The 144179-nt window shown below is 40.6% G+C and overlaps 2 protein-coding genes and 1 long non-coding RNA gene across 4 annotated transcripts in view; 1 reads left to right on the plus strand and 2 right to left on the minus strand.

The window, feature by feature from the left end:
* Positions 1-43618: 43618 nt before the first annotated feature.
* On the minus strand, positions 43619-107183 carry SP3 (Sp3 transcription factor). Of its 2 annotated transcripts, none has more exons than XM_079923831.1 (7): positions 106074-107183; positions 105332-105459; positions 104696-104809; positions 94576-95935; positions 53538-53730; positions 47778-47974; positions 43619-45390 (listed from the first exon to the last, which is right to left on the minus strand). In XM_079923831.1, the coding sequence occupies exons 1-7, from the start codon at positions 106078-106080 to the stop codon at positions 45074-45076; spliced, it is 2316 nt and encodes a 771-aa protein (XP_079779957.1). In that variant the 5' UTR covers positions 106081-107183; the 3' UTR covers positions 43619-45073. The 2 variants fall into 2 exon arrangements, with proteins under 2 accessions (XP_079779957.1, XP_079779956.1); XM_079923830.1 differs by having other exon boundaries at positions 104696-104818; positions 106074-107181.
* Positions 68282-71440, plus strand: LOC307188053 (SERTA domain-containing protein 1-like). Its single transcript, XM_079924762.1, has one exon. The coding sequence runs from the start codon at positions 68763-68765 to the stop codon at positions 69474-69476; it is 714 nt and encodes a 237-aa protein (XP_079780888.1). The 5' UTR covers positions 68282-68762; the 3' UTR covers positions 69477-71440.
* Positions 107184-143982: 36799 nt separating the features above from the next.
* The window catches only part of LOC307188021, a 3103-nt gene continuing 2906 nt past the window's right edge, over positions 143983-144179 (minus strand). Inside the window, exon 3 of the long non-coding RNA XR_013828789.1 lies at positions 143983-144179. This exon is cut by the window's right edge and continues 154 nt beyond it. This is a non-coding gene — a long non-coding RNA (uncharacterized lncRNA).

A 144179-nucleotide genomic window follows, 5' to 3' on the forward strand; every position in this document is an offset into this window, starting at 1 on the left:
CAGGAGAAAAAGCACAGAACTTTTGTTAATATTGAAACGCATAGGAGTTCACAGAAAAGTGAAACTCAAAAAGCAATCAGACTCAGAGGTGTATATACCATTTTAACAAAGGAAAGAGGGTTTGGGCTTCAAGGGAGGATAAATCACGGAAAAGTGACTAGGAAATATATAGGGGAACCAGTGGAAGATAAGTTATCTTAGTAAGTTTTATGTCTGCAAGTTTATCTGGCTATCGACTCCCCATCTTGGTCTTCCCCTCCTGGTGGTGGGGGCAGGTTAGGGTTCTTAAAGGAAAATTTATGCCCTCCTGTTAGGCAGATAAAAGAAGGGTAGGGGGCTTCCCTCGTGGCGCAGTGGTTGAGAGACCGCCTGCTGATGCGGGGGACACGGGTTCATGCCCCGGTCTGGGAGGATCCCACGTGCCGTGGAGCGACTGGGCCCGTGAGCCATGGCCGCTGAGCCTGCGCGTACGGAGCCTGTGCCCCGCAACGGGAGAGGCCACAACAGTGAGAGGCCCGCATACCACAAAAAAAAAAAAAAAAAAAGAAGGGTAGGAACTCTTCCTGCATCTGTTGATTCTCAATTGCCTTCAGCTCAAGAGGATCCTTATGGCAAATTGGTATATTTCAGGGTGGCATATTCTGATGCTCTACGTGAGTGGTTTTGAATTTAACTTCACTGAGCCTCACTTCCCTCACCTCCCAAATGAAGATAAAACTTTGCAGATTTACAGTTCAAATAAAATGACACAATCCATTTAAACCACTCAAGACAATAGTAAGTTTCAGCAAATATAAGTCAACATCTTCTTAATTATCATGGACTACGGTCCAGTCCTCCCTGAGGAAGCAGGGCCGAAAGGAGCTGGCCAGTCCACTCGATCTTGGCATGAGGTCAGTGCAGACTAGGGAGGTTCCCTCAGTGGGCGAGGGAACCCAGAGTGACCAGGAGTCAAAGAGCCAGAAAACCAGGGAATAAGTGTCCTTTGGGTGTCAAGGGTCAAGGCTAGAAAAGCCAAATTCTGTCATTAAGGTTAAGGGACTAGCATGGAGGCCAAAGTAGGAACCAAAGGCAAGAAGGTCAGGAAGATGCAGGGGCTGAGTAAGAAGCCCAGAGCAAGGTTTGGGGAGAGGAAAGAAGGTTCAGAACAATTGTCTCGTGGACAGGGCTGAAGAGCCCAGGGTGTGGATGGCCCCGAGGAGTCAACTCGGTGTAAAAGACAGGATGGACTGGAGCAGACACCATTGACCATCACCCACTAGTGACCTTGAGGACACCTCCCAACAAAAGACCCGAGAACCTTGTAGAGAAACTCTTCAGGGAACTCCCTGGTTGTCCAGTGGTTAGGACTCCGTGCTTTCACTGCCGAGGGCGCCGTGAAGTGCGGCCAAAAATGATTATAAAAGAAAAAAAAAGAATCTCTCCAGTTTCAAGGTAACAGTGGCAACATTCAGTCCCTGTCATTGTTCTTCCCCTCCAAGACTGAAGACACGCGGGAAGAGATCATTGCACAAAATAAGAACTTTTATCTGACTCGCCAAACCTTGTTCTAAACGTTTTCCTGTATTAATCCTTTCATCCCCGCAACCCCATGAAGTAGACATTCTCATCCCCATTTTACAGATGAGTCAGGTGAGGCTTAGAGATAGTGAGTAACCTGGGTGAGGTCATCCAGCCGATAAGATCCCTGCTGCCTGACGCCAGAGACCCCCAACCACTCGGCTCTACTGCCTCGTGCTGGGGCGAGACCATGGAGGGGCGTGAGGCAGGAGATGAAATCTCAGCCTGGACGACTGATGCCTCTTCCTGAAACAGAAGGCAAAGCGGGGAAGGTCAAATAATTTGGAGTTTCCGGGAGAGGAAGGAAGTTGAGGTTGTTGAGACTTGATAGCTTATATTTTCACTGAAAAGCCAAGCTTGGTCTGTGTGAAAGAGTTGGCAGGGTGATGGTGGGGAAACATGAGGCTTAGGATTTCCTGGAAGGGGCCCAGGACCCTGAAATACAGGGAGAGGGCTAGCGATGGGCACTGCCCTAAGCAAGACCGGGCTTTCCTGGACCAGGTGCTGCTTCTAAAGTCAGGAAGCCCCGGGGGGGCCTTTAACAAGACCCAGCCCCGGAGCGCTGGCCTTTTTAAATGCTGATTTGGGGGGTCCAATACAGACAATACACGTGGGGGCCCCTCTAACGTGTGCCCGTGCAGAAAGGGACTAGAACCTGGCTGTTTCTGACGCAGCCCCAATTCAGCAGCAGCACAGGGAATTCGTTGCAGACTCTGGCCCGCAGTCACATTTACTGAAACAGAATCTGCATTTTAACAAGTTGCCCAGGTGATTCGTGTGTGCATTCGAGGGTGAGAAACACTGCTCTAGAAGGCAAAATGCCCAACTCCAAAGCGGCTGTTCAAGCCTCAGAGTCACCGGGGGTTGAGAGTCTGATTACCATATTTCTCATCAAGATGAAAACCTCTGGAGAATCAGCAGTGCTCGAGCCTGTGCCAATGATGCTAGAAAAAGTCTCGATTTCAACGTTCAGATGAAAGATGACATGGGATGACTCCGTATGTTCTCTGCAAGGAGAAGGAAGCTGGTCTGAATGTGTGGCCTCGGGCAGGAGAGCATTCCTATCTCGTATCCGGTGGCCTTGGGCAGTGTTCCCAGCACCATCCAGTCCTAACTGAGCACCTACTGAGTGCCAGGCACTCTCCTAGCAGCTGGGGAAACCACAGCGAACAAATCAGGCAAAAATCCCTGCCTCCAAGAAGCTTACATTCTCCTGGGGAAAGAAAATAAATCAGATAAGTAAAAATACCTAGTTTGCTAGATAGTGTCTGTACGATGGAGGAATGTAAAGCGGGAAGGAGTGCAGACAACATCAGTGGTCTTTGCAGTTTTAGATAGTGGAGACCAGGTAGGCCTCCCTGAGAAGGTGACATTAAGTCAAGGCCCAGAGGAGATGAGGGAGCAAGCTTGACAGTGGTCTGGGGAAACAGCATTGCGGACAGAATAAACAGTCAATGCAAGGGCCCTGGGGCAGGAGTATGGCTCGCTTGCTTAAGGAACAAGGAGACTGGTATGGCTGGAGAGGATGAATAAGAGGAGTAGGAGGGGCTTCCCTGGTGGCACAGTGGTTGAGGGTCTGCCTGCCGATGCAGGGGACATGGGTTCGTGCCCCGGTCTGGGAGGATCCCACGTGCCGCGGAGCGGCTGGGCCCGTGAGCCATGGCCGCTGAGCCTGCGCGTCCGGAGCCTGTGCTCCGCAACGGGAGAGGCCACAACAGTGAGAGGCCTGCGTACCGCAAAAAAAAAGAGGAGCAGGAGGGTTGGTCAGAGAGCCAGCACAGGGCCAGATCCTGTTAGGCCCTGTAGAGTGCAGCTGGAATTTTCACTTTTACCAGGAGTGAGATGGCAGGCAAAAAGGGTCTTGAGCAGAGGTGTGGTGTAGGCTGACCCGGGTTGTAACAGGATCACTGTGTCAAGGATAAGCAGAAGCAGGGGAAACAGTTGCGAGGCTCCTGAAAGTGGCCAGCCAAGACGTGCTAGGGACTTGGAGCTGGGTGGCAGCAGTGGCAGCGGTGAGAAGAGCCTGGATTCTAGATATGGAGCGAAGGCAGAGCCAAGAGGATTTCCTGGCCGGTTTAATGTGGGACGACTCCAGAACTCTTGGCCTGAGTAACTGGAAGATGAAGTTGCCGTAATCTGAAATGGGGAAGACTGCAGGCAGAGCAAGCCAAGCAAAAGAATGTGGAGCCACAGAGCCTGGTGCGAGCGCTCGAGGAGAAACACGTCATTTCACATGTCTGGGAGCAAGTGGTTTGTAGTTTTTGTTGGAAAATTAGTTAGGTGTGTCCCGCTCCCCCACCTAAAAGGATAAACTAAACTATGGGATTACCAAGTCCTCGCAAATGTCAACAGTTGGCAGGCACCAAATGCATCCGAGCTCGTACATCACCCTGAGCACAAACAGTGAAGGTCCAGCTCATTGCGATGGAAATGGAGGGCTGGACGGGACCGGGAAATCGGGTTAGCGCCAGAAGTCGCACTGCCTGGGACCGCCCTGGCCCCATCCTCGTTCTCTCAGAACGAACCTGTAGTGAAAGCCACTTGGTGCTTGGCTTCTTCAGGCACAGATGAGAAGAGCCTTCCTCTGCCTACAGGGCCACCAGGGAGGCCAGGAGAAGACCTGTCTAGGGCACAACGTGGCCAGGCTTGACAGCAGCTGGAGACCTCCTTTTTCCCCCCAGCTTTACTGAGATATAATTGACGTGTCACGTTGTGTAAGTTTAAGGTGTACATTGTGATGATTTGATACACGTATATATTGTGAAATTATTGTCATAATAAGGATAATTAACACATCCTTTGCCTCACATAATTACCATTTTGTTGCTGTTGCTATGGAGAGAACCTTAAACCTCTACTCTCACAGCAACTTTCAAGTATACAGTACCGTACTGTTAACTAGAGTCACCAGGCTGTATGTTAGATCCCCAGAACTTATTCATCTTATGACTGAAAGTTTGTACCTTTTGACCAACATCTCCCCATTTCCCCACCCCTCAGCCCCTGGGAGCCCCCATTTTACTCTCTGCTTCTATGAGTTTGCTGTTTTTAGATTCCACATGTAAGTGCAGTCATATGGTATTTGTCTTTTTCTGTCTGACTTATTTCACTTAGCATAGGCTAAGTGAGGCTCCCGAAAGGGACCCTCAAGGTCCATCCATGTTGTTTCAGGATTTCCTTCTTTTCTTTGGCCGAGTAGTGTCCCACGGTGTACATACACACCACAGTTTGCTCATCCATTCACCTGTCACGGAAACTTAGGTTGTCTCCATGTCTCGGCTATTGTAAAAAATGCTGCAATGAACACGGAAGTGCAGATATCTCTTCAAAACAGTGATTTCATCTCCTTCGGATATATACCCAGAAGTGAAATTGCTGGATCATGGGGTAGTTCTATTTTTAATTTTTTGAGGAACCTCCATACTGGCTGCACCAATTTACATTCCCGCCAGCAGTGTACAAGGGTTCCCTTTTCTCCACATCCTTGCCAATATTTGTTATTTGTAGACTTTTTGATGATAGCCATTCTGACAGCTCTGAGATGATCTCTTACTGTGTTTTTGATTTGCATTTCCCTGATGAGTACTGATACTGAGCACATTTTCATGTACTTGTTAGTCATTTGGGAAAATGTCTATTCAAGTCCTCTGCCCATGGGATTGTTTGGAGTTTTTGCTATTGAGTTGTGTGAGTTTCTTATAGATTTTGGATATTAACCCATTATCAGACATATGGTTTACAAACATTTTCTCCCATTCCATAGGCTGCCTTTTCAGCTTTTTGATTGTTTCTTTCACTGTGGAGAAGCCTTTTAGTTTGATATAGTCCCATTTGTTGATTTTTGCTTTTGTTGCTTATGTTTTTGCTGTCATATCCAAAAAGTCATTGCCAAGATTGATGTCAAGGAGCTTCTCCCCTATGTTTTCTTTTAGGAGTTTTACAGTTTTCGTTCTTACACTTAAGTCGTTAATCCATTTCGAGTTAACTTCTGTGAGTGGTGTAATTTTGGGTCCAGTTTCATTCTTTTGCACGTGACTATCCAGTTTTCCCAACACCATTAGGAAAATGGAAGAGACTATCCCTTTGCTGTTGAGTATTCTCGGCAGTTGGGGACCTCCTGATGGAACCTTTATGAAAATCAACAAGGAACATGCCAAGGTCACCTGACATATGTTGTCCTTTTAAAAAATTCACTGAACTTGTACACAGCCCTATGAAGAACCTTTGGCTTATATTGTGCAGTTTCAGCACTAGAAGCCTTAAAAATCATCAATTTGATGATTTTACAGATGATGAAAAAGAGTATATAGGTTAGCGAGAGTTACACAGCTAGTCAGGGGCAGAGCTGAAACAGAGATCCCACCATCCTGACACTCCCGGGGCCGTGAGTGTGCTTGGGGAAGCCAAGAGATGGCAATGGCCCACCAGTTCTTGTAGAGAGAAAACTTTGAACCTGTGTCTTATGAATACAGTTGAAATTACATTCGACCAGGATTTGTAGAGCCCTCCCTGGAAGCATCCTAAATTCCCAATTATCATTTTGACCTGTGAGACTTCAGGGTAGCATCTGCCTCCACATTGCTACATCTAATGTGGCCACATTTCACAGCACCACCCCCTGTTGTGTTGCTCTGACACTGCGGGTTTTGTCAGTGCCATGATGTGAGAAGGGTCGAGAACTTTTCCTTTTTATATATATTTTTGATCTTTTGATAATTTTAAAATATATCACTGTTGGTGGAATCTACTTTCCAGGTCATCAACCCCTTGACAATCATATTTCTTAAGAAGCTTGGCTGAGTACTTCCCTGGTGGCACAGTGGTTAAGAATCCGCCTGCCAATGCAGGGGACACGGGTTCGAGCACTGGTCCGGGAAGATCCCACGTGCCGCGGAGCAACGAAGCCCGTGCGCCACAACTACTGAGGCTGCGCTCTAGAGCCCACGAGCCACAACTGCTGAAGCCCACGCGCCTAGAGCTTATGCTCCGCAACAAGGGAAACCATCGCAATGAGAAGCCTGCACACCGCAACGAAGAGTAGCCCCTGCTCACCACAACTAGAGAAAGCCTGCACACAGCAACAAAGACCCAACACAGCCAAAAAAAAAAAAAAAAAAAAAGCTTGGCTGAGAGTCATCTTAGACCAGCCTTTCCAAGGGCAACGGAAAGATGCTCAGCATGGCCCACAATGGGAGGAAGGAGGCTGTACCTCTCAGGCTTCAGCCACAGTGACAGGACCCCGTCAGGAACACTCAGCCTCCATAAGGAAGGCGGCACCTGAACCTCCTTTAGACTGTGATCGATTTCCTTGTGATATATGTTCTGAAGCTCTGAAATGCTTGCATTGTTTCTCGAAGTCTTTCTTCATTCTAAGTCCATTTTTTAAAGTCTTCTAGATCCCATTTTTTTTAAGTCTTAGGAATAAGGTGTGTGTAAGGCTGGCATAAAGAATCTGTTCAATAAAATGAATAGTTTTTGACGTGTGTGAACGGGAAAGGAGGTATTTTTTGGATTTCTCCTAAGGGCTTGATGCTAACACTAAGTAGAGTCTGATTTTAACTCTTAAATGCAGCATATTGCTGTGCACATTTACAGAGCCTTTGCTGAGTATCTGTGTCCTGATTTTTTTTCATGCTGGTCATGACCTGAAGGAAATTTATTAGCACGTATTCTGTATGTCAGGTGTTTTTGACTCGATCATGATCAGCTCTGAGGTGCAACTTTGTCTCACATACTGTACATACCTGTGCCTCCCCTGGGGAGGGCCGCAGTCTGTAATCATGCTGTTCAACTCTTGTGCACAAGTTCTCTCGTTCAAATAAAATTTATTACCAAAATCTATACAGAGAGATAGATACACTTTTGACTGTTTTCTAGATATCTGCGAATAAATGCAATTTGTGACCTGTATTAATGATTTTAGTATAAAACGGGAAAACTAGATTAAAATATGTCTTTAACTAAAAAAAATTAAAATAAATAAATAAATAAATGTGTGTTGAAAGCATATTGCAGTTAAAGTTTACAAAGTCATATGATAAAATAAGTGATCGTGCTCATTATTGGCTTTAACTGAATGTTTCATAGGACTTTTCTAAGTTGTAAAAAAAAAATAGTAAATGGGTTCATTCAGTAAAACAAAACAGCAAATATTTGCTAAAAGGTTAACTTTAAAAACAAAAAGATTGAGTGAGACTAACTCCAGCAGGTATCATCAATGCATCATCACCAGAATGGTGTGATGTGATACGTAGATTATTTGCTTAATAATCCACAAAAACAACCCAAAATACCCAAATGGTAGACTGTCTCAATCACCACTTTATTTTTTATCCAAGGAGAATGTAAACTACATTGAAATTACTGTACTATGTGGAATACTGGCAAAGCCTTCTAGCTAGAAGTATGCAACTGTAAATGAGACGAGCTTGTACCCTTTGTCCCACTGTGCTCACCCATGGGATCTCAATTGTACAGAGTACTTGCTTTTTTGGAGAGTTATTGAGTTGAAGGTTTCATCTCTGTTCTTATATTTAAGGTCCTCCTTTGCTTCTTTTTTGGGAGGAGGGGAGAACTAGAGGTCCACAGCATGTCATGTCATATGGATATGCAATCAATATTAACCCCAATCATTAAAGAATATGTCCTTCATAAAATTAGACCTTTGTTACTCTTTATACTCTGAGTAAGCATTCACACACACACACACACACACACACACTCTATATTGTAAATCAATGTACCTCAATAAAAAATATATATATATATGTCAAAATAAGAAAAAGCGACACTCTAACCACCTACAAATTAACTATGTGAGTTTCCAGGAGCATTCACAAAAGCAATACCATAGCATTATTCTAGCCTGAATTCCTGCCCCTTTACCACACAAACACACAGCCAATTCATCCCACCTGCCAAATGACCAGTTTGATGCCTGCCAGTGAACTTCTGGGAATACTGTACTGTATTTGTGAAAACATATTCTAATCCTTACCCACCACCCCATCTCTCTGTATTACCAGGGATCATGCTAAACTACCCCCCCCCAGCATGCCCAATGATCAATGGTGCCTCCACGTGAAGCCTCACTGTTCCTTTTTTTTTTATCATAATCCTTTTTTTTAACATCTTTATTGGAGTATAATTGCTTTACAATGGTGTGTTAGTTTCTGCTGTGTAACAAAGTGAATCAGCTATACGTATACATATATCCCCATATCTCCTCCTTCTTGCGTGTCCCTCCCTCCCTCCCTATCCCACCCCTCTAGGTGGTCACAAAGCACCGAGCTGATCTCCCTGTGCTATGCTATCCTCACTGTTCCTTGACTGGAGCATACAGACGACTCCTCAAGGCTTAGCCCCCTTACAGTTGGGCGTGGCCGTGTGACTAGTCCTGACCATTGGGCTGGGAGGAGGAGGGAGTGCCCTTTCTGCGAGAAAGCACAGAAGAACCCCATGGGACCCTCCAGGGCAATGAGCGGCAGCTTACTCCAATGGGCTTCTAAGGGGCTGTGTGGGCAGAGCCTCCTGCCGACTGAGGGGAACACATAACAGGAGCAGGAAATGAAGGTTGCTCTGTTAAACCCCGGAGCTTGGGGCGTGCTTGTTTCTACAGCATCCTGGTGAATCCAGAGACTTCAGCTGGCATTGCTTCTAAGCCACCTGGACCAGGTATTGTCCCTATAAATGTTCCGCACCTTCTCCAAGAAGCTCTATTTTCCGACCCTGTGGAAGGACACATAAATTTAGTTGCACAGATAGAGAACTTCTCCAGGAGGTGCCTTCTACCTCAAGAAACACCACCTTCTTCTGGCCCGCCTCACGCACCCCTGTGCTGCTCTTCCCAAACACGTTCGTGAGCATCCTGGAAAGACAATTGCTGGGAATCCCTGTGCAGCTCTCTTCCAGGACGTTCCTCCTGGGCAGCTCATACCCAGAAACCAGCTCCCTCGGGAAACTAACCTGCCCTTAGCTGGCCTCCTGGCTCTCCTCCAGCCCACGCACTGAATTCAATTCACAGCCCACTTCTCTGCAAAGCAGACTGAGACTCGCCTCGGTACCTAGGAGAGACGCTACGTTCTCCCTCAGTTCATAAGCAAACACCTGTATTTCTGTATTTCTCTCTCCTCTATCAAGGAAGGAATCAGCTGCTTTCCACTGGGAGCAAGAAGCGGAAATCTGAAACGCAGTCCCGAGGTCACAGGGATGATCTCACACATCTTATCATCCATTCCAACGCAGGCAATTCCTGGGTACATGCTTCCAGCTAAAGCCCTTCTGTGCTCCACTTCTGAGTTGCCAGGGTTTCCTTGCCTGCCGGTTTCAGCCTGCTCCCTCCTGTTATTTTTAGATTTGGTTTTACTCCTTATAAAGGGCCAGGGGTGGAGATGGGGAGAACATTTTTCCTTTTTCATTGGAAGTAGATGACAAAAGACAAGTCACTCATGGGGATAACAGGAGTCGCACCGTCTCTGTCCATTCCCTCCACCAGCTGCCACTGAGCAGAAAAGCAGCCACGCTAATCCAGTCTCCTCTGACTTTTCTAGAAGATACGCATTACCTAAGCGGGTGCCTACTGAGATTCCATCGGAAAACGGCATATGGTGTTCCCTTTCCATTCCTGCTCGCAGAATGATTGCATCTTAGAGCTGGTAGGGAGCGTCTGTGATTGTCTTCACGTTACCAGGGAGGAGCCCGGGGCAAAGGGAGGCCAAGGGAGGTGACCGAGAAGGTCTAACCGCTTGAGGTCTCTCCAGTTCCACCTTGCAAACACTGCGCCTGTCTGCTGAATCCACATTTCTCCACTATCAAAATAAAGCAAGAGCTCCTTCCAGGGAGGAACCCCTGCCTTGTATTTTCTGTTGCTCAGGCCTCAGGAACTAGCCCAGGCAGGTAACGGTTCAGGGCGAAGCACTCGGCCTTCGCTCATTCTCCCACGCACACTTCTTGCTGTTTACCTCCTTTCCAATGACTTTTTTCTGTCTCTCAACCAAATGTAGCCTTGCGCATACTCTGTAAACCTGGATAATTGTTTGCGTCCCTGTTTCTTGACTCAAAGATAGTTTAATTCCAGATTTGCTTACAAGACTTCATTTAGACTCAAAGTCCCATTATTAAATGTGTTTACAGTTGAGATGTCCCAATATTGGATGTAATAATTCAAAAGTCCTAGTCTGTGTGCTCAGGTAAGTCACGCGGAACAAGCACAGTACTTGTGGTCATAGCATGGAATGCAGTTTGCTACTGTCAGACTCTTGCCTTCCTTCCTTGTTGCCCCAAACGTAAGAAGAAGGCCATGGGGCGGGTGTGACCAGATGACATCACTTACAGGTTATCCGCGGGATTGAGCCAGGGAAGGCCTGGTGAGGACAACCTCCGTTTCCTGTCCTACAGCTGATGGAAAAGGCATACGTTCTGGAATCTCGGTGCTGCACACCAGGAAAATTAGGACACTCGACTGCAAAAGACAGAAACCCTAACTAGCTTGAGCGAAAGCGCAAACTTATTGGAAGGCTCACATCCCCATCTGGGGTCTGGGAAGGGCAGGGAGGCCACTGGACGTCAGAGGGGGCGGGGCCCAGGGCCTCACAGCCCCCATGTGCTCTCTTTCTCTCCCTCTCTCTCTGAGTCAGCATTATTTCTCCCGGGAGGGCTTTGTCCATGGAGTGCAACCACGACCTCTTCCTCATTCCCAGTTTAAGCACTGGGGAGAGGTTAGCTCCCTCTCCCCAGTTCCAGCTGCAAAACCCCCAGGGAATGATTCGGTTGGTCTGCCGAGGGTCAGGGCCCTCCCCCCGACACCTGGGTACTGCGGGTCTTTCTCAGATGAGGAGAAATCATAGCCGGCCCCGCAGCTACCTTGATTCACTTCCACCGCCACATGTGGCGATGGGCAAATTCCCTAGCTTCCCTGAGCCTTGCTTTCTTCACTGTAAAATGAAAAATTAGGGTTTTTTGGGGGGGGGAGGCAAAGATAATCGCTTCTTCAAAGAGCTGTTGATCATTTTACATAGACAACCAATGTCAGTGGCTGGTGCGGAGACTGGTGGATATGAAGCATCAATAAATATTCATTTTCTTTCAAGGTGAGTCTTAAAGTCAAGGAAGAAGTCAGTGCGTTAAAATGGAGAGGAGATGGTTTCCCTGGTGGCGCAGTGGTTGAGAGTCCGCCTGCCGATGCAGGGGACACGGGTTCGTGTCCCGGTCCGGGAAGATCCCACATGCCGCGGAGCGGCGGCTGGGCCCGTGAGCCATGGCCGCTGCGCCTGCGCGTCCGGAGCCTGTGCTCCGCAACGGGAGAGGCCACAACAGTGAGAGGCCCGTGTACCACAAAAAAAAAAAAAAAAAAAAAAAAAAAAAAAAAAAAAAATGGAGAGGAGAATTATTTGGAGCACAGGGAACCAAATGGGAAATGCTATACAATTCAGAGTACGAGGCACTATAGGCGTTGTTAAAAGGAGGGTAATTGAGTCTTAAATCATTCCTACCCTTAAATCACACACAAGATCTGTATTCTAGAAAAAGGGGGGCCAGCATTAGCTATCGGGAACCTGGAATGTCAAGGACATCAATCAATCTGTAGTTTGTGAGACATTGTCTGCTATCCAGGGGGAGATTATTTCAGTCAAGTAACATTTTAGGGCCAACATAAAAAGAATTGTGAAAGGTTCGGATTATGATGAACTCCAAGGAGTGGAAGCTGCCTTTGCGCACATTCCCTTTATAACTTTTTGGAGTCAGGCCAATGAACGGACCCAGCTGTGCAGTAGGATAATTTGAATTTACTACTAGTTCTACAAAAATATACCCTGTGTTGTCTTCCCTCATACACTTCATCCTTAAGTTTTATGAGAGGAAAAATAGACTTCATATTAAACATTTCTTAGGTACGATTGCTACACCAGTGCACCAATGGAGCACTGAAATCAATAGATGGTAAAATTTCCAGTTTTCCCAAAGCTTAGAGAGTTTAGTGCACCTAAGATTTGGTGGTTTATGCATTTGAATCAATTTAACTCACACCAACGTCTGCTCTTGATAAAATACTATGAAATTTAACATCTTCCTGGTGGCACAAGATCAAACTCTATCCCCTCTCCCTACTCTTCATCCCTTTCTTCCATAGCCTCCATGTCATCTGCTCTGCCAGTTTGTAAATGACCATGACGTCTGACAACTCACTAGAAGTCACCCACCCAAGGACACACTTGTGGTGTGTGGCGTCCTGCACAGTTCAATCTCCACACCTGTCAGGTTCATCCCACCCCCCTTGAGTTTTAACTCAGCCCAGAGCCAGCCCTTCAATGAAAGCATCCTTTACTGTCCCAGCACAAGGCACATTCTCCTCCAAGCTCTTACTTAACAGCATCAGTACTTTGATCTTAATCAAAGGCTGCCTGGTATTGCAATTTCATGTTTACGTGCCTGTGTCTGGGACCTTGCTGTGTACTTGTTCCCGGGTACCCAGCACAATGCCGATACACGGTCGAGGCTCCATAAATACGTGTATGCGTGAATGAGTGAGTGAATGGGACGCTTTTCTACACAGCTTGGCATTTAAGTCTTCGGGAATTGAGGTCTATGTCATATTTAGGTCTAAAGACAGCAGATTTTGGCTCAACCCTGTCAATTTCTCTTATAACAAATTGTCTCATGGATCTGGAGAAGCTAAGATCAGCATATGGAGATAGAATGAAACAGGGGGCTGGAAGGATGAGCTGTGGGCAGGCACAGGTGTGGGGATGGTGACACAGGATGGGGCAAACATCTCAAATCCTTGTCCAAGAACCACATGACCTGCATGCTGCCCCTGGTCAATCACTAAAAAGCAGGTTCTGTGATCTAGGGCAAGTCACTGAATCTTCCTGAGCCCAAGAAAATTCATAGACATCTACCAATGTGTATATAAATTCCTCCTCTTCATTGGCAGAACAAATTCCAGCATCCATTTGAAAATCTAAGTCCTGGACCCACTGTCAACCTGGCAGGAGACTTGCGACCCCAGGAGAAAATCATATGCAGACCTGAGGGCTGCTGGGATAATCATGACATTGTGCGCAGGCCATCAAGATCACTGACAGGTGACCCTCATCTTTAAGGACCATCTATCCCCTCTCCCTTGACACACTGGACCCCTGAGCATCCCCCTACACCAGAAACCAGACTGGCTGGAAGAGGAGGAAGGGGGAGGAACTCCCAGCGTTTGAGCATTTACCAGTAAGACCCTGAATTAACTGTTTTAAAGCAGAAAATAGAGATATCAGTCTTCAGTTTTCAATCAAAAATTTTCCCCCGGGCTTCCCTGGTGGCGCAGTGGTTGAGAGTCCGCCTGCCGTTGCAGGGGACGCGGGTTCATGCCCCGGTCTGGGAGGATCCCACATGCCGCGGAGCGGCTGGGCCTGTGAGCCATGGCCGCTGAGCCTGCGCGTCCGGAGCCTGTGCTCCGCAACGGGAGAGGCCACAGCAGTGAGAGGCCCGCGTACCAAAAAAAAAAAAAAAAAAAAAATTTCCCCCATCCCCTAAATCATCTGTGAGATGGGGTTCAAAAATAAGTTGAGGTAAGTTATATTCTATACAGAAAAGCCCTACCATGCTGACCAATGTTCCACAGTAGACCCGCTCGCTGCTTTAGCCGAGTCATTCTCTACCATCCATTAGGAGATCCAGTACTAATGCCCGAGGCTGAGTTTGGGATGACAAGAGGGGGAAGTCCTAAAACACTTTTAGCGTTTTTTTATAAATATATTTATTTCAACATTTAAAAAAAAAATTGTCAGCAAAACCACCAGCAACTCCAAAACTCCAAACTCAAATATTTCTTTTTCTCACATAGGCTTGTGGGTCTCCTTCTGCACTTCATGTTGCTTTAAGGCTGCGTTTCCAAACCTTCCCGAAGATAAGAGCCATTAGATGCCTATTAACAAAACTAAGCCCAAACCCCTCCCTGGACAGTCAGGTACAGCAAGTTGGGGCAGGACCCAAGATCCTTTGTTCCTTAACAGGTGCCCAGGAAAGGAGGGGAAACACTGCTTTAAGGCAGTGGTTCTCAAAGTGTGGTCACTGGACCAGCAGCAACAGTGTCACTTTGGATCTTGTTACAAGTGCAAATTCTCCTCCACCCCCAACACACACACATCTACTGAGTCAGAAGGTCTGGGCGTAGGGCCCAGTGATCTGGATTTTACCAAGCTCCCCAGATGATTCTGATGGGGGAAGGGGGAGGGGGAGGGGAGGGGCGGGGGAGGGGGAGGGGAAGGGGGAGGGGAGGGGAGGGAAGGGGAGGAAGAAGAGGAGGGGAAGGGGAGGAAGAAGAGGTGGGGGAGGGGAGGAAGAGGGCGGCAGGAGGAAGAGAACTAATGTTCTTGAGAGATTCCCATGTGCCAAGCTCCAGGCCCCAGTCATTTTCTTATCTCCCTTTTGTAGAGGGCGATGGGAAGCCAGGGCAGGGTACGAACTTGCCCCCGGTCACACCTGTGAGTAGCAGAAGCTCTCACCAGTCAAGATGCGAAGGCTGCTGAGGGATCAAGGATGCCAAGGGACAGGAAAGAGACTCGGAGACGGCAGACGGAGGATGCTCGAGGCTCACTGGGGGCCAGAGCTGTGACACAGTGACACTTTACAAATTAACCTTACCAGCCGGTCTAGTCTAGGCATGACATTCTGCATCATGGCGGAGCGAAGGGAGGCTTCCCGTGGGGTCCAGAGCAGCTGGGGCGAGGGAGAGGGCTTGGCACAGGGGCTTGCGGCAGGGGCATCTACCAATGGGCACAGATAGATCTCCACCTTCAAGCAGCCAATACACACACGAGTGTGTGCCAGCAGAAGGTGATTCCCGGTTTAACCCGGTGCGGACACAGAGCATAAGGTTTTTTGTGGTTTAGGAGATTTAACTTTTTCAAAAGCCCTTTGGCGTCCTCCTTAACCCATCTTTAATGAGGTCCCAGATGTCTCAATTGGGCCTCGAGCACAAGCACATCCAACTGCATCCAAGAGAACACAGCTCCCCTCCCCCCACCGTAAGGCCGTCCTGGGGGCTCTGATTGGAACCTGAGGTGAACAGTCATTGCACGTGAAGAACTAGTAGGTAGAGTGGTAGGGAGAGGGGGGGAGAGATTCATGAAACATTACCCAGATTTATCTCAACTTTCACATTTGAGCTCGGAAAACACACCCAAAACATAACAAATAGGAGGAGCTCATTGCTTCAGTGTTGCAAGTTTCCAGTCTGCTAGGCACGGGCATCACAGTTTTGTCATCTTCAGAGGAAATGTCATCCAGCTGGGAGGGAGGGTGAGTGGGAGGAGGGAGGGGCGAGGCCCACAGGAAGGTCAGAGGATTATGACAGAGCTGGGAGTCTCGGGAGATTTCAGTGAAAACAAATCACAAGTTTGCCACTTCAGAGATGTTAACCAAATTATGGCACAGAAATTCCTCAAGAAAAATGTGGACTGAAATGTATTGTTTCTGCAATGCTCTGGCAATCGTTTTGCACAGATTTAAGAAAATCAGAGCATATGGGCTTCCCTGGTGGCGCAGTGGTTGAGAGACCGCCTGCCGATGCAGGGGACGCGGGTTCGTGCCCCGGTCCGGGAAGATCCCACATGCTGCGGAGCGGCTGGGTCCGTGAGCCATGGCCGCTGAGGCTGCGCGTCCGGAGCCTGTGATCCACAAGGGGAGAGGCCACAACAGTGAGAGGCCCGCGTACCGAAAATAATAAATAAATAAATAAAAGAATAGTAGCAAACAGCACGTGTGGAAAGTTTACCTCGTGCAAGCACGTTCTGACTATGTTCTAGATGCTGGCTCGAGTAACCAACGTGGCAACCTGTCCCCAAGTTACAAGGGAGGAACAAGGGAGGCCACACGAGTGGCACAAGGAAGAGCCAAGGGGTGACCTCAGGCAGCCTGATTCCAGAGCCCATCATTTCTTTATAGTTATGTGCTCTTTGCTTATGCTATAAATCAGTGACGTTTCCTAAGCAGCCCTAAGCACTGTCCTAAGCAGGTTACAGGTATTAATTCATTTAATTCTCATTGTTATGAGATACTATTCACACACTTTTCTTTTCTTTCATTCTTTTTTTTTTTTTTTTGACAAATGAGAAACTGAGGCACGGAAAAGAGATGTAAATTTTCCCAGGTTTCATAGTTAGTACGCAGTGGAGCCAGGGTTCAGAATTAGGTAGCCTGATTCTGGGCCTCGTGTTCCTCACCAGCCAGTAACTGCCTAAGAAACACACACATCAGTATTGAGGAAAAGCTTTCATTGAAAGCGTGAAAGCAGGAAAAAATTCTGCTGCCTGAAATCTAATCATGGTCATGGATGGGGAAAACCTCCACCTGACTGCCCGCATTAAGGCCGAGGGAATCATGGGAGCAGGTGATGAGCTCACCCCTTGGTGTTGCTGCTGTGCGAGCTTGGGTCCCAGTTTAACATGCATAGCTTAGCCTGGGTACCACCCTCTCGGCACAGGTGGGATGGGTCTCCACCCAGGTCAGGGCATCCCTGAACTCCTTTGTTTTTCTCATAAAGATGGTCCCTCTCTTCAGTTTCCCAAGCATGTGAATCTGCCCCAACTAGCACGTTGAGTAACCAACACTCCGGCCGTGTCAGGGAACCTAAGCTCAGCCTGCTCCAACCTGCTCCAACCCAAACCCGCGGGAGGAAGTGACGTTTATGGAAAGGTATACTTACTCTAGGTCCCAGCCTTGCATTTAGATGCACCAGCAGAAAGTTGAATCCCTGCACTATGGCACCCTCGTCCCTCGTAGAATGTCTTTCCTAGAGCTGCATTTGGATATTTTGCTGTCAACCTTTACCAAAAGTCCTGTGTGAAGCGGTCAAATGAAACGCTTTACAGCATCTGCCATGGGAAAGTTTTTGAGGATATTGTCCACTGTGTCACCCAGGCCCCAAAGGAAAAGCCCAAATAAAAAACTTCCTTTTTTTTTTTAAGCTGAGAAAAGCTTTACTTATCTTGAGAAAATAATATGTTTTGTCATTTCTGAGCATGAAAATTATGTCCTAACTGTCCATCACTCTTTCTGTCTCTCTCATTTTTTTAAACTTCTAGGCAGCTCAGAATCAAACTTGAAGTTGTGGGCCTTTATAGCCTATACCAGGGACCCCAGAACCTTTTTTTTTTTAAATCTCACCATCTCCATAAGGGAAAAATTTTAAGATAAATCCCTATTAGGTATAGGGATTTATCTTTAAATAAAAGATAATATAGGGCTTCCCTGGTGGCGCAGTGGTTGAGAGTCCGCCTGCTGATGCAGGGGACACAGTTCGTGCCCCGGTCCAGGAAGCTCCCACATGCCACAGAGCGGCTGGGCCTGTGAGCCATGGCCGCTGAGCCTGCACGTCCGGAGCCTGTGCTCCGCAACGGGAGAGGCCACAACAGTGAGAGGCCCGCGTACCGCAAAAAAAAAAAAAAAAAAAAAAAAGATAATATAAATCATAATATACACAGAGCTTGAAGTTCATTGTTAATGAATGGGGATATAAATGCATATTTCAAAGGGTCTTCCAATAATTTCAAAATTATTTTAGCTTCTTCTTTCAGCCCCAACTAGATTATATTTACTTTTAATTTAATTTATTTATTTATTTATGGCTGTGTTGGGTCTTTGTTTCTGTGCGAGGGCTTTCTCTAGTTGTGGTGAGCGGGGGCCACTCTTCATCGCGGTGCGCGGGCCTCTCACTATCGCGGCCTCTCTTGTTGTGGAGCACAGGCTCCAGACACGCAGGCTGAGTAATTGTGGCTCACGGGCCCAGTTGCTCCACGGCATGTGGGATCTTCCCAGACCAGGGCTCGAACCTGTGTCCCCTACATTGGCAGGCAGATTCTCAACCACTGCGCCACCAGGGAAGCCCTATAATTACTTTCAATGAGTCTAACAAAGAGCTTGCTCAGGCAACACCAGTACCTTCTTTGCTTGAAGATAATACCAGTATGAAGCAAAACCGGCAGTTTCTTTGCAGAAATATTTTTAAGCTACTATCCTCCTTTTATGAGGATATACTTAAACATGGGCACTACAAACTAGAAATCCACTTAACTGGACGCACGTGCGCTGCAAGATGCCTCAGCCTGCACAAGGAGGCTCTGGGGTTCGCTGGTTGTAGGGCGTCTGCCCAGGGTTCCTCAAACGCCTTCCAGAAGTGTCAGGGGCCAGCTGAGGGAAGCACATGACAAACACATGTTAGATGGCACTAAATCTTAACACCTGTCATTCTAGATGAAAAATGTCTCTCAACATTCTAATGTATTTTCTTCCCATACCACAAATGTTCTCATATACGTACACCTCTCTGGAACCCACCTGTACCTCTGTCCGTTTTTATCTTTTCCTGGTCCTGACTCCCTACTTATGCTTTTCCTCGCCCTCACTCTCTTCTTATTTACACTACCCATTATTTTGGCCTGCGTTCTCGTTAAATCCTCTATGGAATGAGAGTGTGTGTACATTCCTACATGTTGTGAACAGAACAGATACGAGAAAGTGAATGAAAACACTTTTCCTCAAAGTCCTTATTGTTATTTTAGCTGATCATATATCTGAGAATCTGTAAGTTTGGGGTTATTCCATACACCTATGTCTCCGAACATTTCAAGGCCATGTTCAAAGGAATAAATGTGAGCTGGCATTGATTATCAGCAGAAATGCAAATATTTCGGCTTTAACGAGATGTTAAGTATCTACCTAATCAGGATTAGGTTTGATTAGGAAACCCTGAGAAAACAGTAAGAAACCCTGAGAAAACAGTGACTTTAACCCACTAGGTTTTAGCCTTTCATGTAAAAGAAGTTCAGAGAAGGTTTCTCTAGGGTTAGTCTGGCAGCTCCATGAAATTATCTGGGACGCAGCCACCTTCAGTCACTCCCAGGATGTGGTCTTCATCCCTGTGCTCTAAGACGGCAGCTGGGGCTCCAGCCACCTCGTCCGCTTTCCAGGCTAATGGCAAGAGGAAGAGGGGAAGGGCGTGTGTCCCTAAGGACACACCGCAGGGGGCTCCACACCACTTCTCTCACATCTTCTCAGCCAGGACACAGTGAGACGGCAGGTGGGCGGGAAACGGAGGCACGAAAATCAGGGAGAATGGATACTGGGAGAACAGCAAGAAGTCTTGGCCACAAGCGCTTTAAAATTTGAGATTTTCATTAGCCAAGTACAGGATCCAATACTAGAATTGCATTCAACAGAATTCTAATTCTAGGCCATCAACTTATAACTGATTCCAAACTTTTCTTTTTTTTTTCTATTCGAAGAACTATTATCCATTGCTACCCAAGGGTATTTAAAACAAGAATCATCCCAGGAATACATTGTACATTGTAGAAGCCCTGAAACATGTCTCTGTGAATGCGCAACTAATACAGACATATCGAAAGACAAACTTTTTCTGCCTAATAGAAACCACAGTAAGTATCTTCCTAAGACATTGTTTTGCATCAGGTTTTGCAAACCTGATCCTCCTTCAAATGCATTAGGAAAGTCAGCTACTTCATGGAACCCACAGTGAATGTGAGGCAGGGATTTGGGGGTGGGGGAGACTCCCATCTTATAATGTGAATAATCACACTCTAAAACGTCTGTATCAGAATCTGAAATGTTCACTTCTCAGATTTTCCTAAATTAATACAATCTCACAGATGATTTTAGCAAACTAAAAGAAAGCCTCTGAAATAAACCCCAAATGTGAATCTCATCATGGGTCATCATTTCCCTTTTTAAGTCTCATCTCAGCCATTGCCGTGTGTTCTCCAGTAAAGGCCCCACTGGGAAGACAGTCAGCGGATGTTGCTACTTTCCCATCGACTTGACTTCCACAGTGGGAGATGCAGGCAGATGCTGAGTGGCGATCTTGCTGAGAGGATTCATTGTGCGACCATGCGCACCTCTCATCTTTCAGATGCCAAATGTTCCAAGTAGAAAAATACCTCAACTGGTCACTGAGTGGAATAAGACAGGCGGTGTTGCATTCATGAGCTCACACCTCATGGGTGACATCACACTCTAACCAGGAGGGCCTGTGCAGTTTATAACTAATCAACCCTCAAGCCTAAAATAGACAAAAGTTCTCCCTTGCTGGGCCTCATGCCCCCTCACCAAAGCTGGAGTGCTTGCTCGCTCGAGTTTACAGAAGTCCAGGAATCTGGAGAGCTCCATTAAGCTGGAGAGTAAAACACTCTGGGAGACAGGGGTTGAATTTAACTGTGTCCCTTACCAGTAATGAAACGGCCATCTCAAGAGGTGTGGTTTCCAGAAAGCTGCCACCATGTGAGCGCATTCATCGACCCATCAACATTACTTCCAACCCACAGGAGGGGAGGAAATCTCTTCCTCCGTTTTGTATTTTTCCTCCTCTGAATTTTAAGGGAAAGAGGAAAATTATAAAATCAGGAGACTGCCTATCCCCTGAGACATTTAAATTTAAGCTGGAGCAAGCACTACCCCTGTAACACAGGCAACAATTTCACCCTGGCAGGGAAGTGGACTAAGTGACTTAATGGGTATTTTCCATCTCTAATTTCCATGATTAAAAGAAAGAGGTTGAGAGGGGTACATGTGGAGCCTATTGTGAGTTTGCCAATGAATCCTAATTTAGATCAAAGAGAGCCTATGTGACACTGAACCATAAACACCCTAGTGTGCGTTACTTCAAGGAAGTTGTTAGTGTGTCCCCGATGGCTATTATGGGATATAGTTGCGCTCTATAGGCTTCACCCTTCAATTACTAATATAGAAGAAAATCCCATATAAGAGGGAGGAATGTAAATGAGACCTCTGCTGTTTTGAACATTTTATGCACTTGCCAAATTAAAATTTGCTGTGGACTTTGGTTTTCCCTGAACGCTGTTGGTAGTGATCATTTGGCTCGTGGGATTAAATCTGACTTTCCAAAAACTATTTCCGATCAGCGGGCAGATTTCCAATCTTTGTGCGCGCTTTGCTCAAGACATGGATCATCAGAACCAGACTGGGAACAATTTTTTTGAAGTTTTCAAAGGTAGGGAAGAAATCCTCTTTCATCCTCATCTTTCTTTGTGCCAGGCACTGTTCAGTGCAGGTTGAGAGGGCTGCCACTGAGAGAGGAGCCCAGGGGTCCAGAGGCACAATGTCACACCACACTCGTGCACTGCCCCCAACACGTGCATGTGTTACTGCGCTTTAGGGACGTGGGTCTGGCTCAGTAAGCACGACCATGCTCAAAGATGTGGGGCTTGTTCATGCTGAGTTTTAATGCACAATTTCAGGATGAGGACAACCACAAAGGTCAACTTGAACAGCATGATTTTTATGCTACTTCCTTCCCTAGGATTCTCCTGTCCTCAGCCTTTTGTAGGGGAAAAGGATTGAGAACAACTTTGCATTTAAATGAGGAGCTGAGTGTAGGTTCACATGGATGAATGGCCCCAGGGTGAGGGACAGCAGCCCCGCCTCTCCAGGGGACTCTTCAAGACCAGCAGCCCTGTGGCTGACAGGGTCTTGGTGCTCTGGCCTGGTGTCAGGCCTGAGCCTCTGAGGTAGGAGAGCCGAGTTCAGGACATTGGACCACCAGAGACCTCCCAGCCCCACGTAATATCAATCGGCAAGAGCTCTCCCAGAGATCTCCATCTCAACGCTAAGACCCAGCTCCACCCAACGGTCAGGAAGCTCCAGTGCTGGATGCCCCATGAAAAACAACTAGCAAGACAGGAACACAACCCCACCCATTAGCAGAGAGACTGCCTAAAATCAGACCAAGTTCACAGACACACCAAAACACACCACCAGACACGGTACTGCCCACCAGCAAGACAAGATCCAGCCTCATCCACCAGAACACAGGCACCAGTCCCCTCCACTAGGAAGCCTACACAACCCACTGAACCAACCTTACCCACTGGGGGCAGACACCAAAAACAATGGGAACTATGAACCTGCAGCCTGCGAAAAGGAGACCCCAAACACAGTAAGCTAAGCAAAATGAGAAGACAGAGAAACACACAGCAGATGAAAGAGCAAGGTAAAAACCCACCAGACCAAACAAATGAAGAGGAAAAAGGAAGTCTACCTGAAAAAGAATTCAGAGTAATGATAGTAAAGATGATCCAAAATCGTGGAAATAGAATGGAGAAAATACAAGAAATGTTTAACAAGAACCTAGAAGAACTAAAGAGTAAACAAACAATGATGAACAACACAATAAATGAAATTAAAAATTCTCTAGAAGGAATCAATAGCAGAATAATTGAGGCAGAAGAACGGATAAGTGACCTGGAAGATAAAATAGTGGAAATAACTACCACAGAGCAGAATAAAGAAAAAAGAATGAAAAGAATTAAGGACAGTCTAAGAAACCTCTGGACAACATTAAACATACCAACATTTGAATTATCAGGGTCCCAGAAGAAGAAGAGAAAAAGAAGGGTTCTGAGAAAATATTTGAAGAGATTATAGTTGAAAACTTCCCTAACATGGGAAAGGAAATAGTCAAGTCCAGGAAGTACAGAGAGTCCCATACAGGATAAATCCAAGGAGAATCGTGCCAAGACACATATTAATCAAACTATCAAAAATCAAATACAAAGAAAAAATATTAAAAGCAGCAAGGGAAAAGCAACAAATAACACACAAGGGAATCCCCATAAGGTTAACAGCTGATCTTTCAGCAGAAACTCTGCAAGCCAGAAGGGAGTGGCCGGACATATTTAAAGTGATGAAAGGGAAAAACCTACAACCAAGATTACTCTACCCAGCAAGGATCTCGTTCAGATTCGACGGAGAAATTAAAACGTTTACAGACAAGCAAAAGTTAACAGAATTCAGCACCACCAAACCAGCTTTACAACAAATGCTAAAGGAACTTCTCTAGGCAGGAAACATAAGAGAAGGAAAAGACCTACAAAAACAAACCCAAAACAATTAAGAAAATGGTAATAGGGACATACATATCAATAATTACCTTAAACGTAAATGAATTAAATGCTCCAACCAAAAGACATAGACTGGCTGAATGGATACAAAAACAAGACCTGTATATATGCTGTCTATAAGAGACCCACTTCAGAGCTAGGGACACATACAGACTGAAAGTGAAGGGACGGAAAAAGATATTCCATGCAAATGGAAAGCAAAGGAAAGCTGGAGTAGCAATTTTCATATCAGACAAAATAGATTTTAAAATAAAGACTATTACAAGAGACAAAGAAGAACAGCCTCTTCAATAAGTGGTGCTGGGAAAACTGGACAGCCACATGTAAAAGAATGAAATTAGAACACTTCCTAACATCATACACAAAAATAAACTCAAAATGGATTAAAGACCTAAATGTAAGGCCAGACACTATAAAACTCTTAGAGGAAAACATAGGCAGAACACTCTATGACATAAATCACAGCAAGATCCTTTTTGACCCACCTCCCAGAGAAATGGAAATAAAAACAAAAATAAACAAATGGGATCTAATGAAACTTAAAAGCTTTTGCACAGCAAAGGACACCATAAACAGGATGAAAAGACAACCCTCAGAATGGGGAAAATATTTGCAAATGAAGCAACTGACAAAGGATTAATCTCCAAAATATGCAAGCAGCTCATGCAGCTCAAGGTCAAAAAAAACAAACAACCCAATCCAAAAATGGGCAGAAAACCTAAATAGACATTTCTCCAAAGACGATATACAGACTGCCAACAAACACCTGAAAGGATGCTGAACATCACTAATTATTAGAGAAATGCAGGTCAAAGCTGCAGCGAGGTATCACCTCACACCAATCAGAATGGCCATCATCAAAAAATCTACAAACAATAAATGCTGGAGAGGGTGTGGAGAAAAGGCAACCCTCCTGCACTGTTGGTAGGAATGTGGATTAATACAGCCACTATGGAGAACAGTATGGAGGTTCCTTAAAAAGCTAAAAATAGAACTACCAAATGACCCAGAAATCCCACTACTGGGCATATACCCTGAGAAAACCATAATTCAAAAAGAGTCATGTACCACAATGTTCATTGCAGCTCTATTTACAACAGCCAGGACATGGAAGCAACCTAAGTGTCCATCGACAGATGAATGGATATAGAAGATGTGGCACATATATACAATGGAATATTACTCAGCCATAAAAAGAAACGAAATTGAGTTATTTGTCATGAGGTGGATGGACCTAGAGTCTGTCATACAGAGTGAAGTAAGCCAGAAAGAAGAAAACAAATACTGTATGCTAACATATATATGGAACCTAAAAAAAAAAAAAAAAAGGTTTTGGAGAACCTAGGGGCAGGACAGGAATAAAGACGCAGATGTAGAGAATGGACTTGAGGACACGGGGAGGGGGAAGGGGAAGCTGGGACAAAGTGAGAGAGTAGCATATATGTATATATACACTACCAAACGTGAAATAGATAGTTATTGGGAAGCAGCTACATAGCACAGGGAGATCAGCTCGGTGCTTTGTGACCGCCTAGAGGGGTGGTATAGAGAGGGTGGGAGGGAGACACAAGAGGGAGGGGATATGGGGATATATGTATACATATAGCTGATTCACTTTGCTATACAGCAGAAACTAACACACCATTGTAAAGCAATTATACTACAATAAAAATGTTTTAAAAAAGAGACACTTAAACTATAATTTTAAAGAAAACTTAAATAAAAAAAAAAAAGATGAGTGTAGAACCAGGCCCTGTGCAAAAGCCAAGATGCTTATTAGAAAGAATGAATACTGCAGATATTAACCATTCAGGGAGATCTGCCATGTCCAACAATGCATCTTGTGCAGTAAAGCAAACTCCTTCTTTGCCATCTGTCTCATACTACAAAGGGATAATAATACTAAAATCATTGCTTAATGAGTAAACTAAGTAGAGGATAATTCCCCGGTAGATCATACTGGTGTTCTTCTCCAAAGGATGCCATATTCTCAATGAGGCAGAGAACACAGGGGAGAGTGTGTGCTCGTGCACAAACGAGGATGCCTAAAATCAAAAACCAGTGCAGCATATGTCAGTATTTAAAGGCCCATCAAAGAAACATCCAACTTTTCAGCTGTAACCCAAATATAAATTTTCCTTACCCCATCAATTAGCAGATTACAAAACTTCTGTAGCAGGAAGGCCATTCTGCCAACAAAGCCGTAGCATTTGGAATGGGTCCAGGTCTGACAGATGGTGTGGAAAAGAGGTGCAATGAGACGTTCCCTATCAGCAGAGGCAACTGTTCTTCCGTGCAGCAAACGTACCCTTCGAAGGGAGGAGCCCCAAGTTGAAGTGCATCTCCACACAGCTGGAGAAGCCTACACACATCCAGAATCACCATAGTAGTCAGTGACAAGCACGACAATGGGCTTGCTTAAGGGGAAGCATTTACAGAAGGAAAATATGCAAAATATTAAATCACCGGAAACCTTGGTTTTGGGCACCTAAAATGTGCGCCCCCAACCCTAAGCCGATGGGCATAAAAAAGCAGAATCACATCTTCTCCAAGTAAGACATGATTGCTAAGTTAGGATAATAGTTCTTGCTCTCTTTGGAATACTGACTATACTATAAACACTTGAATGATGTAACCACAAGGGGAAGACAAAGAACATGTGTTATACTATTATTAAATGCCGCCTGTACATGTCACAGTCTGTTTGCAAAACTGGCTCACTTAGAAACAGCACCTACCCAGCTGCACAGAAAAGCTTGATTCGGGGTTGGTGATCAGTGAAGTTATTATGAATAGTAATAACAGTAATAGCTCATTGGATTTTAAAAGTGAGTTAAAAAATGTAAACACTAATTGACGACTTTTAAATTTCTTTTTAAGAATTTAAATTCGCTTTCATTAAAATCAAAGAAGCAAACCTACTTCATTAACTGAAATATTTTTAGGTCAGTAAAAGTGACTTCGTCGCTATTTCTTTAAATTAATAGTGACCAAGCCACTAGTAAGCACCAACAGTACACAACCTTTGACGCTTTACACATGTCAACCTACTTAACCCTCTAAACAGCCCTGCAAAATGGAAAAATTCTCATCATTTTAAAGGTAATAAATTAAAGATCCTAGAAAGGAGCCTGGCCACAGCAGCAATAACTCAAAGCACTGATATTCCAAACCCCGGGGTCTAGCTGGAAGGCTGTTTTCTCTCCATGCCACTGCAACGCCCTCAAGGAGGGAGTGGCTGCTTCCTGCAAGTTCTAAGTCAGACTTTTGCCTTCAGATGAAGAAGTGCTACCTGTTGATGTGCAGATGAACTGACCCAATGCAAAACAACCAGTTTCTTTATGTCCTAATTCCTATTTTAGCCAGCTCCAGGTCTTGGCTAGTAGAACATGATTTTGCACCATGAAGTTATTTGCACCCAAACACAGGCTGGAGTCTTACGTTGAAGCAGCTCTTCCTGAAGGTGTTCCTGCAGGACCAGGAACCTGGTTCCACCTGGATGACTGCCTTCTGCCAAGTGAGAGATATACACAACACATAAGGAGGGCCTGGCACTTTAGATCTTCTTGGTGCCCTTCCTCCTTCTACTGGTGCCCACTCACTCACAGAGGCTGTGGTGGCCAGGTGCTCTTGTTGACACGGCATAGAGAGGAAGACACCAGGGTCATCATCCTGACCACACTGGCTCAATTCTTTCCAGCTGCTTTAGCAAAAGTGGACTCTGCCTTCACACAGAGGATGCGTTTTCTTTGCCATCGTCTTGATCGAACAAAATAGCACATGTCATGCTCTGTCTGCAATAGCTCCCGATGAAAGAGACTATAGACCTGGCAAAGCATTTGATGCTGTAGAGATTTCAGAACCAAAGCAAGGTTCACCCACCAAAGCTGGAGTGAAATTTTATGACTAGCACCACTGTTTTCACTTTACAACGACCTATAAGAAAGGTCGTGATTAAAACACAGTGATTAGGACTTCCCAGGTGGTGCAGTGGTTAAGAATCCTCTTGCCAATGCAGGGGACACGGGTCCGAGCCCTGGTCCAGGAAGATCCCACATGCCGCGGAGCAACAAAGCCCATGCGCCAGAACTACTGAGCCTGCGCTCTAGAGCCCGCGAGCCACAACTACTGAGCCGCGTGCCACAATTACTGAAACCCGCTTGCCTAGAGCCCGTGCTCCGCAACAAAAGAAGCCACCACAATGAGAAGCCTGCGCACCGCAGCCAAGAGTAGCCCCCGCTCGCTGCAACTGGAGAAAGCCCGCGCGCAGCAACAAAGACCCAACGCAGCCAAAAGTAAATAAATAAAATTAATTAATTAATTTAAAAAACACACACAGTGATTAAAACAACAATTAACTTGGTCATCAGTTTAAACTTTTCAACCCAGGCCCCTGCCCTATATCCACACCCTGAGAAGAGAAGAAAAAGAAAGCACAAAAGCCTCACAGAAGTAACAATTGCCTACTTTAATGCTGGCAACGTATAAGTGACAATTATGTTGTTAATTGATAGTTATTTCAGCGAGTTGTCATCCATGTAGATTGTGCAGATTAGCCATGTTGCTTTTGCATTGTGATTAAAACACCGAGTAGCTGCACAAAAACTGTTGTATTCTATGGTAGATACACTCTAACAACTCAGAAGAGAAAAGGGGCCAAGCTTTGTTTGTTTGTTTTTGCATTTTTATTGGAGTGTGGTTGATTTGCAGTGTTGTGTTGGTTTTGGGTGTGCAGCAGAGCGGATCAGTTATACATATACATTGGTCCACTCTTTTTTGGGTTCTTTTCCCACATGTGTCATTACAGAGTATTGAGTAGAGTTCCCTGTGCTAGGCAGTAGGTCTTATTAATCTGTTTTGTGTATGGTAGTGTGTATGTGTCAATCCCAATCTCCCAATTTATCCCTCCCCCCCTTTTGTGCCTTGGTTGGAGTCCTGGTTTTCAAACTCTCTTCTCAGTGTGTGCACAATAAATTTTTACTAATTACAAAAAAAAAAAAAAGATACAGATGACTTTTAAAAGAGTCTAGGAAATACAAAGTTTTGCTAAAATGTGATTTTTAGCAGAAGGCTGGATTAGTGAAATGCAATGTCTAATTAAAGAAGTTTTTTCCTATGTAAATGAAGTATTAATTAGACAGAAGGCAGTGAAAGAGGGAGTGATAGCAGCATGGTTACCGAACAGGCCGAGGAAAATATTACTCCTGCCTGCATGAGGCTAACGGAGCCTGTCCCTGCAACTCTCTCTCAAGCTCATGACAGGGGCTGGTTTCTTTTTAGGGCTGAAGACCAGAGCAAGAAAAACCCCAAAGAAGTCTGGCCTGAAGGAAAGATTTAGAATAAATTCACAGCCCAAGACTAAATAGCAATGGGTAACTCTACGTCTTTTAAAAGAAACTCCCAAAACTCTACATCTTACTTAAGTTTTCTGTGGCTTTCCAATCTTACAAAAACAGACTGAATCTCAAAGTTTTCCTACTGTGTAGAAGCTTAAAGCTATAGCCATTTGATTAGTAACATAAAACAGTGATCTTGAAATCTGAGGGCAGCAACTCCAGAAGGCCTACTGGTCCCTCCAATCTCATGGGGGCAGTCCTGGCCACAAGGTGGCAGCTGCCCAAATCTTGGGTAAGTGACCTTTTGGAAGTAAACAGAGTCTAGAAGCCATTTCATATAGTTTCTCCTTTTGGGTTGAGGTCTGGCAGGTCTCTACTAAAATGCAAATGCTGTGGCCCAATCTATAAATATTCATCCAAGTTTGTATCTGGAAGAGTAATATATTATTAACCGTTAGCAACTTCGCATCGATTTATTAACCAGATTAGAAGTCTAAGAGGAGAGACCTGGATTGTGTGCTGACTTTGGGGGGCCAGGTAGCAGGACCCAGGTGGAGAGAAGAGAGAGATGCAGAGAGAAGAGGAATAGAGAAAGAAGAGTGGCACAGTGCCAAGAACAATCCGCCTAAGTTTCCTGTCTGCAGCTGCCGTTTGCAGGAATCATATCAGCCTTGGTTAAGGGGCGTATTGGATCAGAGCCACCACACGCCGTTATGCAGGACAGAACCTGGACAAGAGTGCAAGTAGGGACTGAAATCTAGCCAAGTCCCCTTGCCAAGCCCTGAGTCCTAGAGGGGCTGCATCTGCCCCGAGTGCCTTTCTCTGGTTGGTGCAAATACTTGGCAGTGGGAGTCCTGCATCAAAATCATTTTCAAGCCTTTTTTCACCCATGGAGGGACAAGAGCATGTTGACACTTCCTGGTGGCACAATCTTCTCCCACTTTGGGGAAAGTGACGAGGGACCTCATCGCCTTCCACGTCAATGGTACACCCAGGGCAATGTCCCCCAGTCACTCTCCTGACATTCAGGCTTGTCTGGGAGGTGACAGAAGGCAGAGGACTGTAGCCCAGGAAAGAATATCGTGGCAGTTATCAAATTACTTTCAATGACAGAGCTACTGGAGCCAAGTCTGTACTGGAAACATTGTGGGCACTGATCTATCATCAGGGTGGTCAGAGAAGGACAGCGGAGGAAGCTTCCATTTTATAAGAATCCTATTCAATGGAAATCAAAAATGAAACATTTTTATCTTCTCTCATTTCTGCTACGTTATTTACTGGAAAAAACAACAACAACTGGAATCAACGTTAGGGAGATCCCTGTGCCCTGTAAGTTATCTCTCCCGACACTTTCAGGACGTTAGTTTGCAGGGTTGCTTCTATCATATTTTGACAAGGAAGAAGTGGCCAATTAGCTCATTATTTCTTTTGAGCAGCGCCAAGAGGCTCAGAGAAAATCTTGTCTGGCCTTAGAGTATCTTACCTGATGAAGATAAACAGCAAATGTTCATTCTAGTTTTGCCCAAACTTTTTTCTACAGCTTTTTCTCTGGCCAATAGCAGAAGCTGAGGCTCACTTCGCACCTGTGGTCATCTGGGGTCCCCAGCCCTTTTTTACTCTTTCTCCTCTTTGCATTTTTCTTTTTAATCCATAATAATCTTGGCCTATGTTCTTAGGTTTCCCAGACCCACTAGCCATTCTGTATTACCATGGTGTTTATCATCATCTTGAGCTCTTGACAAAAGCAGAGGCAATTCTCCGTCATGGTGAAACATTTGCTAAGTACTGACAAATACTATTTAAACATCTCCAAGAGGAGTTACTTTTGATGTGATAAAATAAAAGATTACAGAGTAATCTTTAGTCATAATAATCTCATTATTCGTGATGACCCATTTGATTTCACAAAAATAATTCAAAGGGAGGAAGGGAAATGCACCAGTTACTGTCAAAATATATTAAGAGGTATCATGGCAAGAGTAAAGTTATTAGGTTAATCTACAGAAACTTTGATTTCTCTGGAGTCTCCCTGCCCACAATCTTCTGTTCAATATTTACTCTGTTGACAATACCTCTTAATGCCTAAGAACTGCTTTAAGATTTTTGAAACAGGAAAAAAGTCATTAACATATATTTGTTCCAAAGGTGTACAGACACTGATGCTGTAATTATATATCATAATAAAGGATATATATAATTCAATGTCCTAAAAGCCAGCTTGCCTGAAAACGTGTAGGAGATGATTTGGGCATGTGTTCAGGGACGGAGCAATTTGGTAGTTAGAAAATAATTTAGGCAGCAAGCAATGTGGTCTGCTTTCCCAAACCACAGAGCAAATGTAATTAAAAGGGGGAATGGAAAATATTGTGGGTTTGACTTAAAAAAAACTGGATAGGGACTTTTCCTGACTAAAATTGTCTCGTTACAAATGTCAGCATAAGGAAGTATGGATGCAAAGAACATGAAACGATGGTAGATCTGTCCAGGCTCTTCCTCTTAACCACCTGGTACGCAGACAAATAGTGAGAAAGACAGAGATAACTCTAAATGGTAAAGCTGGTAAATTCAGATACTTCATCCCCTCCGATAAAAGCCCTGTACCAGCCCCCTTTCAGTCTTTTGCTGAACTAACATGTAAGGAAAAGAAGTCCAGAGAAGGAAAACGAAGAACCTGGAGGTTAACATAAAAAGAGAAAGATGTATTTCGACAAAACATGGCTATCCCTGCCCACCCCCTTCTGCTGCCCTCAGATTGCTGCAAAAATGCCAGAGGAGATATATGATATAATGCGAGGGCAATCACCACACTCTCTGTTATACATTATTCTATTGATACTTGGAATTTCTTTCTTCATAAAGTTCCAATTTTACCTGAGACTTTCCAAAAAGCACAAGGTCTTGAAAAAAATATTTAGGGCAGCATCACATGGTTATATTTTACTATCTAACACCATCAGTGCCATCCTCAGGACTAGAGAGATTGGTCATTTTTTCTTTTGTTAAGGTCAGGTTCCCCAAGGGGAAGTAGTGAAATAGGGTGAAAGCATGAGAACCAAGAGGACCCTGGTGCCAGGAGCTGGGGACCTGGATAGGCTCCAGCTGAGGGAGCCAGAAAGTGAGCTGATGATACAGATATGCAGAGCAGTTCTCTGCTTTGAGCTCAGACTGACCATTGCCATCAATTCACATTTCTCACTGGAATGGAAGCTGAAAATAAATCCACTCTCTACCCTACTCAGTGAGCCCCATCTGCTCTACAAGGCAGGAGGTCTTCCCAGTGGGCATTTCACAAACTGGAGCTGCCCCTCTCCTGGTGCAGCAAAGATGCAATAGAAGCATCTCAGACAGAAGGAAAAGAATTCAGGCTGCAATTAATGTCAGGCACGGTAGGCACAGTAGTGCCTAGGCTCACAATATGTTTAGGGGTCCACGAAAATGTTTTCAATTTCTTTTAAAATCAGGAGAATAATGAACCCAGCAATTATGCTCCTAGGTATATACCACCCCCCAAAAGTTGAAACAGGCATTCAAATAAATACTTGCACACAAATGTTCACAGCAGCACTATTCACAATAGCAAAAAGGTTAACAACCCAAACGCCCATCAGTGGATGAAAGGATAAACAGAATGTGGTAAATCCATACAATGGAATATTATTCAGCTGTGAAAAAGAATCAAGTACTGATACATGCTACAACACAGATGAACCTCCAAGACATTATGCCAAGTGAAAGAAGCCAGATACAAGTGGCCGTGTATTGTATGATTCCACTTATATGAAATATCCAGGATAAGTAAATCCATGGAGACAGAAAGCAGAATAGTGGTTCTCAGAGACTGGGAGGAGAGTAACTGCTTAATGGGTACAGAGTTTCTCTTTGCAGTAATGTTTTGGAACTAGGCAGAGGGGGTGGTTGCACAACATTGTGACTATATTAAATGCCACTGAATTGGACATTTTTAAATAGTTATGTTATGTGATTTTAATCTCGATAGAAAAAAGAAAAAGAAAAAAAATCCAACCTGGATTATATTCATCTTGGTACCAATGTAGTCATAAAATATATGGTTTTTTATTATTACTTATGAAGGAGCCCTTAAAGGCAAGAGTGCCTAGAGCCCACAGAAGTCATAATGCATCCCTGACAGAATACACGATCCCAGAGGCAAGCCGGAAGGAACATGAGGAAGCGAGAGATGGATTGTGGCCGGAGCACAGCAAGTGAGGTACAGACTCATCTGAGGAGGACCAACCAGGCCACGGCAAAGACTCAGGATGCTATTTGAAGCGCCAATCAAGAGTTTTAATGAGACTGATATATTTTTTAAAAAAATCATTCTGGGCTGCTACTTGGAGAGTAGATTAGTAGGGGTTCAAGAAGAGTGGTTATGGGGAGCCCAAATTAGGGGACATTGTCATAATCCAGGCAAAAATGATGGCTGTTGGCCAGGATACTGGCGGAGGAGATGTAGAGCGATCCACGCCTTTGAGACACCTGGAATATCAACGGGACCCATATGGGGGATGAGAAGGGGGCTGTCCAGGTTAACTTTCACTTTTCTGGCATGAGCATCTAGATGCATATGATGATGCTAGTCATTCAGATAAATCCTGAAAGTCCAAGTTTAGGGGAAGACACGCAGAAACTGAGTTTTGAATACATAAAGTTTGAGGTACCTTCAAAACTGCCAACAGAGGAGCCTAAACAGATAGTTCAATATCTTAGCTGCAACTCAAGTGAGGAGTAGAGACAGAACTCTGGGAGTTGCCCATGTCTGAAGTAAAAGGAAATCCCCAGAATGAATGAGGTCATCCAGTAAGAGTGTAATGTGAGAAGAGAAATCAGCTCAGGAGCAAGCCTGGAGAACACCTACCATTTAAGTGTCAGGTAGAAAAAGAAGAAAAGCTAGCAAAGAAGAGGAGACGTGGAAAGCAGCAGAAGGAAACCCAGGAGGACCGTGGATGTCAAGGAAAGCGACTGTATCAAGAAGGGGAGAATAGCCAACTGACCCGAACACTCTTGTCAAGCAGGATGTGAATGTTTGTGTCACAGGATTTAGTGACATGGAGGTCATTCAAGACTTGTCAAGAGCGTTGTCAGTGGAGTGATGGGGCAGAAGAAACTGAGAGGAAACTGAAAAGAGCGAAAGGAAGGTAGGTAGAGAGTGTGGACCACTCTTTCAAGAAGCTGACTTCACTCACCTTCGCTGCCTGTCCATCTGGCAAGAGAGAAATGAAGGCAGAAGAAACTTGGCCAGAAATAAAGGAGCTAGCAACCTGGCGCTGCTGATTCTTAGAGATCCGTGATAAGCACGAACAAGGCCCTTCTGCAGCCGGAGGCCTGTCTGGCAACTTGATAGTAGCCACCCTGGGATCCTGCTAGTTTTATGTCTGTTTGGAAAGGGACAGTCTTCTCTGCCCTTGCAAAGCAAAGCCAGAGGAATAAAAGTTTGCAGCTTGCCCCCCAGCAGCTTTCAAGTTGAGAGGGGAGCCTCAGGAACAAAGACTCTGGGGCAGAATCCCAAGAGCCATCTTCAAATAATGTTAAAACTCTGTACCAGCGGCAAGAAGTTGGCTCCTGTGAATAAATTCAGACGTTCTTTCCGTATAGATGGTTAAGAGCATGCCCAGCACCAGGGCTGAAGGCTGAGCCCTGCCCCATGATTCTCCTGCACATTCCTCCACATCAGCGGCTCTTAGCTGCTCACTTCCTTTCTCCAAGCCTCTCCTCCCTGTGTCCCAATCTTAAATTTTGGGACACAAAAAATATCTCAAAAGCTGTCCCTTTAATCTTTTTACCAGTTGAAGAAGGAAGCAGGCCAGCAGAGAGGAGCCAGATACAAGCCCCTGGGCTTTCTGGGTGGTGTTTACACCTACTGCCCCTTCCACCTTGTCATCAGAGCAATGATTTTACAGGGCGGGATTATTATTTTTTTCCTTCTTCACCCACTGTGATGAGAAAGTTGGTTGTGCGCATATGTTGCTGCCTTGCAGTCTCCAGTTTCCACTTCAGGGCTGACTGTCTCCAGTAGTAGAATAGATTTTGAAAAGACTTTGGCCAGAAAGACAGACCCCATTAGCAACTTTTCTCACTTTGTTTTTTTCCTACCCTGAAACTCGGCCTATCAAGTAAGCCTTGAGCTCAACAGTAGAGCCTGAGCAAGTCAGCCGCTATGTTCTTTCTTTGAATGTCACAGAAGCTTTATTAGGCACCCTCATGTATATAACCCGTGCCAAGCAGACACAGGGCCCACATCAGGCTCTTGCATGCTTGGTGTATGATGTTCCAGATGTCACAGCTGTGGACAGTTAGCAGGTTTATGCTGTAGCTCTTAGAGGATCATGTGTATTAAAAAAAAAGTTAATCTTCCCCTAACTTTGAAATAGAAGGAATATGTTGCTATAATGGAAAGAGTACATGAAACTAGAGAAACCAGGTAGAATTTTTTAATTTAAGTCAGAAAGGTAATTATAGTCAGAATGTCATCAGCCTCTCTAACTATATCCTTCAGGACAGGAACTATGGATTGATAATTCTTTTATCCCAAGTGCCGAGTATGTATCAGAAGACTCAAACAGGGTTACGTGTGGGAAAGAAAGGTAAATGGTAGTCAGAAACAGGACAGAGATGTCTGTTACCACCACTTCTAGTTAATATTAAGCTGCCAATGCAGTAAGATACTTTTTGTTTAAATAAAGGTATCAGAATTGGAAATGGAGACAAACCTTTTCTTATTTGAGGCCCATTTGACTGTCTACATAGAAAATCTTATAGAATCTATAGGCAAAATATTAGAACTAGCAAAAGATATAGAATAGACAAAATCGATTTATAAAAATCAATAGCATTTATAAAGACCAACACTGATCAATTTACAAATTAACTTAAAAAAAGCCTATTCCCCAGAAAAAAAAAATTACATAGGAATAAATGTAAAAATAAGATGTGTTAAGACCTTTCAAAGAGAAAACAATAAAGGACATTAAAGTGGACTTGAATAAGTGGAGATAAAGAAGGTCCGTGGGTAGGAACAGTCAGAACTATTTTGAAGGACAGGTAAGGGGTGGGCAGAGGAGACCTGCCCTACCAGACATCAAGATGTGAAAGCCATGCTGTGGACACAGGGGGAAGGGGAGGGTGGGACGAGTTGAGAGTAGTGCTGACGTATATACACTACTATGTGTAAAATAGATAGCTAGTGGGAAGCTGCTGTATAGCACAGGGAGCTCAGCTCTCTGCTCTGTGATGACCTAGAGGGCTGGCATTGGGTGGGGTGTGGGGTGGGAGGGAAGCTCAAGGTGGGGGGATATATGTATACGTATAGCTGATTCACTTTGTTCTACAGCAGAAACACAACATTGTAAAGCGATTATACTCCAACTGAAAAAAAAAAGTGAAACCCATGGTATTGATTGTATGGTCTCAGCACAGGAAAGGCAGAAAGAAATCAAGGAATAGACCCACACGCAAATGGAAACTTGATAAATGAGAGGTAGCATTACAATGAGTGGGGAAAAGTTGGGCCATTCAATAAGCTGTGCTGAGACAACTGGTAATCCACATGAAAAGTGTTAGGAACTTCACACCATGAACAAAAATCATTTCAAAGTGGATTAATAAGCCAAACTGAAAGACAAAATAAGAAAATTTTTAGAGAAAAATACTTTTATGACACCAGAGAATTTAAGACAGAAAAGCTACAAGACATAGATTCAATAAAACTTTTGTAGAACACTACCACACATACAAAACACCATAAACAAAGTTAAAAGATAAGCCAGACTGGGAAAAGATATTATCTGCCCATATATATCTAAAATAATATGTATCTGGAATATTATTATTAAGAATGCTTAAAAATCAATGTAAAATAAAAATAACCATAAAAGCAAATGGGCAAAGAATTCAAATAGATAATTCCTTTCAGAGGAAACATGGGTTATAAACATAACAAAAATATGCTCGACCTCACCAGAATACAGAGAAATCAGAATCAAAATCATGAATTATTTCATATCATTCATGTAGGAATGGAGATATATATAAAAAATATTTTAGATATATATATAAATATATATTTAAGCGGCAACACTGGGGTCTCTGCAAGAAAGGATTTCCCCAGTTTGAAGTGGGTTTCTGCAGCTGATGGGCTGATCTATGACTACTTGAGCTGGAATATGGATGGAGATGGAGGGGGAAGAATTGAGAGAAAACAGGGCAAGAGGCCACAGCACAGACTATACTCCCAGCCCCTGGGAAAAGTGAACATCATGGAAAACAGCTAGCTAGGCCTGAGCCTTCTTTCCAATATTCAATCCAAGAGGGCTGTATACTGTGTGAAGAAACCCCTACAGTGAGAGGCTGTGGGGAGTACCACACCAAGGCATGGGTTGAATGAGAGTTAAATGGTAGAACCAGTAAGAAAAACATGCATTGTTTCTGCTATCGTTAACATTGTTTGGTTATGCCTACTGGTATCAATATCTTTATATATACATGGCTTTGTTTTTCTGATTCCTTTTTAACTTTTTACACCTGCTTGTCTTTCTCCCAGATGGATCTTAAAGCACTTTGTCAGACTCCAAAATAAAATTGCATTGGTTTTTTCACTGGAAAGAAATACCTGCCAAGTCCAAGGATTTGGGGAGAGTGTGGGAAAATGTGAACTCCTATGTACTGTCACTAGCAGTGGAATTTGGCACATACACCGTGGAGATCAATTTGGCAATATCTGGTAAATCTGAAGATAAGAATATCTTATTGACCAGTGACTGAAGTTCTAGGTACATACCTCAGAGAAACACTCACACACATGCACAAGGAAACATGTCAAGTATTTCATTGCAGCATTGTTTATAATAGACAAAAATTGGAAATAACTGAAATGTGCATCAACAAGAAAATGGATAAACTGTGATATACTCAACGAACTACAGCATTTAAAATGAATAGTTTAGAGGAACATGTGTTAACATGGATACATCTCAAAAACATGAGTGCAAAAACAAGTGCCCAAAGATTATGTACAGTATGATACCATTTATATAAAGTTTCAAAAACATGAAAACAACCCTATATATGCACACATATAGTAAGCATTTAAAACCATTCATGGTATCATTCTGATAAACATCAAATTCAGACCAGCAGTTACCCCTGCGTGTGAAAGGAAAGAAATGCAATGAGACAGGACTATGTAGATTTCAACTATAGCTATAATCGTTTCTCTTTAAAAGAAACAAGCAAATATGTGTAAAATGATTAAGACTGTAAAAGCTGGATGGTGGATACACAGGTATTTGTTATATTGTTTTCTATATTTTTTCTATATATTTGAAATGCTTCATCAAAAAGGCACAATACGAATACTAGCAATTTTGTTAATTTCTGCTGACAGAAAACCAGGGGGATCTAAGTGAATGAACACATTAATACAAGATGGGGATAATTATTTCCAAGTGTAGGAAGATTATTGATTTCTCTAAGGCTAACATTTACTAATACTTAACTATGTGCCAGGCACTGTGGGAAGTGGTTTACATGCACTAACCTATTTAATCTCCTCCATCACCCTTATGAAGATGATGCTACTATTACCCCCATTTTACATTTTTAAAAACTGAGGCCCAGGGTGGAAAGGTAGAGTCCATGGTCACACAGCTAGTAAGCAGCAGAGCCAGGACATAAACCCACGTGTGCCCAAGTCCAAAATCTATGCACTATGTTACACTGTGAAAAGTTTTCACCTTTACTAAATGATTCAAGATGAAAAAGCCACGCAAATTTACCAACAGTAAAAATGGGAAAGATGCAATTAACTAAGAATTCTTAAAGGATCTGGATGAGAGGAAGCTAAGTAATTGGGTACACACAATTAAAAGTGAACCAAACTGCACCTGAGTCAGAAGACATCATGAAAATATAAGACCATGTGGTGGAAGATACTAACCATAAAGCTAATGCTGGCAAAAAGTCAGTGCTCCGTTAAGACCAAACACAGACACAAACATAGACACAGCCCTCTGATAAGTATCCTCAGACTGTAGATGGACCTCTAGGGCTTTTAATCAGTTCTCCTGGGCACACCTTATTGGCCCTCCAAAGCTCACCCTTTCTGACTCATTCAGGCTCTATGCTGAGTTTTCCCTCACCTAAACCTAACTGATCTGGCACTAACCATGACTTTTCATTGGTATTTTCTACAGCACCAAGTCATCAACCATTTGAACCAGTGTATTTTATTCAAGAAGGAATTGTATCTCAAAGATGTTTTAGTTGGCACTATTTGGTAGGAAGTAACAGCCTCTCAAACTTAAGAAAAACCTTAAGATAGAAGTGGGGGAGTCTCTGGAAGGTTTTGAGGGTATCTCATGGAACCCAGGAACAGGAAATGCACAGGCACAAAACATTGGAACAAAAACCAAAGTTATCAGGAATCAAGGCAGCCATTCTCTCTTCATCTTTTTCTTCTGGGATTGTATGGTCTCTCATCTTTGATTTATTCTCTTTCTGCTTCACACGCAGGTTCCAAATGCAACTTCTCAAGACATCAGTTTTCTGACTCCTGGGAGAAATCATCTAATTGGCTCAAATTTGACCAGATGTCCACTCCTTGTCCAATCATCTAAACAGCTCGCCCCTGAAGGTGGCAGGAAGTAATATTCAGAAAATGGGACATAAGTTGGGCAGATATCCTAAAAAGTATCTACCCTAACACTTCCTGTTATTTCACTGTTGCCTATTAATTGGAGGCTTAGACATATTTTGGAGAAATAAGCTGCATTTCTTTGATGACCTCTTCCAATTTTAAGGTTGGGACCACTAAATTATAAATGTTACCTTTCAATCAAAATGAACCTCAAGATTCTTTGGCTGGTTCCTAGAAATGTTAAACTAGAATTCTCTATCAGGGTGTAATTTCTGTTTCCTTCTTTTCTTCTTATTCCATCCTTTCTGATGAGGCAGTCACTTCAGACACATTGTCCACTATCAATTTAGATTCTATAGCTCTCTTTTCAGATTTCTGCTTTGGAAACTCCCCCTCATTCTGAAGGTGAAAATCAATGCATGAACCATATTTAAACAATGGACGCCCCAAAACACTGGTCCCTTCACTACGGAAAAGTGAAATCTCCAGTTAATAAACGTGTAGGGGACAGGGGAAGATATCATTTATTGAGTCCCTACTGTAAGCCAGGAACTATACTAAATGCTTACATTTTAATCCTCGCAACAGTCCTATGAGGGATACTATTGTTAGTTATCCCCTTTTTATGGATGATGAAAATGAGGTTTCAAGAAGATAAGAAACCTACCCAATAGCACACCATATAGTATGTAGCTTAATATGGATTTAGGAGAGAAGCAAGGCTGTTAAAAAGCTGGGGGGTGCGGAGAGGAAGGCTAAAGGCAATAGACTCCTTTTTCAGCACATCATATATCTTAAAATATGTAATTTAAAAAACCGATATAAATCATGTTACATGACAGCAAATCATGCAGCTTTTTCTAAATTTCAACTCCAACTTCGATATGCATTTTCAAAGGAAATAATAGTTATCTCTGAGTAGCTCAGAGGTTAAATTCCTTCATACTCTTATTTTCTTAATATTTATCAATGTAAGTATCACTTATATAATCAGAAATTTTTCCAACAATTTTCTTAATCCTGACTGAGCCACACATCTGCCCATCTTTCTTCTCTTCACCACTTAATTTAGAATATCCTATGCTTCCTGTCTCCATAGCCTCTTTTCCTGTGTCCTCAGTTTTTGACCCATCGACTGCTAACAAAGATCAGTTGGCAACTCCTTATTGCCAAAATCTTTTCTGTTTTCATCTAACTTGACCTCTCTACTGCATTTGATGTTCATCACCATCTTGACACTCAGTTTCTATGTCAGTCTCCTTGAGGACTCCTCTTTCTCCACCAGTTCCTTTAACGTGGCTATTTTCCAAGGTTCAGGCCTTTGCTCAAATGAATCCCCATGTAGTGTTTGAACAGTTTTATCATTAGACTACAATGAAGACCTATGATCCCAAAAAGATTAGGAACCACTGGTAAAGATTAAAATCTGATCCCCTTCTCAATTTGACAGCCCCTCCTCCAAAACGTCCCCACTCCATCTCTCACAATTTCCCCTATCATCCATAGCAAAATTGCACTGTTCCTTTGCTAGAGCCATCTCCTCTGCCTGAATTTCCCAACTTCTCCATGCAGAATTCTCCCTCTTTTAAGTTTCTAGAGCGCTTTTTATCTGCCACTAGCATGTATTTACCACAATATATTTGATTATACACAAATCTGCCTGAACAAGACAAGGGGCCAAGTCAGTATTATCTTTGTGTCTCCAACACTAAATAAAAAACATGATTTCACTAAAGTATCAAATCTTGTTCCCAAGATATTGACCAATTTTGTTCTGTGCTGATTATCAGACTACAAAAGACTTACTGCTCACTCATGGCAAAAAGTTTTAAAAATACTGTTTAGTAAAACAAATTGTTCTCTTACACTGAAAACAATTCTTTTCTACTTAACATAATTAAAACTGAAAACCAAATCGTCTACTAGGGGAGCATGACCAACAATATTTTAAAACCAAATGTTATTATTAATAACCCCACATTTCAAACAATATTGAATACAATAAAAATTTTAATAGAAAAACTCTGGAATCATGAGTAAGTCAGTAATAGGATCCTTACTACAATTAAGATACTAAAGGGATGCTTGCTCTATTTAGAGTGATTCTAACCCAGGAGTGTTTATCAGAGCCACTTGAGGAGCTGTTAAAAATACATACAGTTGACCCCTGAAAAACAAGGGGGTTAATCCACATATAACTTATGGCCCTCACTATGCCTGATTCATCCACATCTGTTAACTCAACCAACCAGACTGTACAGCACTGCAGTATTTACTCCTGAAAAACAGCCGCGTTTAAGCAGACACCCCACAGTTCAAACCCACCGGCACTCACGGGTCACGTGTGTATATTCTCCATCTCCAGAAATGTAGATTTAGGTCAAGAACGAAGCTAGGCCTGTGGACATTTTTAAATGGTCCCAGCGTTTTCTGATGAACAATACTGGCTAAGAACTATTTTCTATGAAATATGTTTGACATGCTTTCAAATTACATGTACATGTATTTTTACTATTTAAGCATTTTCACTATTCGGAAATAACTTAAGCATCTTCATTATTTTGCCCAAAGTTACTTACAGGGCACCCGGCCTTTTGCAATAGGTGTATGTCTTTAAAACTTTATTAAAGTAATTTAATAATTACTTTTAATTTAATAAAGTAATTGAATTACTTTTCAAAGGCATTAAGTCTCAACAGAAAATAAAATTTTCTTAAGTGTTTATTTTCTTTAAATTGAGGTATAGAGTATAGACACCTAGTCCACTAGATGAGTATGTTCTGATAAACAGAAATTATTTGTATGTAAATATACTGAATATGCACTAACTCTAGCCTTTACAAAAATAAAGCAATTGCCAAAAACACCTTATTGAAGAATATACTTACACTAAGAAATATTATACCCATACACAATACTAATAGATTTTATAACTAGAAAAAAATTACTTCAGGGTAATTCTTCAAATATTAAGTTTCCAGAGTATATTCAACATTTTTTCAATAAAAATCAAGAAGTATTTAAAATCACCTTGGTTGAGGTTGAACAATAACTTTCATTTCTTTGTTAGGTAAAGATCCAAAATTCACAGGTATATTCCAGGTGGGCACTCAAAAAAATCTAAAAACTTATTTAAGTAATATTTAAGACTACTTACTATCTTCATTGCATTCATGTTCTAAGAACTGATAAAATTTGCTTGGAAACTCATGGATCAAAAACTCTCTATAAGCTTACTATAAATTTTCAATATTAAAAACAGCTCTACTATCGCACTCTAAATTAATTTCCTGACTTAATAGGTGTTTTTGCTCAAGTGAGCAACCTCCTCACATAATCCTCTTCACACAACCTAATTTTTTAAATTCTAGAAATTATTTACAGGAGTTTGAAGACTCAAATTATAACCATGTAACTTCAAAATAAATGTACATTCATTAATTTCTATGATTCCAAGTAATACTTCCTATTTCACATCACAAGCTTAAGTCTCACATGAGAAAAAACTTTGTGTTTTTATGTGTATCTAGCATTGTCCTATGCGTTCAAAGATATTACTGACAGTATCAGATTGGGCCTGGAAAACAGACAATGGAAATCTTTAACCCCACTGTATACACGTAGAAAGTAATTGGATTTTTTATTTTAAAATATCTAAAATAGTCAATATCCTGTTAATTTTTCCTTCCCTCTTACCCTGCCTTTATGATTAGACATATATAAATTCAAAAACATAACCCTTTCAAATAACTCTTGCCATGGTTACCAAAGCTTGTCTTATGCTATCATTTTCAAGAATCTTCATGTAAACTCAAGTTTTTGATAAATCAATATCCTGCATTGCTTTAACAGGGGAAACAAACAATGGAAAAATAAGGTTTGCAAAATGGATTGATAAAATTCTAATGAATCAATGTGGGCTAAAAGATTTTTTTCAAAAGTTCTATTTAATAAGTTCATTTTTAGGCAAAAAAAATAGTAATCTGCTAGAGCCTCTACTCTTCCCTTTTTAATATACCTGTTTACAATAATCTCAGCATCTGAAATCAAGAATCTGCAAATAAAATGCTAAGAAAAATAAATCACACTGATTTTCTTATCCCATACCACTGCAATTATTTTAAATGCATAGGAATACAACAAACTCAAAAGAAAAAAAAAATAGTGTTTTATTAACTACCACACTGTTATAATACACTTTAAACGTACAATAAGGTAGCCTTTAAATTTGAGGTGGTCTTAAGAATAACAAATGAACAGAATCCCAAATTTTTGAAATAAGTGAACTGCTGCAGTTATAGGTATACATTTTGGAAAATTGTATAGCTCTTACAAGACCAGCAATGAAACTTTATTTTGTACATTTTTTAATAATTGAAAATATAAACAATAATTAAAAAATAAAAAGAAAATACAGCATAATAAAAAACATACATTTCTCAATTAAATGTACTGGATACATATAAATTTTAAGGGAAAAAGCAAAATGGTTGATATTTAAGTGCAGACTGACTACCTAGACCAAAAACAAAACAAACAAAAAAAAAAGACTTAAAAAAATATCATAAAACCTCTAGTTCTCTATGACTAATATCCATATGGTTGGAGTATCGTCACTATGGAAGTGATTTTGTTATGTTTGCATATGTTATACTTTACTGGTAATTTACATGATGGCTTTTAAGGCCCTGGCAGACATGTGGTTTTTGGAAACAAGATTGGATTCAAAAAAAAAAAAAAAAAAAAAAAAAAATCACTGCTAAGACGCAATAACACCTTATTTTTTTGGTCCTCCAATACTCAAGAAAAGGGATAATTCACTATAACATTTTCTTACCACCCAAATGCCTCAACCTATACATTTTAAACTTTTTTAAACATTGGTTATATTGCCCAACTTCGTTATTGAAAGAATATTAACAAGACATTATTTTGGCAAATTAAATCTTAAACATGGCTTTTCAACAGGATTTAAAAGGTGACTATCCCTAGAGTTCCATGTTAAAATGTAGTTTTCAAAATCTTACAAGAGTAATGCTTAAAATATTGTACATAGTTAACCTAATTAAAATAATTAGCTTCAAAATGACAAATTGATAAGCTAAGTAAAGCCTACACTATGTAACATTTGCTTGGAAACTTGATTTGTCAGTTATGCATAATAAAAATTCCAGTCATCAAGAAAATTACAAAAAATTTTTTTTATCATAACATGATTTCTTTCACCCACCAACTTTTTTTTTTATCTTACAATAGATAAATACCAACATGTTCTCATTTTTACACTAAACCACACAGGATTGATGCATTTGGTTAGACTACCATTCGCATTGTTAAATTCAATTTTCTCTTTATATAACTTGGTAAAATTTCATTTCTTCTAGATTCCAAAAGTACCTACAAAACCCATGCAATTTTACCATTTTTAATATACTATGGAATATCATACAAAGTAAGGCATTTCAGTGTCATGTATAACCAAGTTACTGTCAATCCAAAAATTTTTGCACATCAATAAAAAGATATCTAAGAACTTAGGAACAATGTTCTTCTCACTACTGTATAAAAATAACCACGATGAATAAGTATTTGTGTAATATTTACTCCATTGTCTCATTTCCAGAAACTGTGACAAGCTGTAAAGGTATTTCAGTGTTGGTAAGGATATCTTGATTGCTGGTGGTGGAAGTATTAACAGTTCCTATCCCTGAAACAGAACCTTGTTGAATATTTGCAAGGATAAGTGTTGTTCCTCCTGCAGTAATCAAAGTATCATCTCGTGCAGCTTCCACAGATGCCAGCACTGTACTGCTAGAGTGAATACCTTTTTTATTCTGATGTGTTTTAATATGTTTGGCAAGGTGATCACTTCTCATAAAGCGTTTTGAACATTCTGGACAAACAAATTTCTTCTCACCTGTTGAAGAAATTACGTTACTTAGTCTTTTAAATTTAACATTAATAGATTCATCATTCCCTGAGAAAGAAAATAAGCCAACACTGACAGTTAGGGACAGGGAGCAGAGTTCAATTAGAACTATATTAGCTTCATGAGCTGTCCCTGCAAGATTTCTCTCATAGAATACTTTTCCCCTAAATAAACATGTCACCTTTATTTCTGGATGAAAAGCAATCTTCAAACTTATTATACACTGATATTCAGGTAAGAATTTAATACCTCAACTATGCTAATAGTTTTGAAACATCTGTTACAAAATACCAGCTTAAAAACGACTATCTGTAGCATACTTCTCTAAAGAAAAATACACTGTTTTAAGCTATATTTAAGGTATTATTAACATGTCAGATCCCTGATACTCAACCTTCAACTCTTAAATGCGAATTTAAGTAACTACAGAGTACTTCTAGATTAAAGCCAAGACACAAGCTTGAAGTCTAATAAAGACTGAGTAGTCCCAAGAATAATGGAGATGGCCAGATGACCTGATTTCAGCTGGAATAATCAAGAGCAAGCCTAATAAATCATGATGTTAAAAGTTAATAAGACTCTATGATGCCTAAATTTGTTTCCCAGCTTAAATACTTATTTTAAATACAAAAGACAGACAGAACTTCTATTATGTTGAAGACCTACTATGTAAGACAATTAGTAGAAGATAAGGCAAAAGGCCAACCTACAAGGAATCTAAGGAGAACTCAACCAATAAACAAATCCAGTATTTTCTTAATTTATTTTCTTCAAAATGTCTTTCTTACGTATCTCTTGTTCCAGCACCTCTCCTCTCAGCAGGTCCTCATCAGACCTCATGCCTGAACTATATTACAATGGCACACTAGTCTCTCCCTTTCCAATCCAACAAATCAATGCCAGACAAATCTTCCTTAAATACCAAATTTTATTACAGTACAAAACTTCACCACTGTACTAAGTGGTATGGGAATGCAAGAGTAACCTGCAGATAACTAAACAGTTCAGACTCTCCATTACCTAACTTCCAATGACTTCTATAACGTGGTTCAATCCTACGTAACAGAAATGTGTTAAATAAAATCTCATCTTCACTCGTGACAAATGATCTCACTTCTTCTATTCATATACTATTCTATTCTTCTGGGAAGGTATTTCCCAAAGCTTCTCTTGGAACATTAGTCCTGAGACATACTCCATGGCAAAATGGCAAAATGGCACAATGAGAGGTTGCCACTACCTCCCGCGACTTGGGAGATGTACAGTGCTCATTAACATTCTATTAAAGGTCCTAAGAGGCATTCCTTGAAGGTACTTGTATAGTAACCCTCTTTAACACAGTGTTTCCTACACTTATTTGATCATAGACCTTTTTTCCCTTTTACATTATTTCTTTTTATATCCTGCTGATCAAATTCCACTGAGGAAAATTCTATTATAGGGCCATGCTCAAAAATGCCTTACTATCCCAACAATAATGATCTCTGCCTCCAAGCACACTTTATCTACTTTCTTATATTGTCCGTTGCAGTTTCAAACAGGTTAAGCTCATCTGTCTACCTACCTGATGAGACAGAAATTAAAACGAGGAGAGCATGTAACATACTACTACATACTTCATGGGTTATTTTATATATTTAGATCTAAGAGACTTCAAAATCCATATCGTCCACCGTTTCACCATAGTTCTTTCTTCTAAGCTCTCTAAACTTTGTAAATGCATTATATATTTTTCAATTCTTCAGTATTGAGCACAGACTGATGAACACCTTGATCATTAATGGCAGTAGAAGAAAAATATCTGTATATGTTATATTAAGTTAGAATTCAATTTGGGTCATTCCTAGGTCCATTTCATGTAACAACCACACAACACTATGTGTTAAAACAACTAAATGAAAGAGTCTTCACATCAACAATGCCTTGGTTATTCCTCAGTGAAATATCTTTTGCTTACCTCACACACATTAAAACAAGAAAGGGTGAAATGCCTGAATTTATCAGAGGAAAAGGAATTATTATTTATTACAGTGTTAAGGAGGAAGAAGAAGATAATGATCAAGAGTAAAAACACACAACTAATTTAAAACATTAACATAATTAACAATGATGGATAAATGTGGCTTAAGACACTGAATAATATGAAAACAAAAGCTAACCAAAGTCTGCATAAAATGAAACATTATTTTATAAAATAAGCCATACTGACTTGTTTGGAATTAGTGTTTTTAAATTGGTGTTACTGAAGATAGAAATATGATGTAATTGGTCATATTTTTAAAGATTCAGTTCAGTAAGGTATGCTTAAAAAAAATTTCAAGGTAGTATGTAGCCTTACAGTTAATTTTTATCTGTTAAAAGTAAATATTAGTAACCTGTATGTGTTCTTCTGTGCCTCTGTAATTCATCACTTCGAGTAAATCTTTTACCACAGAACATCCAGTTACAAATAAAAGGGCGCTCCCCAGAATGCCAACGCAGATGAGCTCTCAGATGTGAGGTCTTCCCATAGACTTTACCACATCCTGGTATATGACAAATGTGTTGCTTCTTTTTCCCAAGATTGGTACCTCTAAAAAACACACACAGAATAATATATACTTATATGAAAATATTCAAATGGACATTATCACTCATATCATACTCCCCATGTTGAATTTCAAATAGAAGACATTATCACTGTGAGGTCAATCAGAAACCAAGACCATTTAAAATCAATTTAAAGAAAAATTAATAAGTTTTACATATTCATTTTACTCCACAACTAATGTGAGTGTTGTCCAAATGTAAATATGCTCAAGAAATATATAATTTAAAAGAACACTTCATACATAAAGAGTATAGTAAAGTTATTTATTATTCGGTCAGAACCATTCCCAAATTCTATGCATAGGCCCAATCCGATTAAATTAGTTGTACCAGAAACTAAATGGCCTATTCAAAGTCATGATGTCAGCTAATTTAAAAAGTAAATAAACCAACAATAAATGCATAACTAATCATAGGTACAATTAAGGCACCTTAAGAAGACTTTAAATTAAGATGATATAAGCATTATTTATTCACATATTTGTATGGCCACACCCTGAATATACACCGACTTGGAGAAAATCAGAGAAAAAAATCTAGACAAAGCTATTGTCTTAGATCCCTAGAACTACATGAAATAAATTAAAATTATCTTTACAGTTAAAATTCCCTATTAACCATGCAAAGATACCCAAAATTATAAATCAGAGAAATAATAAAATGCAGTTTCTCCACATTGCAAAATTTGACATCTGTTACATTTCAGTATTTGATACCAAGAACAGGGTTTAGAAGATATGTGCTTATTAGATGGGTGAACACAGGTATCTTAGCCTAAGCAAGAAGAAAACGATTTTGATTCCAGAACTGATATTCAAATCATATTAAACACTATAGAAATGTTATTACTCAACCTCAAAAAAAAAAAGGCTAGTTACTGAATAAAAACAAATGAGTTTATAAAAAAATGACATTTTAGACTCATCAACTGTCAAAATCATATTATATAAACTTTGCAGTTTCTCTGAGATTACAAAAAGGTACATTTAAGACCCCCCCCCCAACTTCCCCTCCTCCCACAATCTCACAGTCTAGGTATAGCCTGTAAACCTTCCATAAGCCTGCAAATCCTCCTGTATATAATATACCTATCGTTTTTCAAATTTTACTGGAAAAATGCATATTTCCCCACATTTATATTTTAATGTACTCACACTCAGTAGCATGTGAAATTGCCATAGGACAAACAGTGCTAAACGGTGCAGTGCTGGCTGTTAGATGCCATAGGTGTTCTGAACAGGGAGACATCAATGTGGGCTCCAGTAGTTAGAGAAGGCTTCGTGGAGGAGGTGGGTAGGATTTAGATAGAAAGGAGGGAAGGCATTCCAGGCAGAGGAATAGCATAAGTAAAGACAAGGAGGAGTCATGCTGTTGTCTCAAGGGCAAGGATGTCATAATCTAACACAATTCTAGTTTCTGCTCCAGTCCACCCCCAATTTCTACTCTCTTCAAAGAGCTGAGTTGAGTGAAACAGGTTTTGCTGGCTCATCTGCAATGCCAAAGTCTTAACCAAAGCCAATAATATTTCCATTTAATTTAGCTTTTTAAATTTGTTTTATTCTTAAATGGCCCTAAGAAAAAGAGCAATGTCTGTGGCTATTGGTGTACAAACCGATTTTACATATTGTGTTCACCATAGCAATTTCACAGAGAACCCAATTCAGTTCACTCTACACTCTTATCTTCTTGCCTCTCTTCTAATCCTACCACTCAGGTGAATCAATGTGCTTTTATAAATTCAAAAGTGCTATTTTACTAACTTAGCAAAATTTAGCTTTGAGAGCACGAACAAAGCACAAGACTATAACAAATTACAGCAACAAATATGAGTTCCCAAAGAACCAAAAATCCAGGGAAAGATGTTTTCATCAACTGAATTATAAGGTAACAAGACATACTCGTTGTCTGAAAATGGGACAGGCAACTAAGAAAAAAAAATGGAGACGGGGCACACAAAAATATACAATATAAGGGAAAAAGTCCAATACCGAGGTCCAAGTTTTTATTTTAAAAAAATTTTTTTACTCAAGATAAGATCTAGATATGCCAGATATGGATTTATGGCATGTGATGTGAAGGAAGAGAACTGAAGTGAATTTATCAACAAACTTCAAGTAGTAAAAGATTACCGTAAGTTTTCCTCTTGATTTATATAGTTACACCACTAATACCTATTACATGATCTTACAAAACTAACAATTTTAAGTTCATTTTCTTGACTGCTTAAACTTGCTCCCAAAATTTTAATAATGCAAAGACAGAGTGACACAATAAATAAAGCTAAATTCTGAGTAGAGGGATTAAGAAAAGTTAAGTAAATCGAGTCTTTTGCTTGGGACAGGAGAAACGGAACACAAACTGAAAGGCTAACAGGGAAGAAAACAGATTTTACAAATTAACTTAAATTTTTTAAAACTGGATTGAGGTTGTCTAAACCACACAAAACCTATATAACAATAACGCCTTTAGAATTTATTTTACTTTATAAAATTGTCTCTTCCACTAGAGTATAAAGTTTCTGAAGTCTGGTTCTGCTTAATAAACATTGGCTAAATGCCCAAATGAATACAGTTTTTAAATATTTAATTATATTTTACACCTTGCTCAAAAAGGTAAAAAAATAAAATTTAGTTCTCTAAAGATGCCACTTTATACGTACTATTATTTTTTTAAAAGAATACTGTTGCGGAAAGGCTAATATTCTAAAATGTATAAAGTGCCACCTACCTCACCTTTGCAGAACAGGATTTACTATATGTTGTGCTTCTATTAATTAGATGCAGCAACTGTCAATGATACAATTGTGCCTATCATGAGTATATTAGTTGAATTTTGTTCAAATGAGCTCTAAGAAACAACAGTTGTTTTTCTTAAGAACTTCAATTTTAATTGTTAGAATAAGTTATTAAAAAGTGAACTCACAAAAGTTCTGGAAAAATATGAGTATTTTTATAATCCTCAGTTTAAGGAAGACTTTTAATAGCATGATAATAATGCATCTCAACTAAAAATTTTGTGCTTAAAAAAAGGTTTGCAAGCTTTAAGTGAGAACTTTCTTTACTTGTGTAAATAAATGCATTTTGCAAACCACTGACAAAGTTGAAAGACAATGTAAAACTGGAAAAAAATATGTGCACATATGACAAATTAACAGATTCACAAAAGACAAAGAAATAATTCACAAAAGAAATTTTGAAATGGTAAAATAACACAACAAAAAATGTTCAAATAAAGTAACAAAAATATACTGAATAAAACAATAGTGAGGAATTACTTCTCATCTCTGAGACTTTAAAAGGTTTTTAAAAATTATAAAATCCATTGTTGGCAAGGGTGTGGGAAAACATACTCTCATACACCACTGATGGGAGTATAAATTGATACAACCTTTCTAGCAGACAATTCCCTTTGATAAAACAATTCCACCACTGCCAACTTATAATGATGAAATAATCAGATGTGCAAAGATATATGTGTAAGAATTAGAATTTCAACAATAAACTCCCAAAAGTTGTTAAATTCTTACACATCCATACCATAGAATACCATACAGTCATAAAAAACGGATACAAACTCTATGTACACTTGGAAATATGATCACAAAAATTTTCAAAAGAAAAACAGACACATAAAACAGTGAGAGTAAAGTCTGGAAGGATATATACAAAAATGTTACAATAGTCATCTTGAAGTAGGGTAGAAGTTTGGTATTCTTTTAAAACTTCTCTATATTTTCTGAATTTTTATGAACATGTATTAATTTAATAAAAATAATTTTAAAAGATTTTCAATTTAAAGAAAAGAATAAGCAAAATACAGGCAAGGCCTTGACCCTCAGTTACATTTGACTTTCATGAAAATTTATCTTGAAAGTTCCCGTAAAAATGAGAGTAAATTTCAGAAAAGTTGTCTAACCAGAATTCCACACTAACTTATTTAAATTGACCAAAACATTTCAAAGAATAAGTAAAACTTCAAACAAGTGAATAATTACCAGTAGGAAATACAAATGCCTAAGGATCAGATGGAGAAGAAGCAAATTCACCTGGGAGGCAGTACAGTGCAGTGGTTAAGGCCTTGATAAGAAACTGGGTCCAAATCCCAGCTGTGTATGCTGTAAAGAATCATTCAACTTCTCCATGCCTCACTTATAAGACCATCTAGAACACAGTAAGCTCTCAGTATTAACAGTTACTAGTCATTACTATCATTGTGAATGGGCTGGCCAATGTACAAAACAACTCAAAAGGCAGAGAGGCTCTACTAGGTCAAGTTCATTAACAGGGGTTTTTTTTTTTTTCTGGTCTATTTAAATAGTTCATTTCTTAGAGAGTTATATTAAGGTCTTTCACTATGACTAGAGGACATGGTTATAATGTCTTTAGAGTTCTATCAGTTTTTGCTCTATGTATTTCAAAGTTGTGGGGAAAAGGTACCATGGCTATTAAATCTTCTTGGTGAAAACTTCATATTATTAAGAAATATATCACTGGGCTTCCCTGGTGGCACAGTGGTTGCGAGTCCACCTGCCGATGCAGGGGACACGGGTTCATGCCCCAGTCCGGGAAGATCCCACATGCCGTGGAGCGGCTGGGCACGTGAGCCATGGCTGCTGAGCCTACGCGTCCGGAGCCTGTGCTCCGCAACAGGAGAGGCCACAACAGTGAGAGGCCTGCATAATGCAAAAAAAAAAAAAAAAGAAATATATCCCTATCTATCCATTTGATATTTTCACCTTAATCTTACCATGTCCAAGATTCCTTTTTGTTAACATTTGCCTAATAAGTCTTTTCCATTCCTTTACTTTCAACATTCCTGCACCAATTTGAGATGTTCCTTATAATCAATATAAGGCTGGGCTTTATGTCTTTTAAATATGATCTGAGAGTCAATCTCTCAATTATTAAGCTTAATCCATCCACATTTAATGTAATTACTGATCTGTTTTGAGTTTATTCCTGTCACGTTATTATTTCTTAATATTTCTGAAAACACTGAATGGAGATATTACAGTTCCACTTTTTAAAAAATTCCATCATTAAGGCTTATTATTCATTTCTATTGAAAATGGAAAATACTTATGCTTTATTAACAATTTCTGAACTTATATAACTGCTATTCTCAAGCTAAGAATCAACTTTTTATAAAAATTTATTTTTATTGGAGTATAGTTGCTTTACAATGTTGTGTTAGTTTCTACTGTAGAGAAGAAGCAGCTTTTTAATCAGTATTTAGGCAAATCCATTGCTGGTTTGCAAACAGACTAATATCCAATATGGGCCTGTTAAATGGCATCTTACTATACTTTTTTTTTTTAAGTAAACTAAGTAATTTTAGTTTTTTTAAAACAGGCATTTAGAACTGAAAATTTGATTTCATATATTTTGTTCTCTAACTTTTTCTGCCACACTCATACAGACAAACACACAAGATGATCATGTAATGAATAATTTCCCTTAGTTAAGTGACATGGCATGCAGCATTTCAAAAATTAGGGTGATGATATTAACGGTCTAAAAAGAAAAGTATGTTTCGTGTGTGCATACCTCCCACCACCTTCTTTACAGTTGGGACAGGTGCAAGCTACCCTTCGAAGTCTTTTTCCTTCTTGATGTTGTTGGTCCCCTTCTTCATCTACCACCTGTACTCTTAAATGTGTTAGATCATTGGTATTCAATGTAGAATCACCACTGAGCTGCCACTCTTCAGGATCAGGTTCTTCTTCCTTGATCCTAATATCTAAAGAAGAAAACAAATACAGATGAGAAGCAGCCCACTGGCCCAAAATGATAGCATGAGATCTGAGCCTCTCTAAGGTAAAATGAATAAATACTATGTAAAAGTAAAAAATCATCTGTTTGTGGAGCATAATCATTGCTCCTTGTTGTGGATTATTCTTTTAAAACAATCTATTTTATTCTAAATATCAGAGATTAAGCCAAAAAGAGAATAAAGCCACCATGAGAGCTTGCTTTTAAAAATTCATTAAGAAAGCCAATTTCTTTTGAGCAAGCTGAGTCATAAAACAATCTGAAACTTCAGTTGTAACTGTTCAAATAGTCAATATATCAATGGTCAACTCAGAATAGAACAAATTCTAATGCCTGTTAAACCTCTTTTTTACAGCGTGTATCAATTACGCATATTTGTAGATACTATGGGAATGCAAAATGTAGGTCCTATGGGAATGAAATTATGCCTATCAGTAGGTACAATGAAATTATTACTCATAAACTTAAGTTTTAAAGTCAATCCTTACTAAAAATCTATAATGGCCACAACCACAATATCATTGTGGAAGGAGGTGCATAAGTATGAGAGAGTTTCTATTTTCAATGAGTTTTATTATAAAGCAGACTGGGAAACAAAATGAGCATGCAATGGTGAGGAAGAGTGGATATGGCAGGAAGTTACATTGTTCTGTCAGCATAGCCAAACATCTTTCTTTGTATCGATAATGATATAACATCATTTCCTTATGTGAAACTAAGAGGTTTTTTCAACTCAGAAAACTAATTAAAAGAAAAAAAAAGAAAACAATACATGAGTGCTAGCTTTGGCAGCACATATACTAAAATTGGAAGGATAGAGAAAAAATTAGCATGGCCCCTGTGCAAGGATGACACACAAATTCATGAAGCATTCCATACTTTTACAATTTGTATGGCAACACAAAAGACCCCGAGGAGCCAAAACAATCTTGAGAAAGAAGAACGGAGCTGGAGGAATCAGGCTCCCTGACTTCAGACTATACTACAAAGGTACAGTAATCAAGACAGTATGGTACTGGCACAAAAACAGAAATATAGATCAACGGAACAAGATAGAAAGCCCAGAGATAAACCCACACACCTATGGTCAACTCATCTATGACAAAGAAGGCAAGAATATACAATGGAGAAAAGACAGTCTCTTCAATAAGTGGCACTGGGAAAACTGGACAGCTACTTGTAAAAGAATGAAATTAGAACACTCCCTAACACCATACACAAAAATAAACTCAAAATGGATTAAAGACCTAAATGTAAGACCAGACACTATAAAACTCTTAGAGGAAAACATAGGAAAAACAATCTTTAACATAAATCACAGCAAGATCTTCTTTGGCTCACCTCCTAGAGTACTGAAAATAAAAACAGAAATAAACAAATGGGACCTAATGAAACTTAAAAGCTTTTGCACAGCAAAGAAAACCATAAACGAGATGAAAAGACACCCCTCAGAATGGGAGAAAATGTTTTGCAAATGAAGCAACCGACAAGGGATTAGTCTCCATAATATACAAACAGCTCATGCACTCAGCATCAAAAAAACAAACAACCCAATCAAAAAATGGGCAGAGGGCTTCCCTGGTGGCGCAGTGGTTAAGAGTCTGCCTGCCGATGCAGGGGACGCGGGTTCGTGCCCCGGTCTGGGGGGATCCCGCATGCCGCGGGGCGGCTGGGCCCGTGAGCCATGGCCGCTGGGCCTGCGCGTCCGGAGCCTGCGCTCCGCAGCGGGAGAGGCCACAGCAGTGAGAGGCCCGCGTAACGCAAAAAAAAAAAGAGCAGAAAACCTAAATAGACATTTCTCCAAAGAAGACATACAGGTGGCCAAGAGGCACAAGAAAAGATGCTCAACATTACTAATTATTAGAGAAATGCAGATCAAAACTGGTCAGAATGGCCATCATCAAAAACTCTACAAACAATAAATACTGGACAGGGTGTGGAGAAAAGGGAACTCTCTTGCACTGTTTGGTGGGAATGTAAACTGATACAGCACTATGGAGAACAGTATGGAGGTTCCTTAAAAAACTAAAAATAGAACTACCATATGACCTAGCAATCCCACTACTGGGCATATACCCAGAGAAAACCATAATTCAAAAAGACACATGCACCCCAATGTTCACTGCAGCACTATTTACAATAGTCAGGACATGGAAGCAACCTAAATGCCCATCGACAGACAAATGGATAAAGAAGATGCAGCACATATATACAATGGAATATTACTCAGCCATAAAAAGGAACAAAATTGGATCATTTGTAGAGGTGTGGATGGACCTAGAGTCTGTCATACAGAATGAAGTAAGTCAGAAAGAGAAAAACAAATACTGTATATTAACACATATATGTGGAATCTAGAAAAATGGTACAGATGAACCTATTTGCAGGTCAGGAATAGAGATGCAGACATAGAGAACAAACGTGTGGACATGGTGGGTGAGTGGTAAGGGAGGGTGGGATGAACTGGGAGATCGGGACTGACATATACATACACATTATCATGTGTAAAACAGACAGCTAATGGGAAACGCTGTATAGCGCAGGGAGCTCAGCTCGGTGCTCTGTGGTGACCTAGATGGGCGTGATTGGGGGCGGGGGAGGGAGGTCCAAGAGGGAGGGGATATATATATATACATATAGCTGATTCACTTCATTGTACAGCAGAAACTAACACAACATTGTAAAGCAACTATTCCCCAATAAAAAAAAATTAAAATGAAAACAAAAACCCCCACAATACATGATTTAGAACAAACACTGAATATAATCATCTTTGATAAAACATAAATTCCTACACATTTTAATTTTGATTTATGTAAACTAAAAATCTTAATGGACATTTATTTTAGATTTACACCAGTCACTAATAATTGGAGCCAAAAATAGCCTAAAGAAATCAAATGTGCCCTAATAGCTCCTGAATTTATACTAATGAAAACTAGAATGTGCAACCAAGAAAAATGCCTCTAACAGTTTAAAATTAATTTATTTTATCAGAAAAACTACAACTAAGAATCAAGGGGAGAAATGGGAAGAGAGGGCACTCTGGCCTGGGCAACAGGGTAGATGGTGGTGCCATTCACTGCAATAGGAAACACTGGAGAAGGTTCAGGTGGAGGTAAAGAAGGACAGTTAATTCAAGGTTGCTGGTCACAGAGTCTGAACAGCTTGTGAGACAAAACAGTAAAAAAGCTGGATCTACACAGATGGAGTGCATCCAAAGTAGTAGGTTAGATCATTCAAGGACTATAAGTAGAATGAGAAGAGAAAGCAGCCTATGAGGAATGCAGACATTTAAGGAACAGGCAGAAGAGGATGAACCTGTGCAGGAAAGGCGTACCCAGAAAAATGTGCTACATTAAAGAAAGGAAAAGTGGTCAACATCAAATACTGCAGAAAATTCAAGAAGGAAACTAAGAAAATGGGCAAGAAGTGAAAAAGTGTTTAATAACAAGTACAGATATGTCTGGCTTGAGAGGGAGACAGAAACATGACACTACAGGCTAAAGGGGACCAAAAAAGAGAGTCTGGGGGAAGAAGTGTTTTGTTCTATGTTTGAAGACAGGGAAGACTTGAACATGTGTAAATGTTCATGAGAAAGATCCACTATAGAGGGAGAGACTGAAAACACAAGAATAAAGTCCCTAAGAAGTCAGGAGGAGATGATGAGCCATAGCACTTACAGGCTTAACTGCTGGAGCACAGCCACCTCCTCTATTACATGAGGGAAGAAAAGATATAGGCACATTCATTCAATAAGTGATTAGCTACTATGTGCCATGAACTGTGCTAGACCCCAGAGGCAGAGAGAATTTGATGCCTAGAAATTAAGGGGAAATGGTTTCTATTTCCTCAGTGAAAGCATGAAGAATTAGATATGTATAAAATTCATCCAAACACACAACATAAATGAGTACTGACCTCTGTTCCTTTATAATCAGGTGTCCACCTGCATCATTATGACAAGACATTTAAATATATGCACAAATACCGCATAGTATTAGCTTTTTTACAAGTTAAATAAAAGACAGCATATGGATAGCACATATCCAGAGTTGGATAAATTTTAAGTCCATAAAACGAGGAATTTTGTCAGATGTTTTTAAAGCTACTCATCTTACATTATTTGTGACAAGACAACAAGGAAAAAGGACGACAGAATAATATTAAGAGCAGATAAAGGAGCCTAGAGAGAGAGAAGATTTAAAGAAATCGTAGAGAACAAATAAAGCAACTGATGAGAGAGGGCAAGAATGAAATACAACCTGACTGAGGGGAATAACGATATTACAGGTCATTCCTACTCCTATTGTTAATTCTCTTAACTGGAACCTACAAAATATCTTTAAAGAGTGTGTCATGGCCATGGATACTTATAACTTAGTTCTCTTTCCTATTGAATTCCAATAAAACAAAGGCACATAGAACGTAACATGTCCAAACTGAACACATCTTGTCCACTCACCAAACCTTCTCCTGCTTCCCCCTTTATTGATAATTGCAAGCCACCTAATGGCTCAAACCATCAATTTCAGGTGAGTCCTGTCAGTCCATTCCCAGCCTCTCATGTCTCGCTTCTGCCAATCCAACTTCTACAGAGCTTCCAGAATCTTCTTCCTAAATACAAAATCTAATGGCATCACTTTCCTGATTCATTACCTGCACTAATTCTCTATTTTCTACAGTATTAAGTACTAACTTGTTAATTTGGTACTCAAGAACCTTCTCAATCTGGCCGCAACTGCTCTTCCAACTTCAGTATTAAAATACTGAAATTCTCATCACTGTCAGAACCCATGTCCTTTCTCAATGTCACACCCATAAGTATATGCCTCTCTTGCCTGGACTGTTTTCTAGCTCTTTTCCTTTTTCATGTAACCAACATCTACTTATCCTTCAATATTAGTTCAAATGTCATCTCCCTTATACATGCTTATGGTAGAATTAGTTCTACTTACTGGCTCATACATCCCTTTAGATAATAAATGCTTCACTCAAAAGTGCTCAGAAAACACAATCTGACTAAATGAACAAACCCTTCCTTAAGGAGGAACTTCCAGTCTAGGTAATAATCTACCTGGAAAACTCTGCCTTCTACTTCTCTATGCTCCTTCTATCTGCAAATAATACATATAGAGAAGATTTAAAAATTTAATTTTATCTCAAATGGATACTTAATTTTCTAGCATTACTTACTGAAAACAAAAAAGAGTCAGTTCATATGGACAGGACCACAAAGTGCTCATTAAAGACAATAAATTATTTGCCCAAGAAGTGTTATACCCAATTTTTAATCATTTTTCTTGCTCATACACATCTGGGGTATTTTAGAATCTTAATCATAAATTTCACCCATCTAGTAAATCTTAAATAATTCCTCTTTGCCAACCTGCATTATCAACTTAATACAGACACCTTTAAAAACAGGTCTTCAGGGCTTCCCTGGTGGCGCAGTGGTTGAGAGTCCGCTGCCGATGCAGGGGACACAGGTTCGTGCCCGTTCCGGGAAGATCCCACATGCCGCAGAGCGGCTGGGCCCGTGAGCCATGGCCGCTGAGCCTGCACGTCCAGAGCCTGTGCTCCGCAATGGGAGAGGCCACAGCAGGGAGAGGCCCGCGTACCGCAAAAAAAACCAAAAAAACAAAAAAATAGGTCTTCAGTACTAGGCAGTCAAGTTTGTATCTTCCTCTATATCTTAGTGTAGATAATAGCAAAATATTTTTTACCATGCTGCATTAGTGTCCTGTATGGTACCTAGTTATCCTCAGAAATCTACTGTTTATAAAGCTCAGGAGAAGGGGAAGTGATACCCATCAAAATGGCCCACAGAAGTATGAAAAGGTACTCAATATTATTAGATATCAGGAAAATTAAAATTAAAATCATAGTGAAATATCCTACACATCCACCAAGATGGCTAAAACTTTTTAACAGGTCACCTGTTAGCAAAGTAATAGAGCAACTGAAACTCTCCCACACTGCTGGTGGGTGTGTAAATCAGTATAACAACTTTGGAAATCTTTTGACCGTATATTTTAAAGATGAACCTATGTATACCCTATAACGGAAGCAATTTCACTCCAACGGAAAGGCATATACACATGACACCAAAAGTACAGAAATTCATCCTAAACTGGAAGTAACTCATATATCCACTAGTGTTGGAATAGAAAAATCATAATATATTCATTCATACAGTGTAATATGTTAAAACAATGAAAATTAACAACTTACATGCAACAGGAACACCACAGACATAATTTTAAACAAAAGAAGGCACATACACACTCTCTCTTACATATAATACCTCTATCTATAGAGAGACAGATATACCATTTAAATAAAGCTCAAAGCAACAGGAAACACTACTATACAGTGACTGCCTACCTTTACGAGGCGTAATGACTGGGTACAGGGAGATTGAGGAACTGCTGGCAATATCTTATTTCTTGATCCAGGTGGTAATTTTTCCTATGTGTTTGTTTTATAAAAAATCATCGTTACACACCTATGATTTGTACATTTTTCTGAGTGTATACTATACTTTGAAAGATCATTCTAAATAAAAAAATTTAAAGTAATCTATAGGAGATGACTTAGGGAATTTGTTAAAGACAGTCAATCAATGTTTGTTGTGGTTTCATCTCTAGTTCCTGTATAACCAACTAGCCCCTTCTCCCACCACTGGAATTAAAAACAAAAACATAAATAAACAAACAAAACCTTAAGATGACTGGGCTCCCAGCAAAGTATTGCACTGGATCTGAACCCAGGCATTTGAATTTCGGAGCCTGCACTATTAAGCACTAGTCCATATGAAATTAATAAACCCCTCGTTAAGATAACGCAGTAGCAAGACCAAGAAATTAATCACATTTTATTTCTCATTTGAATTTCCAGTGTCTTAAACGCATGATAATACACTTCCATATTCAGTAAGTAATTATTAAGAATCTACTGGATATCAGACACTGTGCTATGGGACAAAGAATTAAAGGGAAAAAAGAGAAAAAGAAAAAAAATGTCTAAGGGATTTTATTGTAAAAGAATAAAGTCATAATCAAAAGAAAAAAAAAGATGACTGTGCTCCAAAAATTAAGTCAATTTGAAGTTTAGGACATAATGTTATTCCCTACAAATATGTGAGTGCTTACAATATGCCAGTCACTGTTCTAGGTTCTAAGGATAAAAGTGAACAACAGTTAAGCTCATGTCTTTATCAAGTTTCCTTTTTAGTGGGAAAAGACAGAACAAATAATCGAGTAAATATGGCTGACCCTTGAACAATGCAGAGTTAGGAGTGCCATTGTGTAACTTATAGTTCTCCTTCCGTATACATCTGCCTATTCAACCAACTGCAGATCGTGTAATACTGTTGTATTTTCTATTGAAAAAACTCTGCGTGTAAATGGATTTGAGCAGTTCAAACCCATGTTCAAGGGTCAACTGTACACAGCATTTTGTGTGGTGGTGAACTGTTATGGGAATAAAGTGAGGTAAGGATAGACAGAAAGTGAAAGGAGAGAAGTACTTGCTGTTTTAAATAAGTGGCCAGAAAAGGTTTTGCTAATACGGTGACATTTGACCCTGAAGGAGGCAAAGGAGCAAGAAGGTGGGGGAAAGTATTCCAGGTAGAAGGAAGAGCAAGGTGGATGTATGCTTGGTGTGTTCAGAGAAATGCAAGGAGGCCTGTGTGGCTAGAAAGAAATGAATGTGAAAGAAGAGTAGTAACAAGATAGCAGAGATAAAAATGTAAAGGTGGGATAAGATTATATATGATGTTATACATTGTGTACTACCTTGTAGGCCACTAAAAGTTTCCATTTTAGGGCTTCCCTGGTGGCGCAGTGGTTGAGAGTCCACCTGCTGATGCAGGGGACGTGGGTTTGTGCCCCAGTCTGGGAGGATCCCACATGCTGCGGAGCAGCTGGGCCCGTGAGCCATGGCCACTGGGCCTGCGCGTCCGGAGCCTGTGCTCTGCAGCGGGAGAGGCCACAGCAGTGAGAGGCCCGCGTACCGCAAAAAAAAAATAAAAGTTTACATTTTATTCAGTGAGTGAAGCCACTGAGAGTAGAGGGGTGATACAGTGGCGTAAAACTAGTTGTTAATGAGTAAGTGGTAAGGAATGGTCAGAATCAGGAAATACTTTGTAGGTAGAGTCAAAGACATTTGCTAACAGGGTTTTATGTGAGGTGTGAGAACAAGGAGTTAAATATAACTCCAAGGTTTTAGTCCTGAGCAACTAAAAAGATGGAGTTGCCATTAACTGAAACAGAGTAGAGTGGGGGTAGAAAAAATTACGGGAGAGGGGTGCCATTCAGGGGTCCATTTTTGGATATGAAAGTTTTGAAGTACCTATGAAATACCCAAATGATCATGTTGATTAGGCGGCTGACGGATCTGGAGTTCAAACAGAAGTATGGCCCACAGATATAAATTTGGGCATCATCAACATTTACAGTTGGTTACTGAGAGTCACCTGGAATGTAGTATATATATATATTTATAGGAAGAAACCCTAGGCACTTCAAAGCTGACAAGCAGTGATAAAAAAAAAAAAAAGAAAGAAAGAAAAAAAGCCAGTGAGACAGGAGGAAGCTGGTATCCAAAAGCCAAGTGAAGAAATCATTTCAAGAAGAAAATAATCAGGGGCTTCCCTGGTAGCGCAGTGGTGGAGAGTCCGCCTGCCGATGCAGGGGACACAGGTTCGTGCCCCGGTCCAGGAGGATCCCACATGCCGCGGAGCGGCTAGGCCCGTGAGCCATGGCCGCTGAGCCTGCGCGTCCGGAGCCTGTGCTCCGCAACGGGAGAGGCCACAACAGTGAGCGGCCCATGTACCACAAAAAAAAAAAGAAAAGAAGAAAATAATCAAAGATGTCAAATGCTTGTCAGTCAAGTAAAATGAGGATTGAGAAATGACTTTTGGATGTAACAATGTGGTAATATCTTGACAAGAGCTGTTCCAATAGAGAAGTGGGAATACAACCCTGCCCAGAGTACATTCAAGAAAATGGAAGGAAATGAACTAGAAACAAGTATATACAAGTCTTTCCAAGAGTTCTGCAGGGAAAGTAAGCATTATAAAAAGGGCACTGAAGGTCCTAAACTAGCCCACAAGGGTAGATTTAACACATAACACTACCTGAAATAGTGTAAACTCACCTTTATTTTCAGTAGCACTACCTATATAATATACACTAGTAATATAAAAATGAACATGCTTATTTAAACTTGACTTTTGGTACTTAAGGAATAACAAGTTTTAAACGCAAGAAAAAAATGTAAGCAATGGAAACAAATTCTCAAGGACATTTGACTATACATTTAAGAACTTTATAAACTAACAGCACTGGTTTTTGATTATATCTATTCTCTACCTCAAAATGCTTAAATGTCCACTTCACCTGGCCTGGTATATGACTGACAGTATCTTTGTGCCATAGTTATAGTTGTTTTCAAGGCCTACCCCAATAAAACAAGTTTGTGAAAGGGATATATAAATGAAAAAAATTTTTTTTCCAATTTCCTGCACACCTCGGTAAGAGCTAAAGGAAAAGAGAGAGAAACAGAGACTTTAAATGATGAAAAAATACACACACACACACAACACAGTATGGTTACAAAGATAAGACTAATTTTCTTGTATAGCCAATGGACAAACACAAAATAACAGAAAGGTATTATTTTAACATGTCATTAATACACTTTAAGTAGAGGAATACCAAAAAAGTAGAGACTGGCGTACGGAAGTGTGGTGGTGAGGGTGTAGATGGATCCAACTTCCCACAGACACCACTATATAGCACTGATGACTTCAAAGAGTTTGGCTGTTTTTGTGGATTAGGAAGAGGATGAAGCCAGTGGTCTCCAAATCTTCTTGATTGCTCGACACTATTAGTAAAGTTGTGAACATGCACCCCGTAAATGTGTTTATTAAGTATATACAAGTAATACTATTCTAACTGATTATTAAACAGTATAAAACACAAATAGTTATATAAGATAAACAAATGTATTGTTAACTGCGATAGCTCAATATTAGATAATGTCACAACAATATTTAGGTAAGATTCAGTGTTATCAATAGCAGATGGAAACTCTACCATTTTCAATGATACTTGCATTTCTTTTCTATTTAATCCATGGTTTCTTTACATGAATATTAAAGCCACTTGTCCACTCTGAAGGACATTCAGTTAAAACCAAAAAATACAATTCCATTTAATCCAAGCATATCCAAGTACATATAAACAGCAATATGCAGCAGCATGCTAAAAGCAACAAAAAGTGGGTAAGTGAGCAGGCTTATCATATGTAACACAAACACAAATGACATGGAATTAGTGAAGGCACCAATGGCAATCTGTATAATCAATATTAGTTAAGCATTAATAACAAGAGTATGTTTAGATTTCTATTAAAAATATTACAAGAAAATGTTAAATGCCTCCTCCTGAGACTATTTGCTACTTATTTGTCAATAGAGCTAATTGAATATTTAAGATAAATTATTTACTGGTTTATCAAGTCTGAAACATGCATATTTAAATAATACCAGATAAATATGAATTACAGTACTATTGATAAAATGAGACATTCTCCTTTATCAATAGCGTATCATTAGGATTTTGTTGTTCTTATCAAAGGCTTTCATGTTCTCTGCCTTCAATTTTTAAAGTACTGATGAAATTACTTCATTTGATTCTGAAAGTTTATTTTCCTTACATTTTTCTTTAATCAGTTTCACCTGCTATAAAAATCACCTAAAGAGAATTACAGGATAATCCTACAAGATCTCGTATATTGTTTAATTACATTTTCACGTTCATAACTATTTAGATTCCTATGGACATTTCAGAGCTACCAAGTCTTTTTTTCTAGTTTTTCTTTCAATGGGATAGTTCTAAACTATAGACATGGATTCCTAAAAATATAAGTTCACTAATCTGATCAAAAGAGGTTAACACTTTAGGGGAAGGTTTTAAAACCAAATTTTCTTTAACAAATATAAACTTTATATATATAAAATCTCTGCTTTAACATGAAGCAATCTCTTTCCCATAAACCCTATCTCCTTAGATTTGGATCATTACTCTTCTATGACTGCTCCCTTCCCCCTCCCCCACTTAAATTTAATCTTTTATTTCATCTCTACTAATCTTTTTCAAATCCAACCCCCTTCTATTTTTTTTTTACAGCAGTTTCCCAAATTATTTTCAAACCTTTTCTACCCAACTGGAGATTATACATTAATAGGAGTATTCTTCCTAGTAAATCTAAACAATACAAGCTTTTGTAAGATACACACACATAGATATAAACATAACTGGAAATGACTGATTTTCTAATATGCCTTACAGAAGACCTCATTTTACAGACATACCACAAATATATGAGAGAGACTATGACCTGCAATTAATACACTGTGAACAGTGAAATACTAACTTCACTTTAATCTGAAGTACTAAATAAGTTACTGTTAAAGGAAGTGTTCAATACCATATGCTAACACATATATATGGACTTTTTAAAAGCTGTACTCGTGAACCTAGTGGCAAGGCAGGAATAAAGACGTAGAGGTAGAGAACGGACTTGAGGGCACGGTGGCGGGGGGAGGAAGCTGGGATGAAGTGAGAGAGTAGCACTGACATATATACACTACCAAATGTAAAATGGATGGCTAGTGGGAAGATGCTTCACAGCACAAGGAGATGAACTTGATGCTTTGTGACAACCTAGAGGGATGGGATAGGGAGGCTTAAGAGGGAGGGGATATGGGGATATATGTATACATATAGCTGATTCACTTTGTTGTACAGCAGCAACTAACACAGCATTGTAAAGCATTTATACTCCAATAAAGGTGTGGAAAAAAAAAAGGAACAGTGTTCTACTCTATGATGACGATAACATATAAGATTTACTACTTGTTGGACACTATTACAAGCACTTAACATACACTGACTTACTTCGTACTCCCAACTACCCTAAGGTTTTAGTCATACTTTTCCCCCAACTTTCTAGATGAGAAAACAAAGAGGTTAAGTTATTTGCCTGAAGTCACACAGCTAAAAAGTGGTGGAGCCAGGACATAAGACAAAGAATTATGCAAAACCGTATTATAAACACTGCTAAACATCAGTTCCCGCGCTTTTAAAAATGTCCGTACCTAGCACCGCCCCTCCATCCAAATACTGGCAACCCTACGGTGGTCACTATAATAATTTGGGGAAAACTGGGATGGGAAACATTACCTGTGTGTAACTTTGCAAAGTCTGAGACCTCTGAGGTAGAGCACAATGTAGAGTAGAGCACAATGGAGGGCAGATGTCAAGGGCCCGACAACATCTTATTCAAAGAATCCATGTCCTTAGACAACAGATTTGTGATTGCCGAGAGGGAGGGGGTACGGGGGAGGGATGGATTGGGAGTCTGGGGTTAGCAGATGCATTATATACAGAATGGATAAACAACAAGGTCCTACTGTATAGCACAGGAATGGTATTCAATATCCTGTAATACATCATAATGGAAAATAATTTTTAAAAGAATGTGTATATATATATATAACTGAATCACTTTGCTGTACAGCAGAAATTAACACAACACTGTGAATCAACTATACTTCAATAAAAAAACCAGGGGGCTTCCCTGGTGGCGCAGTGGTTGAGAGTCCACCTGCCGATGCAGGAGACACGGGTTTGTGCACCTGTCCGGGAAGATCCCACGTGCCGCGGAGCGGCTGGGCCCGTGAGCCATGGCCACTGGGCCTGCGCGTCCAGAGCCTGTGCTCCGCGGTGGGAGAGGCCGCAGCAGTAAGAGGCCCGCGTACCGCCAAAAAAATAAAAATCAGTTCCCTCCCAGGGCTAGTTCCCAGGAATAGCAGTCTAGCCTCCTTACATATGAATATGTAGTTTTAATTGTAGTTTGTTCAAACCAGTGCGACTTAAAAAATCTGGGGACGATAAAGAAAATGTATAGACATACAATGAAATATTGTGCAGCCTTAAAAAGGAAATCTTGTCATGTGCTACAACATGGATGAACCTTGAGAACATTACACTAAGTGAAATAAGCCAATCACAAAAGGACAAATGCTCTATGAGTCTACTAATATGAAGTATCAAAAGTAGACAAAATCATAGAAACAGAATGTAGAATGGTGGTTGCCAAGGGCTAGGAAGAGGAAAGAAGGGGAATGGATACAGATTTTCAGTTTTTCATTATGTAAAGTTCTACAGCCTGTTGCACAGCAGTGTGAATATATTTAACACTACTGAACTATACACTTAAAATGGTAAATTTAATGTTATGTGTTTTCTACTATAATTTTTAAAAATCTGGGAAAATCTCCCGTTACTTCCCACTCTCAGAGATGACTTATGTTAGGAATCTTACAGATGAAATCTTCAGTGTCACAGATAAGAAGTTCAAATTAACTATGAAGGATACACATCAATATAAGATATTACTGCAAACGGTACTCTTTGCTAAGATTCATCCCTTCCTCCATTAGCTGCAGAGACTAGTTTTCCTCTCTAATTTCAGATTTATAAAGACTACTTTAAAACTATTCCGAAGTTTTTTAAAAAGTAAAAGCTGTTTTCCTCCAACACTCCCCCAGGTTAAAATAATACCAAAAAGATAGTTCTCAAAAAGTCCTGATTGCCCTCTAAGAAACAATAAGAAAGTGATTTGTTACCAGCAGCTCTCACAACTCTCACTATTCAAATCCTAACAGTACCAAACATTCATACTAAGAGTAGATTCAATTTTTAGAGACAAGATGATAACCAGAAGTCACATGTTATGAATACTAGTATTTAAACTGGAAGATATAATTTTGCTCTTCATTCAAAACAAACCGTGACCACAATATAAATTGGATCTCTACAGTAGTTTACCTCCCTAGCACCTAATCATCATTGGAATAAGCAGAACACCTCCTCAGCCTAAGCAATTCAGGACCAATTTTTTTTTAAGTCTTCTTAGGAAGGCCAAGAGGGGAAATATACAAAAACGTAGTAAGTTATACATGATTTTGTTTTTTAACCTCACCTCTCACAATCCTATTCTCAGTTTTTATATCATCCATCCGGTAGATAAACATATCTTCTCCCATGTTCACAAAGCTATGTTTATGTTACTCACCAAGGGTGCAAAATATAGCTCTACATTAATTCTACTACTAATCCATTCTAATTTCATGTTGCAAGAAAATTCTCTTCCAAACTGGTTTGCAGTCAGGAATTCCCTGGAGGGTCAGTAGTTAGGACTCAGCGCTTTCACTGTCAGGGGCCCAAGTTCAATCCCTGGTTGGGGAACTAAGATCCTGCAAGCCTCGCAGCACAGTCAAAAAAAAAATTGGTTTGCAGTCATCTGTTAAAACATTATTTTAAAAAATAGCTATGGAAGAACAGATAGTTGTTTGAATACTATGTATTATCATAATTGGTTGAAATACAATGGCAATAGCATATAGTATACTATATGCTCATCTCAAATTTATATAACCTGGGTTTCTTTTGTAAGTTTTAATTATTAAAAACTCTTTAAAAGGACTTTCCTGGTGGCACAGTGGTTGAGAATCAACCTGCTAATGCAGGGACACGGGTTCGAGCCCTGGTCCGGGAAGATCCCACATGCCCTGGAGCAACTAAGCCCGTGCGCCACAACTACTGAGCCTGCGCTCTAGAGCCTGCGAGCCACAACTACTGAAGCCCGTGTGCCTAGAGCCCGTGCTCCACAACAAGAGAAGACCCCACTCACCGCAACTAGAGAAAGCCCATGCACAGCAAGGAAGACCCAACGCAGCCAAAAACAAACAAACAAAACTCTTTAAAAAATTAAACGTTGGAAAAGAGTATGGAGAACTGCGTCTTGTCTCTCAACTCAGGCGCCAGTTGCTGAAGGGGACCGGGCGAGCAGTGCTGCCGCCACCACTTCCTGATTGGCTGCGGGTGGCTCCCTCTTCATTCTAATTGGCAGTTGGTGAGCTGGATGATGCTGAGCAAGGGCCTGAAGCAAAAGCGAGAGGAGGAGGAGGAGGGGAAAGAAGCCCTGGCAGTCGACACCTGGTGGCTGGATCCTGGCCACCCAGCAGTGGCATACGCACCCCCAGCCGTGGCCTCCCGTTCCCTCTTTGACCTTTCGGTGCTCAAGCTCCACCACAGCCTGAGGCAGAGTGAACCGGACCTGCAGCACCTGGTGCTGGTAGTGAACACACTGCAGCGAATTCAGGCGTGCATGGCACCCACAGCTGCCCTGCCACCTATGCCCAGCCTGCCTACAGCCCCAGGCATAGCTGACAACCTGCTGGCCAGCTCTGATGCCTCCCTCTCAGCCTCCATGGCCAGCCTTCTGGAGGACCTCAGCCATATTGAGGGCCTGAGCCAGGCTCCCCAGCCCCTGGTAGATGAGGGGCCACCAGGCCACCCCACTGGGGGAGCCGCACCCATCTTGGGTGCCTTGGACCTGCTCGGCCCAGCCACTGGATGTCTGCTGGTCGATGGGCTTGAGGGCCTGTTTGAGGACACTGACACAATGTATGACAGTAAACTTTGGGCACCAGCCTCTGAGGGCCACAAATCCAGCCCTGAGGATGGGCCAGGCAAGGAAGAAGCTCCAGAGCTGGATGAGGCCGAACTGGACTACCTCATGGACGTGCTGGTGGGCACACAGGCACTGGAGCGGCCACCAGGGCCAGGGTGCTGACTCCCCCAGAGCTGGGATGTTGATCTGGTGTCCAAACTGAGCCTGGTGGCTGGACCAACTCTCCTTTGAAAGACACAGCTGGCTTCCCTAGAGAGGGGCTTTGGAGAGAAAGAATCCAGTCCTGGGCAACTTCACCTCCGTCCTCTGGTCTCTGGCTGATGGGGGTAGACTGGAATTGGCCCGTGTGATGAAATGACAGGGCCTGGTGGCTGGAATGTGACTGGACCAGGCCCAGTGCTGAATCCCTGGAGGCACAGCTTGGTATACTCTCCCTGATGTGGGAAAAGACCCCAACCAGTTTTTTTGAAATTAAAGCCAGTCGTGGGAAGTCTCAAAAAAAAAAAAAAAAGAAAAGAGTATGATCTACTACTTCAATGTTTAATTATTTGTATATCACTTTAAAAATACATAGAAAACGTCTAAAATTTTAAACCTTCAGGGCATGAGTTGTTTAGGATGGTAGTTTACCAGATAACTACAGGTTACCATATTTTGAATGGACATCTCTCCAGAATTCATTATATATTTACCTACCTTCTTTAGTGGGAAGCTCAGTCTAATGACTCAAATTCATTAGTAAAAATAATTTATGGTAGTAAACAAGCCCTAGAACATTGTACTAAAAACATATACAGAATTCTGGCTTTTTATTTCTTGTATCTACTTGTGGGTTTTTTGGGGTTTTTTTTTTTTGCCTTCTTCCCAACTCTTCCATCCTCCATCTCTCAGGCTACACATCCATTGTCCATTCTAATGTTTATCTTCCAAGCCAGTTTTAAACTTGGAAATCAGCCAGGATTGTTAAAACTGTGTATAAATATTGGATAAATTAGGTCTACAGAAAGAACCTAAAGCTTTTCCTAAGAAACCCAAACTGAAAACAATGAAGATGGGGACTTACCTGGTGGCACAGTGGTTAAGAATCTGCCTGCCAATGCAGGGGACATGGGTTTGACCCCTGGTCCGGAAAGATCCCACATGCCACAGAGCAACTAAGCCTGTGCGCCATAACTACTGAGCCGGCGCTCTAGAGCCCGCGAGCCACAACTACCGAAGCCCATGCACCTAGAGCCTGTGCTCTGCAACAAGAGAAGCCACCACAATGAGAAACCCGCACACCGCAATGAAGAGTAGCCCCCACTCACTGCAACTAGAGAAAGCCCGTGCAGCAACAAAGACCCAACACAACCCAAACAAACAAATAAATATATTTTTTTTATGTTAAAAAAAAAAATGAAGATGGCCACAGTGGCTATACCTGCTCCAGCAAAGGGATTTTCAAACTATAGTTTCTTAAAAGACACTACAGGTGTCAGCAGAAAAGATGACTATGTATAAAGTCTCAGATCCTCATATAAATCAGAGCAACCCCATAAGATCAGTGTTATACACTGGAGTTCTACCTAAGGCTTCATTTGAGGTTAGGTTCTGCTCTAGCACTGAACTAAAACTGATGTTGCTGCCACTGACACTAGGGTTAAAAAAAGATAATGGTTTAGGGTTTTTCCCCTACTCACCTCATTTAAAAAAATATTCCCTTTAAACAAAACAGTCCCTTGATTTCCTCAATCCTGTGTTTAAAATGCATATTACTTTTTCTAAGGATTATTCACTACACTTTCTATAGATTCAACAATCTTAATTTGAGCTTTTACCACCAGAAAGAGGAAACAATGCTTTAAATCATCCAGTAAACCATAATGATGCTACGTATAGCTTTGAACAATTATTTCTAGTTAAAATGTTACAGGTTTCATTGTTCTCTAATTTTTCCTGTGTCTTCTACAATCTCTCTGCCATATTACCTCTACATAAAAGAGAGCACTTAGTCCATGTGTGGGCTTGGCTATTATAAGGAATATAAGCCAAAAAGCTGTATTTTGGCAGTTTCAGAATTTGTACATTTTCTTCTGCCCTCAAATTTCAATGTATTCAATTCAAACATTTATTGAGCACCTACTGTGACTAAATTCAGTCTAGCCACATTTCAAGTGCTTATTAACAGCATCATGGAGCGAGTGGCCACCATATTAGACCATGCAGGGCAAAATAAAATTGCAGTAGCTAACAGCCCCTGAAATCTCAGTGGCTTAAAACGAAGGCTTATTTTTTATTCATGTCCACCGTAGCCAAGAATGTTCTGTATGCTTTCCTCACTTACAGATCCAGCCTGGTAGAACAGTCAGTAGAGCATACATAGTTCACTGGCCAAAGCAAGCTACACAGCTGCATCCAACTTGGTTGTGCCCGGAAAGAAATCCGGAAATACAGGTAGATAGCTCTAATGATCATCACACCCAATTTTTAAACTGCAATTAAAAACTTCCAAATTATGTCTTCAAAGAACTATATCTTTTAAATTTTCCTTTTTTCCCAATAGACACCTACTTCAAAAAGCAAATAAAGCAATGACGTAGTAAGCTACTACTAGATAGTTAGAACTCTAGGACAAATGCATTTTCTTTGCTATGAAACGTAACTTTTTCAATAAAGTTTCTGAAGAGTCAGTAAAAGCAATTGAAAAAGTGTGACTAGATCTCAAATACTATTCCTTTTACTTCATTTTGGCAAACAAGTACTTCAAATCCTCTTTAACTTTTCTTATCAAGCCTTTCCAAGGGACTACTGCCACTGAAACAAGGCTGAAGAAAAATTAAATGGCAGAGGAAAAGCCACATTTATTCCTCAAAAGTGGACAAAAGAGAGGAAAATAACATTAATCAAAACTAAAGATACTTCTACTACTTTTTTCTAAAAGATTTCCTTATCTCCTTTAGAAGTTAACATTCCGCCATTTAACACTGTAACATAAAAACCAATTGCCTGGGCTTCGCTGGTGGCGCAGTGGTTGAGAGTCCACCTGCCGATGCAGGGGGACACGGGTTCATGCCCCGGTCCGGGAAGATCCCACATGCTGCGGAGCGGCTGGGCCCGTGAGCCACGGCCGCTGAGCCTGCGCGTACAGAGCGTGTGCTCCGCAACGGGAGAGGCCACAACAGTGAGAGGCCCGCGTACCGCCTAAAAAAAAAAACCAATTGCCTATTTATTCATCCCAAATAAAGGTATTACTTCAAAGCCTAAAGTTCTACTTTCACAGGTCTAAGGCTGAAACCCCTTTCTTCTAAAAAATAAACTCTTACACTCTATTCCACCTTCACTTAAGCATCCAAAGAAAGAATTTTACCCTATTAGAGGACCCAAGATACTGGCTGGATTACATGAAGTTTTAGGTATTAAACGGTATCTCAGTGAGGTATAAGTGGTAGGCAATAAAAGAGCATCATGACTTTCCTGACGGCACAGTGGTTAAGAATCCACCTGCCAATGCAGCGGACACGGGTTCGAGCCCTGGGCCGGGAAGATCCCACATGCCATGGAGCAACTAAGCCCATGTGCCACAACTACTGAGCCTGCACTCTAGAGCCCACGGGCCACAACTACTGAAGCCCGTGCCTAGAGCCCATGCTCCGCAACAAGAGTAGCCCCTGCTCGCCACAACCAGAGAAAGCCTGCTCACAGCAACGAAGACCCAACGCAGCCAAAATTAATCAAAAAAAAGCATCACAAGGAGGGACTAATGTAAATAAAACAGCAAATTTTGCTTAGGGAATACATGTGTGCTGGTATATATGGGGATTGGTTTCATATAACCATTAATACCGCCCTATAAAATCCTTGTTTTGAAGCCGGGTATTCTACCTTAATTATGAATCAGGGTAAAATAAACTCTTAAATAAAGAATAAGTGATAATATCTCGAACTAATAAGCAATCAATGTAGACGACTTTCTGAGAGAAAATAGTAAGACAAAGCCAAACCCCAAACAAACAAACAAAACCAAAACTATACTGAATCCAAACTAAACTTTCTGATGCCAGACATCGAAGAGAAATACCTGTTTTTCTGCTACCCAAAGAAATCTACTACCCACTAAAACTTTATAATCCTAAAAGAATATCTTAGAAATGGTACCAAATATACACATTTTCATGCATTTTTATTAATGCTAACAGAGTACCTAATTAATTTATAGTTCCCATCCCCAAAAATCTCCCCCAAATCTTTTTTATAACTTTCTCATTCAGTTTACCTACTTATAACTTTCTCATTCAGTTTACCTACTTACGACTTCATGTTATCACCTCTCTTCTACAGAATTCCAGTCCTCTGTCTTGAGCTCAGTCCTCTATCTCTACCACCAATAGTCATTGCAACCTAGCACCACAAATTCAATCCATTAAAACTGGTATCCCTTTACTTCCCCCAGATCAGTTTCCCTTCCGAACTCTGCCCATGGTATGATCTTTTTAAAATAATGGACTCATCTTTTTTGTTTGTTTGTGGTATGCGGGCCTCTCACTGTTGTGGCCTCTCCCGTTGCGGAGCACAGGCTCCGGACGCGCAGGCTCAGTGGCCATGGCTCACGGGCCCAGCCGCTCCGCGGCATGTGGGATCCTCCCGGACCGGGGCACGAACCCATGTCCCCTGCATCAGCAGGCGGACTCTCAACCACTGCGCCACCAGGGAAGCCCTAAAGGACTCATCTTTTATTCCAGATAGCTTATCACTAAATCCTGTAGATTTATCTTTTGAAATGTCGAGCATTTTTACTTCCTTACTTTATCCCTGTATAATTGAAATAGCTTCCTATCATCTACAGTGCCAGTTTCTTCCCATTCCAATATATTCTTAAAGTACAAAGAGTTGACTTATTCATGTTATTCATTTGTTCAAAAACCTTCAAGGACCTACGTTAAAAATATTAAAATCCTCACCAATAGTACTTAGCGCTGTCTACTCTTACCCAAACATGTCCTAACAGTCTCTGGTCCCCAGACAACATCAAAGCCTTCTATTTATGCTGTTACTGCATTTCCCAAAGCGTTTCTCACAATTAACCCAATGAAATACTTATCTCCAGAGATGTATAGTCTAAAAAAGAAAAAGGATGCTGCTTCCTTTCCTTAAACAGTCAGGTTTATTTTCCACAGGATTTCTCAGACTTTAATAAGCTAATGAGAATTTTTCATAACCTATTTAATAATACCCATTAATATCTTACAAGCCATTTTTTGGGAAATGCTGGGCTATTAAACTGTCTTCTAGATAGGCTGTCTCTATTCTCACTTATACGGCTTTTTGCCTTGTTAGAACATACCTTCCCCTCATCTTTCTACCTATACAAATCTATATTCCTCTACTGAAGTTCTCTCTTTTCCATAAAATCTTCCCTGACAGCTGGAACCCTCTTTGATCTAAGACTTCTCTGAACTTTAATTCTTCTAAATTTCCTCATATGCAGACAAGACTAAATCTAAATTCCTTTTGCTTCTCTTGTTTTTTCCCCCCACAGATTTATAGATTGCTTTCTGAAACATAATTCTCAATGCCAAGAGTCTTTAAAAAGCTACACATTTAACACAATTACACAACTGGAAGCAGTATAAAATAAACAAGTACCAGGAATCTCACACAACTGAACCAAGTTAATCATTTCAGAAGCAAGCAGGTAAAATTTACATTATATGTTACCACACAAACCTATGTTTATCCTGTACCTATTACTGACATTTCATTCATTCACTCTCAAAAAATGCAGAGATCAAAAGATGAATAAGAAATAATTGCTGATTTCCAAAAGAAGACAAACATGTTAACTGTAATACAGAAACATGCTATTAAAAATAAAGGAGGCAGGAGTCAGGAAAGGCTATGGGATGAGGTAGTATCTGAGCTAAGCCTTGGAAGATGTCCACTCAAAGGTTACTCCTCTACTCCTCCCTGTTCCCAACTGTGGTTCAATGTTAGTGTACCATTTACCACATTACATCAGAATCTTCTACCTGACTGCCTAACCCAATGGTTCTCAAAGAAAAGGGGGGAAATTTGGCCCTCCAGTGGACATTTGGCAATGTCTAAAGCCCTTTTTTTATTGTCATGAATGAAGGATTAAGGGGTGCGACTGGCATCTAGTGAGGGATGCTGCTAAACATCCTACAATGGAAAGGACAGTCCCCATAACAAAGAATTATCAGGTTGAAAATATCAGTAACGTGGAGACTGAGAATACCCAGTCTAATCTTTAGATTATCAACAATTCTGGTGCAAGAAGTATCTTATTCACCTTTGTATGCCCAGCACTGGACACAGCAGGAACTCTATACACAGTGGTAAGTAAACCTCAATTTAAAGGCAATGGAATACAATTTTACATGTCAATTATACCTCAATACAAATGAAATAAAAAATAAAGCAATGGAAGAGCCAGTGAAGATTTTAAAGAAGGCAACAACATGACCTGTGTTCACTGATGTAAAGGATATACTGGAACAACTTCCAGTATCTTCCAAAATTAAAGATGTATATAATCTCTAGATATATATCTATTCTTCAGATACACATATTTTCCATAAGTGAAAAAAAATATGTGTATAAGGATATTCACTGCAGTATAATCTGAAGATAGAAAATAAATACCCACCAATAAGGATCTTACTAAATGACAAGATACTTGTTCAATAGAACACTGTTACTGTCACTGCTAAGAATGAGATAGCTCTCTACTTGTAATATTAAGAGATCCAACATAAAAATTTTTTATGCAGAAGAATGGTACAATTTCAGGGAATGGTAGAGAATACATAGGTATGGTAGTGTTTGTAAATGTATCCTTCCACCAGAGATATTCCATACAGTTAAAAAAAAAAAACCAAAAAACTGGTAACAATGGCTATCTCTAGGGAGAGAAACTGGGGGGTTAAGATAAGGAGGGAAAGAGACTAACTCTTTAATGATTACCCTTTAACATATTTTCTGAATGCATGCCTTGTGCAGGTATTACTTATTATTCAAGAAAAAATTTTTCGAAAAAGAATTTTAAATGCACTATAAAGAGGAAAGATTAGAGGCATGGAAAACAAATTATTGTAACAACAGCCTAGGAGAACAGTAAAAGCCAGACTAATAAAATGAGAATGGAAAGGAAGAACAGATCACAAAAACATGGCAGAGATAAAACCAAAAGGACTTGGAACTTTCTACCAGGAAACAGAAAAGAGTTAACCCTGCACCTGCATGCAAGCAACTAAAGGTAACTGGAGAAAAAACACAATTGTACTGATTATTCAACTGAGCACCCAGTAACACCTGCAACTGTCTCACCAATAATTTCACTTTGCAATTGTCTCAGATGACCATTTCATGCCTTTTTCCTTCTTAAATTTCTAAAACCTGTCCTCCTCACCCATCTCAGCTTCTTATAACAAAAGGAAATCAGAAGCAACCTGACAAGAATGACCTTATCTTCCTACCAACACATCTGTACCCGCAAAGCCCTATCCCATGCCCTTCCCATTAAAACATGATTATTCCCACTCTTCTCTGTGGCCAACCTCTATACCTGTGTCCTGTATTTCATCTTGCTTGCCTTCGTAATAACTTTCCTCCATTATACCTTCTTCCTGCATCATCAATTTCTTCCTTTTTTTTGAGACGTTCCCAGGAAAGCCCACCCTGACCTCAAGCTTACCTCCAACTACCATGTCTTATTTCAACATTCTTCTTCTTAACAGAAAAAAACCCTTAAATTATTTGTCTGTAATTACTGTTGCTACTCCCTCTTCCCTTCATCTCCTTTTAAATCACTCTATTCAGACTTTTCTCCCCAACACTCCACTGAAACCACAACAACTGGATTCCCATTCTTTACCATCTTATGTACCCTCCACAATATCTGAAAAGTTGAGAACTCTTCCTTTAAGTGGTTCATTCACTTGGCTTCCAGGATATTCCTCTCTGCTGGAAGCGCCTTCCATTTCCTTTACTGGTTGCTCCTCTACTTCTTGCCCTCTAAATGTTGAAAATGTCCTCAGATTCAGCCAAGGATTTCCCTCAATTTTGGTCATTTTAAGTTTCAGTTCCTGAATTTGTATTTGGTCCTTTTACAATCTGCCATGTCATTTTCATAACAATCCCCAACTCTCTTGTTAAAAATTTTCAACCTTGGCTTTTTCCTTCCAGACCATAGTAAAACAATTGTTTAAATCCATATGTGGTATATAAAGTCCCAGTAAGTCTTACTTCTATTGTCTGATGTTTCTGCTGGTTCTCACTCATGGCATGTCATCTCCTCATAGGCCCAACTACCTCTGATTCTGTGCTAGACACTGCATTTGAAAAATCAAGGAAAATAATCTGAGGCTCAAGATACTATTTTCCAATCTTTTCTTTATCTATATTCTTTCTGTATTAAGCTACTAATTTTCAAACCAGTTGTACTTCAAAATCTCTTGGGGGCTTTTAAAATACATCTTTCCTAGGCCTAATGCAGCAATTAAATTAGAATTGGGAGGATGCTCAACACAAATTGTTGGCATTTTTAAAAAGTTCCCTGTGAGAGAGAGCAGACAGCAGAAGCAAGAACTACAATTCTGCAGCCTGTGGAAGGAAAACCACATTCACAGAAACACAGACAAAATGAAAAGCCAGAGGACTATGTACCAGATGAAGGAACAACACATAAAACCCCAGAAAAGCTAAATGGAGATAAGCAACCTTCCAGAAAAAGAATTTAGAATGATAGTGAAGATGATCCAGGACCTCAGAAAAAGAATGGAGGCAAAGACTAAGAAGACATAAGAAATGTTTAACAAAGACCTAGAAGAATTAAAGAAAAAACACCTAGAAGAATTAAAGAACAAACAAACAGCAATGAACAATACGACAACTGAAATGAAAAATACACTAGAAGGAATCAATAGCAGAATAACTGAGGCAGAAGACCAGATAAGTGACCTGGAAGACAGAATGGTGGAATTCACCGCTGCAGAACAGAATAAAGGAAAAAGGATGAAAAGAAATAAAGACAGCATAAGAGACCTCTGGGACAACATTAAATCCAACAACATTTGCATTACAGGGGTCCCAGAAGGAGAAGAGAGAGATAAAGGACCAGAGAAAATATATGAAGAGATTATAGTCGAAAACTTCCCTAACATGGGAAAGGAAAAACCCACCCAAGTCCAGGAAGCACAGAGAGTCCCATGCAGGATAAACCCAAGAAGAAACAAGCCAAGACACATAGTAATCAAATCAATAAAAATTAAAGACAAAGAATAATATCGAAAGCAGCAAGGGAAAAATGACAAATAACATACAAGGGAACTCCCATAAGGTTAACAGCTGATTTCTCAACAAAAACTCTACAAGCCAGAAGGGAATGGCATGACATATTTGAAGTGATGAAAGGGAAGAACCTACAACCAAAATTACTCTACCCAGCAAGAATCTCATTCAGATTCAATGGAGAAATCAAAACTTTTACAGATAAGCAAAAGCTAAGAGAATTCAGCATCACCAAACCAGCTCTACAACAAATGCTAAAGGAACTTCTCTAAGTGGGAAACACAAGAGAAGAAAAGGACCTACAAAAACAAACCCAAAACAATTAAGAAAATGATCACAGGAACATACATATCGATAATTACCTTAAACGTGAATGGATTAAATGCTCCAACCAAAAGACACAGGCTCACTGAATGAATACAAAAACAAGACCCATATATATGCTGTCTACAAGACAACCACTTCAGACCTAGGGACACATACAGACTGAAAGTGAGGGGATGGAAAAAGATATTCCATGCAAATGGAAATCAAAAGAAAGCTGGAGTAGCAATACTCATATATTAGATAAAACAGACTTTAAAATAAAGAATGTTACAAGAGACAAGGATGGACACTACATAATGCTCAAGGGATCAATCCAAGAAAAAGATATAACAATTATATATGCACCCAACATAGGAGCACCTCAATACATAAGGCAACTGCTAACAGCTATAAAAGAGGAAATCGACAGTAACACAATAATAGTGGGGGACTTTAACACCTCACTTACACCAATAGACAGATCATCCAAGATGAAAATAAATAAGGAAACACAAGCTTTAAATGACACAATAGACCAGATAGATCTAATTGATATTTATAGGACATTCCATCCAAAAACAGCAGATTACACTTCTCAAGTGCGCACAGAACGTTCTCCAGGATAGATCACATCTTGGGTCACAAATCAAGCCTCAGTAAATTTAAGAAAACTGAAGTCATATCAAGCACCTTTTCTGACCACAACTCTGTGAGATTAGAAATGAATTACAGGGGGAAAAAAAAACGTAAAAACCACAAACACATGGAGGCTAAACAATATGTTACTAAATAACCAAGAGATCACTGAAGAAATCAAAGAGGAGATCAAAAAATACCCAGAGACAAATGACAATGAAAACACGACCATCCAAAACCTATAGGATGCAGCAAAAGCAGTTCTAAGAGGGAAGTTTATAGCTATACAAGCCTACCTCAAGAACAAGAAAAATCTCAAATATACAATCTAACCTTACACCTAAAGGAACTAGAGAAAGAAGAACAAAAAAACGCCAAAGTTAGCAAAAGGAAAGAAATCATAAAGATCAGAGCACAAATAAATGAATTCAAAACAAAGAAAATAACAAAGATCACTAAAACTGAAATCTGGTTCTTTGAGAAGGTAAACAAAATTGATAAACCATTAGCCAGATTCATCAAGAAAATGAGGGAGAGGACTCAAATCAATAAAATTAGAAGTGAAAAAGGAGGAGTTACAACAGACACAGCAGAAAGACAAAGCATCCTAAGAGACTACTACAAGCAACTCTATGCCAATAAAATGGACAACCTGGCAGAAATGGGCAGATTTGTAGAAAGGTATAACTTTCCAACAATGAACCAGGAAGAAATAGAAAATATAAACAGACCAATCACAAGTAATGAAATTGAAACAGTGATTAAAAATCTTCCAACAAACAAAAGTCCAGGCAGGACCAGATGGCTTCACAGGTGAATTCTATCAAACATTTAGAGAAGAGCTAACACCCATCCTTCTCAAACTCTTCCAAAAAATTGCAGAGGAAGGAACACTCCCAAACTCATTCTATGAGGCCACCATCAAATCACCCTGATACCAAAACCAGAGGAAGATACTACAAAGAAAGAAAATTTACAGACCAATATCACTGATGAATATAGATGCAAAAATCCTCAACAAAATACTAGCAAACAGAATCCAACAACACAGTAAAAGGATCATACACCATGATCAAGTGGGATTTATCTCAGGGATGCAAGGATTCTTCAATATACACAAATCAATGTGATACACCATATTAACAAATTGAAGAATAAAAACCATATGATCATCTCAATAGATGCAGAAAAAGCTTTTGACAAAATTCAACACCCATTTATGATAAAAACTCTACAGAAAGTGGGCACAGAGGGAACCTACCTCGGGCTTCCCTGGTGGCGCAGTGGTTGAGAGTCCACCTGCCAATGCAGGGGACAGGGGTTTGTGCCCCGGTCCGGGAAGATCCCACATGCCGCGGAGTGGCTGGGCCCGTGAGCCATGGCCGCTGAGCCTGCACGTCCGGAGCCTGTGCTCCGCAACGGGAGAGGCCACAACAGTGAGAGGCCCACATACCGCAAAAAAAAAAAAAAAAAGAAAAAGAAAAAGAAAGAGGGAACCTACCTCAACATAATAAAGGCCATATATGACAAACCCACAGCAAACATCATTCTCAATGGTGAAAAACTGAAAGCATTTCCTCTAAGATCAGGAACAAGACAAGGATGTCCACTCTCACCACTATTATTCAACACAGTTTTGGAAGTCCTAGCCACGGCAATCGAAGAAGAAAAAGAAAAGGAATACAAATTGGAAAAGAAGAAGGAAAACTGTCACCGTTTGCAGACGACATGATACCATACATAGAGAATCCTAAAGATACCACCAGAAAACTACTATAGCTAGTCAATGAATTTGGTAAAGTTGCAGGATACAAAATTAATTCACAGAAATCTCTTGCATTTATACACGAATGATGAAAAATCTGAAAGAGAAATTAAGGAAACACTCCCATCTACCATTGCAACAAAAAGAATAAAATACCTAGGAATAAACCTACCTAGGGAGACAAAAGACCTGTATGCAGAAAACTATAAGACACTGATGAAAGAAATTAAAGATTATACCAACAGAAGGAGAGATATACCATGTTCTTGGATTGGAAGAATCAATATTGTGAAAATGACTATACTACCCAAAGCAATCTACAGATTCAATGCAATCCCTATCAAATTACCAATGGCATTTTTTACGGAACTAGAACAGAAAATCTTAAAATCTGTATGGAGACACAAAAGACCCCGAATAGCCAAAGCAGTCCTGAGGGAAAAAAACGGAGCTGGAGGAATCAGACTCCCTGACTTCAGACTGTACTACAAAGCTATAGTAATCAAGACAATACGGTACTTGCACAAAAACAGAAACACAGATTAATGGAACAAGATAGAAAGCCCAGAGATAAACCCACGCACCTATGGTCAACTAATCTATGACAAAGGAGGCAAGGATATACAATGGAGAAAAGACAATCTCTCCAATAAGCGGTGCTGGGAAAACTGGACAGCTACATGTAAAAGAATGAAATTAGAACACTCCCTAACACCATACACAAAAATAAACTCAAAATGGATTCGAGACCTAAATGTAAGACTGGACACTATAAAACTCTTAGAGGAAAACATAGGAAGAACACTCTTTGACATAAATCACAGCAAGATCTTTTTTGATCCACCTCCTAGAGTAATGGAAATAAAAACAAAAATAAACAACGGGGACCTAATGAAACTTCAAAGCCTTTGCACAGCAAAGGAAACCATAAACAAGACGAAAAGACAGCCCTCAAAATGGGAGAAAATACGCATCAATGGACAAAGGATTAATCTCCAAAATATATAAACAGCTCATGCAGCTCAATATTAAAAAAAAAACAACCCAATCCAAAAATGGGCAGAACACCTAAATAGACATTTCTCCAAAGAAGACATACGGATAGCCAAGAAGCACATGAAAAGCTACTCAACATCACTAATTATTAGAGAAATGCAAATCAAAACTACAATGAGGTATCACCTCACACCAGTTAGAATGGGCATCATCAGAAAATCTACAAACAACAAATGCTGGAGACAGTGTGGAAAAAAGGGAACCCTCTTGCACTGTTGGTGGGAATGTAAATTGATACAGCCACTATGGAGAACAGTACGGAGGTTCCTTAAAAAATTAAAAATAGAATTACCATATGATCCAGCAATCCCACTACTGGGCATATACCCAGAGAAAACCATAATTCAAAAAGAGACATGCACCCCCAATGTTCATTGCAGCACTATTTACAACAGCCAGGTCATGGAAGCAACCTAAATGCCCATCGACAGACGAATGGATAAAGAAGATGTGGGGGCTTCCCTGGTGGCACAGTGGTTGAGAGTCCACCTGCCGATGCAGGGGACACGGGTTCGTGCCCTGGTCCGGGAAGATCCCACATGCCGCAGAGCGGCTGGGCCCGTGAGCCATGGCCGCTGAGCCTGCGCGTCCTAAGCCTGTGCTCCGCAACGGGAGAGGCCACAACAGTGAGAGGCCCGCGTACCGCAGAAAACGAAAAGAAAAAAAAAAGAAGATCTGTACATATATACAATGGAATATTACTCAGCCATAAAAAGGAACGAAATTGGGTCATTTGTAGAGACGTGGATGGATCTAAAGACTGTCATACAGAGTGAAATAAATCAGAAAAACGAATATCATATTAATACATATATGTGGAACCTAGAAAAATGGTTCAGATGAACCGGTTTGCAAGGCAAAATAGAGATACTGATGTAGAGAACAAACGTATGGACACCAAGGGGGGAAAGTGGCGGGGGGTGGTATGAATTGGGAGACTGGGATTGACATATATATACTAGTATGTATAAAACAGATAACTAATAAGAACCTGCTATATAAAAAAATGAATAAAATTCAAAAATTAAATTGAAACAAACAAACAAACAAGTTCCCTGTGAGATCCTACTATACAGCCAAAAAAGCTATGACCCCAATTTTTTCATCTGGTCACTTCTATCTACATTAAAGCCTCCCAAAATTTTATCTCTTGCTCGACCTGAGCTCCAGATTCTGATATACAACTCTTTACTTGAACCATCCACTTGGCTATCTAATAGACATTTCAAATTTAACAAAGCCACAAGTCTTACTTCTCCCTTTACCCCTCCCTTCTCCAGGCTTTCCTTACTACTAGGCTTAGCCAGACTCACTATCTCCTTTTGCCTGTATTACTGCACTAGCCTTATCCTTACTCTTGCTATTCGAACCCCCAACCCCCATCACCACCTGCCACAGGGATCTGCCAGACTGATCTTCTTAAAACATAAAAACCTCCAATGTTTTCATATTAAAAAAAAAAAAAACCCAAGTTCCTTATCATGGCTTTTATTATCCCTGCCTACTTCCAATCTCATATTCTGACTCCACACATTCACTAAATCCCAGCCACCTTTGCTCATTACTTTTCCTCCAGATGTCAATAAGACAGGCTCCTCAATGTTCAGATCTGAAATTCTTTTTCACCTCGTTATAAGGTTATTTCCTAACCACCCTACCTAAAATAACAACCAAGCTCCATGGTTTTCCCTATTCCCTACTATTCCATAACCCTAACTTTATTTTCTTCAAACACTAGTCATGTAAAATTACCGTGTTTGCTTATTTGTCTTCATCCACTAAAACACAAAATTTATGAGAGTGGGGACTTTTTCTCTTTTACTGTTGCAAAGAACCTAAAAAACATTACCTGGAGAACTGTAGTATAGACTCAAATATTTGTGGACTGAATGAATGATGACTGACTTCCCTAATCTTAGTTGCCAGTAAGATGGTACCGTTCATCAGAGAATTTATGAGATTTATGAAGTGTCACATGTCAAGTACCCTCACATAAAATAAAGCTGGATACAAAATCTGTCCCCAAGAACCACTAAAATGGACAAAGTAGTTTAAAGACTAGCTTTAATAAAGTTATTCTCCTAATTAAAAATAATATGGAACTACAGAACAATGTATCGAAGAAGGCATATAATGAAAACCACACATTAATTATGTGCTTTCCATTCTGTTGTGTCCATCAAGAATTCTAATCTGCATTATTACTATTACATTATGAGGTAAATTCGTTTAATCATAAATTATACTATTTCAGAAAACAAAGAGAAATGTATTTAAAAACAGACACCAAGCAGCCATTTGTTGAAGATGCATCGATGAGTTAAACTAGTTGACCTCTCTAAGATTCCATGGTTTAAATAACAGAGATACATAATACTGTTAATATATATTCCAATGTTACTATATATACCATATAATAATACTACTATTCAATATTATACCTAAGATATTTGAGACCTCTAGAAGTATCATTGTCAATGGATTACTCATGGATCTGTGAACACTAATTTTCCACAGGATACTAAGAAAATAACAAGTGTGACCAAAAACATACATTAAAATGATTTATTTTAAAAGACAGTGTACTCTAGATATTTTTCTAGGCATAGGTATTATAATTTGAAATTCCCAACTTCTTGCACAAATTCTTGAATTGCATCAGATGACTTGTAAATCAATACAAACTGAGTTCAAAAACTATGGTTCAAAGTTTCTAAATTATTTTACTCAAAAAAAAAAGTCTAGGGCTTCCCTGGTGGTGCAGTGGTTGAGAGTCCGCCTGCCGATGCAGGGGACACGGGTTCGTGCCCCGGTCCAAGAAGATCCCACGTGCCGCGGAGTGGCTGGGCCCGTGAGCCATGGCCGCTGAGCCTGCGCGTCCGGAGCCTGTGCTCCGCAACGGGAGAGGCCACGACAGTGAGAGGCCCGCGTACCGCAAAAAAAAAAAAAAAAAAAAAGTCTAGTAAGAACTTACATGTACTAAAACTCACCACTAAACAAACTTAATGGCAAACAAATGGAGAAAATATCTGTGGTGTGTGACAAAAGACTGATGTCCTTAACATAAAGATGTCTTTTAAAAATGTCTTACAAATCAGTAGTGAGGGAAAAACAAGCAAAAAACATGAAAGGATAATGACCAAACACAAATAGACAATAAACATGCAAAAATGTTCAAGTTCCCCAATAATAAATGAATGTATTAGAGTCTATTTTTACCACCCCAAAACTGCCATTTGATAAAATGACATCCCAGTACAAAAAACCCCATCCTCGCAAACAATGGGGGTGAAAGAGCGTTTCTGCAGTATATATAAAAGCCTTAAATTCTTCTGCATAAGGAAATGATCAGAAGTGTGAGCAAAGATTTCTATGTAATGGGAAAAAAATGAAAAATAACCTAAACACCTAACAAGAGAGGATTAGTTAAATCATGAAATATCCTCACCAAAATACTTAGTAATGAAACTAAATAATCATGTTGTGGAAAACTAATGATCTGGGAAATGCACACAATATATTATTTGGAAAAAAAAAGATAAAGTTGTGTATATGACCTCAATTTTAAAGTGACCCCAAAGTGTAAAGACACAGTATGCAATATGCACCAAAAAAAGACCAGAAGATTATACAGGCAATTTACCAACTTTATTGGTTGTAGGATTACTAATTTTTTTTCTTCTCAGGACTGTCCTGAATTTCTACATCTGATATTAGTCTTTTTCTTTGCTATACTTCTTTTCCTTTCCTATTTTCTGTTGGATTGATAATTTTCTACCTCCTGCCCCAGTTTAGAAGTTAAAAATTGCACTTTTGCAATAGACAGAACACAGAGGGTCTCCAGGGTAGTAAAAATACTCTTACTATACCATAATGATGGATATGTTATTATACACTTGTCCAAACTCAAATAATGTACAACACCAAGAGTGAACCATTATGTAAACTATGGACTTTGTGTAATTATGATGTATTAACGTAGGTTCATCAGTTTTAACAAATGTATCACTATGGTGAGAGACGTCATGATGGGGGATGCTATGCATGTGTAGGGGCAGAAGGTAGATGGAAAATCTCTGTACCTCCTCTTCAATGTTGCTGTGAACCTAAAACTGCTCTAAAAAAAGTCTTAATTTAAAAATATATATATATATAAAATCACACTTTTGTTCTCTTAATTACTTATATCCAAATTATAAATTGATGTAAAATGGCTAAAACTATTTTCTATAAAGCTGATCCTCCTAAAAATGACAAGAACCTCTACCCAGGAACCAATCCCCACAAGTCCCACACCGCTATTTCTTTTTTAGGCTTAGTATTCCATTTCTTAACAATATAAATATTAATTTCCAAGAATAATGAATACCATGTATTAAAATACAACTGATAAAAAATGAGTTCACCATGATACACCAAAGGAAAAAAAAAAGAGAGAGAGAGAACCTCTGATGGCAGCTAAGACACCAACTCATTCTGAAAACAGATAAATAAAAGGAATGGATTTAATAGCTTATCCTGCCTTTCTTGTACAAACTGTGCTTCGGGGGTAACCAAATAGCTAACAAGGGAAGGATCTTTTCAGAAAAAAATCACAGCTTAACACAAAAGGACTGAGAAAATTAGAAAAATCACCATTTTGCAAATCTTAATGAAATAATGAATCCAAGTTACAACAATGAAAAGCTGCTAAAACTATTATTTGAAAAGCTGAGACTTGGAGGCACATGAACCAATAAAAGACACAGTGCTTGTTTGAATCCTAACTTGATCAATTCTAAAAAGGTATTTTTAATCATTTGGTGAAAACTAAACATTACAAGGCTATTAAATAATACTAAAGGATAACTATAAATTTAGGGTATTGTAAATAATGGTACTTTGGTTATGTTTCTTAAAATCCTTAACATTAGCGCAGCAGTTTTCAAACTTCTCGATATCAGAATCACTTTAAGTTTTAAAAATTACTGAGGACTTCAAAGAGTTTTTGTTTATGTGAGTAACACCTATTTGCCAGAGAACAAGGGTAAAGGAGAATGGCTGACTATGAAGTTGCATATGGGAATGGAGAGAGGTGGTAAAATGATACTGTATCTTAATTATGGTGGTGATTATATAACTGTGTTCAGTTACTGAAAGTGCAGAATGGTGCACTAAAATTTTAGAAGGAATTTTACTGTATGTAAATTATGTTGTTAAAAAAATAGAAAAAAATCCATTTTTAAAAAATTTGAATGAAGATTTCAGTTGTCCTCTGCTTATATATCAATATTTTCCATATTAAGAATCAAAACTGGGAACATTTTAAAGGTTGATTTATTAATTTCAAAGTAACAAACTCATAAATGTTAACATAAGTAACATCCTCTTATGAAAAATATATATTTTTAAAAATTAGAATAGTTTGACATTTTTGCAAATATCTTTAATATCTGGCTTCTTAGAAAATAGCTAGATCATACTAAGTTAAATAAGTCAGACACAGACAAATATATGCTATCACTGATACAAATTAACATTTACAAAACAGAAATGTAATCACAGACATAGAAAACAAACTTATGCTTACAAAATAGGAAAGGAGAGGGAAGGAATAAATTAGGAGTTTGGAATTAACAGATACACACTACTCTATATAAAACAGATAACAAGGACCTACTGTATAGCACAGGGAACTATATTCAATATCTTATAATAACCTATAATGGAAAAAATCTGCAAAAGAATAGATATATACATATATATAACTTTACTGCTTTGCTGTACACCTGAAACTAACACAACATTGTAAATCAACAATACTTCAATTTAAAAAAAAAAAAACAAAAAACAGCTAGATCTTTATATCTGCTTCTGTGTTCAATCTGCTGTGTTATCATATATCATATAGCCTCTGAAAAACTCCACTGTACACCACTTGTGAGGCAAAAATGAAATAAGCAAATAGCATCTTGGTATTATTATGAAAATAACTTGGACCTCACAGACACCTATGAAAAGGGTCTGGGACTCCTAGACCACACCGTGCAAATCACTCCATTACTATTACTGGGTAAAGTTATACACTCTCTGGAATTTACTTTAAAATACTCCAGCAAGAGTAAAATTTCAAACAGTGGGAAAAGAAGAAAGGCAGAATGTTGATAACTGTTGAAGCTGCGAGGTGGTTACCTTAAGGTTCATCATACATTTATCTGCTTTGGTGTATCTCTGAAATTTTCTGTAACTTAAAGTTACTAGTGTTTTACGGTCAGTTAAATTATTAATTTTTTACCCACTGTAATCACTACTATGTCCTCATTTCCTCTGGATCCATTTTTCTACTTAACACTTCAGTAGTTAGTTTCGTAAGGGTCTTTGAATAATAAACTTTCAGTCCTTGATTATTTTAAATATCTTCATTATATTCTAACTCTTAAGTAGGATTTTTAATTGCATACAGAATTCTTGCCTGCTGGTTACTTTCTCTCAGTGCTATAAAGATACTACTACATGATCTTCTGGTATGTGTGTGGCTGATGAGAAGTTTGTAGGTCTGTAATTTGTTAGCAATATGACTTTTCTGTTAAAATTTAAGATTATCTTTCTCCAAAATTTTAGTTTAAGACAGGGGTGGACTTATTTTTATCTTTCTTAATACTTGAAGCAAAATTTTCATCTGTAAACTATGTATCTCCAACACCAGAAAATTCTCAGCCATTATCTCATCCAACACTGCTTCTCTTGCCATTCACTCTATTCTCTTTTTCTGAAAATCTTATGTTGGTGACTCTCAATCTTTCAAGTCTCTACCTGTTCATTATCTCTAAACTATATTCTGGGTAAATTTCTAAGTATATTACTATTCACTCATTTTTTTCTATGTCCAGCCTAAAGATTCTCCTGTTTGTCCCGCCCAATTTTTCTATTTCATCTAAACAATGCTATCAAGACATACCACTACTAGTAAAAAAGAAAAAGCACTGTAAATTAAACACTGACATGCCATGGTCGGTAAGATATACTCATATCTCAGAAGAAATGTTAAAACGTTAAACAATTCGTGTCTTTGAATCAATGAAATATGCTTCTCCTTTCTAGGATTTCTGGTTGTTTCTTTTACACATCTACCTTTTTTGTTTCACAACTTCTTTTCTAAAGATGCTACAGCTTCCTTTATCTCATTGACAGGTATAAACATACTGATTTTAAAGTCTTTCACAGATTTTTAAATTATCTTTCTTTAATTGGACATGAATTCATCTCTTGATTGTTGATTTTACTGGCTATCTTTCATAGATTTCCCCTTCATCATGTATTTTGCAATTTTGGTTTTCAGGCTTATACTGAGTATAATTTTTCTCTCTGCATTATACCTCCATGCCTGGCATTTTTCCAAGTGTTTCCACCAAGTCTGTCTGGCCCTAATGTAGACCTAGGTCTTTTATTGGCTTCAGAGCTAATACTGGAGATGTCATAAATCTAGACACCAAGTTAATCGCTCAATGGTTCAGACTGGTTCAGAATCTGATCACAAGATTGTTGATGTCCTCCTATTTCCCCATGTCCTCTTCTCATTTCTGTAAGTGTACAGCCTCATTTAAGCTGTACCTTAGAGTAACAGACAGCAACAAACTTTTTTTTTTTTTTTAAGCTCACCTCTACAAAAAGGAATCCTACGCCAGGCCCTGGTTTTAGGCAGTGAATTTGACTCTTTCTCATGTGGGGTCTTTTTAACTATATTAATAGATAATTAAATAGAATATAATTCCTGACCTAAATACTTAACAGGTATGGTCACCCTACCAAAAAAAGTAACTAAAAATTAAGCAGGATAAAAAAAAACTGTACAAGCAGTATAGTTATGACAATATTTTAAAATGTGCATGACACCAAGCTTTACATATACCCAATCTTAGAGGATAAGCCAAAATCGGGTAGAGAACTAAAATTTGAGAAACTGGCTAAGTCTTGGCTTGAATTTGGGAGAAATTTTCTCACTCGAAAAGATGTCAGAAAGATCGCCTAGCTTCAAATACACAGCAAATGGTAGAGTAAAAATTAAATTTCAAAAACAGCATGCATTTCTCAGTGGGCAAGGAAAAGAAATAAAGGGAGTGAGTGGGGTTGCAGCTTGGGGCCCAATGAGCTCTATGTTCCAAGGAAGATGGGGGTTTGGTTTCTAAGGGATAAGAGGCACTAAACATACCCCTCATGAGGAGAGACCCTGAATCAGATTCACTTCTTAAAACAGGTTGGAATAGAGGTCATTTTTGTGAAAGAGGAGCTTAGAAAAAAGGTCAAAGAAATTGCAGAGTCCTAGTAAAAAAAACGGTGTGGTCTCATTTATTTGGGAAATGTGTTACATTGTTTCCATACTCACCAAAATGCAAACCAATGGTGTCAAAATTGTAAGCAGTTCATCTGTGCATACTATGCTCTAACACCGATAAAGGTTTTTTTTACTGATTTTTCATGTAAGAAAACACATCCTAAAATAATTTCTTCCTTCTTGCCAATTAAAAAGACAGTACACCAAGGGGTAGTTTTCCTATTACCAAATTATCCCCAAATTACAACTTCCTGGTTTTTATTTCTAAATATGCTGTTATGTACTATGCAGCATTTTTATTCTGATTCTCTTTAACTTTTATTTTCTCAAGTTCTTTCCCCATTCCTTTAAAATCTGGAAAAAAATTCAAATTTAATGGCCTTCTGGAGTGCTTATTTTACCCTCCCTTGCCAACATACAATAAACTAAATTATCATCCTAAAAATTCGATTTTGTATTTAATTCAAACACTGTTGCTATTTTGATAGTATTTTGGAAATAAATTATTGTACTGAGCACTTAGTGCTTTATATCAATCTAATTTCATGACCAACATACATCCACAAAATTACAAATAAATTCCCTAGAGGTGTTTTTCTAACATGTATAGATCTCCATAACTTTAACTTTGTGGAAGCTTTAAAAACTGGTTTCTAAAAACTATCTCCTATGTCCTCAGAAGTCTGTCATCTACCAGTATTCTCAAACTTTTTGGTCTCAGGACTCCTTCTAAACTCTTAAATATTACTGAGGTCCCCAAAAAGCTTTTGTTAATGTAGGGTATTTATTTTGATATTTACTGTATTAGGAATCAGAAGAGAAATTTTTAATGTTTTGATTCATTTGAAAACAATAAATCCATTAAATGTTAACACAAATTAAGATTTTATGAAAAACAACTATTTTCCAAAAACATACATAAAAGTTTAATGAGGAGAGAGGTCATGTTTCACATTTTTGCAAATCTCTTTAATATCTAGGTTAAAAGAAGACAACTGGAGTTTCATATTTGCTTTTGCAGTGTGTTGCAATACGTGGTTTGGGTTGAAGCATATGAAGAATATCTAGTTTCACAAAGATATGTGGCTGGAAAAAGAAGTAATCTGATAGTCTTTCAGCCAATTGTGGTTATTCTTCTTGGATACTATACCAAATCTGACAAGTGCTAAATTTCTTAAAGGTCAGTTGTAATGTAGAATCTGAAACTATATTGGTAAACTTTCCACATGCTTGTTGTTGGCCTATCTTGAACTCTGAACAGATGGATCTTTTACCCATGCAGGATTTTGTAACATGAGCTGATCATCTGAAAACTACTGGTTCACTCAGTTATCATAAAGATCTTCCAAATGATGGCATATTTCATTATAATACAGTATCCCCCAAAATGCTATTTATTAATATTAATATCACTGTCCATTTCATCATAAAAGTATGTAATTATTAACAAGTTACCAAGTTCATAGTAGTAGATTCAAGTTTTCCAAAATTCTAATTTTCACTGGAAAGCCCAAATTTTATCATTGGTAGCAAACAGTCAAGTTTTTTTCCTTTTAAGGACAGGCTCACTTAATTCATTATACTTTTTAGAAAATATCTGTCACTTAAGTACATGAGTCTCTCCATAACCATAGTTTGTCAGTCTTTCAAGTAAAATGTGTTTCCAAAAAATAGCACCTAGTTCAGCTTGCAACTCATACAATTGCTCAATTGAAAACAATATATATATTTTCAAAGATAATCATCTTATTTTGGTATGCAGAAGTGCTTTATTAAAGTATACTTCCCATTTTGTCATAAAGAATATTACAAAGACATGCAGCAGGAACTACAAATCAGAAACACAATGAGATACCACTTCACACCCATTCTTAGTATATCTAAAATCAAAAAGGAGGACAATGATAAATGTTGGTGGGGATATAGAAAAACCGGAACCCTTTTGCTGGTGAGAATGTAAAATGGTACAGTCACTTTGGAAAAACAGTTTGGCAGTTCCTCAAAATGTTAAACATACAACCCAGCAATTCCACTGCTAAGTATATACCCAAAAGAAACAAAAACATGTCCACACCAAAAAACTGTACACGAACGTTCATAGCAGCATTATTCTTAATAGCTAAAAAATGGAAATGTTTGTTCATCAATGGATAAAGGAATAAAATGTGGTATATCCATACAATGGAATATTATTCAACCACAAAAAAGAACAAAGTACGTTTAAAGGCTACAAGACAGATGAACCCTAAAAATATTATGGTAAATTAAAAGTCAGACACAGTGAGCCACACACTGTATGATTCCACTGATAAGATATAATAGGCAAATCTAAAGAGACAGAAAGTAGATTAGTGGTTGCTGGGGGGCTCAGGGGACGGGGCAGGGAATGTGGAGTGACTGCTAATGGGTACGGGGTTTGGGGGAGGTGCTGAAAATGTTCTAAAAATAGAGAGTGGTGATGGGTGCATCAGTCTGTGCCTATATTAAAAACCACTAAACTATATACTTTAAAGGGCGAGTTTTATAGTATGTGAATTATATTTCAATAAAGCTATTATTTTAAAAAGGACATGCAGCATTCAAGGGTCAAGGTTTAGTAAAAATAACTCTTTTGACTTGTTCATCAAGGTCATTGCTCAGTGAAGCTAGCTAGCATTTTTCTTTAACTGCAAGTGGATGGTCATAAAGAATACAACTACTAGTACAGTTTAGCATCACAGCTTTGATTTGCACTAAAACACAGCAGTTTTAGCCACCATCAGTGAAAATGTCTATACAAGAAAAAAGGCAAATAAACTGTACTATTTTTATGAAAAGTAGTTTGATATCAAGGACCTCTGACAGGGTCTCAGGGATCCTCAGAGATCCACAGACCACACTTTGAGAATGCTGCTCTAAACCATAGCTTCAGAAGGCTCAAATGCAATTAAAGGCTTTCTAAGCACAGACAATTCCTATTTTCTAAGTATATATCACAAATTCCTCAAAAGAAAAAATACTATTACTTCAAAAAATTAAATCCAAGTGTCCCAATTTAAGAGTTTAGAATCACTGACTCAGTGGAAGGTTATAACAGCACAATCTCCACAAAAACCCAAATAATGACGTAAAAGTAAAAGTAAGAATTTAGTGTACAACAAAGGATTCAATAAAACACTATCTAAATAAATAACAGCACTAAGGTAATGAGGATACTATCTTTTAAAAGAGATTTATATTTTTATTATTAAATAATTATGTACTACTTAATTCTTAACACAACAAAGAGTAGACTTCCAAAATTTCTACCCATGCTATCAATAATAACATATCTAACACAGCTAGGTTTAAGTACTTCACACTTGTAAGAATAAACTATCACAGAACTGAAGAATTTTAGGTCTAGAAGGTACCCTAGATATAGTTACCTAGGCCAACAGCTGCATTTTACATGCTGAGAAAACTGAGTTTGCAAGAGAAAAAGTAACTTAGCCAAAACCACACAGGCTAGCTAATGGGTGAGACAGCATAAACAGTACCTACTCCCAGTACCATGTTTTCACTATACCAACCTGATTGCCCAACCAAATAAAATGCATAGAACATTTAATTTACATCACACCAAGAACAGCCAAGACACCTTACATGCCAAATAAAAATTCTGTGATGCTTGAGAGTACCAATCAGATGTGAAAAAATGTACAAAACTAAGTGACGAAAAACAAATGTAATTGGCATAACAGAGAAATGAATCTTTGACTTCAAAAACTACAATCTTTCAATGAAGAACAATTTGAAACACGTTTTGGTGTTGACTTTTCACAAAGACACAGGGAAATGTATCATCACCTTTAAAGACAGCCAGATACTGATGAACACCTCACTGAACTTATCTATAGCATGACATGACTTGGAAAACTCACCTGCAGGACTGTCAGCATTCTCTCCGGGGTGTAGTTGTATACCAGTAGAATCTATAGAGTTTACTGTAACTGTCTGTAGATTTGGCAACTGACCAGTGCTTAGACTAACTGGAGTTGAAGTCAAGGCTCCACCTGCTGCAACTTGACCAAGCGTGAGTGTCTGAACAGGCGTCAAAGTTATTTGTTGGGCAGCAGTATTCTGTATTTGCAAATTCTGCAAGTTCTGAACCCCTTGTACTTGAAATGTTTGCCAAGTTATCTGTCCAGAAGGGGTCACTGTCTGTGCCTGAATTAAAAAGGTTCCAGGATTCAGCTGCAACTGAAGATTTTGCAAAGCCTGTTGTGATATATTCTGACCACTGGCTTGCACACCATGGATTGTCTGTGGTGTAATACCTTGCACAATTTGGGCTTGACTGGTTGGCTGCTGAGACTCTTGAAGTTGCAGATGTTGTACAACAGGCTGTGCTGTAGAAACCTGAATATTCTGAGCCTGTGTCTCTTCAGAAACAGGCGACTGGATATAATTTCCCTGAAGATCTGAAGAATGGACTTGCCCACTAGTAGTAGTCAAGCTATTTGTATTTTGTTGTAATATACCTGTACTATCTATAGTAACAGGCAACTGTGATGAAGAGGATGTTGGCACAAATAAATCTGTCTCAGTATTAGTTTCATTAATATCAGGAGAAACCCGCTCACCAGTCCTTTCTGAATTGTCTGAACTATCCATAGCTTGTCCTGTGTTTATCAAATGTCCATCAGCATTAATGCCTGCGGTCATTGTCTGAGAACTGCCCGAGAGTCCCAAAGAATCTAGATCGACACTATTGATTGGTACAAAGGTAATATTTCCTGGAAGACCAAGAGGCACATTAGCAACTACTTGGGTTTGGCCAGGAAAGGATGAACCACCAATTGCAACTCCCTGAACCTGGACTTGACCAGTCTGTGGTATGAGATTCTGGATATTAGCAGGAGGTGTTCCAGAGGCAAGCAAGGTTTGATTAGAGCCAGGAATGATCTGAATTTGACCACTTTCTTGATTTATACCCCCATTATCTGAAGAGCCTGTGAAACCAATCTGAACCTGCTGACCATCTGATGACTGAATCTGTGGTATTACTTGATACTGAACATTGGACACTGTACCATTTGATGAATCTGATCCTGGTGCAACTGAAAATATTTGCTGATTCTGCAAATTCTGAAGGGGAAGGACATACTGCCCACTGGAAGTAGCAGCACTTGGAATCTGTACTAGATTACCAGCTTCATCTTTTATAGTTGTAGGTGTGGCTGACAAAACCTCCCATCGGTTTGGTGCTCCTCCTAACTGTGCAGAAGCCAAATCACCTGTCTGGATAAAGAAAACAAAAAATGTTATGTGATATGTATTTGTGGTACATTTAATCCAATCCTCAAAAAACTGATATAAATCCTACCACCTGAAAATAAAAGTTCTCTTAGTAACACAACACAGCTCAAATACAGAAGTACTATATAAACTACAATAATCATCATTTCCAATTTTGTTAGTTATTGCAAAGATAAGCCATGCTATCTGAGCAGGAAAAAAGTTCAATTAGAATATTATTTGTTTTATGACTACCAACTGATTTTCTAATCCCTCACCTATGATCTACAGTTAAAAATAAATAAGTAAAAGTAGAAGTAGCTAGAGAAAAGATTACGGACAGCTCAAACCAAACATACCTCACTGAAAAGAGTTCAAAAGGTATAAAACTCACTAAAAACATACCACTAAATCAGGTACATTACATACGCATACGAAAAAGAAATATCAGAGCAGTGTCATCAGTTCCCTGAGTTAGAAAAAGTTAAGATTTGTATATTACTGCTATCAATGTAATTGATAGCAACCTTAAATCAAACAATTAAAGCTACTCTTTCATGGCATGTATTAAGGTACTCCAGAGTAAACTCAGGGTGAGGGCGATTCCTTTAGTGAGCCATCAAATTCTTTTTCCCATGAACTACTAAAAAAATATGAGACCTTAAAAAATTTTAATGAGGAAAGGTTATTGCCCTGTGACCACCACTGCAAAGTCAGCCCATCTGAAAGGTTTTTCTAGAATCTAAAGGCTGGAGGATATAGACTTGCTTTACCTACTATTTCTACCTAAGTCTGCAGAAGAATGCTAGACATATACATTTTGTATTCTGTGACCTGCTAGAATCTCAGATATCATCTCCATATTTTATGGATTAGACAAGACTAGAAAAATACCAATGGAGGAAAGTAGAAAGCAATAAAACCCAACAAATCAATGTCCAATTTTTTTTTGACATTGACATTCAAAGGGTAAATTTTTTAAGGAATAATAACAGTAACATCTAACATTTGAACCGTTCTTTTATATGCCAAAAACCACTTTTATATGCCAAGAACCATGATAGGGATTTATAAGATTATATCACCTGTTGCTTACAACTATCCTATGAGGTATTATGACTATCCCTATATCACAGATGACAAAATTGACAGACAAAATCACACAGCTATCAAATGGCCAAAACAGGATTTAAAACTAAGCCAGTCTAACTCCAGAAGCCAGGCTCTTAAATACTATACCATACTTGTCTCCCACTAAGACCAGGGGTAAATATGTGGGGAATGAGACCCTATATGAATTAATCACCATCAAAATAATGCCATCCCTAACCCATTTCCTTCTAGATCTGTATATGATTTCCCATAACTCCACACACCACTAGACAATGAGAACATGAGCATATCTAGCCCAGAATTCTCAACCTAGGATCCATGCCTGGGATTCAAGGGATCTTTAAATCCTCTAAAATAGCATACCAACTTTTTGATAGAGGGCCTGGGGTGGGGGTGGGGGCAATGGTATCTAGAGTTTCTTCATATTCTCACAGGGGGGTCTTGTGACCATAAAAAAAAAAAAGGTTAAGACAAATACTGTTCTCTCAACATAAACCATTCCACAAAATTTAATACAAATATTGTACAACCAGATGAACCTAAAAATTTAAGAAGACTCACTACCTAATTTTCATGTACACACACAGTTGAAGAGTATATATTTCAATAGATGAACCACAGTGTAATGACTCCATTCAAGACATTTGAGCCTATCTGCCAAGATGAAATAAGGATGAGTAAGCCCATGAGATATATAAGGTCATCTTCAAGTGGTTCACAATCTATCCAAGCAGACATACACATACAAGCTACTACTATGTGAATAGTGGTGTACACTAGGCATATAATCAGAACACTTTGGGGGAACACAGAAAAATGAAAAAAAAAAAAGATTTCACATAAGAGATTTTTAAGTAATTGTGGATAAAATTTAAGATTTCACTGTGTGTGGTTAGGAAGCAGAAATACAGGCATTAACAAGGTATAGAAATAAAGTCACAGACTTTTAAGAGACTCTAAAAAAATAATGTATAGTTTGGAGTTCGAGAGGATCCAGAAAACATTCATATTCATAGAAAAGAGTAATGGGGAACAGGACTAGACATTTTTATCAGGGCCTGTAGTAAATGGTTTCACAGGTCCTACTAACAAGTTTGGACTTTATCCTACAGATAGTGAATGAAAGCTATAAAAGGTTTTGAGGCAAGTGAGTGGCGCAATCAGATCTGTGCTTTATAAAGATAAACTAAGACCTAGTGAAGGAGACTGAAAGGCTGAAGACAATAAAGGCAGAGAAACCGTAGGACCCAGTACAAATGTCCAGGCCTGAACTAAAATAGTGATCTATCTTTTAAACACAAACATTTAAACTTATCAAACTTAAATTGTTAAAATGAAGCACCAGACTTTAAAAGTAGCCTACATTCTTCAAATTCTACCTGGTATAAAAATTACAAGCTTAAGTAATCTTTCCCTATATTAGAGTAACAATTCATGTTTCACTTCAGTCTCTTGGCTTTTTTTTTTTTTTTTTTGCGGTATGTGGGCCTCTCACTGTTGTGGCCTCTCCTGTTGCAGAGCACAGGCTCCAGATGCGCAGGCCCAGCAACCATGGCTCACCGGCCCAGCCGCTCCACAGCATGTGGGATCTTCCCGGACCAGGGCATGAACCTGTGTCCCCTGCATCGGCAGGCGGACTCTTAACCACTGCGCCACCAGGGAAGCCCAGTCGCTTGGCATTTTAAATAAACTAAAGATATTTAAATCTATCCTTTATACTGAAATCTACACTAAAGTATAGTGCTTCAAATCCAATTTTTATCTTCTTAAGGTTATTGTTCACCTATGGAGAACCAACCTTGAATTTTTTCTGACCGGCATTAAATATACAATTTTTCAACTTATACCAAATATAGTATCTTACATACAAATTAATTTTACAATGCAGTCATTCGTAGGTATCCCCAGGATATTGGTTCCAGGACCCTGCAGATACCAAAATCCCCCATGCTCAATTCCCTTACATAAAATGTATACTACAGGCAGACCTCCAAGGATGCAGAACCCACAGATATAGAGAGACAACCGTACTGGCATTTTGTCTCTTTTTCATCCTTAAAATAAAAAGTCAAAATTATGGCATCTGAGTATTTTTTTTAACAAAATCTTAATAAGAGCAGATATTCAACCATAAGTGAACAGCTTTCTAGTTCAAGAAATTCCTTGAAAATACTTAAAACTACTCAAATGACAAGTCTGAATAAATACTAGAACCCCCTTCTCCAGAAGCTAAATAAAAATAAACTACAGTACCACTTTTCCCAACAATGCAGGCCATTAATTGAAGGGAAATCTCCAAACCTAGGACAAAATGATATACTTGAACTTTTTTGAGTAAACCTAAGGTTAAGAGCATATATAAAAACTATTTATGAACACTGAAACAAGAATACTAGACCTTCATAATATAAGCTAAGACTATAAATGCTTAGAAGAAGGGAGTACATTGCACTAGAAAGGAAAAAATTCATAACTGGGTTCTAGCCTAGCTAGAACTGTGGAATCATGTGTGATTTAGAGCAGGACCTTATGGGAAAAATATTACCTTGCAGGGTCATAAGATCCTAAAGAAAGTGTTAAGCGTCATAAACTGTAAAGCACTATATAATCCTATATTATCCTTATGATAACTAAGATTATGAAGACAGATTTGAAAAACATCCAATCGCGCTTAGCATAATGAGCAATAAATACTTACTGAATGAATAAAAGTATTTTAAAATTATTGCAAAGGAAATGATAGGAAAAATGAATAAAACCGACCTTGAGATATTACAGTCTTCAACGAAAAACTCTACACCAATTTTAAACCAATTCCACAATAACCCCCCAATATTTCAAAACTACAAAGCCTACTAAAACCATTCATTTGTAAGAGAAATTTCGTCAGCAGCATACCAAAAAAATAGGTAAATTAGAATCTGAGGCCAAAAAACAGTTGTAAGAATGTGTGATGGGGCTTCCCCGGTGGCACAATGGTTAAGAATCTGCCTGCCAATGCAGGAGACACAGGTTCAAGCCCTGGTCCAGGAAGATCCCACATGACATGGAGCAACTAAGCTCGTGCGCCACAACTACTGAGCCTGTGCTCTAGAGCCCATGAGCCACAACTACTGAAGCCCGCGTGCCTAGAGCCCTTGCTCCAAAACAAGAGAAGCCACCGCAATGAGAAGCCCATGCACCACAACGAACAGTAGCCCCTGCTCACCGCAACTGGAGAAAACCCACACACAGCAACGAACACCCAACACAGCCATAAATTAATTAATTATTTTTAAATGTGTGATGTTAGGCTACTGGAAACACTACAAAGGGAGGGAGACATAAAAATACATATCCCAAGCAAGAATTAGTATTTGGTTTGGATTCAAGATAACCCTCTTCATTAAGCCTAGACATTAAAAGAAAAATCCACCAGTGTTTCTCTCAGTAATTCTAATATTCTTATTGACAAACAAAACACCTATTAACATGGACACTGGCATTACTGTAAAAGGTTGTAACTGAAGGTAATCCGAGTTTCCCTCTGTATACAAACACATAATCACATGGTAAATAAGACCACATCCAAGAGTAGCCCTGGGACACTGCTATAGCAAATTCATTACAAGGGCATTCTCCACTACAACCAGGCATAAAATGGACACACACACACACACACACACACACACACACACACACCCACCCACCCACCCACACACCCACCCACCCACCCACCCAAGGATATCTTCTCCATAACAGCTGTGTAAAGGAAAAAAATAAACTTCATACCAAATTGTTACATCACATTTAGAAAGGATTATTAACCTCTCAGTTAATGGCTTTATGAAAGCCAGAAATGGGCAAGGAAAGAATATAACTGGAAACAAGTGTGAAGCTAAGGTGAAAACAAACTTAAGAACCACTCTTAGGCAAGTACTAAAGTTTCTTAAAATCTTCAAAGGAACGGTAAAGAACACAGACTGCAGATACAAAAACAATTACCTAATGAATTCCTTACAATGACAGTGTAAGTCTTATTTGAAATAACAGCCAAAATAACCTTTTTTTGAAATAAGCTATTATTCACTTTGTAGTTCACCAACATTTATGTAGTAAATGAACACTAAATTTACAAGTTAAACTGAAATTCAGGCAATGCCTTTCATAATATTTACTTGTTCAATTTATTACACTGAATTACAAACAAAATAAACAAATTAGTAATTCACAGGTTCACACAAATGTAGATTGGACAAGTTAATATCTCATAAAGGTCTACTTTTTCTTTTCTTTTTTCTATAAATTTATTTATTTTATTTTTGGCTGCGTTGGGTCTTCGTTGCTGCGCGCAGGCTTTCTCTAGTTGCGGCGAGCAGGGGCCACTCTTTGTTGCGGTGCGCAGGCCTCTCATGGCAGTGGCCTCTCTGGTTGTGGCTCACGGGCTCTAGGCATGCGGGCTTCAGTAGTTGTGGCACGCGGTCTCAGCAGCTGTGGCTTGCGGGCTCCAGAGCGCAGGCTCAGTACTTGTGGCTCACGGGCTTAGTTGCTCCGCAGCATGTGGGATCTTCCCGGACCAGGGCTCGAACCCGTGTCCCCTGCATTGGCAGGTGGATTCTTAACCACTGCGCCACCAGGGAGGCCCAAGGTCTACTTTTTCTATACCTTGATCTATTACTAAAACTACACAACTCTTAATAATAAGTATAAAAGCCTTGCCATCAAACCAATTTTGAGAGTCCACACTGTGGGACATTACAGGTGAGACTGCTTTGTGATTAGACCTATTCAGCTCTGTACTGAGGGTAACCAAACACTCTTGGCCAGGATCCAGGATGAACACATAACATACTCTAACAAATCCTAAATTGAAAATATGTAAAGCAAATCTGCAGTACAGCTATTGGCTTTTCAATGCCCTTTTAATCTTAAAATACCAAACTAGGGCTTCCCTGGTGGTGCAGTGGTTGGGAATCCGCCTGCCAATGCAGGGGACACAGGTTCGAGCCCTGGTCTGGGAAGATCCCACATACCGCGGAGCTCCTAAGCCTGTGCGCCACAACTACTGAGCCTGCACTCTGGAGCCCGCGAGCCACAACTACTGAGCCCACGCACCACAACTACTGAAGCCCACGCGCCTAGAGCCCATGCTCCACAACAAGAGAAGCCACCGCAATGAGAAGGCCTCGCACCACAACGAAGAGTGGTCCCTGCTCGCCGCAACTAGAGAAAGCCTGCGCGCAGCAACAAAGACCCAACGCAGCCAAAAATAATAAATAAATAAAAAATTTTTTAAAATGCCAAACTAAACTACTATAAAGTTGCATTTTATGTGTATATTTCCCCTTGGTTTTAAACACAACAATACTATATGCAATGTGGTATCCTGAACTGGATTCTGAAACAGAAAATGGGCATTAGTGAAAAAATGGTGATATCAGAACAAAATCTATAGTTTAGCTAATAACACTGTATCATTGTTAATCTCCTAGTTTTGACAAATGTACCATGGTTATATTAACATTAGAGGAAGCTGGGTGAAAGGTAAAAGGTACCTCTCAGTTCTATCTTTGAAACTTTTGTGTAAATATGAAATAAACCCAAAATAAAATTTTTAAAAAGCACAGCTCCAAAAAATCTCTCCCTAAACCTCTCATAATTCCCAGCAATTTGAATAAAGTAACATTATCCAAGCACATTTTTAAGTGGGGAAAACTACTATGAAATCACTTAAATTCTTTCATTTTCTGAGATGTCCATGTCTAAAATTCATCTTTGAACTGGAAAAATAATTTTCCCATTCGCCAAGGCAAACATACTCAAGCAGTCTTACTAATTTTTACTCAGTGAAAAATGTTATGCACAGGTACCAAACATACAAAGAAAAAATGCTCAGACTGATTCTGGTTCATGTTCATCTGGCGGGAAATGTGATGTCAGTAGAGATTTGGCAGTTCAGAGGAGCTGAAGAGGCATGGAAACAACTTCCCTACAAATATATGGCCACAGCAGGGTAAGGTTGGAGACAGTATTCTATTCTTTGGGTGAGACTCATGTACATACACATATTTTTTACCTGTAACTTCCTCCTTCACTTCTCTCCTCCCCCAATCACTGAACTGATATCTAAAAACTTGGTAAGTTGCAGTTACAAAAAGTTTTTTGTTCTATTTGAAAGATTAAAAAAGATAAGTAGAAGCAATCTGCTTTGCAATTTTACTCATGCAATGGTTTTTAAGATAAACTTTTTTTGTGTGTGTGTGGCATTGTGGGCCTAACGGGATATAGCTCATAAAAGAGGTTTACCAGTCCATAAATTTGTTTAAAAAGTAACAATGCCTCTCACATACATGATTTTAAGCCTTTACATTTTAATCTGCTTACAAGAGGACAAAACCTAAAGTCATACTTTTAAGTCATTAAATCTACTCACATCCCTCTACAGTATAATTTCAAACACTAAAATTAAAAATACAATATTTAATATAGCTTAACATTAGCTTCACTTTTAATGCCTTGGAATACTAAGAATTTCCTGCAGACTATACCAAATATCAAACTTTTTTGTCCACAGTGACAATTCAAAATATCACGAAACAAACCGATTCCCATAATCCACATTAAAAAAAAGAAACACGCAAAAATGATGGGAGAAGTTCCAATTATTTTAATAAGTGAACACATCTACATGTTAAACTAACGCAACAACAAAGATACAAACGAATATAAAATTCACAAAAATCTTAGAAACAGTTTATAGCTAATTGGTATGAAGCCCTCCTGTAACACTGGCCAGCTCCTCCCCCTGCCCCCGACAAACTAAAAATCCTATAAAGAGAATCCCACCACATCTTATCAGACTGGCAATCACAATAAAATGAAAATATAGCTTTGCCAACCAAATTCAACTAAGTATGGTATGCATTAGCATTAATGTAAATATTGATATAATTCCATACACGTACTTTTGTTTCTAACACTGGCATACCTATTCAATTTCAAGAGCCAAAGTACTACGTAACTTCGCCGATTTCAACGGTCACTTAAACTCCATTTATGAAAAATTACTGTAAATTTAAGTAGTCTGCAAAAACTAAAATTCGACAATTTAGAATGGCCATCAAAAAAGCACTCAAAAAGTATTCAAGTGTTCATTCTTGTATACAAGAGTAATTCAAAGAGTAAACCTTTGTTCCTCTTTGTAAAAAAACGATTTAACACTTAAATCGGTAAGATCTAGTAACTTCCAGCAGGAAAAGCCCCGAGTTCAAAAAATACTAGAAACTGAAGACACTGCCTCCGTAGCTGATACTATCTATGGCCGATAGGCTGTGCCTGAAATTTCCGTAGCGCTCGGCGAAGGAGTTTTCAGCACTGATACGAATTGCTCTAACATCCATTTTGGAGTCCTCTACCCCCACCCTCTCAGACTTCATTTTGTAGTGAATTTGGATGGAGGTGCCGCAGTGACAATGTAGAGAAAGCCTGGTCTGGCTTCTAATCCGAACAAGCATGCGAAAGAGCAGGAAAGGGCGCCCCGGCCGCGCGACCGTCCCTCTCCGGGAAGGCGCGGGCGCCAGGGAGGCCTTTCGGGCGGGATGGCGGGCGCGCCGCGGGCTCGGGATGGCGGGCGCAGGGCCTCGGCGGGGGCGGGCCGCGCGCGAGACTTACCGCTCCGGCGGCGGCGGGGGCCCCGGCTGCGGCGGCCGCCTCCTCCTCGTCGTCGCCCGGCGATGGTGGCCCTATCTTGCTGCAGGTAGCGGCCAGCAGAGCGAGCGGTGACGGCTGAGTGTCCTACCCCCGATGGGCGGGTTCAGAGAGGGAGACAGGGGGAGGGGGTGGCGGTTAGGGCCGGGCCGCGCTCGCACAGGAAGTGCGACTCGGGCCTCGCAGGCTGCACCCGGGCGAGCGCCAGCCCGCGCTCTCCTCCTCCTCCTCCTCGCCTCCGGCTCGCACGCACACGGGCTCCACCGTCCGCGGGAAGGCGGGCGGCGGGCCGCGCGCCGGGCCTCCACCTTCCGCCCGGAACCCAGCCCCGGGAGGGCGCAAGCTCACATACACTCACACTCCCTCTCTCTCACTCACTCACACACACACACACACACACACACACACACACACACTCACACACACACACAAAAAGACGGCGGGCGGGGGAGCGCGGGCGGGGTCGGAGCGTTGGCGCCTCGGGCGGGCAGCTCCCGGGGCGGGGGGAGGGGAGGAGAGAAGCGCGGAGGGAGGGGAGAGGCGAGGGGAGGAGAAAGCGGCGCGAGGGGGGAGCCGGGCCGGGGCTAAGCCGCTCCTCACCTGGGCCGCCGCCGCCGCCACCGCGCCGTTTCCGTGCTGCTGCTGCTGCAGATACTCGCCGTGGCCGCCGCCGCCGCTGTCCACGTCCAAGGCAGCCATTTCCTCTTGTTTCACGGGCTTTTCGGGAGCTGCAGGCACAGCGCGGGGGGGGGTGGGGGTGGGGAGGAAGGCGGGTGGAGGAGAGGGAGGGGGCCCGCGGGCCGAGGCGAAATTACTCCGAAAGCCCGGACCGAGTCCCCTTCCCCTCCCCCACCCGCCCCCCGGCGGCGGCGGCGGCTGCTCCCTCCTCCCCTCCTGCTGCTGCCCCCGCCCGCCGCTGCCTGTAACCCTCCTCCTCCTCTTTCCCTCCTCCTCCTCCTCCCCGCGCTGCCCCTGCCCCCTCTCCTCTCCTCCCCTTTCCCTTCGCGCCGCTCGCTCTCACTCGCGCTCGCTCCTCTCGCACCGTCAGTCACTCACACGCTCGCCCGCCGCCCGCGCCCGCACACGGGGGGATACGCTCCCGGCGGCCCGGGCCGCCAGCCCCGGGCCCGGCGGGCACACTGCGTTGCTGGGGCTTGAGGGGTGGACGGTAGCTGGCGGGGAGGGGAGGGAGGCGGAGGGGATTGCGGCTTTCTGCCTCTCACAGACACTCGGTCGCACACAGGGGGCCGGGAGCCGGCGGCGGTGGCCCCCGGCTGGCTGTGGTCGGCGGTAGCGGCGGCGGCGGCAGCAGCAAGGGTTGCTCTCTCTCGGCTTTACGTACCGGTCATAGTGTGTTTAGGGCACCTCAGGCGGGGCTCCCCGCCGCCTTACACATGGTGAGGAGCGAAGGCGGCGGCGGCGGGAGAGGATGCGGGAAGCGGCGGCGGACACGGCCGGAGCGGTCCGGGGATTTTTTTTTCCTATTTTGATTGACTGTGCGGGAAACACAAAAGGTGGAGCCTCCAGCCCAAAAGGGGGGAAGAGGGTGACAGCCCGCCCGGAAGTTCCGCCCCTCTTCTCCGCGCTCATTCGCCACCACGCTCTTCGTAGGCAGTGCTCATTGGCCCGGATGCCCGTCCGTCACTCGGCCAGGCGGCGCGCTTCCTGTTTGCCCCCCGGGTGGAAGGGGAGAGACAATGAGCGGTCGTGGCGGCGAAGGTTCCCGAGAGCGGCCACGGCTCGCCTGTTACCCCGCTGTGGCCGCCTAGTTCGCCGGCTGCCGCTGCCAGGCCGAGGCGAAGGCCTCTTCCACCTTGCAGGCGCTCGGAGCAGGCCCCAGCAAGCTGTAGGGGGGCTGAGCTGGGGAGGAAATCCGTCCCCGGAGGATCCGGCTCCACTCGACGCTTCCTCCATCCCGGCGGCAGCCGGATCTCCCCAGGGCGCTCTCGGAGCCTCTGCTTCCCTGCGCTGCCAGGAGGCCGCCGCCGCTCAGCCCCGGGGCTGCTGCTGCGACCGCTGCTGCTACTGAGCAAACCGGGCCCGCCCCGCGAGCCCGGGAGGAGGGAGCTGGTATTGGGGGAGACACCCCCTCCGAGGCTGGAGGAGGATTTTCTCTCGTACACGTTCAGCTCTTAGATTCAGTCTGAGCCATCTCGTTCCCATCCCCCTTAGCCCTTGGTTTCCCAACCAGTCTCCCACTTTTACGTACCCTGGAAGCAGGCATTTTAAGCAGAAAAGAAATCTCAATTCACCTCACAGATAGGAGAGCTTTCATTCTGGCCAGTGGCACCAAAGCAGACAAATATATTTCATTTAATACGTAGTGCGTATATTCAAAGGGACACAATCCTTTAAAAAAAATGTTTTTTCGGCCACATAATCATTTTGTTGCACAAACATAAATTATTCCCTGCTTCTTAATCGTCTTGGTAACGAGTGAAATATCTGAAAAAGCCCATCAATAATTGCCAGCATTTTTAAAATAGTGAATCTCAGCGAAGTTTTTTTTTCTTGGAACATTTTAGTTACACTTTAATTAAAAATCCCGTTTCGCTTACTGGATTAGGTTAACACTCCTTTGCTCTTTGGCATGCTTGACATCTTGATGTCATCCTGGGTGGGAGAAATACTCAAGTTGTGTGTGTGTGTCTGTATGTTGCCAACTAAGAGACATCTCTGCCTATTACCTTTAGATCTAATTGCCAAGAGAGAGGTTAAGCTCAAGAGGTAGAAATGCTGTCCACCATACGCTTTTTGTTAGAAATCTGACTCCAAGAATTAGTGTTCCAACTGTGATTATTATATTTGTTTCGTAAATAAAGTTGTGCTGGGGGCTGGAGTTGTAAAGCCCAAGCACTTGAACTAGATTTTGTGTGCGCTAACTGAAAAGAATTTACGAATTCTTTTATGAGAGACAGAGCTTGCATCTCAGTTTTTATATTTTCATCTTCTCATAGGATCAGAAACATTGCATGGTTAATGGGCACTTAATTGTACAAAAGACGGAATTTCCAGGGAAATGACCTAAAAACCACAAACATGCAAAAACAAGACTTGAAATTCTACATCTAAGAATGAAGTTGATGTCTTCTAACAGTGAGAACTTTTGTCTCATAAGTAGAAGAATCACTTTTTAAAGTAAATTGTATAAACTCTCCCTGTACCATTTTACACTTAAATTCTAAAGGAAAATTAAAGTGTTATAGAATAAGCTGATTTTTGAAGAAGAAAAAGAGGGATGGGAGGCTTCAGGGGAGGACAAGTGAAAACAAGTGGAGTGGGAGAGAGGGAGGGAAGTCACAGTATTGTCACTCTTTCTACTGACATGGATGTAGTGGATAGAGAATAGCTCTTTCCCTAGAAGAGATACTTCAGACATTTTCAGGTGTTTTTCTAGGAGTGGGGATGTGTTTTATGAGTCTAAGCATACTACCTCCATGCCCCTTTCACAAAGTCTTAGTCTAGCCACCCATAGAAAGCAAAGTACTTGGCCACAGAAATTCAGTTCATTTCCTCACTGATACCAATTGACAAATGGAAATAAAAAATCATTTTCAAACATTTTTGGTCCATATACCATTCTGACAAGATGCAAAAACAGTTCATCTAATCTAACTGGAGAAATAATAACCTACCAGAGCTAACTATTCTGCTTTTAATGAAATGCTTTTAAGAGACACATATACCAAAAGTATCACTACTACATAATCAGATTCAGAGGACCTGCTCAGACCACACTGAAAAGAGTTATTGTCATGGAATATCTTAAGAAGACTGGAAATGAAGGTAGTCTCTGGAAAGAACATCTTTTCTTAGCTATTCCAGTACTGTAGTCAAATCTTGAAATACAATTTGTGTTAATTAAAAGATATTTGTTTTTCGGTAGAAGACGGCCTCTCAATGGCACTTACTGCTACATTACATAGGAACTCAGAAATTGCAGTTGCTTATCAAGAAGGGAAGCGCTGTGCTGGATATTATTTATACTTTCTCCTTTCCAAAGATGATTTGAGGAAGCTCTATGCTGGTCACTGTTTACATCACAGCAGGAGATCTGAATGTCACTTTATTTTCCCTTTTTCTCAATTTCCTCACTTACTTTTTTAAATCTTATTTGTGTTTTTGTAAGTTAAATCCTTTGGAAACCGTGATGAATGTCAAAGGGCCTCAAAGACCTACAGACCCACTGGCATGACATCTTCATGCATCTTCAATCCCCTTTTTCTCTACAAAGAGAAGAGGGCACTAAATAATACTTGGTTCACATCTGCAGGAGCCTAGCCATTCTGTATTAAAAACAGCGACAGCCCTGGTTAACTGCACCACAGCTAAAGGGCTCTGCCCTTTCCTTCACAGCCCCTACTGCCTTTCTTCCCTTCTGAACATCTATTAAGTGAACAGTATTAAATTGCCAATATTCACCCATTTTTTGTCTAAAAAGGTGGCAATTTTGTATAGTTCCACCTAAGTCAATGTCTATTTAACATAAAATTTGTTGAATTTGTTGCTATGATTGTGACCCTCCTTTTACCCACCTCTGAATCTCTTCAGCTTGTGTACACTGGATTTCAAGAATCTTCAAGTTTGTTCTACTTAATCACTATCATATTTCAGAAGTATTCTAGTTGACATTGACTAGGTGTACTTAACCTCCTTCATATTTCATATCTTCCCTACTTTCTCAAAAATATACCTCAAAAGGGCTTCCCCGGTGGCGCAGTGGTTGAGAGTCCGCCTGCCGATGCAGGGGACACGGGTTCGTGCCCCGGACCGGGAAGATCCCACATGCCGCGGAGCAGCTGGCCCGTGAGCCATGGCCGCTGAGCCTGCGCGTCCGGAGCCTGTGCTCCGCAACGGGAGAGGCCGCAACAGTGAGAGGCCCGCGTACCGCAAAAAAAAAAAAAAATATATATATATATATACCTCAAAAGCCGTGTCTCCTGTCTTATTTTTACTTAGTCTACCAAAAAGAGAGCTTTTTGAGGTTTTGCTATGTGCCAACTCCTTTGCATCTTTAATCCTCACAGCCCTAATAGGTAAGTATCATAGGTTCATCATTGTATAGATAAGGAAACTGAGGCTAGCAAGGTTTTCAGACTTGCTCAGTGTCATTTTCAAATAAATGGCAGAGTCAGGCTTCAAACCCACGCGTCAGTCTCACCAATCAACATATCAAGTCTTCTTAAATGATCAACTGAAAAGACACACCTACCCGTTATGTAAAAAATAAAGAAAAGAGAAAAGATAAACACAATAAAGTAGATCAAACATACGTATTTATAAGGAAGATCATTTTTTTTTTTTTTCAGTACTAGGGCCTCTCACTGCCGCGGCCTTCTCCCGTTGCGGAGCACAGGCTCTGGACGCGCAGGCCCAGCCGCTCCGCGGCACGCGGGATCCTCCCGGACCGGGGCACGAACCCACGCCTCCTGCATCGGCAGGCGGACCCCCAACCACTGCGCCACCAGGGAAGCCCAGGAAGATCATTTTTAAAGCAAGTCTTCTTAGAATGTGAACTCCTTGTGTTAGGGGTCATATATTTTGAATGCTCTAACCAATACTGAACACGTTGTGGATGTTTAATTAATACTAAGCAGAAAGACTGTCAAGACAATTATCTTGTGGGAAAATGAATGATGAATTAAAAAATTACAATTAAGCAATACATACTGTATGATAAAATTTCTTTGACCTTATAATAGTTCACCTCTTTCAAGATCAACTTTCCCAAGTGAGTTAGACCCTTATTTTCATTCAAGTTCCACACCAATGATATCACCATGGTACAAAAGGACTGATATTTTTACAATTCAAGAAATCCCATTCTTTTCATTCAGGCTATTGATGTCCCTGGGTATTCTAAATTTTCTAAGTATCCGTAACACTTCTGAAGTCATCTTCATGTCAGTCCAGGAAGCTTAGTCTACTGCCATATTTCTGAGTTGTTGCAATTTTCTAAGAAAAGGTGGATTATGCATTTCTACCTTGTTAATAATCTGTCTTAGAAGAATATACAGTGCTAGAAAGTATCTTGTGAATTATCTTTCTTTGAATAATATAAAAATGCTAGAAATTCTCTTGGTTATAAGTTAGCAAACTTATGAGGTAGCTTTACTTAAAAATATTAACACTTAAAAATATACTTAAGGGACTTCCCTGGTGGTGCAGTGGTTAAGAATCCGCCTGCCAATGCAAGAGACACGGGTTCGATCCCTGGTCTGGGAAGATTCCACATGCCGCGGAGCAACTAAGCCCGTGCGCCACAACTACTGAGCCTGTGCTCTAGAACCCGCGAATCACAACTACTGAGCCCACGTGCGGCAACTACTGAAGCCCACGTGCCTAAGAGCCCGTGCTCTACAAGAGAAGCCACCGCAATGAGAAGCCCGCGCACCGCAACGAAGAGTAGCCCCTGCTCGCCGCAACTAGAGAAGGCCCGTGCACAGCAACGAAGACCCAATGCAGCCAAAAATAAATAAATTTATTTTTTAAAAAAAGATTATTATAAAAAAGTATATATATATACTTTAATAATACTTAAAAATAAATAAACCTGATGCCATTAAGTTGTGGTGTCTCTCAATGATGAACAATAACCTTCAACGTGAAGTGTATTCAAATTTATTTCATGATTAAATCTCTATCTTATAATGGAATTTTTTGTTTTTGTTTGTTTGTTTTTGGCCACACGGTGTGGCTTGTGGGATCTTAGTTCCCTGACCAGGGATCAAACCCCGGGCCACGGCCGAGGTGCCGAGTCCTAACCACTGGACTGCCAGGGAATTCCATTTTTCTATCCTTTAATTCTATAAGCCAGACAGATCTACCAACTATTCTCAAAAAGAGCCAACAATGCCCAAGGCCTAGTTAGATGAGGTAAGAGAAAGAGGAAAAAATAAAGAATGAGGTGGCAGAGAGCAAGCTGGATAGAACTGTAGAAAATATTGAAAAGAGTTTTTACCTGCCTTGAGGAATAGAATTTTTCCAATTACCCAAAAAATGGCTGAAATGCTGCACCATGTCATCACTCCATTTCAACTCTAGAGTCGAGTAAAAAAATAAAAGCAATTATACACACACATATATTTATTATATATAGAAATATGGGAGTACATATATATATATATACACATTATATACAGTAAAATGCACAATGGTTAATAAATTATGGTATATTCATTAAATAACATTTAAAATAAATGAAAGATGATTCATCATGGATAAATCTCAAAAACAATAGTGAGTGAAAAAAAGTTATAGTAGAATAAACAATATACCACCATTTATATAAAGTTTAAAAACATACCGACTTATATTCTATACTATATATGGATACATGTGGAGTAAAACTATAAATCTTGAATGGGAATGATAAATACTAAATTTTAAATGTTGATTACCCTTGGTATGGAGAGAAGGATGGGATCTGAACGGATTTCATATTTCAAGTTTTTCTTAAGCTAGGCTGAGTATACTATCCTTATGATATTTTTCTCTATTACTGCCCTGTTTGCCTGAAATATTTCATAATCATTATTTTAAACAAACAAACAAAAAGTATAAATTAATACATGAGTCTATGGCAGAGGTATTAAAAATAAGCATGCCCAGGCAGCTGACTGACTGAAGGAGTGGAGGGGAGGGAGAGAATGATTCACATATGACTAAGTTTTCCAGCTTTAGTAACTGGAAAGATGAGCTGGGAATAAAGAATATAAAAAATGGAATGGGTATGGGACAGACAATCATGAGTTTGATTTTAGATGTGTTGAGTTGGAGGTGCTAGCAGGATATTCATGAGCTATCCAAGTTTACAGACTATTGTAAACTTGAACTCATAGCTAAAAAGAGAAGCAAATGCAGGGCAGGGATTTGGGTGCCTGTGAAATAACAGAAAATACATGTATTGCTCTCTGCCCCCTCCCCACACCCCCAGCCCTGTTCCTGGCACACAGCTCCTGTCACTCTTGTGATTTCCTAAGTGATAGTAGCACTAGGAGGATCTTTTGTTCAAATATTTGGCTTTGACCCTGGATCTTGACACAGAGCTCCTAAATCCCTTGGAATTTCCTGGATGATAGGAGTATCTTTTGTTCTAATGAGCTGACTTCAAGTGGGCTCCTGGATGGGGGCCAATTACTATAAAGACCAAGCCACGATTAGAAACTTGGAACTTTCAGCCCCACCCCCTATCCCCTGGAGAGGGGCTGGAAAATGAGTCAATAATCGGTCGTGCCTATGTGATGACGCCTCCATAAAAATCCCTGAAGTATGGAGTTCAGAGAGCTTCCAGATTGCTAGATGCTAGGAAGGTGGCATGCCAGGAGAGGGCATGGAAGCTCCTAACCCCTTCCCCAAACCTCACCATACGTATTTTTCATCTGTCTGCTCATCTATATCCCTTACGGTAAATGTGTCTTCCTGAGTTCTGTGGGACATTCAAGCAAATCATCAAACCCAAATATGATGTTGTAGGGACCCCAACTTATCGCTGGTCGGTCAGAAGTACTGGAAACAATCTAAGACTTGCAGCTGGTGTCTGAAGTGGGGACAGGCTTGTGGGGCTGAGCCTTTAACCTGTGAGATCTGACCCTAATTCCAGACAGTGTCAGAACTGAATTGTAGGACATCCAGCTGATGTTGGAGAACTGGTTAGTGCGGGATTAAAAACACACATCTGGGGACTTCCCTGGTAGTCCAGTGGTAAAGAATCCGCCTTCCAATGCAGGGGATGCAGGTTCGATCCCTGGTCAGGGAATCAAGATCCCACGTGCCAAGAGGCAACTAAGCCGGTGCACCACAACTACTGAGCTCGCGCACCTCAGCTAGAGACGCTGTGTGCCGCAAACTACAGAGCCCACGTGCTCTGGAACCCACGCACCACAACTACAGAGCCCACGCACCCTGTAGCCCGTGCACCACAACTAGAGAAGAGAAAAACCCAAAGGCCACAACTAGAGAGAAGCCCAAGTGCTGCAACAAGGAGCCCACACACTGCGACGAAAGATCCCGCATGCCTCAACGAAGATCCTGCGTGCTGCAACTAAGACCCGACACAGCCAATAAATAAATAAATATATAAGTTTTTTTAAGAAAACACACATTTGGTGACTAGAAGTGAAGCGTTCTGAGGATTATGACTGTGACAGTAAAAAGAGAAACCAGGAGTTTTCCCCAGACAAAGCCCTTAACATCTTCATACGCCTCTGTCCATTCTCCAAACATGAACAAGTCCCCCATCTTTAAAACCCCTCCATGTGACTCTGCAGTTTTCTTTAATTTTTGTCTTCTTTCTTTCCTTTGCTTGCCCAAGGTCTCAATAACTTGCTCTCTACCTACTGCCTTACTAATGCAATGCTACATCAGTTTCTGTCCCTACCATGCTACCTGAAATTGCTCTTAAAGGTCTCCAATGACTTCCTTATTGCCAAATCCATGGATTGTCCCTACGCAGATTTTCATTCTTTTTCGGCATTTGACACTGTAAACATTTCGTCCTTAAACTTTCTCCTCCCTTGAAAGGTCATCGGCTTTCTGGTTTTCTCTCAAATGAGTATTTCTCTATATCTTTGCAATGCTGTCCAATAAAACTATGATGAGGGGAACATTTTGTTTGCACTGTCCATTACAGTAGCCACTAATCACACGTGGCTAGTGAGCATTTGAAATGTGGCTATTGTGACCCAGGAACTGAGTTTTTAATTGTATTTAATTTTAATTAATTTAAATTTAGATGGCCACATGTGGCTAGTGACCACCATACTGGACAGTGCAGGTTTAGTGTTTCTTTCCCTCCTTCCAGCTCCTAAATGATGAACATTACTCCAGACTCAGGTTTTGATTCCCTGAGCTTTTCTTTACAAGCTCATCCCCTGGAAGCTCGACCATTCCTGCAACTTTAGCCATCTCTATATTCAATCCCAAATCTCTGTAATTGTCTCCTGTCACCTGAGTTCCAGTTCCATAACCTCAAGCACTGTAAATTCCTCTGGAATGTCTCACTTTCACCTCAAACTCAGAATGTTCAAAGCTAAACTGATAACTTTCTACAGAACCAGCTCCCCTCTCCCTTGTGACTCTCCTATCTCTGACAGCAAGGTTCTCGTTTTCTCAGATGCCCATACATGAAATTGCCTTTGACACATTTCTCTCTTTCTTCTCTCACTGGCAGCCAGTTACGAGGTGCTAACAAGTTTTCCTGCAGAATCTCTCTCAGCTACCCTCTGAAACCACAAAATTTATTGAACCCTATTCCATAAGATACTGCTTGGTCTCTACTGCCAAGAAGCAGATAATCCATTTAAGAGACAAAAGATAAACATACACAAATCCAGATAAAACAGAAGAGAAATAACAAAGTCTAAAGTCCACTACATACCTTGCTAAATGAGTATCTTCCAAATTCAGAAATCACTGAGGGTTAGACAGCTCCTTCTGAAAGAGATCAAAGGGTGCTTTGCCCTGTCTGGACTTCTGTAGCTCTAGATGGTACTCCAGACTTTCCTGCGCCCTTCTTTTCTGCATCTGCCACCAAATTAACCTTCCATTGCCTCAAAAATGTTAGTGAGGGCTTCCCTGGTGGCGCAGTGGTTGAGAGTCCGCCTGCCAATGCAGGGGACACGGGTTCGTGCCCCGGTGCGGGAAGATCCCACATGCCGCGGAGCGGCTAGGCCCGTGAGCCATGGCCACTGAGCCTTCGCGTCCGGAGCCAGTGCTCCGCAACGGGAGAGGCCGCAACAGTGAGAGGCCCACGTACCGCAAAAAAAAAAAAAAATGTTAGTGATTCTCATGATCTAATGCATACAAACCCCTCACTGCCCTATGTGTGTAATCACTCCTACCCCTGAACCTTTACTCACTCTACCACCACGTTTGTCCTGCCCTCTCCCCTGTGCTCTTGCAAATTCAAACAAGCTTTTAAGCCTCAGTTCAAGTCTTAACCTCTTCCATAAAGCCATTACTTCCAGCAATTAGTAATTCCCTTGCTTTTAATTTTCCAAGACACATAGAGTATGTACCCTTAATATTACGCTTAATTCATGACCACGTTGTCACCACTGTTTCAATCCTACATGTTTTGTGCCCCAGCATGATGTCTCACCCTTTTTCTGTGACTTGTAAGTGGTGATTCTCAAGGAAGGAGAGGAGTATGATTTGAAAAGAAAACAACTCTTCATTTGTCCCACTGGGACTTTTTTTTTTAAAGCTATGACATTAACTTATTTGAATTTCAAATATTAAAAGAAAATGTTAGATTTTTATGCTTTATCAAAAGAGACATGTTTGATATAAGTTCAGGAAACAATTCTATTTGTTGAGCAAAGAGAAAATAATGAACAAACATCTATTAAATGGTTCATTGATTTCAATACACCACGAATTTGTATTCTGTTAAGATGAAAGTCTCAGACATCTTATTTTCATGGAGAAACTGCTAGTGATATGACCTGCTGATTGTAAAGGGGCCACAAAACTAGCATTCACCAGCTGAACAAATCATCACAAACTTGTAAGGAAATCTTTAAATGTCTTTATTATATACCGTTTGATATATATAAAATATGTGCAATATATATGTAAATTATAAAGCATAATAAATAATAAATTAGGTGACTCTACCACCTAATAAGATATTTCTGGTATTGATAGACTACCCAGAATACAAGTGTTCTCTCATCCCTGACAGCAAATGTCACCATTTTCTTTTTTTGGGCCGCACCACGTGTCTTGTGGGATCTTAGTTCCCTGACCAGGGATTGAACCTGGGTCCTTGGCAGTGAAAGCTCGCAGTCCTAACCACTGGACCGCCAGGGAATTCCCAAAGCATAATTATTTGCTCTAATTATATATATTCCAGTGAGTTATTATTTTAGTCTACTACATTAAAAATACACTTAATGTTTTTACTTAGAATATTAATATTTAAACTCTATAGTTAATATTCCTTTCTTACTCATAGCATTTGAATTATTTTATTTCTAGCATGCTTATTTACTCACCTAATGAGTTTTCATTCTTTTACTCTATTTTGAACATTGTGATTTCATATTACTATGAGATGATCTTTCTTCTTCATATTTCCTCCACCTTGAATTGAATAAGCCACTTATCTGCTTCTATTCCTAGTTTACTCAAGTCTTTTCATTCCTTCTTTGTATTGACTGTCCCTCCCTCTCGTTTTGTATAACATACAAAACTGCATGTTCCTTCTTCTAAGTCATTGACATATAAAATGAATAAAATTGGTCCTAATATTGATCCCTAGAGCTTTGTAATCCATCCATTCCAAACTATTCCACACTTCAATATCAAAGTCAATGTTTAATCTACTTAAGTAGTTCATCCTTACACCTTACTTCTCTAACTTCCAGATTAGTTGTTTGTATAGTATTCTTTTCATGGTGCTTTATCCCAAGTAATTGGTTCATGGCTTCCCTCAGCTGATATTTGTTGTTCGACCCAGAGGTTATTTCACATAACTGAGGCAGATAAGATGTGAATTCATGCTGACTTTTTAAATTAAATCATAACTTTCTGATACTTTCAATCATTGATTTCCTACAGAATTTACCAATGTCTTGTCCTCCATGAAATTTAAACTTAATAATTCTGAATCTTCAGGAGAAAAGGAATATTTAGGAAATGAACAATAATTTAATGAAGTTTGTATTTATCATAACTGGTATAGACATAGTCCGTAAGTATTTCAAGTCATCTTTATCTTGATTGATGAATTCAAACATCTATTAAGAATCAAGAAGAGAATATTTGAATTACAATTGTAAAAAATCTAGTATAGTCCAAAATCCATAGACTTGTGCCTGAAAAGGATGTCTTATTGTATGTAAATTTTACCTTGATTTTTTAAATGGGAAGAAAAAAAGTAACTAGAATCTTCACTTTTAAAAATCTAGTAGAATACTGGAGTGAAAGACTCTATAAGAACAGTATAGGGACCTGTGCATAAAGGGGTTCAACCAATCATGGAAACTTTTTTGAGAGGAGATGAAAGCATATGAACAAAGGCTGAGAAATGAATATTTCAAAAGTAAGTAAAATCCATGGATAAAGCAATAGAATGAAAGAAGTAAAAACTTTTAAAAGTCTATTTAATGTATACTAAAAGTGAATACATTTAAAAGGCCACCTGCAAACAAGTATCTCTGAAAACACAAACGGCAAGATCATAAAAAGATGAGTAGTGTATATTTCATATGTAGAAAGTCCCTCTCCCAGGCAAACCAGGATGGTTAGTCACCGTACAATGTTAACATCTTATATTACCCTGGTACATTCGTCAAAACTAAGAAACCAGCATTGGAGAGTTACTACCAACTAAACTCCAGACTTTATTTGGATTTCACCTGTTTTTCCACTAATGTTCTTCTGTTCCTGGATCTAACTCAGGATACCACGTTGTGTTTAGTTGTCCTGTCTTCGTGTCCTCTGACCTGTGACAGTTTCTCAGTCTTTCCTTGCTTCTCACAACCTGGACTCTTTTGAGGAACAATTGTATTTTGTAGAATGCCACTCTCAATTTGGGTTTGTCTGATGTTTTTCTCATGTTTAGACTGGTGTAATGGGCTTTGGGGCCCTAATTTATATTTAAACTCTGCAAATGTCAGTGCTTATTTTCATGGTTACGTTAGTCCTTGTGGACTTTAATTTCCTCAGAACATCATTTTAATTTTAAAAGGGGATTAAATCACTTGTCTAGGAGTCAGAGTGAATTTTTAATTCTAGAGAGAGTCCTCACATTACTATTCCACAAAGAGCAAAATCAAATTGCTTCAAATTCAAAAAATTCTTATTTAAAATTTGAAAATGATAGAGCTCATTGCCCAAGTTACCTTTGAAGCCATAAGGCTTCTTCCACTGGCACCATCCTCAGGGGATAAAAATATACCACCATTTGGCTAAATATATAATGCTACGAAGGTTTATTTTTCTATTTATGAAAAGAAAATATATTCTCTGTAGAAAATTTATAAAACAGAGATGATGAAAATGAAGAAAAATTAAATGCAATTCCACTACCCTAGAAAAGCCACTGGTTATAACTGTTAACTTTCTTTTCCATCCTTTTAGTCTTTTTCTCTATCCATCAGATTTTCTTTTGTAAAAATTGGATTATACTGTTATATGCTAATTTTTAAAATTATTTATTTATTTATTTTTCGCTGTGTTGGGTCTTTGTTGCTTCGTGCGGGCTCTCTGTAGTTGCAGTGAGCGGGGGCTACTCTTCATTGCGGTGCACGGACTTGTCATTGCAGTGACTTCTCTTGTTGTGTAGCACAGGCTCTAGGTGCGTGTGCTTCAGCAGTTGTGGCATGTGGGCTCAGTAGTTGTGGCCCACAGACTCTAGAGTGCAGGCTCAGTAGTTGTGGCGCACGGGCTTAGTTGCTCTGCGGCATGTGGATCTTCCCGGACCGGGGCTCGAACCCGTGTCCCCTGCATTGGCAGGCGGATTCTTAACAACTGCACCATCAGGGAAGTCCCGTTATATGCTAATTTTAATTAACTTTTAAAATTTGACATATTATGAATATCCTTTTATATAATTAAATACCTATGACATCATTTTAATACCTGCGTATTTCATAGTATAGGTATATTATTTAACATCCTTGTAGCTAAATAGTTACACAGATCCATGATAATTCCTTAAAGTTAAATTCCTTTTCTTTTTTGGCTGCGCCATGCAGCTTGTGGGATCTTAGTTCCCTGACCAGGGATCTAACTCGTGGAAGCACAGAATCCTAATCACTGGACTGACAGGGAGTTCCCTAAAGTTAAATTCCTTTAATTGGATTTGCTGTATCAAAGGGTACACACAATTTTAAGGTTTCTGATATGCACTGCCAAATTGCCCTCCAGTTTATACACTCACTAGCTAATTATAAAAGTAAGTACCCATTTCTCACATACTCACCACCTCAGTTTCTATTTTTATTTTTAATCTTTGCCAATTTGATAATCAAAAACATGGCTTTTTGTTTAAGTTGAAATTCTTTGATTACTAGCGAGGGTGAGCATTTTTATATAGTTAGTACCATTTGTATTTCTTATACTGTGCATTATTATATTATTATACCCTTTGTTGAGGTATTCGCCATTTTCTTCTTGATTTGAAAGTGCACTTTTTGGGCGGTGGGGGCCACACCACGCAGCATGCAGGATCTTAGCTCCCCGACCAGGGATCGAACCCATGCCCCCTTCAGTGGAAGCGCAGAGTCCTAACCACTGGACCATCAGGGAAGTCCTGAAGGTGCACTTTCAAATGACATTAAACTTCTCTTATATATGTTTCAAACACACTTTTCCCAGTCTTTAACTTGTCTTTTAATTTTGAAATTCAGAGGTGTGAAATGTTCTCATTTGTTTTCTGCCTTTGATAGCTGTTTTTGGGTTTGGGTTTGGTTTTGTTTTGGTTTTAATATTGAGCTCAGTCCTGAATCCTGCCTGTCCCTATTCAGGGCACATCATGCGAGTCTAAGGCATCCTGTAGCACAGCAGTTTCAGCAAAGGTTGACATGTTCCCTTTCCTAATGAAGCAATGCCCTGAGTCCTCACAACCCCAAGCTTTAGGAGAGGAAAAAAAGAAACAAAAAAGAAATGAAAGCAAATTCAAAAGCACACTGCCCTGAACACTGCCAAATTCAGGCTGCCACCAACCTCCAAGGAAATAAATTCCAAAGATAGTAGTAACTCTCAGTTAAAATAAAATTTTAAAAAAAAAGCCCACCTCTTAAGACAAATCAGCTCCCAAACCTCAAAATCATCTGTTTTAGCAGCTTTAGTGTTGTGCAGAGTAAGGCTTCCCAGCCCACTGTTTGTGAGCACCCCCGCCTTCAAGTCCTTCCCGGGGGCTCCTGGCTCCTTCTGCACAGGGAGGAGAGCCTGGGCTTCGAAGTCAGGCTCAGGGAGGCCAGGAGTTCTCTTCCTGCTTCCCCTTCCTCTTGCCTAAAGTCATGGCAATTTCAAGGCAAATGTCAGAACTGAAAGTTATTAGAAAGAACCGGAAAGATTTAAAAGCCTTCTTCTCCCCCTCCCTTTTTTTTTTTAATGAAAACATTTAAGACAGCAAAAGTTTTACATTAAATTTCAGCCAAGAAAAAACAAATAGAAAAGAAAAACATAAGGCAAGAAGAAGACCTGGTTCACAGGACAGTAGACATAGTCGCTTTTGTGTTGTGAATCAAGGGGTCTCAGGAAGGCCTCCTCCTCACACATTCCCCAGAATATCTCCCTACCACAAACTCACCATAAATGGTTCCTTTCTTTCTTTTTTTTTTTTTGGTGGTACGCGGGCCTCTCACTGTTGTGGCCTCTCCCGTTGCGGAGCACAGGCTCCAGACATGCAGGCTCAGCGGCCATGGCTCACGGGCCCAGCCGCTCCACGGCATGTGGGATCTTCCCGGACCGGGGCACGAACCCGTGTCCCCTGCATCGGCAGGCGGACTCTCAACCACTGCGCCACCAGGGAAGCCAATGGTTCCTTTCTGAAGTGCCTGACCCAATACCCAGATAGAGTGGGTGTTTGTGAGTAACTGTTAGAAACGTAGAAATTCCTGGGAAGTACTGGAGTATATGAACTAGGTGTTTATCCTCAAGTCTTCAGAGATACAGATTGCTCTCCAGAATAAAGAGGTACCATTATACTCCCAGAGTAAAATTCTGCTTGATTTGCCCTTTCCAGTTGAGAAGGGGATCCTGATGGGGACAACAGCCCATGTAGCTTTGAATAAAGTGGGAGTAGGAACTGGGACAGGGCACTGCTGGCGCCTGACGCACATGCTTACTCTGCCCATCAGGTAATCCAGCCTTGGTCCTGAGGGAGCTACCACACTGATGTTCAGTGGTATTAAAAATAGGAAAGGGGATGTGGTTTTCACCCCAACCTACTCACTACTCCCAGAAGCCAGTCTAATTCTGAAGCTGCAGATCAGAACAGCTCAACATTCAGCCAACAACCCCAGGTCACATCCCTGATTCTAAAAGGTTCCAGCCCAGCTCCTGTTCAAGGAAGTTGTGATAAATATTTTAAGACTTGTAAACTGCCTGCTTTCTAGAGTTTCCTTGTTGATGACCTTATTTTGCCATCCAGCTGCAATATTAATTCAGCATGGAAGGGGAGTGGAGGGATGTCCCAGCTTGAGCCTAAGCTGGGCTCAGAGCCAGGATTCAGATCTGTCTAGGCATGTCTGGTGCACTTGCCAGGCAGGAGTTTCTCAGCACAAGGGATGCAGGAGGCTCACAGATAATAGCATCCTAAGGCAGTGAGCGTGGAGGGACACATCACAGGTATCAGAATCACCAGGGGAACTTTTAAAAATGTGTACACCCTGCACAAATGCATTCCCCATTCTGATAGTGTGTGTGTGAGCGTGTGCGTGTGTACACATGGGTGCACACTAGCAAGGAGCACTGCTTTGGAACCAAAATTGGCCCTCAGAGTTACACAGGTCAGCCTGCACCAGGAGCACTGAGGACCCCAGAGAATACAGCGTGGCTTCCGTATGTGACAGCTCCCAATGCATTGACAGCAGGACCCGGCTGCGTAGCTCCGAACACTGATGGCTTCCACACTTAAGGGACTGTCTGCATCAGGAATTCTTTTTTTTTTTTTGCGGTACGCGGGCCTCTCACTGTTGTGGCCTCTCCCGTTGCGGAGCACAGGCTCCAGACGCACAGGCTCAGCGGCCATGGCTCATGGGCCCAGCCGCTCCGCGGCATGTGGGATCCTCCCGGACCGGGGCATGAACCCGTGTCCCCTGCATCGGCAGGCGGACTCTCAACCACTGTGCCACCAGGGAAGCCCTGCATCAGGAATTCTTAAACTGGAGACCATGGACTCCTGGGAGTCCAAGAATAGGCTGCAAGTGTCCATGAACTCTTGAAAACTGCATGCAACTAACTGGGTATGTATGTTTATTTCTCTGGAAATAGGTTCTATAAGTTGCACAGATGCTGAAAAGAGGATATGATTCTCAAATGGTTAAGAACTGGCAAGTGCCAAAGAATACTGGGGCAGGCAGACTGGGTAAGGTTTAGAACACCACTATAGTAGATTTGGACCAAAGCCAGAAAAATACTGTTTTTTCAGTTACCGTGACTTATTTTTACCTTGAGGCATCAGTGACCTGGTGAAACATTGAAAATATGAAATCCCACCTATGCTTCAAGCCCACCTCAAATACCCGCACCTCCTCCCCAGCCAAAAAGTGTTGCTCCCTTGCCTGAGCCTTGTTGGTGTACCTCTCGAAACACTGAACACGTTCCCCCTTGTATTTCAGATAGGCACGTGCACACGTCATGTCTCTTCTACAAACTATAACCTTTGAGAGTAGGTATGTCTTATCCATCTTCTTTCTGTTACCGTGTCCAACACAGCATATTTACTTAGTTATTGCTGGATGAGGGAGTGAACAGATCACAAATCCATCCTATCTGCCAGACTTTTTTACTCTCTCTACTAAAAGCAACTAACCTATTTTCTTGTAAAAGATGCATCTTGAACGTATTCCTTGTAATTTATATTGTCGTAGTTAATTGATTTACTTCTTTACACCTTATCCAATATTTACCTGCTTTATCTGTTTACTTGGTTGCAAATTGCTTAGAGGGCAAGGATCATGTATAACTCAAACTAGGTAAACCCACATGCCTCTTGGGAGGAACACACAGGGCTAACCAATGAGTTCAGTGCTTTGGCCAACACACCCAAGAGGAAATCTTTCATAAGAAGACACAGACTCAGATGGAACAGAGGTTGGTAAAAAAGAAAAAAGCAACTCTTAACAGGAACTAAGCAGAAGAGCAAACTCATCAGGTTGTGGAACTGAATTATAAAGAGGAGATAAACCAAAGAGAACAGTCTGAACCTGCCTGAGGAAGAAGAGTGTGAACCAGAAACAGCCCTGCCTCAGAGGAGGTGTGGCTGGACAGCAGTTCAGAGCTTTGGCCCTGGCTCCATGCAGGTTTTGCAAGAGCTGCCAGGTTTTTCCTAGCCCTGTTACCCTATTTGGATTGTTCCCTATTTGTGTCGGGCTTTTCTTGTGTTCAAAAAACCCTGACTGCCATTATTATACGTGCAATGATGTTAATGAAATTGTTTTACGAAGTTAAATCTGTTTTCAGAGTGGAACACAAGCCAAGCGGAGAATTTTTCAACTGCTCTGAGCACATCCCTGAGTATCAGAGAGAGGCACGCGCAAAGACAGGGCAGCTCTCTCCTCTTTTTCTCCTCTTGGTCTCAGTTTAATATTTACTTACTTACATATCCACCCACACGTTACCATACCCTTAGTTCTCCACAATCAAAGTCTGGAGGATTGTGTGATCTTGCTAACCATTTCAGCTTAATGACTGAATTGATACAGTATGATTATTCTGGGGAAGTTTATTAACTGATGATGGGCAGAGCCATAAATGTCAGACCAACCATTCCACAGGCAAGGGTCACACCAGAGAAAGTGCAAGTAGAAGGAGGAAAGGCCAAGCCAATTAGTGGCTACATGAATAGTAGCTTAGCTAGTGATTCAGAATTATCCAGAGATCGGCCCTAGGGCACAGGGGGTATTTTGGGGTGAATGCATTTCGATAAATTAGATACTCTCACAGTGCTTATTTAGCTTATCACAAGTTTAAAGTATTCATTTGTCATTCAATAGCATATATTGAGTGCCTAGGTATGAGATCCATCATTAAACAGAACGAAAATCCCTGCCCTTGTGAAGTTTACATCCCAGCAGCAAAGAGTCCTATCTGGGCATCATCTGTCAATCCTTGCAGTAGTTTTGCATCTTCTCTAGGTCTAGGGGTCATTATCTTGCTTGTCTCTGTCATTTGCATCTCTGGACCCCAAATGAGTTTGTATTCAGCTCCCTAAGTCTTTAGAGAAGCAGGGTCTCTACATTTCTGGGTCCCAGGTGCAACTTGACCCTCTCCCATATGCACATTTAAACATGCCGTTTTCCTCACCACCTCAGCCTGACCAGTGGAAATCTGTGATGACTGAGAGAGACTTCCAGGACAAAGGTTGGGGAAAATACGACAGATATCCAGTCTAACCCACATACTTCTCAGATGTGGAAACTGAGACCCAGAAAGGCAAAGTGACTTGCCAGTGTCACACACGGGGACCTGGTCTTATCCCTTGGCCCCTTCCTCCCAGTCTAGTGCTTTTCTATCATATGATAAATAACATAATTCTTGGGATCAAACAGGCCAAAAGAGCCAAAAGTGACTATAGAACAGAGGTGGAGCAGAACAGACTCAGAGACAGCTCACACTTGAAGAATAATACTAGGGAGGACTGACTATTTTGTTAGACCTGAAATCCACCCTAGCTTATGTGTTTGAGTACCTTGGCATCACATCCTCTCCAGCACCCCAGACAGGATGAAAGCAAGGCCCAGGACCTGGAGTTGGGGGTCTGTCCTGAAAGCTAATGCAGCTATTGGCCAGACTGTAGGTAAGTTAGAATTTAAAAACCTGTGTTCCATAAACTAATCCACGTATGTGTTTTTACAATTGTTTTCTCAGTTTACTGGGGTGAGCCAATTTTGAAAGGGTCCAATGTTGTCACAGCTGGGCTGGACTCCGCTAAGAGGAAAGAGAATATTTCTAGATCTCATTCAATATTGGGATGAGGAAAAACAGTTGCTGGAGCCAACAAACCTGACCATGGGACAGAGGGAGCTGAAGCCATAGGAAGCTTGGGCTTGCCCACCCGCTGAGATTTTCTTTTAAAGAACCCTCACAAAATTTAAAACTTTAATAAGAAACCATATGATTCAAGGCACATATACATAATTCATTAGTTTTTAACAGTCCTTACCAGACTAATCAGTTAGCAGTTAAAGAAGAGCATGGGGTTGGGATCAGAAGACTTACATTCCTCATGTGCCAGCTTTATGACTTGGGACAAGATCCTTAACTTTCCTGAGACTTGACCTCTCCAGCCATAAAGTAGAGAGAGTAAAACCTGCCTCATCTTACTCTCTATGTTGCAAAAATTAAATGAGCAAGCATATGAATGCTTTTTATAAACTGTAAAGAACTATAAGATTTTAATTATCATTGTCAATTAACGTTCAACTTGAAAATTTTCCTAATTAAACTCAATCTTAAATTTAGCAACAATATGAACTTGACACTCTGTTTGGGGGTGGGGGCAGGGGCGATGGTTGCATGTTACCAACATCAAAATTTTAAAATTCAAAGAAACAAAACAAATTCCTACAGGTATAATCATACGAATAAAAATTACTTTTCTTTCTCTTTTAAATGAAAAATACAATTTCTTTCCCTTGTCAGGAAAAGTTTTTTAAAAAAAGAGCCACTGGGGTGAATTTTCTAATATACACTTCAGGGAGCAGATAAGATATTATTTACTCAATTGCTGAGTGCTGGAGCAGAGTAAGAATCAGTATTAGCTGCCCATCCTTCAAAAGGGCTCACACGGGACTTCCCTGGTGGCGCAGCGGATAAGACTCTGCGTTCCCAACACAGGGGGCCCAGGTTCGATCCCTGGTCGGGGAACTAGATCCCACATGCATGCCACAACTAAGAGTTTGCATGCCGCAACTAAGGAGCCCGCCTGCCACAACTAAGGGGCCCATGTGCTTGCAACTAAGGAGCCAGCGAGCCGCAACTAAGGAGCCCTGGAGCTGCAACTAAGTAGCCCGCCTGCCGCAACTAAGGAGCCCACATGCCGCAACTAAGGAGCCAGCAAGGCGCAACAAAGGAGCCCGCCTGCTGCAACTAACACCCCATGCAACCAAATAAATAAATATTTTAAAAAACAAAAACAAAAGGGCTCACACTTTTGACTGCAGGAAAATCTTGTCTCATCAGATCCTCTACTTTCATTTTACACCATAGAAACGTTTGTTACTTGCTCCCAAATTGCATGAAGACTTTCTTTACTGAGATAAACAAAGCTTTGCCATTTTTAGTACTTTTGATCGCAAACTGATTCTACAGATCTGGCTGCCCAGACAAGCCGACTGATGGGCAGATATTTATGAGCCTGCACATAACTGAGGGATGCCCTTACAATGCAATAATTCTTAAGCCCAAATCTGCCAACCTCCAGGGCATAATTATTTTATTTTTAAAATTGCACCCTGTGCAACACAGCCCTTGGATACTTGTAGAGAAAATGAGCACATTATAAGAAATAAAATACTACAGAACAACTAATAGCTTAAACCCATTAAAAATAAGAACCCACAAAATAGCCTTACTGCTGCGCCACTGGGAAGGAACAAAATCCTTTAACCACTAACACCGGGATGCACTGGAAAGAAGTGACTTTGCTTAGGCAATGCAGGAGAAGCAGGAGTAGGTAGAGGGAAGAGGGCTGGAGGAGGAAAACATCGAGTTTTATTTGGAGCACATTACTTCCCAGCAGGCCCACCAAAGGTCCCCACATATGGCCCAGGCAGCACTGGCCCACATCTGCCCTGAGGACCATAGGTAGGTAGGTCATATTTGGTTTCTTGAGATGTGTAGTCCAACTTTACATCACTAACTGAAGCCTTCCCTATTTCATTTTCCTGCCAGACTTAGAACTTGATGTCACCTCCCTCACTTTTCCAAATAGGAAAAGTTATTTTATATGTTATTTTAAAACTTAAATAGAACTTATCTATTTCATATACACAAATCATAACAGAAAAATGTATAAATAAGTGTACACAGGCATATGGCATACACACGTTTACACACACACTCCCACATGTGTATCTGTGAACTTGCCCTTCCCCAGATGACAACATAGGATAACATAATTAATCTACTAGCCAAAATACAAAGCCAGTAGGCATTCTTGAAATGAGTGTACTCTAACTTTTCTTTAAGCCTCCACAAAGTTTTGCATTGCTATCAAAATATTTTTGGAAATTCTGTAATGTTTCTCCTTTTCCCTTGGCTTCTTATTTCTGGCAAGGACTAAACCCCAAAATATCTTTCCTCTGGGACACTGAAATAACTGTCCCAAGGCAGCTGCCAGAGCTAAAGCTATTCAGAATTTTAGGACAGATTTCAAGGAAGGCCATTTGCAATTTTAATTATTAGAGTCAAAAGCCCCACCTTCTCAGATTCTCTAAGAACAGGTATGGGGGCGGGTGAGGGGTAGGGGTGGTAATCTTCCTGGATTCTCTCATTTTCGTTCATGACTCTATCTTCTGTTTCACTTCTGCTTCTTCCCTCCTTCTGTCTTTGCCCACCCCTCCTCTGGGTTTTATTTTAGATGTAAAGAAAAAATCAGCAAACCACCCCCTCTCCCCTCAGTGCTCTGAAGTTGTATTCCTCCTCTGCTAACTTTCCGAAAGCTCCCTTACTATAATGGTGCCACAGAACTGGGTTCTTTTTACCCAGGACCACCTCCCTCAAGCTTAGAACAAGTTAGAGGAGGTATCTGGTAGATAAAGAGAGAAAGAAAGAGGTCTTCACCAGCAAGTACAGCTGCCTGACTGGCCCAGACTGAGGGACTTCCTGCAGACAAATAAGGTTTGTACCCATTATGTAGCACACAGGAACCTTGACTGTGTTCATGCCCAGGCTATTCACCTTTACATCAGTGGTTCTCAACCCTGGTTGCATCTCAGAATCACCTGGGAATGGTTACAAAAAGTACCTTTGTCAAACAAAAAACAAAACAGAAAACAGACAAACAAAAACTTTGTGCAAGTCTGATGCACTGAATCTGGGCCTGGGCCTGAGAGTCTCAATTTTTTAACAGCTCCCAGATGATTCCATTGTGCAGCAGCGTTAAGATTTAGCTCGTGGAAGCTATCCAACCCTGAGCTTACTCCCTTCCTTCCAAATACACCCCAGGAGATTCCTCTGCCTGTTCTCACACCAAAGATTTCTGGGAGCCAGGAAATAGAGTACCACAGCCTAGGGAATGCAGTTTAGTTTTCAAAGAGAAAGGGGTTGAAAAGAGAGGAGGTGCCAGGGCAGGGGGAGGCTGGCCTTGGTGGTCCTCCAGGCCCCCCTGGATGTGATGGCACACAGCTGGTGTACGTGAGGTCACCTCCTCTCCCCAGGGTCTGATTCTCTTAGGACTTGGAGGATGAGATACTTTAGGAGTCATAATTCTCAGTTTCTTTCTTGCCTGGGTAGGAGAGGGGGAAAACTAAGTTATGGAGGACGCTGGAGACTCAGGAACTGTGATACAGAGACTCGGGAAAAGAATACAATCCCCAGCCAGCAAAAGGGCAGTTTAAAAATTAAGTCACATCTATGCTGAAAAGGTTAGGATACAATAACGAGTATGATTTTACATGCAGATCATAGCTGGAGAGACACACAGCTGCTGCCGTGACTCAGCCACTCCTGGTCACAGGACTCAGCTGGCCTGGGGAAAGTGGCTCCGGAAGCCCCCAAACACGACGGCCACTTCAGACCCTCCAGCTGCTCACCACACAGTTTGGAAAGAATAAGGAGGCCCCTCCTTGGAGCCCAGAGTTCTAACAAACCCCCGGGGCTTCCAACCACCCCCCCCCGGTTGCTGAGGCAACTGGTGGGCACCGTCTGATTCTCCTGGTTGGAACGGTGCTGGGAGAGGGGCCTGCCCTGATGCTCAGCCCTCGCTCAGAGATTCTTGGCTCTCTGCCAGCCTCCCTCTGGCACGTTGACGGCTGCTGTTGTGCTCTTGGCTTCTTCTATACAGACAAGGTCTCCCTGCCTCTCCCTGTCTTTCTTCCAATCTCTCTCTCCCCAGCTGTCTCAGGGTTTATGTGGGAAAGCATGAGCTTACCCGCTATGAAAGAGACTTTCAAAGCCATGCCTTCCCCTGCAGCCTCTGGAGTCAACCGTGTCCAGGCTGTGTGAAGGTGACTGAACCGGAGCGGGTGACTATTTGCATTCTCTGGGTAGAGTTGCTAAATGTTTCTGGGTTTCCCCTGGCACGGTTCTGATTAGTGAGCGTCCAAAACTCAGGTCCTTGCCCTCAGAAACAATCGTGAAAAGCACGGGCAGCAGGACTAATGCAGATGTGCAACACGGATGGGTTCCAGCTAGGAAGGAGCAGGGGTTTACATTTTCTTGTTCAGTTAAAACCCTCCCCATTTACACGACCTTGGTGCTTCCAACTTAATGAAGTTCCATTACTTCAAATTCTGGGTGTGTTTCTTTCTTTTTTTTTTTCCTCCAAAGAAGTTCAAGCAATGACCAAATGAGAGTGAATGATCTCTCTTTCAGATAATGAACCTCCAGAGGCCAGGCTGAGCTGTGCCTCATCAAACCAGCATGTGTCAGCCTGTGCTGGTCACCACCACTCCTTCCAGACTCAAGCTGTCCAGCTGACTCCTCTGGGGCTGGGGGATGGTCCCTTCTTAGAGCTTCAGCATAATATTAGTAAACATGTGTACCTCTCAACTTCAAGAATAGTGTTTTTTTAATGAAATGAAACCATGTAACCTACTGTATTTGCATTCGAATCTAACAGTCAGACCTGGACACTGAATGTGATGTATCTTTAAAACTTATCAGAGTGATCACATACCAAGGAAAGGGAATAGGAATGCCCAAAGGCAGGTCCTCCTACAGGAGGAGACTGGCAGGAACACCCTGCCTGGAACAAGCACTCCTGCTAGAGGGGTTTCTTACCCTGTTTTGTTTTTAGAAACCAGAAAAACATGAAATGTAAAAAGGGCTCCAGTTCTAACCATCCCACTCAGGCCTGGCCCCAGGCAAAATGAGAAATCCAGCCAGCCGGGCCAGGCCAGGCTTCCAGCCCCATCTGCCCCTGTAAAAGCCAAGAACCCAGTCAGGGACACCCTACTCCCCAGCCCAGAGGAGACAGAGCAGCTCAGGGGCACGTGCATTCCAGAAATCTCTGTGTATAGGAAAGAGAGCAGAAAAGACAGAGAAGTATATCAGGGAGTCAATATAATAACCAGCATGATAATAATAACAAAAATAATAATGGCCATGAGGAGTCTTATCCTAGTTCTGCTACTCAGAGGCTTTGTAACCTTGGACAATCATTTAACCTCTCTCTTTCTTCACCTGTAAAATGGTTATAATTATCTGTGCTGCCCTTGTCCCAAAGGTGTCATAAGAACCAGTTGAGATCATACGAAAGTTATTTTGAAAACTGCAAAGTTGATTTGTAACCGTTTAGAATATTTATTCTTTTTAAGACTACTTAACCACACCTACATATTATACCTACTAGATAGTATCTTAGTTATCAGTTATGGCTAAATATGCAGAATTTGGTGGGCACACCTGCTATACTGTATTTTTCTTACACTAGTCCAAACTGTTACTGAGGATATGTAAATAGCCTCATTGCGTAAAACCAGTTAGCATAGCATTTGCTAAAGTGGGCTTCCACCAGTGATGTGGTCTGGTTTCAAGGGTCCTTGAGGGGTGCTCTGCACAGCTCTGAATGGGTGGTGCACATCTTTAACTAGACCACATAAAAATTCTCTCTATTCTTGTTGAGCGCAGCTATCTCTGTGATTTGTGAGTAGGCTGCTCGATGAGTTCAAAAAAACATTTCCCTCTAGCTCCAGCTGGCAAGATGTCAAGATTGAAAAACACATTTCCTGGTTCTCTTTCTTGCCCCAGTTGGGATGAATGACCCTAATTCTCACCACCCCATTTCCTTAAGGCATTAGCAGTGACTGAATCTCTGCCCATCCCAATGAGCCTCACACAGACAATTTTAATGCACAGCGGCACCCATAATAGAGAGAACTATGTTGTGAAACTTCAAATTTACCTTTAATTCCATCTTTGACAGAGCAAATTGCAGCCATGGGTTATACTTTGCTATGGTCACTTAACACTAGTTGGAAATTCAGGCACCCTTCAGTTTGTAAAAGTTTCCCTCTCCCATTAGCCCCAGATCAAATAGAGGCATCTCCATTTCTATCTTGATGGCTTTCAGTCCACGGAAAGGGTTCATCTTGACAAGGAGGTGGTATAGGAAGGACAGCCAGAAGCCAGTGTCCCTGAGGAACTGGGGACGTAATAGGAGAGAGGCAATGAGACAGCCAAGTGTCCTCTTACTGTACATACGTTCACTGTGCACTTGTTAAGTGCTGCTGAATGAGGAAGGAGTTTCATGAAACACAAAAACACTACAAGTAATATTCACTCATTCTTAAGTGACCAAGCATAATTCATCTGCTATAAAGTTTCAGAGAAGAGAAAGATAACAGCAACATCACCATTGACTACTATCTCTCTTTACTCTCACAACAAACCCATGAGGGACTATGATTCCCATTTTATAGATGAGGTAATAGGAGGCTTAGAAAGGTTGAGTAACTTGCCTAATAGTCAATAGATATTGGGTGGTAGACAAAAATTTCCAATCCAGATTTATCTGATTCCCAAGCCCTTTCTCTTTACCATTATACTCAGCTGCCTACCATTGTCCGGAGGGGTGAATCAGGAAACCTTTAGGAAGGTGAAGCTTGAATTGGCGCTTGAGGGCAGTGTATGGTTTGGATCGCCTTGGATTAAGGAAGAAGGGAAGACAGCATAATCCAAATCGCTGAGTTTGTATCCCCAGAACACAAAACACTGCTTCATATATGGTATATGCTCAATATCTATTTAAAGAATGAATGAATGAGAAACAGTACAAATAAAGACAAAGAGACGGGTCCAAGTATGGGGAGCAAGGGCTGGGAAAGGGAAACTGAGAAAGTGGAAGGGGAAAGAAGAACAAAGAGACCAGACTGGAGCACAGTATTCACTGTGGCAGGGAGCTGAGGTCATCTAAGCCAGGTGGAACTATCTGATGGGAGAAAACTGTAGTGTGAGGAGTTTGGATTTAGTCCTATGCATGTTGTACAATTAATTCCTAAAGGGGGACCCGATAAGGTGAAAGCCATGATTTAGAAGGATTCTAGTGAGCAGGAGGGACTGGAGGTGGAGGGACCAGAGACAGTGAGACCAGCAGACGATGAACACTGGGGGACTCACTCAGGAGGACCTGGGGGCTCTGATTGGTGAGCTAGGGTAAGAGGCAAGCACAAACTTGTGTCTTAGTTAGACAAGAGACGGAGGTGTTTACAGCAAGCAGAGGACTGCAGGGAAACATACAATCTCTCTTCATCTCCAGGGCACTCTGATATGGAGGTACTTTGAAAATATTCAGCTAAGCCTCACTGTACAAACAATTACCTTTAAAAATCTTTGGATACCAGGTCAAAGGAATTGGCTACTGGTCTAAGCAAATGGTTACATGTACTTTTTTTTTTTTTCCGGTACGCGGGCCTCTCACTGTTGTGGCCTCTCCCGTTGCGGAGCACAGGCTCCGGACTCACAGGCTCAGTGGCCATGGCTCACGGGCCCAGCTGCTCCGTGGCATGTGGGATCTTCCCGTACTGGGGCACAAACCCGCATCCCCTGCATCGGCAGGTGGACTCTCAATCACTGCGCCACCAGGGAAGCCCTACATGTACTTTTAATGATCTTCATTGACTTGAGTTTTTAAGTCCTCAAATCCAAGCAGTTCTTTGGTTTAAATTAGGTGGATCCTCTTGCTAATAAGAGTTAGGAACCATAGGTGGTCATTTCTACAGAAAATTCCCCAGCCAGATGGCCAGCTTGTTGAGAACAAGGATGGGGCCTTCTCCCTTCTGGAGAACCTCACAGTGGATTCAGCACTGGGTACATAGAAATGAACACTTCACAAATACATACTGTCTTGACTTTCTAGTCACTGAGAGAGATTTGTCCTTATGGCCTATGCAGACTTGGCACTCAGCTGCTTCTGGTAAATGCTCAAAGAGCAACTGGAGCATCAAACACTTGTGTCCAACATCAGTTCTCTGACTATACATCAGTTCTCTGACTATACATCAGTTCTCTGACTACACTTTGATCACATGCACCCACAGGGGCTGTGCCTTTAAGAAATGCACCTTAGGGTTCTTAGATATTAGTAGTATTCTCTGAACAGAAGACGTTTTGAAAGTACAGATATATAGATGTCCATCAATCATTCAACAAACATTTGCTGTGTGCCTGCTATATATTTATATATATATATATATATGCACACACACACATACACACACACACACACACACACACACACATATGCCAGGCACTGTTTATGGCGCTAAAAATATATCAGTAAACAACATGGGTAATCCTGCCTTCATGAAGGTTACCTTCTAGTAGAAGGAGAAAAATGATAAGCAATAAATATAATAAAAAAGTAAATTAGTAGATTGGAAAGTGATAAGTACCATGGAGAAAAGAAAGAGTATGATGGTTGCGAGTGGTATCACAATTTTAAATAAGGTGGTCAAAGTTGGCTTCATTGAGAAGGTGATATTGATAAGCGACCTGAAAGTGATAACTGTCCGTGTTGTCCATTAGTTATAATACTTAAATTTAAAGTCTTTCTTCAAACTTAAGGTAAAAATAAAACATTAGCTTATATCTGGTATAAGGAGAATTGGGGACTGGCCTTCTTATTATGAAACTAATCTGACACATATTTTATACACTTGCATTTTAACAACAAAAGCAATTAGAAAACTTAATCTTCCAAGGGAAACTGTGTTAAAATACCATCTCCAAAATCTTTCTGTGTAACACAACTCCCCTCGTTAACACACTGGCCCCGGGCTTCCCTGGTGGCGCAGGGGTTGGGAGTCCGCCTGACGATGCAGGGGACACGAGTTCGTAGTCCTGGTCCGGGAAGATCCCACATGCCGCCGCGGAGCGGCTGGGCCCGTGAGCCACGGCCGGTGAGTCTGCGCGTCCGGAGCCTGTTGCTCCGCAACAGGAGAGGCCGCGATAGTGAGAGGCCCGCACACCGCGATGAAGAGTGGCCCCCGCTTGCCGCAACTAGAGAAAGCCCTTGCACAGAAACGAAGACCCAACACAGCCCAAAATAAATAAATAAAAAATAAAAATAAAGGAATTCCCTTAAAAAAAAAAAAAAAACACTGGCCCCACCTGTCAGTGGGGCTCTCTCTCAGGTACCAGTCTTCCTCTGAAGACTACAATAACAACTGCTCTCTTACCAAGATTAAAAACAGAAACCAAATTTTTGTAGGGAATAATTAGTAGCCGACAGCAAGTTTTAGCATTAATGCAGCAGCATATGAACAAATTACAAAAATTTCCTTTGCTAGAGAAACAGCAATCAGCTGTCTTACCGATCACCCAGCAGCCTTTATTTCCCACTTGGTACTATATTTATGGCTTTTATGGGGAAAAAAAGAGGTTGAGAATTATGGGTTGAATAAATTTGATATCTGTCTAACCAATGATAACAATTCACATTTAAGTGCATATTATTAAATTTGTAATCTCTCTTCCAGATTCTAATCTATTGTAATATGCTTCTTTTCAAGACTTTCATATTTCAAATGGCTCCCAAATCTAGAAAATTATCTTACTGGTCAGCTAGCCAAGGCGTTGACCTTGAATGAAACCAGTTTAGAGAGAGCTCCCCTGGGGTACTTTCAAGAATTCTGAAACATAATGTGTCTGAGAAATTAGCAAATTCACAACATGTGTTTCTGTTACATGATTATAACTGGGTTTGTGAGTGGTGTTCACGGCTACTGAGTGGTCTGCTCAAAGATTCACCCCCAATACCTCCACATGCCTGCCTCCTGCCCGCATTCCTCTGCTGGTGTATAAATCTTCACTCTGACCTTGCTCAACACAGCTCAGGTCTTCCCCGATTCTGGGCTGCCAAGACCAGAGTACGTGGCTGAAACATTTTTGAATGCTCATGTGAAAGGAACTCAACTTCTGCTTTTGGGTCATTTAGTAACAGTTGCTCTATTTCCTTTTCTTCTGTTAAGCAATTCTATTTGCACAGGAAAATATAACCAACAAGTGACTTTTCTTTTTACCAAGTAATAAAAACAATGATAATAAACTAAACTATGCCAGACATTTACATAACCTACTCCATGCTCACTGGTGACATCTGGCAATGTGTTGTGAGCCCTTTCAGAGGAGAAATAACAACGAACTTAAAAGAACTTTACAGAGAAAAGAAAGCATGGTTTAATTGTGATTTGACCTGATGAGAAACACTTCCTGCTTCAAGCAAAAAAACTTCAGACTATTAGGCACATTATCAGACTGATGTTTGAATACTCCTGTTTATTTTCTCCATCTTTTGCCAGATGTTCAATTCCAAGACTTGGTCTAGAACCAATAAATACTTCCTGTTAAAGCACAGGCAGGAAATAGATTCTTCCACAGGAAGGCTCAACAGGAAAGCTCAAGCACTATCCCCTTGACCTATCCATTCTTGAGGCTCCATTCATGACTTTCTACACGCATCGAGCAACACTGTATCTCACTATAACCTCAACCATCCCCCTATTGTGTAGATGAATTGACTGTGACAAGGTCAAGTGATCTGCCCAAGATCCAAGCACAGGTGTCAGCACCAGAACTCAGGTCTCCAGACTGCAGAGGTGCTCTATTGCCCAAGGTTACACAAGTAATTAACGAAAAGTACAATTATTCCCTGCTTGCCAGCTTCTAGCAACACCCAACTCCCCTACCCTCTAGTGCCTCCCTCAACACACCTAGCCTGTGCCTCACACACAATGGGAATGTCTTACTGCTATAACATGCACTTGAATACACTCTTCTATGTCATTTGGTTGAGTGCTGCCTGTCTTAGATGCAGCGGTGATATTCAAAATATTTTACAACTGGTATGGCCTAGGCACTGACCAGTCAGAAGGGATGCTGGCTTACTGCTGGAGGACTGGAGGCTACCCTCCCCTTGCAATAGGCCCCTGTAGCTGCAGGTGTGGGGGGAGATGAGAGGAGACTCCAGGAAAGCCCTGCTTAGGGCTAGCTTCTGAAGGGAAACTTGTAAAGGATCCCGTCTTCTGTAATTTGTGCACCATGTGCACAATGCTTCCGATTTATTATTCATTCAACAAATATTAAGTAACTACAATGTGAGGAACCTTATGAGAAAAGCAAAGGCAGTCACACATGCCCCCATGTCCTACCTTATTCCCTGGTAGAATAGATAAGAAATGTATCTCAGTAGCTACAATACAAACCAGAACTTTGTCTATGTTTTAGGATAGGTCCAGGAAAATGGGTATGGCTGTTGACAAAAAAAGAAGAGATCCTTTCTGGTTGTAGATCATAGAAGGCCTTCTAGAGGGCTCATTACAGCTGTGGCTTTTAAAGGGTGGGGAGGAGTGATGATCATTTTCGTAATATATAGAAATATTAAATCACTATGTTGTGCACCAGGTACTAACACTGTAGGTCAATATACTTCAAAAACAAACAAACAAACTCATAGAAAAAGAGATCAGATCTGTGGTTACCAGAGGCAGGGGGTAGAGTGAGGGAGAACTGGATGAAGGTGGTCAAAAGGTACAAACTTCCAGTTATAAGTAGTAGGGATATAACGTACAACATGATAAATATAATTAACATATATGAAAGCTGGCAAGAGAGTAAATCCTGAGTTCTCATCACAAGGAAAAACATTTTTGCTTTATTTTGTATCTATATGACATGATGGATGTTCACTAAACTTATTGTGGCGATCATTTCATGATGTATATAAGTCAAATCATTATGCTGTACACCTTAACCTTACCCTGTATGGCAAGTACATCTCAATAAAACTGGAAGGGAAAAGAAATGAATGAATGAATGAATGAATGAATGGTGCGGAGGATTTAGCGAGGAGGAGCTAAAAGGGATGAACATTCCAGACTGCGGGAAGAAGATGAACGGCACACATTCCTGAGAAATGGTAGGGTAGAGAAAGTCAGCAGTGGCTGGACTGAAAGGCACTGGAGGGCACTGGTGGTGCCTGTGTAGGCATCTGCTCCGAGTGGTGTGGCAGACCAGGTAAGGGGGCTCAGCAAGGACCACATGCTCGGATCAAGGCTCCCTGGGGTTCAGCGCGTGCTCCCTAAGGGCCCTCTCATTTCCAAACTGGCCAGGCGCTCCCTCCACACCCCCTCCCCGTTCTGACAATACTAGAGAACAAATAGGCATTTGCCAAGTGGCCTAAGGGATTACATGCCCTTGCCTGGCTCCGAGGATTCAATGTTGCCCCTGGAATCGCTGCCCAGGAACAGGATGCATTCTCTCAGCCTGCTTGGAGGCAGCCCAGCGCTGAACCTGGCTCCAGTCCAGTCCAGTGTGGGAGCCAGGAGAGAGTACGTGGCAATGGGCGGTGGGTGCTCCCTACTTCCTAGCACTGACTCAGCTGAGGCTGGAGGTGGGAAAGGGGAGGGTTGGTCAAAGGCAGATTTAAAATAGGAGTAGGCAGACAACACGGGGAGAAGTCATTTGAGAAGAATGATGGATTTCTCAGAGTCTGCTGTAGACAAAATTGGAAGAGAGTTAAAAGTTGTTTTTACCGTCTCCTATAGAATATAAGCGACCCTCATAATTTTAGTTGAATGACAAAAACTAGCTACGTGCTAACTGGAAAGAGTGTGGTCTCTGGAGTTTCCTAATCTGGTCCAAGTCCCTTCCTTGTCAGGAGAAGAGCACAATTCCTATTTACCTAGAAATGATGCATTGGCAGGGAGGGTTCGTGGATTCATGATGAAGTCTAGGAAAAGGAAAGTTAGTGAACAATAATTTGTTCTTGCCTTCTCTATCATAAGGCAAGAAAGATGGAGCTCTGTTCTCCATGACTGGTAGAGTCTTAAACAAAAATATTTGTAGAGCAAATGCAGGTTAGGATAACCAGCTACCCTTGTCTGAGGACTGTGTTCCCTGAGAACAGCCAACTCCCTCTGTTCTTATTCTACACCCACCAATCTGCCTTCTGATCTGCAATCTGGTTTCCTGAGTGGACTTGCTTTAGAGCATCCTGTATACATAACTAACTCCCGTTTTCAAACAAAGCCTTTCTTCTATTGCATTATTTTTCACATTGGGGTCTTCAATCATATTCTTAGAGGTCCAGGAATTCTTTAGAAGAATTTTTAAATTTTGTGTTTTCATTTTAAAGATAATATAAAAATTTTAACACAAGCATCACCTGGATTGCCACCTTTTCGTAGAATAATGCCAATGTTCAGGCTAGATGTGCATTTCTGACTGTTTTGATCAAGTGATCACATAAAGTCTCATGATGTAAGTACGAATACAATGTTTCTCAAAGTGGGATATATTCAAGAGTCTACAAGTTCTCAAGTTTGAGAAATATTTCCTATTTTAAATAATCTGACAAGCTGGTCTACACGTCTGTTTCTTATAAGTTGGGCTATATGAATTCATCCTTTCCAGCCTAATCACCCTGAGGGAAGGGGCCCGGTAGTTATTTGATGTGTAAGGCTGAGGATCACATCTGTGGTATCTGCACCAGTATACTGCCAGTCAGTGAAGCAACCAGCCAGATGATCTCCTCCTGAAAAGCTCTACTCCCTTCTATGTGATAGATGGATTGTAATTGGTTAATCAGACAAACCCATCTTAGATTTGAAATAGAAGACTTTCTGATCCACGGTAAATCCCTTAATCTCTGCTCTCAATTTTGTAAAATACAGGTGATACTAGCACCACCACTACTACCAACAACAGGGATCTTGTGCTAATAATTTCACACTTTCTGCCGTGCCGGGTCTGTCTGGCCCTGCTCCTGACACAGTACACTAAGGGGCTTACAATTTGCCAAGAGACCAATGAGATAGGGAGGCATGAGAAGGAATATTTTGGGAGTCATCCCTGAGGTCTGAAGACTAGCTCTGGTGGAACTGTGATAAGTGTCTTTAGGTAAATAGCACATCTCAGAGACACCTTAGAGTCTGGGTGGGAGTAGCAATAAGCCTATTTCGGAGGCAAGTAACAAAGGACTCATTGGCTCTTGTAACTGGAAGTGCAGAGATGGACCAGGCCTCAGGACCATTTCTTTCTGCCGCTCTGCCCTGCCACCCACAGTTTGACTCTCCTCATGGGCATAGGATGCCTGCCATGTGCTTCCTCATTTGGACATGCTTCTGTTCAGCATTCCAAGCAAGAATTGTAAGGTTCACCCTGATTAGAGTCCTCCTTGACATCTGTCTTCTCCAACGTTCACATCCAATCTGTCAGAAAATGGGTCTACCTTCAAATTTTATCCAACATCTAACACCTCTCACCATCTCTGCTGCTACTACCCTATTGCCAATCATCAACATTTCATCTGCATTACTGGAGTCATCTCCTAACTGGTCCTCCCTGCTTCTGCTCCTGTCCCTCCTACCGCAGCCTGAACGATACTTTAAAAATATAAGTCAGATCCTGTCACTGCTCAGAATCTTCCAATTGATTCCCGTCTCGCTGGAGTAAAAGCCGATGGCCTTGCAATGCCCTGTAAGGACATGATCTGACTCCCCTGTAACCTCTGACCTCAGCCTCTGCCACCTCCCTCCCTTTCGTACTCCACTCCAGGCACAATGGCCTCCTGTTTCTGTTAACAGGCCAGGTGTGCTCAGCTTCTGACCAGGGACTTGGTACTGGCTGTCCCCTCTGCTTGGGACAGTCTTCTTCTGGAGAACCACATGGCCCACCTAAGTCATGTTGTCAGTGAGGCCTACCCAGGACACGCCTTTGAAAACTGTAATGCCCGCAGACCCTCTGCATTCACAGTCCTTCTACACTGCTTGTATTTGTCTATAGCACTGCTCACCTAGTGTATTTATTGATTTGTTGACTGTTGACTCCCAGCTAGAATGTAAGGGATTTGTATCTATTTGTATTATTGATGTGTCTCCAGACCCTAGAACAGTATTTAGTTCCTAGCAGATGCTCAAAAATTTGTTGAATGAATGAATGAACAAATTGGACTGGCTTGGATACCCACTCTTCTTCTGAACTCTTAGCTGGGGAATGCCTAAGTCCTTAAAGCTAAGAGTACAACCTACCAAGGTTGGACCAAGCTGGGTGTCTCCAGAACCTGGAATTTAGATTATGCTCTAAGAAAGAATCTAGCACAAATCAACAGATAATCAGTGAGGTTAACAGCACCTATGATGCTTATTTAACATGATTATCCTTGGGTCCCACCATAAACTTACAAATCAAAATTTTGAGAGGCAGGGGTCACAAATCTGCTTTTTTTTTTGGTGTGTTCATTTATCTCTTTTAATCAGCAGCCTGCAGCTGATTCTTTCATTAACTAAAACAGAATAGGCTGGGTAGTACGTGTAAATGCTTGGCAGGAGCAACCCAGGTGTACTGTAAGACATACCTGGAGTACGGCAAAGAAAATTGAGATATGATACATGGCATTGACCTATCAGAAAAAAGAACGTATAAACAGAAGAAGGAAGATGTAATATCATGTCATCTGCAAATAGTGACATTTTTATTTCTTCCTTTCCAATTTGGGTTTCGTTTTGTTTTGTTTGCCTAATTGCTCTGGCTAGGACTTCCAGTACTATGTTGACTAAAAAGTGGCAAGAGTGGACACACTTGTCTTGTTCCTGATCTTAGAGGAGAAGCTTTCAGCTTTTCACCATGAAGTATGATGTTAGCTGTGGGCCTGTCATATATGGCCTTTACTATGTTGAGGTACATTCCCTCTATACCCACTATGTTGCGAGTTTTTATCATAAACGGATGTTGAAATTTGTCAAATGCTTTCCTTCAGCGGGATGATCATATGGTTTCTATCCTTCATTGTGTTAATGTGGTGTATCACATTGACTGATTTGTGGATCCCTGGAATAAATCCCCCTTTATCATAGCGTATGATCCTTTTAATGTATTATTGAATTCAGTTTGCTAATATTTTGTTGAGGATTTTTGCATCTATGTTCATCAAGTATATTGGCCGGTAATTTTCCTTTCTTGTGGCATCCTTAACACTGGTTTTGGTATCAGGGTAATGCTGGCCTCGGAAGATGAGCTTGGAAGAGTTCCTCCTCTTCTATTTTTGAAAGAATTTGAGAAGGATTGGTATTAATTCTTTGAATGCTTGGTAGAATTCACCAATGAAGCTGTCCAGTCTTGGACTTTTGTTGGTTGGGATAATTCTGATTACTCCTTACCAGTAATTGGTCTGTTCAGACTTTTTATTTCATCAAGGTTCAGTCTTAGTAGGTTGTATGTTTCTGGGAATTTACCCATTTCTTCTAGGCTGTCCAATTTGTTAGTGTATAATTGTTCATAGTAGTCTCTTATGATCCTTTGCATTTCTGTGGCACCAGTTTAACATCTCCTCTTTCATTTATGATTTTATTTATTTGAGTCCTCTCTCTTTTTTTCTTGGTGAGTCTAGCTAAAGGTTTGGCAACATTGTTTATCTTTTCAAAGAACCAGGTCTTAGTTTCATTGATCTTTTCTACTTTATTTTTTCCTTTTCTTTTTAGTCTCTTATTTATTTTCACTCTAATCTTACTTTCTTCCTACTACTAGCTTTGGGCTTCATTTGTTCTTCTTATTCTATTTCCTTGAGGTGTAAAATTAGGTTGTTTATTTGAGACTTTTATTGTTTCTTGAGGTAGGTATTTATTGCTATGAACTTCCCTCTTAGAACTATTTTTGCTGCATCCTATAAATTTTGATATGTTACATTCCTAATTTTCATCTGTCTCAGGGATTTTAAAATTATTCTTTAGATTTCTTCTTTGATCCATTTGTTGTTCAGTAGCATGTTGCTTAATCTCCACATATTTGTGAATTATCCAGTTTTCTTCATAAAATCAATTTCTAGTTTTATACCATTTTGGTCAGAAAAGATGCTTGATATGATTTCAATCCTCTTAAATTTATTGACTTATTCTGTGACCTAACATATTTTCTATCTTGAAAAATAGATAGAGAAGAATGTATATGCACATGAGAAGAATATATTCTGTTGCTTTTGGATGGAATGTTCTGTAAATATCTGTTAAGTCCATTTGGTCTAACATGTCATTTAAGACCAATGTTGCCTTATTGATTTTTTGTCTGGATGATCTATCCATTGATTTAAGTGGGTTATTAAAGTCCCCTACTATTATTGTATTGCTATCTATTTCTCCTTTTAGATTTGTTAATATTTGCTATATATATTTAGGTTCTCCTATGCTGGTGCATAAATATTTACAAGTGTTATAAATTCTTGTTGGATTTACTCTTTTATCATTAGGTAATGCCCTTCTTTTTCTTTTAGTCTTTGTTTTAAAGTCTATTTTGTCTGATATAAGTATAGCGACTCCAGCTTTCTTTTGGTTTCCATTTGCACAGACTATTCCATCCCTTCACTTTCAGTCTGTGTGTCCTTACATCTAAAGTGAGTCTTTTGTAGACAGCATATAGGTCAGTATTTTTTTTTTTTTGCGGTACGCGGGCCTCTCACTGTTGTGGCCTCTCCTGTTGCGGAGCACAGGCTCCGGAAGCGCAAGCTCAGCAGCCATGGCTCACGGGCCCAGCCACTCCGCGGCATGTGGGATCCTTCCGGACCGGGGCACAAACCCATGTTCCCTGAATCGGCAGGCAGACTCTCAACCACTGCGCCACCAGGGAAGCCCTCAGTCTTTTTTTTTTTAATCCATTCAGCCACTCTATGTCTTTTGATTGGAGAATATAGTCCAGTTATATAGATATTTAAAGTAATTACTGATAGGTATGTGCTTATTGCCATTTTGTTAATTGTTTTCTGGCTGTTTTTGTAGTCCCTATCTGTTCCCTTCTTCTCTTGCTCTCTTCCTTTGTCGTTTGATGACTTGCTTTAGTGGTATGCCTATATTCCGTTCTCTTTCTCTTTTGCGTATTTACTATAGGTTTTTGCTTTGTGGTTACCATGTGGCTTACATATAACAACTTACATCTATAACAGTATATTTTACGTTGATAACAACTTAAGTTTTCTGCCATCCCCATTTATAAGAATGCCAGTTATAGTGGATTATGGGCCACCCTACTCTTAATCAATTACATCTGCAATGAATGACTCCATTTCCAAATAAGATCACATTCCAAGGTACAAGGAGCTAGAACTTCAACATATGGATTTGGAGGGGACACAGTTCCACCCATAAAACCATCCACTTCTCTCATGTGATTCTGAGATCACCAAACAACTTTCTGGTTCCCCAGGTACACAGGATTTAGCAGTGAGGGTCCTGGAGAACAAACAGGAGTCTCCTGATCACTGGAGATGAATTTCCCCATTGTGAACTGGCATTCTGTTCAAAAGACTTCAGTGAGTCTGGCTAGCATGAATCAGTCCCTGAGAACCTCATCATTCTAGTTGCATTGACAATGTGAGTTCTGGGGACTACACAACTGTGATTACCTCTCATTAGGCCTGTTTGCAGAACTGGTTGGCTTCTCTCTCTGATATTATTGTGTTCTCTCTATATCTACAAGAGGGAGCTCCATCTCAGGATTTAGAAAAACAGCTCGTGAAGCTAGGAGATATGCCTAGTGCATATCCCTTACAAGCCCTATTTCCAAGCAATCTCCACACCAAACCTAAGGTTCCAGGCCTAACATCCTCAAAAATGAAGAAGAT

This window comes from Stenella coeruleoalba, assembly GCF_951394435.1.
Source record: "Stenella coeruleoalba genome assembly, chromosome: 6".
In the NCBI taxonomy this organism is placed as follows: Eukaryota; Metazoa; Chordata; class Mammalia; order Artiodactyla; family Delphinidae; genus Stenella; species Stenella coeruleoalba.

Coding starts and splice junctions, on each gene's coding strand:
- LOC307188053 (XM_079924762.1), top strand. CDS start 68,763: ATGATGCTGAGCAAGGGCCTGAAGCAAAAGCGAGAGGAGGAGGAGGAG.
- SP3 (XM_079923830.1), bottom strand. Junction 53,731..94,575: donor GAATGCTGACAGTCCTGCAG/GTGAGTTTTCCA, acceptor TTTCTTCTTTAG/ATATTAGGATCAAGGAAGAA. Junction 47,975..53,537: donor TGTAAAGAAGGTGGTGGGAG/GTATGCACACAC, acceptor TGTGTTTTTTAG/AGGTACCAATCTTGGGAAAA.